This window comes from Gallinula chloropus (assembly GCF_964237585.1).
Source record: "Gallinula chloropus genome assembly, chromosome: 2".
In the NCBI taxonomy this organism is placed as follows: Eukaryota; Metazoa; Chordata; class Aves; order Gruiformes; family Rallidae; genus Gallinula; species Gallinula chloropus.
In genome coordinates, this window is record NC_140086.1 from 113344463 (window position 1) to 113488299 (window position 143837).

The 143837-nt window shown below is 43.6% G+C and overlaps 3 protein-coding genes across 3 annotated transcripts; 2 read left to right on the forward strand and 1 right to left on the reverse strand.

The window, feature by feature from the left end:
* Positions 1–12151: 12151 nt before the first annotated feature.
* STARD3NL (STARD3 N-terminal like) lies at positions 12152–39621 on the forward strand. Its single transcript, XM_084280414.1, has 9 exons — positions 12152–12219; positions 26552–26848; positions 29573–29650; positions 31399–31476; positions 33166–33219; positions 33326–33443; positions 36193–36291; positions 38209–38278; positions 39034–39621. Exons 2-8 carry the CDS (start codon positions 26624–26626, stop codon positions 38259–38261), a joined length of 705 nt encoding a protein of 234 aa, XP_084136540.1. The 5' UTR covers positions 12152–12219; positions 26552–26623; the 3' UTR covers positions 38262–38278; positions 39034–39621.
* Positions 39622–41441: 1820 nt separating this feature from the next.
* On the reverse strand, positions 41442–60447 carry MLH1 (mutL homolog 1). The gene is made up of 20 exons (XM_084260533.1): positions 60165–60447; positions 58778–58868; positions 58565–58663; positions 57373–57446; positions 56171–56243; positions 54994–55085; positions 53634–53676; positions 52916–53004; positions 51253–51365; positions 50551–50644; positions 49458–49611; positions 48371–48732; positions 46796–46944; positions 45993–46101; positions 45162–45225; positions 44496–44660; positions 43718–43810; positions 42630–42743; positions 41963–42138; positions 41442–41780 (listed from the first exon to the last, which is right to left on the reverse strand). Exons 1-19 carry the CDS (start codon positions 60269–60271, stop codon positions 41971–41973), a joined length of 2253 nt encoding a protein of 750 aa, XP_084116659.1. The 5' UTR covers positions 60272–60447; the 3' UTR covers positions 41442–41780; positions 41963–41970.
* A 30746-nt stretch (positions 60448–91193) lies between these two features.
* Positions 91194–137309, forward strand: TRANK1 (tetratricopeptide repeat and ankyrin repeat containing 1; the record flags this gene model as incomplete). Its single annotated transcript, XM_084280582.1, has 23 exons — positions 91194–91327; positions 92902–93025; positions 94342–94492; positions 95434–95552; positions 98050–98133; positions 101794–101932; positions 102468–102599; positions 105158–105325; positions 108293–108451; positions 108806–109057; positions 109910–110086; positions 111659–114541; positions 114854–115053; positions 115522–115659; positions 119594–119734; positions 120405–120561; positions 121792–121880; positions 125861–125964; positions 127738–127870; positions 128746–128891; positions 130381–133451; positions 135149–135250; positions 136453–137309. The coding sequence occupies 23 exons, from the start codon at positions 91194–91196 to the stop codon at positions 136560–136562; spliced, it is 8913 nt and encodes a 2970-aa protein (XP_084136708.1). The 3' UTR covers positions 136563–137309.
* Positions 137310–143837: the final 6528 nt, after the last annotated feature.

Here is a 143837-nt window from a genome sequence, read left to right on the forward strand (position 1 = left end):
TGTAATGCTTTCATTTTTATCATCAGAGTGACCCCGGCAAAATCCCCTGGGAGATCTGCATACAGGTCAAAAGTTTGTAAGTCAGTTGCAAACTGATTTTGTGGTGCTGGTTTAGTATCTTGCTCTTGCAGTAGCAGCAGTCCTTGAAGACTCATCCTGTTTCCTGCACATTGTACCTCACCCACACTTTTGCAGAAACCATTCTCCTCTTCCAAATGTGTTGCCACAGACTTGATGCAGTCTGATCCCCTTTCAAAAAGCAACAGCATTACTGTGTTCATGCCATGAGTTATTCTTAGTGACTTTCAGAATTAACTAGCGTAATTCATAATGCAAGGGAGCTAGTTCACACTTCACCATTGTTTCAAGATACAAAAATGCTTGATCTAATTAGCCCTAAATGTATCATAAGTTGTGTCTTCAAAAATTAGGAAGGGGAAAGGTGCTGTTTATATTTATGGCTTGGGTCTCAGGAACACTAAGCAAGCTTACTTTGGCCCTTATACATCCCATCCCACCCACCCCACACACACACCTTTTAGTTTTTATTACTGCTTCCTTCATTTGAAATCTCTTTCTAAATGCAAACAGAAGCTTTCACCAGAGCAGAACTGCTCCCGTTCCCTGTACCAGGCTAAAAAAAGGCTGGGAGGAAAACAAACCAACCCCAGTTCTTCTTCATAGAGGCTCGGGCAGATAATACTTTTAAAATAAACATTTGTCTGAGAAAGACTTTCTCCTTCAGAAGTCAAAATCTTCCCTTTGAAGGCTGTAACCTGGTACTCAGGACACGGATCGTGGGTTTGGCTGCAGCCTGAGTTCTTTGCCACCTTCTGAATGGGAGCAAGTCTACAGGTAATTTAGGAACGCCTTTACTGGTAGAGGAGCGTGTACATCTCTGCATCTCTCCACTAGCAGAACCTTCTGTACCCTCACTATAAAAATCTATAAGATATTTAAAGTTCCATCTCCATTTATTGCAAATAGATTGCAACTGAATGCAACTTCATCATAAAAGGGAATAAAATTTTGTCACTATTACATACTTACTATTTCTATATGGACCTGTTGCCTACTAATTTGCCTGACCTCCTTTTTGCATTTAGCCTCCTTGACCTGCCCTTCTGCCACTGTCTGTCAGTCTCTGCCCCAGAACTGCACAAAGCATGGCCCGTTAACAATGCAGCCTTCATATATAGCCTTCAAAATTAATATTTTATTTGGTAGCAGAGTAAGTTAAATATTCTGCTCTTCATCCAACACCTCACTTGCTAAATCACCCTTCCAGGAAAAATCCACCTTTGGGAATTCTTATTCCAGCCCCCCTGGAATCCAGCTACCATCCCCAAACCCAGTAACTTTGTCTGCGCTTTTTATAGCCGAACAGAGTGGCTTTTAAACCCTGTATCCCTGAAGAAGGCCCTAGGAGTGCTCCTTGCCAACGCAGTGATTAACAAAACAGATGGTTTCCAAAGATTCCCAAGGTCTGAACTGAGCCTGGGATGAATGACCCTTCGCATCCTTTCCCTGGGCAATGCATCCATAGAGGGCTTGGGGGTAACGCACATGGGTGCCCACAAAGCTTACAGACAGCACCTGCTGCCACGTGTAGTCAGGCACCAGCTTTTGGCAGAGCTGCTGCCCAGTGTGGGAAAGGCTTAAGCTGTCAGCGCTGTTGTGAAGCAACAGGTACCAGCTTGGAGCTGAATAACCAGCCATTAATTGCGTGCATGTTTCTCTCCCTCAAGGGCAATCACAGAAGGAGAACAAGACAGTATTTCCCAGCAACAAATCAACAGCGTGTAACTGTGAACGCACTTGGGAAATGTGTGATGATTGCAGCATGGTCCTACCATAAACAAGAGGAATGAAGTTGGCAGCGCCAGGAGGAAGGGATCTTTTCCATCAGCCCTCCACCTGCGAGTGATGTACCCACCACATCTCCCCTGGCTACCTGGCGTGCAGTAAGACGTAACACTGCCCGGGGTAGGAGGGTTTGAAGAGAAATTTGATGAGGTATTCCTGAGCAAACCCGGCTTGTGTGAATGAAGTCACAAGCCTGGCAACAACGCCAATTGTTAACAAGGTGCAAGTTCAAAATCAAAGCCTGTCCCCACAGGGAACAGAGTTTTGTGGGCTCAGTGCCACACGATGACGATTCAAGAGTTTCTCCTGTGAGCTGGGAAGGGAATTGGCTGTGTTACCTAAAAGAGCTAGTGGTCAGAACTTACCTCAGAAAATCAAACTCGGCTCCCGCAGAGTCAGTGACAGAGGTTGCAGCCCACAGCTGCTTGCAGTGCTCTGCGGTCTCCACCTAACAGATGGGATTTCCCACCGTAATGAGGGAGATTTTAGGCTCCAGTACTGCATCACAGGCTGAAAGACACACGCATTTCCTTCTCCGTTCCTGTAGTGCAAGGCAGAGTGCGATGCAGTGTCAGAATAGCAGCAGCCTCTCTCCTTTTAAGCAGCTCTACTGAGGACAACATTTTGCAACTGAAATAATCAGCTCTAACATAAAGTTTCTCAGACTATCTATGCTTTATGTTTACAGTCTCTTTGAATTCAAAGTAGTCTCTTCTAGGAAGTTTATTGGCCTGTTTTAAGAATTCATAGTTAAAATACAAATTATTATCAACATTACATATAAATAATCGCTATATAAGTGATGTTCTCTCACACTGCTATTAGTATGTACCAGTATAAAATTATACCAAATACATCTCCATAGAAATCTATACGGTTTTAAAGTTGCAGAACCATTTATTGCAAATAAATTAGACAGATGCATAGAGGGAATAAAATGTGGTCTCTACCCTTACATACTAAGTATCTTTCTCTAATAAACACGTGGAGAAAGATAATGCTCTTGATGCCTGCTGAATTAATTTCTTTACCCAAATCTATCTAAGGAGTACAAACTATTGTGAACTGCAATGTGTTTCATATCTACACTTCACTAACAAACAAAAAAAACCCAAATAAAAAATCCCCTTAATGCCTGTAAAGCAAGCGAACTCGATCTGTGTTCAGAAAGTTGCAGTCTGCTACCACACAGATAGTGAAACCGCCTTCTCTGACAAAAAGATGACTGCATAAAGCAAGGATTTTCCCCTGCAGCGTGTCATTTCCTGGAAAGAAGGAAATATTCCTGGATGCACAAAAAAAAAACCAAACCCTGGAAATAATGTTATATTTTCTTTTGTAAATTTTCTATGAGGGGTAGCTCAGGTGTACCTGTTGGATGATATTTTGAAGCTCTTGTAGACATCTTTTTTTTATTTTCCCCTTCTTTCTACAGTGCAATGTTTCGGGATTGCTAGACTGAACTCTTAAGAACAGAAACAAAAAGCTCAGTGTTTTAGCTTGGCTGCCAACCAAATTAACACTGACAAGATATCTCACGCATCTGAAGGCCTTTTGTCAGCGTGTGCTGACGTTCTTATGCCTCTTCACCTCATCTCCAGCACCCAGCACCTACATTTTCATGGCCAAGTCAACCTCTGACTTTCATCCTTCCCAGGATATCTTTCGCTTGATGAGAGAGGCGGGTGTTTCCTTTCACGTCCGCGTCCATCGCCCTGCTGAGCCACAGGTGGCTTTTATGTTCCCCTTCCGACCACGGGCTAAAGAGACGCCCCCGCGCCCGCCCGGCTGAGCCCGGCTTTTCGGAGGAAGCTCGGGCTGCCCTAACACCAAGGCGCAGCTCAAACGGGTCGAGACGTTTCCTCGGCTTCGCTTGCGAGCTCAGGGAGTGCAGCATGCCGGTTGCCCAGAAGAGGGGGCTGGCTCCCCGCCCCCAAAAAGCGCTTCGGGCGCCTTTCTCCGCTCCCTCCCTCCCCACCCCCGGGAGATGCTGAGCTCCGGCTCACGGACTCCCGGCGCCCCGTCAGTCACCCAGCACTCGCCAGAAAGCAACCGATGGCAAAATAAACAGAAGACACCGTCCCCTACCCCCCAAACAAAAGAAAGCATCCGGAGGAGTGTAGCCAGCAGGTCAAAGGAGGTGATCCTCCCCCTCTACTCTGCCCTGGTCAGGCCCTACCTGGAGTATTGTGTCCAGTTCTGGGCTCCTTGGTATAAAAAGGACAGGGATGTCCTGGAGGGAGTCCAGAGAAGGGGTACGAACATGCTTAAGGGCCTGGAGCATCTCCCCTGTGAGGAAAGGCTAAGTTGGGACTGTTCAGCCTTGAGAAGAGAAGACTAAGGGAGGGCCTAATTAAAGTCTGTAATTATCTTAAGCAGGGGATGCAGGGGGAATCAGCAAGCCCCTTTTCAGTGGTCTGTGGAGATAGGACAAGGGGCAATGGCTGCAAGTTGGAGCACAGGAAGTTCCGCACCAACATGCGGAAGAACTTTTTCACAGTGAGGGTGATAGAGCCCTGGGACAGGCTGCCCAGGGAGGTGGTGGAGTCGTCTCCCCTGGAGATATTCAAGACCCGTCTGGACGCCTGCCTGAGTGATATGAGCTAGGGAGCTGCTTTGTCAGGGGGCTTGGTCCTGATGATTTATTGAGGTCCCTTCCAACCCCTACAATTCTATGATTCTATGATTCTATGATCTTTCCCCGAGTTGGTCGGTAGGACTTTGCACCCCTGTGCAAAGGCCCGGGGTCCTGGTTTGTACCCATCCAGGGACAGAGCCCATTGCATTTCTGAGCAGCTTGCCAGATCCTTACTGTGCGCCTTGGAGGTGGCTCTGATTTGCTTTATGTTCCCTCCCCCACACCAAAGGGGCTTTGCAAGGGACTGATCTGAAGAAGCAGGTTGCATGCCGTGCCATGCCAGCACAGGTCTTGGACAGTAGCATCCAAAAGAGTATCTCAGGTTAGAGTGGTTCACCTAACTAGATTCAGTCGAAAATGCATCCAAGATGTGAAGTCCGTGGGTATTATTTTTGTAAAAGATGCCAAAAATATGTGGGAATTTCACAAGAAACTGCAGCTGTGGGAGCAGTAAAAAGATACGGAAAGTGGTACATGACATCTTGCAGGTAGGAGTGAGTTAAAAGAACAGAACACACAAGCTTCATTAAATGTCATTAGAGAAAAATGGAGAGGTGGATTCTGCAGTTTATTCTGCTGTTTCCATCTATATTGTTATGGGAGGAAGGACTTCATGTATTTTAAAATACTACGTCAACTTGTATGGTGGTCATGTGCTTGGAGGGGAAAAAATAAAGCACAGGGTTTAGTCACTTGAGTTTTTCAGTTTTCCTTGCCACCTGCTTAATTCTGTTTGCCTTATTTCTTATTTGCATGATTCAGTGCTTTCTTTTCCACTTACTCAGAATCCTCCACAAATGTTTTGTTTCAGAAGTACATTTGTCATTCAGAGAGGAATAACACATTTGACGTTAGCGGTGTTCCTGTCAGAGCACCCTTAAAGCAAAACAGAGAGGAGGAAGAGGAGGGAGGAAGCAAGCACTAGAGGCCTCATTCTAGGGCAACTTAAGATGAAAAACCTGGACAGCAGCTGCACTAGCAGCCCTTTCAAATGCTTTGAACCTCTCTTGTCAAAACACCCTTAAAAGCGGGGGTGGGGGTGCTACCCATTTGCTGAAGCAACATATCAGCATTTTCACCCTTTCTACAACTAAGAGTGCTTTAGATACACGTTATTTCCTTAGCAGCGTTAGGTATGTGTCTGTTCAGAAAATCTTAGGGAATATAAGAGGGGGGGAGGGGAGGGGGGAGGAATTACCCAGGAAACCATTACTATCTCATTAACATTACATTGTTAACCACCTAAATCCAAAATCTGAGAGGAATTGAATGTCTAGGGAGATAATGACAGACAGACTGATAATACCGTAGCTGTAAATTTGTTTATTCAAGACTACAATGGTACTTAACTCTGTAGTTCTGCTGTCTCAGGCTTTGCAGAATTAGCATTATAAATACATCTTGGGTAAAGTCCAGTTTCGTGAAAGAAAACCTGTCCTGCTTACAGGGCAGTTTCTGTACAGTAATTTGGGCATATTTCCTCTTTTAGTAGCATAAAATATATTAAAGGGTCACACTTGAAACTTCTGGCCTGCAGTGTTGTTTGGTTGGGTTTATTTCTAAATTTTGCTTCTCGTTTTTCACTCAAGCCTTTTAGTTTCAATGAGCCTGGTCACAAGAAGGGCAAAAATAATGCCTTCCTTTTTGAGCTTCACAAAAATACCAGACATTTGTTTGGTCCTACAAGCATGTACACATATTCCTAAGGTTAACACTAGTAGGTGTATTTCTATGCATAAAGGAGCTCGTTGAGGTTAAATCCATGGACAGGTAAACCCAGAAACACATAAAAACAGATAAAAAAGAATAAAGGAGATCGAGAGTAGACTGTAAGTATAGTAGTTTATGCAGAAAAACATAGCTGAAAATGGACTAATTATTGGTATACAGAAGTATTGCCTAAAGAAAGCTTTTAGTATAGGTAGTAAAGTACTTTTGGGTAAAGGTAGAGGGTTAATAATCTGTTTCCAGGGAAAGGAAAATGTAAAAATGCATTAAATATTTGAAACTGCTCATATTTGCTCTCATTAAACTCCTAAAGCCCAGCTGTGGGTGACAGCACTTTTCCTGGGGCAGATGAACTCAATATGAAAGAAAAAGGAAGTACAATCTGAAAAGGTCATGTATAGGAACAGGACCCATGTAGATGGAACAGGGAGGAACCGATGAGGGAAAGTTAATAGAGAACAACAATATGCATTAGAAAGTTAAGGCAGCAGAAGTGGAAAAGACAAAGAGTCTGGGGAGAGAGAGAACATGAGTGTGCAGGGACCAAAAAAACCTGAGAAATCGGGTGTGAAATGGCCCAGCAGCGTTATGCATGCTCAAAGCACTTTCCAGAAGCCACCAGACAAAGCGGTCTTTTGTTTAAAAATAAAATGCAAGCGTTTCCTTCTTCCTCCCAAGTGAATAAGCTCTTATCTTTAAGATGAGATTTGTCTTGCTTTGATGACAGGCAAGAGCTCAGAGAGAGAAACATTTCTGTTACCCAGCTGACTAGCTAGACGCTGTGGGTTTCAATCAAGCAAAGCTCTCATTAACATCAAAGAGAGTGGGATTTTGGGGTTCTTGCTTTTCCCAAGAAGGAGAGGTTCTCTTTGGAGCACGGAGTTATAAAGTTTGATTCGTGCACGCGTTAGAAATTTGGGGGGGGGGGGGGGGGCTTTCAGTGTTTGAGGTATGCAGGAGGTACTTCATTTCACGTTATGCAAGAGGTGCCTGCAGAAGTGGTACGTCAGCCTTTTAATACAGCGCTGTGAAGTACGCTGAACAGCCCTGCGTGGTTACTGAGCTGAGCATTAAGCAGCAATTACTGTTTGCACTAATTCCATCACGTCATCCTAACAAAACAACAAAAGTTCTAAAAAAGAAGGTATTTTATTTCAGCGCCTGACAAATGCTTGGAGTTTGGTCCTTGGTTTCGTTAGTTGTTTTCGTGCCACAGGGTGAGCTCACAGTTCCTGCACTGGGTGGTTTCGCTCACTTAAACTGAACCACATCATGGAAGAAAGCATTAGCAGCAGCTGTAAGACTGAAACGCAACAGGTAAGTTAGGTGTGAATCCTAACTCCATGCTTACTTTGTAACTTCTTAGTTACAAGACCCTTTTTCTTCCTGCTCTTTTGTCGAGAAACACTTGATTGCCTCCCAAAGAGATAACACAGTTGGGGTATTAGCCAATCACTCCCAGTCCAACCCTTTTCACTTTTCTTGAAGTAGAAATGGATATTAAGATCTTGCCAGCTAGAGAAGCAGAGGTGTTAAGTCAGCTAGCCAGGGATGACTTGGATCACACATTGGGGTTGGAGAACCAGTCACGAACAGGAATATGAACTTCCCACCAGATGCTTAAATGTATCAAAGCAGATCAGTGCCTTTTATTTCAGAGGGGATTTGGGGGTATATGCTATATTTTATTACAAGATTATTTGTATACCTTCTGTTGCAGGAACCAACGGATTCATTTTGGCTATTTACCACAGCATGAAAGAGCAGAAGGAAATACATTTACATCAGAAGGTGGCTCACTGTACATTCATCTATTTGAAGCAACAAGATATTATTAGAGATAACTGTTGCAGTGCACAGGCTTCACCTTAGAGCTGCTGTGAGAACAATCAACTGATGTCCCAAAGCCAGCGCGGACAACAAAGAGCAGTATCCTGACTTAACTGAGACACTCCCCTTGCCCTGGGCGAAGGATCATGTGGAGAAGATCACCCATATTCCAGTTCCAGCACAGGCTAGGAAGCTCTGTACCACAATCCTTACCCTGTTAAAAACAAGTGACAAGAAGGCTGCCTTGCTCCTTCCCAAACTCCCCTCCACCACTGCTGCAGACTGACAGATCGTCTACCTAAGGAGCAGCGTAAGGAAGAATTCAGGTATATTGGCATCCCTCTTGTCTTACTTCTGCCACAGCTTAAAGCTGAGGAATCATTTTTAGAAAGCAATTTACCTCCAATGGCTTTACTTAGATTTTACCTATTATCTGTCATGTAGTGAAAGCTGTTTTGAATGCAGAATTAGGATTCCTTCAGCTTTCAAAGTGTGGAACCCTACTGGTCTTTCCCCAGAGAGAAAGAAAGAATATGAAGCTGAGAATATCCATGTTAAGAACAATTCCCAAATATTAACTGTCCTGATTGTTGGCTACTTGTTCTGCTAAGGAATCTGTTATTGATACATATTTTTTACAGTGGGAGCAGACCTAAACACTTGAAAAAAGGAACATAAACAGAGGAAAACTAAATGAAGAAGGCTTTAGTATGTCCTGACCCTGTGCTTCTCTTTCCATTACTCTTGTTACAGAAGATTACAGGCACTCTTTCCTTAATGCCTTATAATAGGCACAAGTCAACAGAGACCAAGGTAACAATTTAAGTGGAATGTTGTCCCAAGCAACCTGCCCCACTCCTTTGGAAGGTGGAGCAGTCACTCCATTACCTGCACACAAAACTCAGTTGCTCACGTTAAAACTTTGGCATCAAGACAGGGAGGGAGACATGCCTATGCTTGTAAAGCACCACTGAAGGTACTGCAGAGTCCTTCCTCACAAGGTCTAACATTGTCCATCCTTATCTATGTTCAGATCCACTGAGGGTTAGGAAAAGATCTCTGCAGTGCCTGGAAAAACTAACCCGAGCTCAGCTCATTTTTTCCAAGTCTGCACTACTAAATATCCTCTCTTTGTACAGCGTTGCAATCACAAGGTTGCTTGGTTAAATTTGTTTATAAATAAGGACATTCAAAGCCAATTTCTATATTACTTAATCTGCTTAAAGTTACCTGAGTGGTTACTGAATGTAAATCCATAAATCTCCTAATTTCTTGTCCAAAACCAGAAGTTGATTATCAGCTTCCAAAATTAAGGTGTCATTCATTTACCTCAGTAAGATGATCTGAAATGGAGGCACCCAGTAATAATACTGTGTGCGATATGCAAGAAGATGTTTTGGTTCTCAGAATTTCAGTAGATTTGAAAACAGCCTTAGCATATCTTCCTAAGCACTTTAACCACTTACTATTTTTAGAAAAGCTTAGTATGCTCTTCTCAGCAAACCTTACTTGAATTTCCTTGAATATTGAAAGATGTGATATCTTTGGCTCCTTCTACTAGGAACTTTAACAGTTCTTTACCCATCAGGATCTCCATCTCCTTCCTGAGCCTGAAGAATGGGAAAAGCAGAACAAAGTGTTTTCTCCCCAGTGAGATTCTGCAAGGTAGTATTTTGACAAAGCTAGCAGAAAAAGAGGAGACAGACCACCTAGAAGGAGGAAGAGACTCAAATGTTAATCCGACAGGTGTTCAGACATCAATTTTTTATCGTAAGACAGAGGTTTCTCCTCTCTCCTAGATCTGATCCATGATGCTTTTCCCTCTCCCTTCCATAGTTGTCTGATGCATTTCTCTTAAAGCCAAGCACCCCTTTCCCTAGCTCCTCACCTCTCTATAGCTTAACCTCTCCCAGTTCTCACCAGCACTCTAGAATAGCTGTCCACAGGACAAGAAGCTTCAGGAGAGAGACAGCTTGCAGTAGCTGAAATGAGTAGTTTGATGATTTCTCTATTAATCTCAGTGCTACTTTCCATTGCTTATACATTTCCAGGAATTAATGTTTGGCGGGGGGGGGGGGGGGGAGGGGGTGGGGGGTGGGTTTGGGGTTTTTTTTGCTATTCTTCTAATACTCTATCTTCTAATACTCTATTCTTCTAATACTCTATCAGAATAGCCATTCTGAAGCTACAAACTAATCACCTTCTACTCAGCCCTATCTTTGCAGCCGTATCTCCTTTTTATGATTAACCAGCCAGCTGCCTGGTTCTGTGAATATCTACGGCTATCAGGCCTGAGTCTTAGCTGGTTATAACTATCATATTTCTTTTTTGGGTTACACCAGTTTCTTCCATTAGGAGTGTGCATGAATATTGAGAGTTCTGCTTTATTTGTGATGTCCGTGGTTACACACAGCCTGCACAGGTTTTAACTAACTGAGATTCAAAAGTCATTTGCATGGAAAGAAACAATAATTCATAAATTATTTCACCTGCCTGAAAGCCTGAGGTGATCTTTAGTACAATTCTGGGGAGAAAAAAAAAGCTAATCAAAGTGAACTAACAGCATGTCCAAAGAAGAGCAACGAAGCTGGTAAAGGGTCTAGAACACAAGTCTTGTGAGGAGCCACTGGGATTGTTTAGCCTGGAGAAAAGGAGACTGAGGGGTAATAATGCTCTCTACAACTCCCTTAAAGGAGGGTGTAGCCAGCTGGGTGTCTGTTTCTTCTCACAAGTAACAAGGGATACGGTAAGAGGAAATGGCCTCAAGTTGCACCAGGGGAGGTTTAAATTGAGTATCAGGAACAACTTCTTCACGGAAAAGGTTGTCAAGCATTGGAACAGAGTGCCCAGGGGAATGGTTGAGTCACTGTCCCTGGAGGCATTTGTGTAGATGTGTTGCTTAGGGACATGGCTTAGTGGTGGACTTGGCAGTGCTGGGTTAACAGTTGGACTTAATCATCTTAAATGTCTTTTCCAACCTGAACAATTCTATGATTCTATGGGTAAAAAGCATAAAAGTGCATAAAGTGATTGTTGACCTAGTTCACCTAAGAAAAAAAAAATTCTAGCAAAAAAAAAGAAATCTTGCCAGGTTTTCCTCACAGCTAAAGGAAATTCTCTCCCTTCCCATTGATGAGTGGCAGCCATGGACAGGGTGTTTTGAAGCAAGTTCTGGGTCCGTGGCACAAGGGAGAAAGGACTCACCTTTGCTGTCATTAATCATCATGTCTTTTATAATATTAAATGCTTAGGGCACTTGTTCACAGCTGTGTTCTAACTCCAGGCTGAACGCCCCAGCCGTCACATCACCTTGTTGCAGCACACTGATCTCCCTGAAGACGTGTTGGGGCTTTGAGGAGCCATGCAGGGCAGGGTGGGCAATAGTTGAATGCTTTTCTCCTAGATCCCTCCTTCAATCCTCCTTCCTGGGTCCCCTGCTCTAGCGCTGTAGCTGTGACACATTGTTTTGCTCCCCTTTTCACCGTGTGGCGCGATCCGCACAGCACGGCAGATACCCGCTCAACCCTTACTGCCGTGGAGCTATCCTGCAACCACAGGCAAACCTTGCCACACATTTATTCGGCGAGCTTTGGGCCTCACCAAGGACCGACGCCCGGGCTCCCCAAGGGAAGGCTTGCATTAAGCGGCACGCCCGGGCTGAGCTTCCACCGCATTTCCACAACACTGGTCACCCCTGGACATCCCACTGCTCACCTCTGCAATCACCAGGCCACTGCTATAACAAGGCAGTGTTATGCCTTGTTATGGCAGTGTCTACATTATCTCTGTGTCTATGCCAGAGACCTGGCTCCGCTGCTCCCCTCGTAAGGGAGAGTCCCCGCCTGACCTCAGCCCCCAGCGTCACTTCTCCCCTGAGCCCTCGCACCACGGCCAGGCAGCGAGAGCGGCCAGGGCGATACCAGTACCAGAAGCACCGCGGACTGCCCCTCGCCTTTAATTAAGGCCAAAGCCCGCTGCCGCCCCGCTACCGGAGTGCTGGTGGGCTGAGCCCCGCCCCCGGGACAGGCCCCCGCCCCCTCCGGTGCGCGGCCCTGCCCCCTCCGGTGTTGAGCCCCGCCCCGGCAGTCCCCGGGGCCTGCGGCAGTGGTAGCCCGCGGTGCGGGCCCTCTCCCTCGGGCCGGAGCAGAGCGTTCGGGGTAAGTGTTGCCGTCGCTGCTGCCAGGCGACGGGAAGGAAGATGCCGAGGGGACTGCGGGGCGCGTTGCAGGCGGAGGTGCGGCCCGGCCGTGCCTGTGGCGAGACCCTCCCGCCCCGGCGAGGATGCCGCGGCTGAGAGGAGCGGCTCGAGGGCGGCCCGGGTGGGGGGGCAGCTCGCTGCGGCGCCGTGATTGTGGCCTTGCCCTCTCTTCCCCGCTTCCCGCGCCGCAGCCGCCGCTCTCCCCGGAGAGGGGACGGGACGGGAGGGGCAGCGGCGGGCCGCCCGCTCCGTCAGGGTGGCTTTGTCGCCGCGCTACGGCGCCGGCTGCCCTGCTTGGGCGGGGATGGGAGGCAGAAGCAGCTCTTGGCGGGAAGAGGAGGAGGAGGAGGGCAAGCGGCCGGGCGACCCCTCTCCGCGAAGAGGTTGTGCCTGCCCGGGGCTCGGAGGCGCTCAGCGGCGGCGCTGCGTGTGCTGCCTCTCCTGTCGCCTGGCCTCCGCATGCCCGGCGCTGCTCCTTCTGCTGGCGCAGCTGGAGGAGGGGGAGGAGGAGGGTTGGCTTTCCCCCTCTTTTTCTGAGGTTTTGGGTCAGTGAATCCACCTTCGGGGGGAGAGCAGCGACCCGTCTGCACCGCTGGTAACGGCGCGAACAGCCCGGAGCGCGCAGACCTCAGGTTTCCGTCACGGGGAAGGGGTGTGTTGAGGTTTAGTTCTAGCGTCGGGCTGAATTTGGGCAACAGCGGGGACACTTCCTGACTTGAGTGTCTGCGTTGAAAGTGGGTCATTCATTTCTTGTGATGCGGCGTGTAGCGTATGTCTTGGGTGTCGCGCTGATGGGTCTGGTGGGTGAACTGGTTAAGCTCACAGCTGATTTATCTAACCCTGTGTACCAGGATAAGTTGGGGACAGACCTGTTGGAGAGCGGTGCGAGAGGGACCTGTCCTGGTGGACAGCAGCATGGCCATGAGCTAACAACGTGCCCTCATGGCTGAGGCCAGTGGCATCCTGGGGTGTATTAGGAGGGGTGTGGTTAGCGGGTTGAGAGAGGTCCTTCTCCCCCTCTACTCTGCCCTGGTGAGACCACAGTTGGAATATTGTGTTCAGTTCTGGGCCCCTCAGTTCAAGAAGGACACAGAACTCCTTGAAAGAGTCCAGCACAGGGCCACCAAGACAATTGAGGGAGTGGAACATCTTCCTTACGAGGAAGGGCTGAGGGAGCCGGGCCTCTTTAGCTTGGAGAGAGGAGACTGAGGGGTGACCTGATTAATGTTTATAAATATGTAAAAGGCAAGAGTCAGGAGGATGGAGCCAGGCTCTTCTCAGTGATGGCCAGTGGTAGGACAAGGGGCAACGGGTGCAAGCTGGAGTATAGGAAATTCCATGTGAGTATAAGGAGAAACTTTTTCATTGTGGGGGTGGCGGAACACTGGAACACGCTGCCCGGAGAGGCTGTGGAGTCTCCTTCTGTGGAGACATTCAAACCCCTCATGGATGTGTTCCTGTGAGATTTAGTCTAGGTGACCCTGCTCTGGCAAGGGGGTTGGATTGGATGATCTTTCGAGGTCCCTTCCAGCTCCTAAGGTTCTGTGATTCTGTGATCTGCACTAGCAGTTTAAAGTTACTCGATGATGAAGTGCTAACCAAATACGCTGAGGTGTAGGTGCATTCAGTGATTAACTTTAGCATGGAAAACATTCACCGCAAATACTAAACTTGAAGGGGTTTTTTTTTCCTTTAAAATCATGTTGGAGTGCTTAGAGGTTTAAGACCATCACGGTATTCCTCTGCAGCATTGCTGGTACATTTTATTATGTGCACTTGTCGCCTTGGCTTTTATAGTGTGATGTAGGATTGTGCTGAGCATTAATTACTAATAGGAGCTGTCATTTTGTTCTGGAAATCCTAGCATTTTGGGGGATTGTTAGTCAGCCCAGCATTGCAAGCAGGGTCATTTCTATTTATAAGCCAAAAGGGTGGTGATTATTATTTTTAGTAGATGTTTTTCATCTGCTTACACAATATTAAGTATGCCAGATGCAGAGTGATTTGGTTTTTTGCTTGTTGATAATGTTCAGAGACAGATGCTATGGATGAAATGCACCAGTGGTCCTCCTGTGATAGATGCTTAATTTTTTACACTTTTTTTTTTCCTGTTACTTGTGTGTTAGACGTTTTCAGGGTGAATGTTGTTCTTTATAGACTTGGTATATTTGACCTTTTTAATGATAACTGAAATTTGTGAGTTGCAAAACTCTAGTTCAGATGGATTTGGCGTTCTTTTTGGTTCATTTGGGCTAGAATGTGCTTTTCTTTGATGCCATACATTCTAATTCCCATAAATTCTCAAGTGTTTAGCCGTGAGTTTTTCAAAACGGGTGTAGCACAATCGTTCTAGGCCTTCACTCATGTGAAAGAAGGTATTTAGGCTTTTTAAAGCTTCTTTTCCTGCTTTTAAACTAGATATATTAAACTTTTCCAGAATATCCTAGTTAAGTGTATGTTTTAAGAACTGTATTTGTTGAAAAGTTTTACAGGGCTGAATCCAGTATCTAGTAAGCAGGATTTCATTCAGTGAGCTCAGTCAACAGGCACAATATATATTATCAGTGGTTTTGCAGAAGAGATTTGTGATGTGGTAATGGTAAATCACACTTCTGACAGCAGGAACTGTGACCTTGCATGGTTACGCCAGCAGCATCCAGTATCTCAGCTGAGTCACTTTGAAGGATCACAGATGTGTTGTTTGTTAAATGTTCTCTAATTTAACTCTATCTGCTGAAAATATGTTCTTAATTTGGAATCCTTAGTGATTGTGTTAGAAGGCAGCTTGTATATTACCTTTCTGCCTCTCAGCGTTCAAGTCAACTAGAACGGAGATTGCAAATGAAAGGTTGGAAAAAAATGATCTTAGTGAAAAGAGCCAAACTAATACCTTGTAATGACATCATGCTTTCCATGCTGAGATCAGCTACTCAGTCATCAGCTGAAACGCTGGAACGCTTACTGCTTCAGACATCAGGAGTTAATTTCTATCTAGCACTAACAGGAAAAACTAGATGAATTATGTGGATGTGTGCTAGAAGGAGTATTTTCTGCTGAACGTTCAGATTTGCTGCTATTTGGATTGGGTGATTATTTCTTTACAATGGACTCTTAAGAGTTGTAAGGAGAAAATATGTCAAACCCCACGCTTCCTTTTGTTTCAGAGTATCTTCAAGAGCTCTAAAATAGGAGTTAAGTGTGAGAAATTGTAGAAAAGTTCATGTTGTGTTCCGAAGTGGACATTAGTTTCTTAAAATACTGTATTTCTCAAGAGCTTTAAAGAGCTTCCAGGACTTGAGTTTGCCTAGAGAAAACTTTCACACTGTTTTGTTGAATAGTTTATGGGGGGTGATGGAATCTAGAGTGTTTCCCACTAGGACCTAAAATGACTGACATATCTTAGGAAGAGTCCTGCATTTCTGTGCTAGAATAGGAGAGCTTTTCTTGTCCAGGTAGCATCTGGGTGACAGCCCTGGGGCATATGTTGATGAGGTGGAGGAAACAAGAAAACAAACAAAAGAATGTGTATGGGTAATATGTGTATGGTTAATACCTGTATGTAATAGACCAGTTATCACACTTGCTGCTTGAGATGGTCAGTTCCATCCTTGGTCTCCTTAAAGAATTGTATTTTCTGTGTAGAGAAGTGCTGACATGATAAAATAGATAAGGTTTTGATACCTGAAATGTTTATTTGGCCTAAGGTTGTTTTAACTCTGGGAAACTTGAAAGGATTGTAAACCTTTGTTGCTTAGTATTTAACACCTGGTGGAGTAAAACCTGAGGTGAAATCGTCATCTCTGTGAGCTGCTGTTGGGTGGACTACAATGTCAGCATCAGAGGGTGGGAAATAGGTGAGAAGAGTTAAAATCAGGTTTGGCAGAGTTGGTTTTTTTTTGTTTTATCTTTGTACCACTTCACCTTTATGCTTGATTTTCCCTTTCTGGGTTTGTAAAAAATCGGTGGCTTTTTTTTTTGTTTGTTTGTTTTTGTTGCATGGAGCTATACAAAAGTCCTGTGTGTATATGTTAATATAACTACAGGGAACTGGTTGTGTTGAACCTTAAATTCCTGACCTAGTTTCAGGTCTTTGGCAAGGCTAGTCTAGAACATCTAAACCAAAAAAAGAGGTAAGTTTTTCTTTTAAGGAAAAAATACCTTAGTTTTGGTAATGATGGACATTCTGTCAATTGTAATATATTGGTCTCAGGGTGATGTGGCATCAATTTTGTAGCAGGTACTTGTCCTTTGTATGTTCTAAGGACATAACGGTGACAAAATTAGCAGACTTCGGTTTTTTTAGTTTGCAGTGGTTAAGTATCTTGTGCACAGGTGATGCCTGAGGCACATCTTTGGGGTGAGTCGCAGCACATCCTTTTTTTATGTCAGTTTGTCGTGTTCTTCTTAAAATATAGTTGAGTATTTAAGATCACAGTCTTGAATAAACAAAGTTGAACTCCACAATTTTGCATTTTGGCAAGTGTGTTGTCATGGAGTGGAGTATCTTTCCCGAATTGCTTTGGTTTAACTCTGAAGAACTGTTCTTTAACATGCTGTTTCCCCTCTCTGCTTTGACTTTGTGCCAGATTATAAGTATGCTCATACTCGCTTATTTTAGAAGTAGAAAGTTTGGGGTGTGCTGTTAAGAGGGAACCCAAACTAGAGAATGGCAGTAGAGATAAAACCAAGGCAATGCCAATACCAAATTTACAAGCTGTTGATGTGTTTACTCTGCCACTTTCTCCGCTCCGAAGTGAAGTTACGGGGAAGGACAGCAGCGTTCTGCGGGACACTGCTCAGTAGCAGGACTTCATCAGCTGCAAGGAAAAATTAGTCCAAGGTTGGAGCACTTTGATTTGACTTTCTGAGTCTGCGATCTCACTCTTGAGATGGGGGATGACGATGTTACTGTTCCCTCCAATGTCCTGCTGACCCAAAAGACTGACTTACTTTTTTCTTTCTCCTTTTAGCTTGCAAACTGTGCCCTGCACCTTCCTCTTATCTTCTGAGAAAAATGTTGTTCAGTATGAACAATGTGTGGGATGCTTGCAAGTGCCTCGTTTTGTTAGGTCACAATTAGAGCATAGAAAATTGAAGAAACATCTTTCTCAAGGGAACTTGAAAAGAAAACCTGGTCGGTTGTTTTTTCTGACACTGTGACGTTATCTAAATATTTTTCAAATACGGTTGTTACTCAAGTAAACAATGTGACTTTAGATTTAAGTTGTGTAATCAGTTTATAGAAAATAAAACTTAAACCTTGTGTGAAAAAAATAATAGGAAGTAGACAAATTAGCATTATTTTGCTAGCAGAAGCACAAATACTTGGGCTTCTATTTACTTTCCAAACAAAGGAAGTTTAAATGCTCTTCTTCCTCTGATTTATTCTAGCCATCTGCCTGGTGGCATATCTTTCAAAAATCTCGATGATCAGTTGTTTCAGAGCTCATCAATATGAAGCCAGGTGTGCATTCTATGAGTAATTTGTATACCACAGACAAAATAAACTTGAGTACAGCTTGTATTCCCCTTGCATGTTGGATGAGAAATATTTTTTCCCCCTGAGGGATGGGTAAGAACTGCTACTTCAGGGTCCAGAGTTCTGAATGCTCAAGTGAAGCCAAACTCAGTAAGCAGTTCTCTCTTGTAGGCTGCTAAGTTTTGCCCTGCCCCTCTGATGGGAAGTCTTCCCAGTCTTTAAATGCGTTGCATATTTGTAACTTGTCATTCCTGCTCTGTTGCTTAATTGAAATCTATAGAGTATTGCCAAAAAGTTCCACACATTTTCTTGAGCTTGTGTTCAGGGAATTTTGTGGCTGTGCATCAGTTTGTGTTTTTCAGTCTTACTTTGATTAAAGTCAAGTTTCTAGTGCCTGTCAAACACAACTCTGTCTAAATGCCTCCCTCCTTCCCCCCTCCTAGTAAATAACTAGCTAGGAATTCTGTCAAGAGGACAGACTCTGAGATAAGGTATGTCTTCAACTGTGTAACTAGATGAAATCTCTGTTGGGAGTGAACGTTGGAGTAGGCATAGTGCAGCTGATTTACCATATCATAGACATAGAGTAGGAAGGTGTGCCTTACTAGTTCACAGGAGTTTCACAAGAATAAAGCTGAAGGGGAGAGGAAGGGAGACACAGAAGACACATGAAATGTAGAAGAAATACAAACCTCTGTACGTCAGGAACAGCAAAGGACAGACCTCTTGGTTGAGGGAAGGCTTTTCTTGGACTTAGTTGTTTGAATTGGTATCTGTGGTACCATTTTTTAAGCACGAGGCTTCCTTGTGTGGTCTTTGGTACTTTCATGTTGGTTCATACTAATTAGCCTGACTTTTCCAGACAGAGCCTGTGCCTCTTGGCACAGTGTACAACATGAGTTTTAAGTTGTGCCTGCTCCTCAGACGCAACCCACTTAAATCAATTGCTTTGAATCAATATTAATTCTGTAAATGGTGGTTCTGTGATTGGGCCTTTTGATGATATAATGTGACTTGAATGTTAACTAGAATGTCACATGTCTATGAAAATGACATATCTTTCTTATTTTAGTTTCTTTTCCAAATGTCAGCTGCCATTCCTCTGTCTTGTATTTGGTTATTGTGTAGTCCTCTGTTATTTAGTAGATTTTAGTTTTAAATAGGCGTGTCCAGTACTATGGTACACCTATTTATATAGTTTAAAATTTTCTGCTTCCTTATTTTAAAACTAGATATTATAAAACCAGACTATTTTTGTGGACTGGAATAAGATCATCTATAGAGAAAGGATGCTGGGTAGTCTTTAAGTTCCCAAACGTTCTGTCAAGTAACGAACGGAAAAACAGGTAATTTTGAGCCACTTTGAATAAGTGCATCAAAGATTTTTGTTTTATCTGATGAAAGATTCAGATGCTGTATCTCTGATCTAATGTGTCAAGGAGTAAGCAGGGTTATAAACTGTTACTTAGCTTATTACTTACACTTACCACTCATTTGGCAGTTTCTCATGACTATAAAAGCTACTGGTGTGTGCAGGGCAGGTTTATTCGGATGGTCCTATAAACCTCTGAGTATTGTTGGTATTGGTGTTATGCTGGTAACTCCCATACCCCATACTCTCATCCCAATGAGTCTTAACTTGTTTTCTGAAACTGAAAGCTCAGGAAAGGCTGGAATGGCTTCTCTGTAGCAGGATGTAACATAACAAGGGGCAGCTTGGGTGGAGACATAGGAAAACTCTCTGTGGGAGTTAGTACAGTGCCAGCACATTACCCAGAGAAACTGTTAAGAGGTTATCAAGACTCAGCCTCAACTGAAGTGTTAGCACTAGTCAAGTCCAGCGCTGGTCCTGCTTTTGGGAGGAACTTGAGCAAGGTGACCTCCAAAAGTCTCTTCCAACCAACATTTCTGTGATTCTGTGGCTACAGAAATTACTGAGTTTCCATTTTCTGTTTCCTCTAGCTGTGTGCATGCTTCATGTTGGCCAGGTTTCATATGAGCTTGTCTTTTTATTCTGCTCATTCTATTCATGTCAATGTGCAGGAGGTAGTAGCCTCTTGTTGACTGTTCTCCAGACCAGCGTTTTGTGGTAGCAAAATTCAAGGGGTTTATAATATTGATTCTTTTTTAGCTAAAACCCAAGTTTGCAAGATGGAAGTACAATCTGAAGATACTTCCATTTTCCAAATTCTGTCCTTTCAAGATCAGGCTCTAAGAGTAAGAAACTGAATCAGCTTTGAAATTAAGATGGTGTATTCCCCAAATATATGCTCTGCTTTGTTTTTTCCTTTTAAATATTCCTTCATGTTTCCTAAGGAACATTTGTTTTGAACAGAACGTCACTTCAGACTAACTGAGAAGTGCTTTTAAAGGCACTGAAACCTTAAAATGCTGCTGAGGCGAAGAAGTATTTACAGCTAGAGACAGAATGAGAGCAGCATGGAAAGGATTTAGGTGCCCTTCAGGAAAGGGAGCAATGACTAGCAGGAGGTCACTAGCAATGTGTTCACTACACGCCGGTTTTGTGAAAATTAGTTCTTTCAGTTACGTAAACAGAAGACGGGAGAGGGTGTGTCAGCAGAATGGTTTGGGGTCATTTATAATAGAGAATGATATAAAAAAATTTGGAGGTGGTCTCCAGCTATGGGATTTTATTTCCACACCCATCCCTCACCCCCCCCCCCGATTTACTGTCATCGTTACTTCATCAGAGAAGTTTGGTTTATCTGTGTTGGCTCTTAGTCTGGGTTTATGCTGGGACTGTCAGAAAACACGTTGAGAGAATTCCGCTGATGCTCTTGCAGGCTAACACAGGTTTATTCCAATTGTTCTCAGTTTATTGGAAGCAGTGTAGATGTGGTGGACAAAAGCAGTCCTTACGGTTAATTGGATGTTCTGTTGAAGAAGTTGACATGTTTTATTTACCTCTATATGAGGAAGCTTCTTGTTGAGGAAATGCTTTATTTTTTGATGATCTGTGAGGTCACAGAACATTAGGGGTTGGAAGGGACCTCAAAAGATCATCTGGTTATCAACCCTCCTGTCAGAGCAGGACCACCTAGCGCAGGTCACACAGGCACACGTCCAGGTGGGTTTTGAATGTCCCTAGAGGAGACTCCACAACCTCTCTGGGCAGCCTGTTCCAGTGCTCTGCCACTCTCACAGTGAAAAGCTTTTTTCCTATGTTCACGTGGAACCTCTCACGCTCCAGCTTGCACCCATTGCCCCTTGTCCTCTGTTCCCACCAAGAGAATTAAATGATTCTGTGAATATTACTGCTTTTTCAGTGTCAGCTTTCTTATCAAGAAAGATTTTAATTTAGTAGTTGGAGTTCTCACAGAGCTTTAGCATCCTGGCTGTTGCATTGGCTGTGTCATCCTAGTTAACTCATTGAAAAGAAAAAAATATTTTCAGGTTTTCTTGGTTTAGGTTTGGTTTTTTTAACCTTCACAGAAAAACTGTTTATGGTGGGAATTCTTGGGCAGCATTTAGTGTCATCAGATGTATACATTAAAAATATTCTAGACTTTCAGTAAGCTTCAACAGCAATCATGCAGCAGTATTACTGTGTGCATAGTTGCTTTATGCAAATATGTGTTTTCTGGTATTTGAAACTAAGAGTGTTGTCTTTCCTTTAAATCACTGGCCCCTGATGCTTTCACTTTTGATTTTGCTGAGCTGTTTACAGCCCTATAAGAGCCTTTTTTTTTTCTTTTTTTTTTTTAATCACCTGTGTTCTCTTCTCAAATAAACTGTGCTCTGTGGGTTTTTTTCCTTGGAAAGAAAAAACAGTAATATGTGCTGGTGTTTGTAATACATTAATGTAGTAACCAAAAATAATTGAAAACAGGGAGAGTTGAATGGAAGAATAGGGGTAGTACAATGATAGGAAACAGAAGTACCTCTGTCTCTAGATATAGAGATCTCTATAAATATATGTAAATATATTTATCTCTGGAGATCTCTAAAATATATGTAAAACTGACATGTGCAGTGTGCGTGCCATCTGCTTCTGTCAGTATGAGTGAAAGTAATGGTGTTAATTGTAAATGTAATGTGAAAATCTTGGGCTACCTCTCATCATGTATCACTGAAGTCTTCATTAGACTTTGAGGGCAGGGAAGGAGTGCAATACTAACTTTGCTAGTTGTATCTCATCGCTTTACTTTTCACATACTGTGCTAGTTAATACTATCAATAAAAGTAAATTCTGTGATTCTCTAGGATAAAGTTTGAACTATTTTTGGAAGCCTGAGTTATGGCTATAATAATTTAGTGTTTAAAAAAAAAAAGGTAAAACACACAGGAGGGGTGAGGAGAAGGTGTATCACAAACACACTAATGTGCATTCTTACTGCAGAATTTAGTTATTTCCCTCTTAAGTAGTTTGACATTTCAGCGTGCTTATAAATTCTTGTTTTCCACCTGCCTAGCAAATGAAGGGAAAGATGGTGGATGTAGTTTTTCTGGACTTATACAAAGGCTTTTGATACTGTCTCTCACAGCATCCTTCTGGACCAGGTGTCCATCTGCAACTTCTGAGACACCCGCACTGCTCCGCAGCACAGCTGGGGAAGTCAGTGCAAACTTACTGCTCCACAGTAGGTCTCCCTCCAACCCCGATGGAGTAGGGGTTAAACACAGCTCAGCAAGCTGGCAGCAAAGTCTTGTGGCTTCTGTTTTGGTTTTTACATCAGTTGGATGCAGGCTGACTCGTGATCTTACCTCAGCTGTCAGAGATATATACCTATGTATATATAGGGTGTACTGCGTGGAGTAGTGGCTGGACGGCAGGGCTCAAAGAGTTGTAGTGAACCGGGGCTGCATCTGGCTGGCAACTGGTGACCAGTGCTGTTCCCTGGGGCTCAATGCTAGGGCCAGTTCTGCTCAGGATATTAGTGACCTGAATGCACCGTTAGCAAGTTTGCTGACGATACTAAACTGGGAGGTGCCATCTCTGGAGGGACAAGAGGCCTTGCAGAGAGATCTGAATAGATGGAAGCGCTGGGCAGTCATCAGCGGTGGGACATTTCACAAGAACAAAAGCCGGATTCTGCACCTGGGACAGAGTAACACTGGACAGAAGCATAAATTGGGAGAGGCATAGCTAGAGAGAAGCCCTGCAGAAATCAGTCTGGGGGTGCTGGGCAGCAGCAGCTCAGTGTTAGTCAGCAGTGTGCTCTGGCAGCCACGAGAGCAAACCGCATCCTGGTCCTGGGGCGCATCAGACCCAGCATGACCCGCTGCTCAGAAGAGGTGATTATCCTGCTGCATTCAGCATGGGTGCGGCCTCACACAGCTGCACTCTCTAACTGCGGGGAGAACCCCAAACCTCACAGGTTGGGATAGTTTACTGTGACAGCAGAGAAAAAGAGATATAATGATGGTAAGAGTTTATAGCAAAAATGTACAAAACTGGTGACATACACCGTGGTTTCTCACCGAACCGCACAACTCAGGCTGTACAGCTTAGAGCTGTGCCCAAACCACACCATCCCCAAAAGTGGACATCTGGGATTTGAGTGCTCCTCCCCCTCACCAGCCCCCTTTTGATGCTGAGCATGACATAATTGGCATGGAATACCTTCTGGCCAGTTTGGGTCACCTGTCCTGGCTGTGTCCCCTCCCAGCTTCCTGGGTGCTCCCCACCTTAGCAGGGCAACATGAACACCTGAAAAGTCCCTGACTGCTTGGTGGCAGCTGAAAACATCCTTGTGTTATCAGCACTGCTCCCATCCTAACTCCCAAACACAGCATTAAACCAGCTGCTAGGAGGAAAATTAACTCTATCCATGCCAAAAACAAGACGGATTGTTACTTGCCTGAAATGCCAGGGGTTTTTCAGCTCCAAAACCACTTTCAAGGACATGTATCACAAAGGTTTCAGGTGGTAACAGTATTTTATTTCATTTTTCTAACTCTTTCAGGGCAGATATTCTCAGGCTTAGCACAGTGCCTGGGCATAGCCAGGAGCAGGCTGATGCAATCCTCCCTTTAGCTTGACAAAACATCGCTCCAAGTCTGGCGAAGCCAAGTCAGAGACCTACAGAAAGTCACAGCAGATCCCTGCATCTTGTGGAGAGCCATGTGCTGTTGGGACTGCACAGGGAATACTGACTTCTGGCTCACTCACTGTCTCTTGTGACAAGCAGTTAAGGGCTCACTTATCATCCAGCATGCTTTCTATGAATCCTACCTCTCCAGGCAAGTTTGTTCATAGAGTTCCTTGCAAAGTCACGAATCAGGAGTTGTTTATCTTCTTGGTGAATGTCCTTCACCCAGGCGCTGCAGGGAATGATCATGCTGGTCTGTAATTTACTGATTGTACGTCATTGCTTTATTGGGCAGATTTCATTTTGACCACACATCCTTCCTGGAGCCTGCCATATAGAATAACCCAAAGAATGGGACTGCCTGGAGCCAAAAGAAGAAGTGCCAACTGAACCCAGCCTCCTTCAGATCTGAGGCAGGCACTGGGTCAACCCTCAAAGGATTCAAAATCATGAAAATATGTACCATAGAAATAAAGCCAAGGGGAGAGCAGAGCGTGCTCCTGCTACGAGTCTGCCATGGGCAAGAGAGCCCAAGAGAGCCAAAGCCTGTGTGGCACCTTGAAGGTGCCAGAGCAGCAGTCAAGAACTGATCTAACTAACTATCTAACTAGTTATCTAACTAACAGGTAAATGTGATTTGTAGAATAAGGTATAGTGGCTTGTATTTGAGAGAGAGAGAGAGAGAGAAGTAAATGCAAAACAGTTTCAGACTGAAAATGTCTCATATGGGGAAGCCTGAGAAGCAATTTCACTGGAATTCTTAATGTGGAGCAAGTCTGTGTTTATGTTCCTAAGGTAAAGCTGCTTAGTCCTTTTGCTACTCCAACCATGTAACTGTGGGTTTTGTGGTTAGGGTTTGGGGGGGTTTTTTTAAAGGTAGAATCCTGACGCAAGTTCTGTTTAACTTTGAAGTTTGTCCACTTCCCTAACGGTGTTTGCAAATGCTAACTTGTCCCTGACTCAGCGGAAGGGGGGAGCACGTGTCTGAGTTGAGACTGGTGGGGAAAAGTCACTGCGCAAATCCTGATGTCTCGCACCCGAAGCTGGGCAAACAGGAGGGTGAGAAGGAAAAGCAGTGAAAATGCTGGGCTGTGTAAATCTGCTTGAAAAGATCTTGAAAAAGGAGTTAAGTGCAGTACAACAATTTCTGTCTTTGTTTTTTATTCTGGTTAATGATGAAATTGATGGTCTCACTCTCACAGACCCAGTACTTCGCCGGTCTGACCGTGTGTTCTCTGCTAATGCCTCTTTAAAGGAGGTAAAGCTGAGCAAAAGGTCTGGCAGCTTTCTGGTCCCATGGTTTATGACTGAGAGCCAGAAGATGCATACGTTGGGTTGGCTTTGGAAAGCCACAGGCAGGCACATCCTTGGATTGACTGCCAGGCGGGAGCAGGATGGTAGTGGCCTGCCTGTGTTTGCGCTTGGCCTTGTGCTGGGTTCGGCCCACAGCCGCATCCCAGAGCGAGATGATGAGCGATACTGGCTTGGTTTGCCTCTGCCTGTTCCCAGCTGGCAAGCTCCTGCCTGTCTCGGTGTGAGTCTGTTACCGTTTTCACGATGTACCCTGAGAAGAGCAGACTTGTAACGACCTGAAGGCTGTACACATGACTGGACCTATAGACACCGGCCACATGTGGCTGGCCTGGCTCTTCCTTGGCTGTGACATCTGCACTGTTTGCCGTGGGTCCTTGTATCCTTGCGTGTGCCTGGCGTTGTGTTACACATCCCCATCTGCTTTCCTCGTGTGCTTTGATTGTGCTCTTGGAGTTGCAGTACTGTTGGGATAGGAGAGTGGGAAAGGTTTGTCTTTCTGTTTTGCAGTTTATTGAAAGACAGCTCACCCAGGAAGAGACAAAGTTTTGGTCTTCAAACTTCAAAAAGCTCTTCCCCTGGCATTACAGAAGCTTGTCTGATGTGATTTGTATTGCAGGATGTATGACTTAATCTTCTGAGTATTTGGCATAAAATTAAATTTTCTGTGTGTTTCTTTGATGCTGTTGTGACCTTCTTAGTCACCTCTTTCTAGAAGCTTTGATTGGAATTAAAAGTTCTCATGGAGTAACATAGAGAGTCGTAATCAAACTGCTCCAGTTTTCTAAGAAATTTGACCTGATTATTTTTTTATTTAAAAGCCTTCTAGTAAGAAGAGACTTAAGGTAAACACATTACCTTTAACCACCAGGTTTGGGTTTTTTTTTCAGAGAGACTCTGGCAAAGTAAGTCCTCGTGGCAGCTGAATGTATCTGTAGAGCAAAGGGCAGATTTGTTTTAAAGAATGATCACTCCAGTATTCAGGGGTTTTAATGGACTTGTAATTTTTGGCTTGTGCCAGCTCAGGATGTGCTTGCTAATGGCTAACCACTGCTTTTCAGGAACTGTATGTGGTACTTTCTTTAAGGTGGCCTCCTACTGACAATGTTTAAATCAGAATTTGAAACCTTAAAGATATACAGCATCATGCTTTTTATTCCTTCCCATTTAATGATCTCACTCTAAGAGTGTAGAGAATGGAGCTTTCTAAATTTAGACAGCGCTCCCTTACTCCTACCAGCCTAATTGAACATTCATTCTCCTGTTTCCCCAGTCCTCTGAGAGATGAAGAGTACCTAGAGATGTCTTATTTTAGAGTGTTTAGAGCCTGCTTGCCAAATTCTCTTAGTCATCAGTTCAGCATAAAGGAGGGCTGACGTGGTAAGATAAAGTACCTGCTGGCATTTGGGGGGGTTGGTGACTAACTAGCTTTGGTTTTGTTTGTTTAGAAATTCTTCCTATATGGATCAGCCTTCTAGTGATGGTGGAACTGGAGGAAGACCACTCTAAACATATGCAGGATGAATCGGGCACCAGCTGATGCAGAAAATGGACACAGTAGCAGTGTGGAATCCTGTCCTCCCTTGCGGGATGTCCACTCCATCAACCCCGCACAACTGATGGCAAGGATCGAGTCCTACGAAGGCAGAGAGAAGAAAGGCATATCAGATGTCAGAAGGACTTTCTGTCTGTTCGTTACATTTGATCTCTTATTCATAACCTTGCTGTGGATAATAGAATTAAATGTGAGTAGTCTTTTTGATACCTTTAGATTTTACTACTTCATCTACTCACTTGAGGAATGGTTTTCCTTTTCTGTCCCAAATTCAGAGCCGTTTGTGTCTGCTTCACTTAAAGCAGCTTCTTACTTTTAAGCTTTCATGAATGTAGTATCTATTAAATTGCATCTACTTTTATTCGTAGGATACATGGTTTATTATCATCTTATTTAACATTTTTGGTGTTCCTGTAGCTTGTGAAAAACCTTTGTTTTGCTGTGACATGTTTCCTTTGAGACAAACTTGGTGTGCTCTATGTTGTGCATGTCAGGGTGCATTTAAACAACACAAATTCCTGTCATCGCCACCTTTTGAACACCAGTGTTTGTGATTTGGAAAACAAGGAAGTTCTGAAATTTCCAGAAGGCTGAGTGGTCGCTATAAGTAGCATCCTAGTTTTTGAACTGGGTTTTAAGATATAATCTTAAGGTGTGCTATTAAGAAAGGGCACACGAGGAAAAATTGGAGTAATCCCTTTTCTAGACAAGATCTTGAGTAAACTTTTTGTCAGCACTCCTTTACAAGATAAATAACCTTGGTTATTGATCTGACAACATGAAGCTTCAGGACCTGACTGATCAAGGAGCTCATTGATATATCTTCCCATTTAATTTGAGAAAGCAGACTTTGCTTGCCTGAATGCTGTAATTGTGGACCTTGACTATTGTCATCTCTCTAGTTGGAAAGACTGTTGGATCCAGCGCGTAGAGTTAGCTTGTCTCAGAAAAGCAGCATAATGTTGCCATGCATTTCTTTCTTCAGGCCAGTCCCTCAACCACTTGTTCAACTAGGAGGAGCAGAATCTGGTTTGTATCTCTTGTCAAAGATTGAGAGTACAGACTTTTATTCATATAAGTGCTCTCAGAATATTTAAGACTCTACAGAAAATGCTACCAACTCATGATGGTTAGTTTTTGAATGCTGCAGCATTAAGGGACCCTGAGATCCTAGCAGTTTTCTTTGTGAAAAGCTTTGGGTTTATGAGAATGTATAATGAACCTGAGTCCTGTACTGCCAAATGTCAGTAAGAATGAAAACCAGGACAGGGGGGACGAGGTGGTGCAGGGGTGTGTTGTCTTCATAATATTAGAATCCATCATTTGATGTCTGAGATCTGACACAGGTTCATAGAATGGTAAGGGGTTGGAAGGGACCTCCTGAGAGCATCAAGTCCAACCTCTTGCCAAAACAGGTGCCCTAGGACGGGTCACACAGGTAAGCACACACTGAGGTATTTTGTTCTGGTTTTTAAATGGTTTTGTGCACTGGGAAGTCAAATTGTGCTCCGTTGGGACTATCGGTCGCTGGTAGGTAAGTAATGGCACTTCAGAATTGCAGCCAGAGCCCCTGTAAGTATGGCATTTCCTTTGCTGTTATCCAGGGTGCTTAGGCGTCGTTTGTTTTCAAACGCTTCAGGGAGTAGCTCCGTGGCAGCTTGCGCAAACCCGAGGTGAAGCCTGTCACGGCTCTCTGCTCACCCTTGTGTTGATGCCGTGCTGGTGCAGCCATGCCATGAACAGCTTGGGGCGGGGGGGCAGGCGGGCATTGATCTTAGTTAGGCGGGAAACAGATGATCGCATCTCATGCAGGAGAGTAACTGAGGGGAAGCTGTATTTAGCGAGTTATTTGTCAGGTGGCCGTAGAGGGGAGGGAGAAGAGAAGCAATACAAGAAATTTGGGGTTGGAGTGAATATTCTCAGGAAAGCACAGTCCAGCAGTGTTGTTGGGAAGCGTTTGGAAGTGTCTAGGCTGCATTGCTTTGAGAAGGTGAGCAGATCATGTTGGCGGCCGTCAGTACCTCCTTTCTGTAAAAGGGTGACAGCAGTCAACTTCTGTTAGTGTTGTTTCCCAGTGCTTTACATAACTCTTTCATGCACTGCTTAATTACTGAATTTAACACTACAAGCAATAGGATATGGACACCAAGGTGGTTCACTCCCAGCTAAGTTACACGCTCCTCTCCCTGGCCTAATACATCTGAAATTATTTTCTTACTGACCCAGTTTGAACAGCAAAGCTCCAAGTTCTTTCACTGGAAAGACAGACAGTGGTGAAGGAAGGTGTAATTTTGAATCCCCTCAAGGAAATGAAAGACTTAAACTTGGGCGTCAGGTATTTGTGAGAGAGTGATCAAATTTACAGTGGGTTTTTTTTTTTTTTCTCAGCGCTCTCAAAACAACTGGTATGTATCCAGATAAGGGGAAGACCTGGTGTCTGAACTCAGTTACTGGCTTGTTTCCTACTTGCTAAGATGTGACTGACTAGAACTAGTTTTTTGGTGGCTTTTTGATTAACTGTTTTGATCAATGAGGGGCAAAATGCTCTGTGAGTTTGTGTAAGAGACCTGACACTTAATAATAATTATTATTATTTAATAACAATAATAATAATTCTTCCCTTGACAGCTTGTTCACTTTTACTTTGTGGCACTTTTTACTTTGTGTTCACTTTTACTTTTACTGTCTGAAATGCAGTTTGCCTAGGCCAGGTGATAATCCCAGAGGTTTTCACTTTAAAAATTGTATATAATCATGAAAGTTAAGGACACTGATCTTGAAATAAACGTTCTTCCCATATATGCCCATTGTATATTAGTGAGGGGGAACTATGAATTTCACCCTCCAGGTCTGTGTGTATTTTGGTGTCGGTAACTTCTGCTCTAAAGCTCTGTGTGTTGTGGTTTCTTTGTAGGTAAAAGGAGGCATTGAGACTACCTTAGAGAAAGAAGTCCTACAATATGACTACTCTTCTTCATATTTTGATATATTTGTAAGTGTTCTTTAAGAAAAATAATGAAAGTGGCGAAAGTATAGTTTTTCCATCTTCCTCCTTCCACAGATGTTCCCTAGTTTTAGTCCTGTGAAAGGGTTGATCTTTTCCAGGTAATTTAAGCTGGAAGGACTCATGCCAAATTCCACCCATCTCAGGGTTCCTGCGAATAGAGATGCTTAGGCATGCTTCAGTTGCATCTTCTGCTTGGGGGGTGGGTGGAAAAGCAGGTGAAAAATTCATTCAGGAATGTAAGACTGATGTTTCATGAAGTAATTCATAAGGATGATAAGACCAGTAGTCTTCCAGCTGTAAAATCATTTTGCTTCAACTGACTTTTTTGTGTTTTCCCCACCCCGAAATAAGTCAGTTGCAGCAAGGAAAGACTTGTTCCCAGGTTGACCTGTTACTATTTTTCAGTTTTTAACTGCAAGGGTGGCTTGGTTTTGCTAATGCAGCGTTAAAACACAGGTGACGTGAAGTGCGATTCTCCCTCACCCCGTGTAGAAGCACCTTGGGCACGTGGCAGGATCTCTGCTGTGTTGGGGAATGTGTCTTTGGGCAAAGCTGTAGCTCTGCAGTTGCAGCGCGTTTTGCGCTGCCTGGACCAAGATAATGATGTCTAAAAAGCTGTTTCTTTACAGTTCTCCTCAAGGGCACCATGTTTTTGTGAGATCAGTTAATCCTACCAGACCTGGCTTGCCTGGCAGAGGTGAATCGGTTTGGTACACGTCATTTGGTCTTGACAACAATGTCTAGAATCTCTTTGAAATGGGTGTAAAAATCCCACCCTTGAACCGAGGGTTAAAAACATGTAGTGCAAAACAATAGACTTATTCTCTGGGAAGGGACTATGTCATGGAATTCTGCAAGATGATTTGTGGGCTTACACAGGATTTCTTCTGTTTCTGCCGCACGTCACTGGAACGTATGTATTTGCATAAGATTAAATGGGTTCATTGTACCCCTGGCCATGCCCATGCTTGATCGCTCTTCATTTCCAAGTGTTTGTTTTACTTTTTTTTTTTTTTAGATTCTGAACACATCCTTTAAAACAAGTTGGAGGCAATCTAGTATCAAATAATAAACGGAGAAATCAAGGGTTAGCATCCCTGATGAGAAGCCTCCTCTTGCCTGCTGTCGATTTCATTTTCTGCCCTAGAAATAGCATGACTTATTTTTCTTTACTGCAAAATACTTGGAAGGGTTTGCTTCTCCAGGCATCTCTGTAAAGAATAGATCACTGCAACACTGATATTTCAATAAATTACTAAAAATTTAGTAAGTAGAAACTTGCTTTTTAAAAATTCTTCCCATTTCCCAGTTGCATTTCTGAAGTCTTCACGGTTTTAATTATATTCCTGCGCAAGCAGTTCTAATGGTATTCAAGAGTGCTGGGACATGGAGTGATGCTCAAGGTATTTGCTGGATTAACTACACCTAGATGTAACTGCTTAGATTCCAGCCAGGTAAAATGATTGTGAATGTATTTTGTGTAGCTGCCTTATGTCTCTAACTCTGTCTGTGGAGTCGCACATGCTTGCACATTTGAGCCGACGTAGGCACGCTTGCTTTACAAATGGGGAATTGTGCTCAGGGTCAAGTTTGTTTCCTGGTAACAAGAACGTAGATTGTGCCATTTTAAAGTGTTCTGTAAGCAGTTAGTATTTTTGGTGAGCTGAGAATCGTGTGGTGTCTTCTTCTGTGTTCTGAATTAACCAACCAATATTTTTTTCCTTTCTCTGTAGCTACTGGCAGTGTTTCGGTTTAAGGTGTTAATACTTGCATATGCCATGTGCAGACTACGCCATTGGTGGGCGATAGCTGTGAGTAGTAGCCAAGCGTAATGGAGTTGTATCTAGAGCGGGTCAAACGCACCAAGATTTTTCCGATGCCTCTTAACCCTTGTCTGTTAAGAATCATCTTGATGCCCTATGCAAAAATTCACTGTACAGTAACAGATTAAAAACTCCCAGAATGTTTTCACTTGTAAGACAAGCATTTCCTAGCACAGGGGGGTGTGGCCCTTATTAGGGATCATGTAATAAACACTGAAGGCTTGCTCTGAACCCAGTAGGGATGGCTAGTCATTACTTGTTACATCTGACTTGTTAATTAATGTTTGAAATATGTTTACATGTGAAATAGCCAACTGTGGTTCAGAAGGAATTGGTGTTACTGTACCAGGGGTCCGTCTGCCTGTTAACTCCCATGTTCTGAGATTTTTAGAGATTGAGGCTGTGGCCATCGACCCCTAACACCTGACCATGCACCCCTCCTGAGAAAGGAAATGCTTGGGAACCTCTGTGCAACGATGATTGCTCTTTTTTCAGTGGATTGGAGCAAAGATCTTTAACGCAGCTCTACTCTGTGGATGAGAGAGATTGCAAAACTTGATGACAAATCCATACTTCTGCCAGTTAATACTATAGATTGTAATGCAATAGGCACATTGCTGGCTTAGTATGTTGCAAACCTGAGACTTTTTTCCCCTTGCACCGTGGTAGGTGCACGTAGAACATGTTCATTAGTATCTTCCAAGTGAGTAGCCTGCCATTTGTTTAGCATCCTTAGATTAGACATCAGGTTTTTATTGAAATCGGGCTACTGGCTTGACACAGGCACATAGAGATACGGCTGCTGCTCTGGCTGTGTTTACTGTTAAGTGCTCACCCCTCACAATCCCCTACTCTTAGTTGTGTAGCTTTGGAGTATTTCTTTCAATGACATCCTCTGGCTTGATGCAGTTGGCTGTGAGGTGGTGAGAGCAAACTCATCGTGGTGGTAAGCAGCAGATACATCAAACTTCACCCAAGGTTTTGCAGAAGCCATTAATCTTAAAATCCTGCCTGTGCTCACCACAAGCTAGTTAGGTTCCACTGTTATTTAAAGAGCTGCTGGACCCAAGAGCACTAGTAGGCAGAGGTAGAACCCCTGCTGATGTGCACAGTGCTTGCCCACTGCTTTTTGGGGGCCTCTTTTTCAGATACTGTATGCAACCTGCCATTTTTTTAAATGTCAGGGAATATCAGGTCTTCAAAATGATTGATTTTTTCACAGTATCATGAGGCAAATCAAAATACTAATTAAAATCCTGCCTAGATGATTGGTAATTTGAAATAGATCTTTTGATTTGGTTGGTAGCAAAAAGCGTTTTCTGTTTGATTTTTTTTCCCAAGCATGTAGATAGATTTTTATTTTTTGAGGGGACTTGGTGAATAAAATACTGCATTGTACAGTAAGATCACCACTTCTATAACTTAGTATCTGAGTAGCATCTAAATTGCCTGTCTGTTAACATGGAAGTCAGCATTTGAAGATGTCCCTATTAAGTTACCTGTATTTAGAAGGTTATTTGAATAGCCCTTTTAAGTTAATTGTGTCATACTTGGTATGATCATCTGTGATCTTGCTGTTCTTGGTAAATACTTAAAGTTGCAACTGACAGATAATGGCAGAAATGAGAAAGTAAAGCCAGTTACTAGTCTTAACTGTTTTTACCCTGTCTCTTTCAGTTTACAACAGCAGTGACCAGTGCCTTTTTATTAGCAAAAGTAATTATTTCACAGGTATATATTCTATTCCAATGTTTGCTTTACTTTGTTGTTTTCTTGAAAGCGAGACTCTTCAGGGTAACTAACTTCAGTAACATTGTGTGGGTTTGTTTCCTCCAAGCTGTTCTCACAGGGTGCTTTTGGCTACGTGCTGCCCATCATTTCCTTCATACTGGCCTGGATTGAAACTTGGTTCTTGGACTTCAAAGTGTTACCGCAGGAAGCTGAAGAAGAGAACAGTAAGCTTTCCCTGGCTGCCTTCAGTCGCTGCGGTCGGCAGCGTTTGATCCCCAGCTTCTGTCTGGCAGGAGAAACGCTTCTTTCACCTTCCAGAATTGAAAGAGCTGTGGGGAAAAATTAAATCCTATGGCATAATTGTTCCTTTCTCTGGAAAGAAACAAGGACATGCTCTGGAAAGGAGCGTTGCGCCTTCAACTGGGCGGGCTTTGGGTTAATTTAGGGAGGCAGAGTTAAAAGCCACGGGGGCCAGATCACTAACTTGTGAAGGGCTTAGGAACTGATAAAAGTTTTTTAGGCTTAAGACGTGAAGATTTAAATGACTTGGGCTTCTGAAATTTAGGGGGGTTGAGTAACGCCTAGAATAAACTGCTGGTTCCTCTTCTAGGAAGAGGAGGCACAAAAAGGAACTCAGTGTCACAAACGTTTGAGGAGGGAAAAGGAAAGCAAGAGAGCGTTGCGGAGGGACCGCTTCGTGCACAGACAGGAGGAGACTAAGCGAAAGTACAGATTTCAGCCCCTTCCAGATGAGGCAGCAGGTCACCCGATGCTCGGTGCATCCCACTAAATAGAGGAGACCCACCGGTTTAGTGGCAAGAGTGTTGCTTGGGTGGTGAGGAAAAGAAAGCGTGGATTTCTGCTACAGGTGTTGTGTTAGCTGCTACAGCAGGAGAGCAGGCGGTGGTGCGTTGGTTATGTATTGCTGTCTGAAATACAGCCTGATACTCTACTGGGAGCACATGCCTGAGGGTCACATTAAACATAATGGAAACTTCCCATGGGAACGGGTGTCCCTTTGTTGTGCTCTGAAACGCAGCCTTTCTGCATTGATCCCTTCTCTTTTCCACCACTCCGAGACATGGGTCGATTAAATGAGCACCCAGGTTTTGCCTAGACAAAGGGACACTTAGGATAACTTCTTTTCTTTTGAGGGGGAGGGTGAGGAAGTAACAGCTGCATCAAGCTTTTTATCTTGGAAGATAAGAAATCTGACCGGTTCAGAGCCTTTTGCATGTTTTATACTGAATATTCATGGAGTGTTTGATACACAGGCATGTGAATACTTGATGATCCTATTCATAGAACTGAGATATTCTTGGTAAACCCCCTTGGGATTCAATGGTACTTTATTTCAAGGAATGAAGACAAATAGATGGTAGTAAATAAATACTTTTAAATGAAAAATACACACTTTTTATCTGAACTTCCCAAAAAGGCAGGAAAACCCTGCTTTTAACCAATGAAGCCAGACAAAGGGTAGGCATGTTTGGATTCCGTTGTGTGGTGGCACTTACGGAGCCGCCTTATTTCCTCTTAAATCTAGGCAGATACCAAAGGCAGATTTTGGTAGTTCTTGCTTTTTCAGCAGGTCGTTTTATCCCCCGTCTTTATTGGGAGTGGAAACTGACTTGTTTCCACATTATTGTTTTGCATTAAAAACAAACTAACAAGACCCCCTTCTCACACCAGCTTTCTGTCTAATGCCGCAGTGCTCATCGCCTGGATGTTTTGTCTGTAACTTGGAAATAAAACAAAACAAAGGGCAAAACTGTCTCTCTACTGAGGAAATATTCCAGCTCTAAAAGTTTACTTCTGTAAACAGAACTGAAAACTAAAATCCACCCAGTTTATGTCTTGTAGTATCTTGTGACTCCTTAGTAAGCATGGAGTTTGACCTTCCTCTTTTGGACAGAGTGGAAGTGTAAAGTAGTCACCTCCTTCAGAGACTTCATAGAATAAGAGGCTAATTTAAGTTGGGAAAAGCCCTTAAGATCATCAGGTCAAACTGTAAGCCAGTTAATAAGATACATTAATCCATAAAACCAGAAGTTTGGGTTGGAAAGAGATTTATTTTATTAATAACTGCAGGCTGCCTCAGCTCTCCTCATTCAGTGAAGCATCGAGGGTGGGTTTCTTCCCCCATCAGCCCTCACGTGAATGTAGAAGGGGGAAGTTCAGTAGCCATATGCTGACCTAAAGTGCCATCCCTGAGCACCTCATCTGTCCATCTTCGGAATACAACTGACCCTGGATGGATTTAAAAGATGAGTAGATGAGGTGTTCAGGGATATAGTTTAGTAGGGGATGGATATGGTTGGACTTGATCTCAAAGGTCTTTTCCAACCTAGTGATTCTGGGATCTTTGATCTGTTATTACCAGAAGACCCGTTGATGGCAGCAAGCACGAGATGAAGTAACTTGTCTCTATCCCCTTTTGGTTTTTGTCCTGTATTAAACACACTGGAATAGCCCCATGTAATTTCTAAGCCAGTTGCCTGATTTTAGATGAAAGGGAGCCAAAAGGAGCTGAAGTTTGGAGTCACTGGGAGTGTCAAGACAGACAAGTGAAAGCATGCCGTTAATGAGGAGTTCTACAGTGGCAAAGTGAGGAAATAATTAATTTGGTTATGTGTAGCAACTCACCACTCATCAAAAAATATGTTTCAGAGTTTTTAATTAGTCAGTGGATATCTATGAATTTCCATATGGCTTCCCAGTCATGCAGTAGGAAGGATCCCCTAATTTGTGTGCATGGTACCTCTGTGTTTCTCCTTAGCTGCCTGAAGTTACATATAGGACATAAAGAAAGCTTGCTTATAGAAGTAACTTGTTAGGAATGCTGATACAATGCAGCAATCTTTAAGATTCTTCATCAGTACCTGATCTTTAAGATGCTGTGTGACAGCATGAAGGATTTAGGGGTTTGCTGTGTTTTGTATTTAGTTTGGTTTGTGTCTGTCTTCCCTTTAGGATTTTTGATAGCACAGGATGCTTCTGAACGAGCAGCTTTTCTTCACCCTGGAGTCCTCTCTGATGGACAGTTCTATTCTCCTCCTGAATCTGTGGCAGGTACTTACCTTTGCATTAAATGACATTAAACTCTTGTGGATTTTCCCTCCTTCAGAGGGTAGGGAAGGAGCAAAGGGAAAAAAAAACCAAACCCTTTTTAAAGGGAAAGTGTAATTCACAGTCGAAAAATGCCAGTTTCTTCTTTTATCCAGTAACTCAGTTTAGCTACCACCTGTCAGATGAACTGTAATACACATAGTGGGGCTTCTAGCATGCCCTGGAGGTGTTAAAGCCAAGGTAAGTCTGACAGAAAATGGTACTGCAACTGGAAGGGGGTGGTTATTGTTTGTTTCTGCCCTCAGTGGTCCTTATGGGGGTCCCTTCCTGCTTGAGATGCTCTCTGATCCCCTGATCTCTTCACTGCTAGCAGTAGCGTTCATGCAGCAGTGCACTAGGTAACCCAGTCTCAACTTGGAGCATTACAGTTTCTTAGGACAGACAGCAAACCTCAAACTGCTTAAGGCAAACTGAGAAGAGAAAGCTCTGAGGAGACCTTCCAGTACCTGAAGGGGGCCTGCAAGAAAGCTGGAGAGGGACGTGTCCACAAGGGCAGGTAGTGATAGGACTAGGGGGAATGGGTTTAAACAGAAAGGCCAGATCTAGATTAGGTGCAAGGAAGAAATTCCTTTCTGTGAGGGTGGTGAGGCCCTGGCACAGGCTGCCCAGAGAAGTTGTGGCTGCCCCCGCCCTGGCAGTGTCAAAGGCCAGGCTACATGGGGCTTTGAGCAGCCTGGTGCAATGGAGGGTGTTCCTGCCCATGGCAGAGGGGTGGGACTAGATGGTGTTTAAGGTCCCTTCCAACCCAAAACGTTCTGTGATTCTATGAAACTTCAATCAGAGGCTCTTTCCTGTAATGAAAAGCCCCCCTCTGTATACAAAAGCTGTGGGTATATTAAACTGAGGGCAAGTATTAATTACATCTTAACTGCATATCATGGCTTTGCTCTAGATGAGGTATGAGCTGAGAAAGCCAAAAAATAAATGTAAATACTGCAAGATTTAAGAACGGGTTTGCTGGCATTTCAAGGAAATAAGCCATTTCTTTATGGGTTGAGGATTTCAACTATTTGAGTGTAAACCCCCCAAACCCTGTGTCAAGTCTTTCTACCCTGAAGTGTAAATCTCTTCTGTAAATCTATGCGGTATTATCTGTATTCTGTAAATGTGTGCCTGTCCAGCACTCTGAGTTAGACTGGTTTCAGTGTAGCAGCTGTCTCCATGGTTGCTGCTGCGCATCTTGGCGTGATGAGTGAGTTAGTGCTCCGCCTAGGGGTGAGGAAGCGTTAAGACAACGTTGAGTATAACCCATGAGTCAAAGTGAAAATGTATTGCAGTTAAAAGTCTGTCCTGAGGACACGTTATGCTGGGTTCAGCCTGGGATTGTTTGGGCAATGTATACACTCGTGTGAATGTAAGGGAGCGACTGTGTTTGCCTCGGTGGCTGGGCTGGGTGGGAGTTGTACGTGCAGTGAGCTGCTGTGCCTCAGCACGCGTGGGGTGACCACAGGTACGTGGCTATGCCGTTGCGTTCAGCTTATGGAACGGCTTTGTCACCTGGGCTTCACTGGCAACTCGCTGAACCTTCTCCTGGTCTGTCCTAACTCTGGTCTGTCCTAACTGCCAAGTACACATGTGGAAGCACCCATTCTGGGTATCAGGAGCAAACGAAACGGTGAAGGGAATAGGTTGGAATGAAACCCTTCAATGTGTAACATCCAAAAAGAGAGAAGAAATCTAAAGTAAAATGAAAACACTTTGGGAAAGAGTTGCTTTGATTCACGTTTTGATAAGCCATTACTAGTGGAGGTCTGCTGCTGCTTCTTTTCTCTCTATCTCTTCTTTCCCTCTGGCTCTTCTTGCTCACTCTCTTTTCCTTCTCTCAACTGATCTAACAGCATTCCTGTCCATCTCTTTCAGGATCTGATGAAGACTCTGAAGAAAAACAAGACAGTGAAAAACCAGTTGTATAGCAAATACAAAAAAGCAGGTAAATTCCTTCGCACAGAACCTCAACATTCCTAAAAATTTTTTTGTTCTTCATAGTTCCTTCCCAAACAATTTGAACAGTGGGTAACTCTTAGGAGTTCTTCATCTTCAAACCAAGTCTGTCTGTCTGTCTTGGGATGTCCTGCTGGAAGGTTGCTGCAAGGCTCTCTAGAGCCTGTGGTTGGGCTTCTCTGCTGCTGAATTTTGGGTAACCCGGGTCCAGGGCCCTGAGTGTGGTGCTTTGGTGTAAAATGCCGCAGGCTCGTGATGGAGCATGTCCAGCACTTGTTTATTGGCTGTCCTGGAGAGGTCAGTGGTGGGCCAGATGTGTAAAAGCTCCCTCTTTTTGGAAGCGGGGAGATATGTTCCTTTGGAGATAGCAGTGCAAGAGTGCTAGGAAGAGAGAGTTCCTTCTTGTTGAGGTCTGGGACAAATACACTCACCTCGAAGGTTGCACAGGCAAAGCTACCTCGATGTTTCCCCTCCTTAGTCTGGTTAATACTACAAATCAACTAATACTACAAATCTGGTTAATACAACAAATCTACAGTGTAGAAGGGAGCAGCTGTATCCTGAGGTTTTTGCAGGTACTTTGGTTAGGTATGAGGGACAATTTCCTTTTGGAATTTACTCCCATTTACTCTGGAATTACTTTGCCCCCATTCTGCTTCAATCCACTGCACGTGGCAAAGCTCAAGCTCGGGGCGGTATTAAACGTTCTGGAGAAACAGAAGCTTCTGCTTTGAAATCTTGTAGTGCTGGTCTGGAAGAGAGGATGACCTGCTCTTGTCAGCCCTCCCCATCTGCAGTATCTGCTGCCCTGACTTGCATCACCCTTCATCCCGACTTGCGTGACCTGTTACAGAGGGGCAGGCGGTGGGGTTTGGAAACTGGCAACAGAGCCTGTGGCTGACCTGCTGGCGGAGCTGCCAACGGGAGAGTTGTTTTCGTTGGAGAGCAAAGGGAACGAATCCCGTGTACTGTAATTAATACCTCACAAAGATGTACCTTGTTGGCATATGTATATTAGGTTGCCTCCCAGGTGGTGTGAAAATATTTGTCCATGATGTATTATTATTCAGTGATTCCTGAAGTTGATCTTCTAATGACTAGGTAATTACTGGAAAGTGTTGTCTTGTGTACCTAATCAAGAGACTGGTAATATAATGAAGTAAAACTTCTCTGTGGCAGAAGTATATTTAATGATTGTTGGGACTCACTATGTAAAATTATTTTATGTTATTGCAGATTTGTCATTAGTTTTATGTTGACTTTTTTTTAACTCCGTGCATTTTCTTTTTTAATGGATATGTTCACTTTCTAAAATAAACCTGTTAAAATGTGGGTAATGGTCTGGAGCTCTGTTGCAGTGTCAGCTGAACACACACACATGGCCCCCTGCAGTTACCAAGCTATTACTGTGCAGTTACCATGGGGCAGCAAGGACTCCACTTTGCATTGAACCCGATAGGGTGCTGTCTGCTGCCTGGAGGGACATGGGGGGAGGGGGGGGTGTGCAGGGGGAGCCAAACATCTCCTCTTTGTTGTACATGTGATACTAAAAGGATGCAAGGAGCTTTCTGAACTCCTGTACCGGCAGTTGCTTGGTTTGGGTGTGTAAGTATAAGACCTAAACTGAGCAACACCCTGCCTTTTACTACTAGTGTTACATTCATGTCTGCAAAGGCTCACTTACTCCCATTTCCTCCTTGAACCTGAAGAACATCTACCACCACTACCAGTTTTTCAGTGTTCACTGATGCTGGATCAAAAATGCTGTAGGTAATGCTAATTCCTACCTGAAGGGGAAGGGCAATGTTGTCACTCCCCTTAAAACCTAATGGCCCTACAGGAGTGGTGGTTCAGCCCTAAGCACCACCACATGCTGCTATTCACCCCTCAGAGATGGAACAGAGAGAGCCTGCTGGGGGATTGGTGACAGCACCCCGAAGGGGAACAACAACTGAGCCCCATGGCAGAGGCAGAATTCACAGAAAGGCCCAGTGATAACACAGAGCACTTCACTGACCCAGAGAGAACAGCACTGGGCACTGCACCACCATGAGGATTATGCCTGGCTGCACCCCAGCTGCCCCAGAGCAGCACAGCAGGGCCCCTCCATGGCCGGCCCCTTATGGGGGTGATGTCAGGTGCTGTGGAAAACAGCCCAGGCTGACTCAGCTCACCTGTGCTGGCTGCTGGGGAGGTTGACTCTGGCCTGGCCAGAACCAGGACAGTGAGCAACCAGCATAGCAAGTATCAGGTGAAAAAGACCTTGGTACTTTAATACCTCCTGCATGTGGAGGGTATTGCTTGGAGGTATTTCCATTGCTGTGGGAGAGAAGCATAGCAGGTAGAAGAGGGGTTGCTGTAGTCTAATTCTTCCCCTCACAGCTGCTTCTTGAGCCAGTATTGACTGGTTCAGGTGGTGTGATTTCCCTGTGAAAGAGACAGTCCTCAAAGCTTTAAAAGATCAAGAGCTTTCCCCTTAGCAATGGTTTGTGGAGCCTGGCTAACAGCAGGGACTCATATGTCACCGTTGCTGCCACCAGACTTGCAGCCAGGAGCTTGACGAGCCCTGGGCAGCGCAGCAGATGGGTGCTGATGTTCAACACTGCTTAGGGCTGTGCAGATGCTGCAGTTCTCAGCCAAGTGGGCTCAAGTCATTAATGTGATGATGGGCTCAGCTGTCCTGGGGAAGCTGAGCATACAGCACCAACTACACAGATGGAGTTGAAGGTGATGTTATTCACACCTCAGCTGTTTTGAGAATACCTTCACAGCCAAATCAGGACCTGCCTTTTTACTCCAAGTAACAGTTCAGTAAAAAAGTGTGTGACCAACAGATGAGTGAGGTAGTCTATCTCCCTTTGCTCTGAAGTTCAACATACATCAATGGTTACCTTGGCTTCAGGGTGCTGCTAGTTCTGAATTTGTCCTCTGTGACTGCTGGGTGGCAAGAATAAGCCAGGATTACAGCCACTGACTATTCACAATCTACTTCAGCAGATGCAGGTAAAAATAAATTAGACAAAGAAATATATCAAAGTCGACTTCTTAATCGTGACATGTTCCTAAGCAAATATGAAACAGAGGGAAAAAGTGCATCAGGGACAGCTATACAGGTTCTTTTAGATATTCCGTAGAGGGAGGCTGTGCATGTTTAGTATCAAATTTATTTTATAGATTTGACATCCCCTGTGAAATCACAAGACAAGCACGCTATAGCAAGGGCAGCATACAGCAGTCATAACACAGATGTGATCCCCAGTACCAGTCCCAGTATGTTCCACTGTCAGGCTCCCCCTTGGCACCAGAAGGGATACGTAGGGCAAATCCAGCTCCAGCCAGTTGCTCACTCCAAGCACAGGAAGGTGGTAGGTTTTGTCCACAGCCTGCTCTCTGCAGGCAGTCAATGCTTCCATCCTTTATAAGCTGGCACACATGGGGATTGTCTCCCTCCTTTCTTCAGTTCTTCAGGAGTTACAGTCTCTCAGCAGTTTCTGTAGTGAGATTTTTACTTTAGGAGACTTGGCTAAAATGATTCCTTTTATTTTTGGTCAGCAGAAGAAAAATAAACTATGCTTTCAGCTTAGCACAGTGTTAAATCCCCTTTTTTCTTTCCTCCATCAGTCATCTAGGCCGTAACCCCACATTTTTCAGACGAGTGCCCCAGTCTACTTACCTATTCACTCAACATCTCTCAAAAACCTTGTACAGGTCAGGCAGGTTAGCAAGCTGCAGAATGTTGCCATCTTCAGTGAAGTGCTTAGGAGGTAAGAGATAAGTCCTGAAAGCTTTGTAAAGTACATGTTCTACTGTCCACTTCCACGTTGTTGAACCAGAGTCAGACTCCTCGTTCTGAAACAGGGGGAAAAGGACAATTAAAACAAAATCCTCATTTACTCAGAGGGCACTCCATGAGAAACTAGTATGTAAGATTACAGCATCCTGATAGTATCAGAGTTCATTCTATACAGTCAATTTTAAGCTCCAGCGAGTCACTCACAGAATGATTAAGCAGACAGAATAAGCCTGTATACAAACTAAAACTTCCACAGAAACTTACAACAGCTCAGTACATCCCAAACTCAGAGGCCAAAGACTGCTGTAGTATTAAATACACTGTGATACCCAGAGCTAAAAGGTTTTTCTTAATACATTTAATACCTCAGAAAAATATAGACATATAACAATATATATGAATCTATAAGATACACAGTCTGTCAGAATCTTGTCATACTGCTACTTGATTGGCTTCACTGGAAGTAGGGGGGAGGGGGGGCAGAAGTCTGTAGTTTTCTGGGTGGAGCAAGCTGTTTGTTCATATGCACAGTTACATATTCTTGTACCTGTGAGCTGGTCAGGTTGGATTCATCTATTAGGTACTGCTTTCTAATGGAGTAGAACATGGCCAGTTCTTTGCTTAGGCTTTCAAAACATTCCTTTTCTTCATCCCAGTTTACCTGTTACAAGAAAGAGTTGTCAGTTACTAGTCTCTGGATAGCAGTCAGAGGCTTGATAGAAATTCTTAATCTGGACAAGCTGCAGCAATGCCCTGGCCAGTGCTATGCTGGTTAGGTGAGGCACGGAACACACACAGATGTGCAGGCCTTCAGATCAAACTACATCCTCAGTCAGGCAGTAGTTGAGGCCAGAGGCAAAGCACAACCTATCAGTGACCACAGCAAAAGCACCAGGAGCATGTAACAGTACATTTAGCCAGCCCCAGAATCATAGAATGGCATGGGTTGGAAGGGACCCCAAAGATCATACAGCTCCAACCCCCCTGCCACAGGCAGGGACACCAAACTCAGGCCTGGATCTACACAAGGTTGCCCAGGGCCCCATCCAACATGGCCCTGAACACTTGCAGGGACAGGGCATCCACCACCTCTCTGGGCAGCCTATTCCAGCACCTCACCACTCTCTCTGTAAAAAACTTCCCCCTAATATCTAATCAAAACCTTCCCTCCTTTAGCTTTTAATCCATTCACCCTTCTCCTGCCATTGTCCACCCTGTTTGTATGTTCCCTTCAGGTACTGGGAGGCTGCAATGAGGTCCCCCCACAGCCTTCTCTTCTCCAGGCTGAGCAAGCCCAGCTGCCTCAGCCTCTCTTTGTAGGGCAGGTGCTCCAGCCCTCTAATCATCTTTGCGGCCTCCTCTGAACCCTCTCCAACAGTTCCACATCTTTCTTGTACTGCGGGCCCCAGATCTGGACACAGTACTCCAGATGGGGCCTCACGAGGGCAGCGTAGAGAGGGACAATCACCTCCCTGTCCCTGCTGGCCACCCCTCTTCTGATGGAACCCAGGATACCATTGGCCTTCCGAGCTGCTGGCTTTGCAGCTTTGCCTTTGCAGCCTTAGTTTGATTCACTCTGTTCTTTCCCAAACAGAAAAAGCCATTTGTGGCAATACAGCCATTAGGAGAAGGTACCTCTGTGGCCAAGCGCAGGATGAACATCGGCAGTCCTTCCAGCGGCGGGACGTAGTTGTCTATCAGAAGAGGTAACCCAGTAAGGTTTCCTTCCTGCAAGGCAATGCTGCTGCTTCAGTGACAATGCACACACAGAGAGTTTTCTTGCAGGAAATGCACCAAAACTGTTCCCTGGTGTAAGACTGACTCTTCCCAAGCTTAGTGAGCCTCCGGGGGTGTCTGAAGTGAAAGGGTTTTAAAGCCTGGTGCCGGGCAGACAGTGCAGGGAGAGGGTCAGTGATGGTGGTGAGCTTCAGGAGGCCTGGATTTAAACCCCTCAGCTCAGAGAAACCCACATTCAGCTGCCTCCTCGACTTCCAGCCACTGGCTACCCTGGTCTCACTTCCTAGGAGGCTATCCATGGGGAGTGTCTGGGTTCTAAGCCCCTTGATGAAGCTGATTTCCTATAGAGTAAAGGTGCATCAGCCCACCCACATCGAAAAACTCCCTGACACAAAGGTTATGCTGTAAGCCCTGCTGGGTAAGCTGCACACCAAGGCCTGCATTCTAGCTACAGAACACAGTGACTAAATTACTTGGTAACTAATTAAATACAAACTTCTTTGCGTAGACCCTTCTAAAAGCAGCAGGAGTCCTGAGCATTTTTAATGCAAGGTTTAAGTCACCTAAACCTTAGCTAAGCCCAAGCTCCAACAAGCAGCCAAGGTAACTGCTGTAGTTATCCATTACCAACACCTAACACTACTCTTTCCCTGTCAGAGGAGATAGCTGCAGTCACCTCATCAATTTCCAGAGAAAAGTAGTCTTTCAACATTTCAGTCTTCTTTTTCAGAAACTCCACAATGTACTCAGCAAGACCCTCTTTGGGGCCATCTTCTTCTGTCCAGCCACTTTCAGGATCCTCTAAAGCAAGCATTGAAAGCTCATATAAGGGAGCTGGCTCCTAAAAATCAAGAGGGAAAAAATCTTTGTTAATGGCAACGCACTACTGAAAATCCACAGCTTCTTTCTTTACAAACTGATTCTAATATACTGTTCCTGGCCTACAGAACAAACAGTTCTGCTTATCATAACCAGTCTAAAGCATGAGTCAGCCTGGTGCAATTCTCTGCCACCCACAACCCTGCAAAGCAGTGTGATGTTTTCAGCCAGCGGTGTGGTCCTGACACACTGTCTATTAATTACTTGGCCCAATGTAACGAGCAACAGCAAAACCTGGTGACTATCTAGAAGTGACACTAACAACACACAGCCAGGATGACACCTTATAGTAGTAGCTACAAAATTCCTGAGAGTTTTCTATTACTGTAAAAGAAACACAATACTGCACTGGTAGTAGGCAAGGACCAACCTGTATAGCTATACATTTGTCTGAAAGGACAGGCCCACTGTAAAGAAGTCTTTAAAAACATTATCTAGAACATAATGTAAAAATCGTACTTACAGACAACCTTAAGACTCCAAAGTTTGCGAAGTCATAAATAAGTATCTGGTAGAAGAGTTCTTGGCTAAAGTGAAATACAAAAATGAGTTACACTGACAAGGCCACGTATCTCCAAATTACTGGATGAAGAGGGGAAAGTTAAGGGTCATCTTGGAAATATCTGGTGTGCACCTTCACATTAACAAAAACCTTACTGTAACTGAACAGCTGTAAGATTCACACTATCTGGATGTTCACAATTAAGTCTGTTTCTTGGCTTCAGACATCACCCACATCATTTGAGAACATGACATTTCTGCACTGTGCGGCCACTACCAATTTATTCCCAGACACCTTGTATCTCAACCCCTTTATTCCCTTCCTGCCCTGCAAGAAACACACAGTATCTTGGGAACTGGCAGATGGGTCTAATCTTAAGTATATTCTCTTGTTTGTGACTAAATTTGTGTCACCAGCCCAGTACAAGCACATGTGCAAAAACAGAAGCTTCCTGTTACAAACATGCCCTGCAGCTTCTCTTAGCAGAGCTGGACACATCCAAAGCCTCTGCTCGCTCATCGCTACGCAGCGCGCTGCAGACACGCTGCTGCAGCAGAAATTCATGAAGCAAGTAAAATGTGTATCTCTCACCCCCCAGTCTGCAAGCCAACGGTACAGTAAGACAGCATTTTATTTACACTGATTCCCCAAAACCTTCCCCAAGCACCCCAGGCTCGTTTCCACTGTTATGAGCAGGCAACAATAAAAGTCATGTTGTGTTTCCTGTCATTTCCCTCCTCCTTCTAATTAGTGCTTTATTTTGACTGCCCACACGTCTAACGGCTTCTTTACCTGAGCTTTGTTGTATTGAGAAGATACAGTTTTGTCTGATACTGCACCAGAGCCCACTGAGGACTGACACAGCCAACAAAGGAGTGATCGTGTAGCATCTCCTGGAGATCTGAAACAAGTTCAGAGGGTGGGGAAGAACCCAAAAAGGACATCATTTCATCAAAAAACCCAGAACATGAGATTCCCAACATTCAGACTGTTATATGACTGACTCCAATGGGAACTGAAGAGTTAAGAGGGGAACAACCCTCGGAAGAATTGAGCCTGTTCCCTTCCTCTAGAACAACTCTTACCAGAGATACAACATTTCACCAGACTTGCCACTTCATGCAAGTGGGACAGATGCAAATGAAAAGCCAAAGCAGCCAATAAAAGCTCTGACCCTCATGCCTGCCCCAGTGTACTTCACAAGCACCCAACTACACAAAGGTTTTCTAGCGATTACATTGCAGCTGCCATTTTTGTTGGGACACCACAGCACTCAGCTTTCCAAGATGTGACTTTATAGTGTCATTAGTTATGATGCAAGGTAAGGTGTGAAAGCTATTTAGAATGCATAAAACCTTTATCAACACCCAAGGCAGACTAAGTTTTAAAACACTCCTCTGTGAGCGCAGCTCACCGCAGCAGCTGTCTGTTCCAAGACTGGCCCTTGGCATTTAAGGAACATTTTTGTTCAAAGCTCACTTAGCACAGTGGATTGGCAGAGCCACCTTGTCAGTATCCTCTCCCTCAGCAATTCAAACCAGCAGTATTTAGCTGGTGGAATCACAGTGACCTTGAGAAGCAGAAGGCTTGCATACTTGCATGCGCCTGGTTACTGATTTCTTCCTGGAGAGTCAATACACTGGTCAAGTTGATAATTCTCCTTCTGGGGGTGCAGGCAGCAGTCACATCCTTTCTCCTCTCACCTTTCTCTGCTTGTACATCCACATCTTCTCGTGGCTTCTTGCTGCAATGCCGAAACAAAAGGGATTCTGGTCAACTCTCCTGTCCCCTAGGCAACACATACACACGACAGATGGAACACTCAATTCACACGCTATGCATTAATGTAGGAAAGGTGGAACACTTCCTAAAGCTTCCCAGAAAGAAAGAAAGAATTTATTTCACTTCCAAGGCAAAGTTTGTTAGGAAAAGATAGTTCATAAGAGAATCTATGAGAGACCCAAACACCAATCACATCAGATGTGTGTTCTTTAAGCACCAAGACAATCGGGCTCTGAAGGACACACCAAAAAATACTGGTATTTCTAGTAATTCTGCTCATGACCATTCTTCTGTAATCCCAAGGGCTGGCAAGGAATCAGATTCCCTCAGGAGACTTTGGCCTCTCATGACAGCTCCTGGAGGACTGTTGTGGTTTTGTCTCAGCTGAGAGCTGAGCACCATGCAGTTGCTTGTTCTTGAAAAGGGAGTGTGTGTGTGTGGGGTGGGGAGGAAGGTGATGAAGGAGGAAGAGGGCAGGGAAGAGAAAAAAAAAACAACCCCAGAACAACAAATCAAAACCTCACAGGTTAGGATAAGGACAGTTTACTGGGATAGCAGAAAGATAGATATAACAACAACAACAGGACTTCATAGCAAAACATATGAAACTGGTGATACACAATGCAGTTTCTCACCAAAGTGCACAGCTCAGGCCGTACAACTCAGAGCTGTCCTGAAAAACTGGACTGTCCCCAAAACCGCACGTCCTGGAGCTGCCTACTCCTCCCCCCACCAGCCCCCCTTTATACTGAGCATGATGTAATTAGCATGGAATACCCCCTTTGGTCAGTTTGGGTCACCTGTCCTCACTATGTTACCTCCCTTCTCATTAGCGGGAAAATATGAACAACTGAGAAGTCCTTGATTGCTCGGCAACAACTAGAAACATCAGGGTGTTATCAGCACTGCTCTCATCCTAACTCCCAGACACTATTAGAAAAGAAATTAACTCTATCCTAGCTGAAACCAGGACAAAGACCTACCAAGGGATTATAGTGCCTTTATCTTTACTGGGGTAATGTTTGCAAAATTGAGCGCTATAGTTTCTAACGTGGTTTCTAACTTTCTTTCCCCCCCTCATAAAGGGGCAGACACAGACCAGCACAACTCCCCTAAACTAATGCCATTATTTATACTGTTTCCTGCTCTTCAGTATGTATCGAAGTCCCGTTCCAGTTACAAATCTTACCACGAGTTACATAATTAAGAGCTCACAGATGAAGTTTAAGCTCTCAAAATATTACGGAAAGTTATTCCAGCAAAGTTTTTCCCTTATGAAAAAGCAGAAGTACAGAGAGATGGGGGGAAAAAAAAAAATCTTCGGTTTTGGGGCCATGCCACATAACAAATACATAGGCTTGCATGCCCTCAGGCAAGACGCGACGTACCGAGGAGGAGGCACTGTCTCAGGAGATAAGTGTCCGCTCTCACGCGGCTCCTCGGGCATCGCTGTGTCCTCCTGGACATGGGTGATTTCAACTAGATCGCTGACATCTTCCATTTCGGCATCCTGTGGCCTGACCTCGTCCTCCGGAGGTCCTGCGCTGCCTTCTGTCGTCACCTCAGCGGGGCCTGTACTCCGGGGGTTGTTTGCTGGCTGAAGGAAAGCATCCAGCTTCTGCTCCCGGGAGTCGGTGCGGACCATCTGATGCGCGTAAACTTTATCACCGCTTCCTTTGGCAACCCCAGAAGGGTTGGCTGCTGGTTTTACCACCTCACTGGAAGCACAGTCATTCCCTGGAAGCAATGTCTTTGTTCAGATACGGGGAAGTAAAGAGGAGAAAAAAAAAAACACCCAGAGAGATCAGCCACGTTTCTCACAGCATCTTCCTGCTTTGAAGCAATGAACTTTCAAGCCCCACAAACACAGTGTCAACTGCCTGAAGAGACTGCCAGCTCCGCACTCTCTATATGCACAGCATGCATGTCATCACCTTGGCAGTTAGTGAAATCATTATTAACCTTCTCTTGTCTCAGTGAGAATATTTGATGTAAAAAAGCTCAAGGATTTTTTTTTAAAAGATTATAATTCTTCTACTCTGCTATCTATAAACAGGTATTAGGAAATCCTTTTCCTAATTTTTTTTCTTTCGTTTAGATTAAATCCAAAGTCAAACACCAGGAACAACCAACTTCCTCAGTCACACACATTTCACATATACCAAGGCAGAATAAAAACAATTTACCAGATGTAAATGATAATATATTTGTAAAAGAAAAGAGACTGAACAGCTACTCAACTGAAAGATATGTTCTGTGCACTGTTCCTCCAGTACACTCACTGCTGCACTGTTAGCATCAGTATATTAAGGCAGCTTTATCCCTGAAATGGAGCAAAGATCTCAAGCAACCGGTGTAACATTATTGACTGTCAATCGCTGCATAAACTGTACTCCTGAAGAGACTACATGTATCCACAACAGCTAACATAGCTTAGAGCTATGGTCAAGCTTCACTTGAAATGCATGTTCTCACCTGAGTGAAGTACATCCTTGAAGAATTGGAGCCCAATAACTTGCTCTCTACGTGTTGTTGCACATGCTCCAGAATACTGTCTTCGTGAAGGAAATGGACCTCGTGTTTTGTAGGGTGCACGTTCACATCGACATTCTGGGGGGCTATTTCTAGGCTGGAAGACATTTTAAAAGGAGTTAGCCTAGTATTTTCCATGGGTGGCAGAGAGGGCACAAATTAGTTCGGTACAAAGTTTGTCAGACTTTAGGCCCGTTACTCCTTTGTAGAGAAGCCAAAGCAGCCCTGAAACCTCCCAGCATTATACCTAACAAATGTGACTGTAATGCCAGAAGAAACAATTAACTCTGAACAACTGTTCCAAACTCATCAAAATCAGCTTACAAGGGCAAACTTAAGCCAAACTCTCCACCAAGTTACTACAAAACAGCTGTCAGAATCCTTTACTCAAGGTGTCTCAGAGTTAGTGACTACTGATGCCCTGTCATTTAACAATAATCCCAAGCAGGAATTCAGTTAAATGCTGCGAAGTGAGAACTCTAGGTAAGAAAGCACTGGACATCAAGAAGTTTTACTGGTGAATGCCAAAGTTCAATTGCTCAGCAATTACAAAGCCAGGCTTTCCATTCTATGTCACATGCTCCAAGTTTTAAAGGACAGATTCTATTAAATTTTAGCTATTACTTGGTTTTTAAAAAAGCAGTATGCAGTTCACTTCTTTACTGTTCTTGGAATGCTGATGCAGTAACTGTTAAAAACACACATACAAATGTAAAGCCCAACAAGGTAAAAACGCTCATGAGTTTGCAATAAGTGACCTCACTGGCCCTAAACGCTCTCCAGTGTCCCTGGCATCTTATTTTCCCCAAGTGAAAAGCATCCATAACCTGAAAGGATTGGAAATGCAGTTACAGACACTACTTCTGCAAATAAGGCCCAAGCTCCTAAAATTTCTTTAACATGATTTAGTTAGCCCTTGCCTGGCAATTAAGTACCTCAGTGCAATGCTTGACACTATCAGGATCTTCTAAACCTCTTCACTCTAGCTGTATCCTACACAGCAGTATTAAAAGGCTACTTCTTCCTAGTACTTTACCTTAAGTATAGGAAAGGATGTGTACTTTTTGGCAAGTAAGCAGCATAGACAGTTTCTATGGCTTTCCGCAAAGCGGCTGACTCTACCAACCGATCTGAAACACAGAACAAAACGCTGTTTGCAAAGAGCCCCCCTGCAATGCACTGCACAGCCTCCAACTGCTCCTTCAGACCACCACCTCCACACTTCGTACGTTCCAAGGGCATCTGTTATACCCATTTTTCCCCCCCAAGACCTATTCTACATTTTATCTTTGTATAAAACCAGGAACAGGCAGTATCTTCCCAGTATGTTTTAAATTTAGAAGTATTTTTTCCCCAGAAATATGGAAATAACCAGACTACTCTTTCTACTCTTTCATGTCTTCTTACAGTTGAGGTTTGCCAGTGTTGCTACAGAATGGAGGGACCACTCTGTGTAAGCTGGCAGGACACAGTTAGAACCTTGATACTCCACAAGCTTAAGTTTCTTTAGGCCCACTCATAGCTGCTTTCTGCTGTTTACAGTGCAGAGCACGAGGCACATAATGAACAGAAAAACACTCTAAGCTCTACAATGAGCTGCAAGGCTTATTCTTCAGAGTTTTTAAGAATATTCATACATTTTTTAAGTTCTTCAGAAAGTTTCCTTCTTCTGATTATTACATAAGCAACATAGGACTGTACAACATGCTGCTTTTTTTAAAAAACAAACAAAACTTACGGTTTATGAACAGCAAAAATACACATTTCTTCACAGAGTAGTTTGCATTGGTGATGTAGCCTTTCATCTTAAAGGCCAGATTTGCATCTTCACACCCCACTTCTATCAGTTCCCTATTGACAGTTTGACAGAAACACACACAAGATTTATTTTTCTGTTGTTGCAAGTTTCAAACAGTACTCACATATGTTGTTCTGTGTTCTATTTATATCACAGTGAATGACATTTGAATTACCTGGGAGTTCAAACATTCATTGCCGAGTCACAGAAGAGTATTTAACCTGAACTGCATTGTTTCTTCTTAAGTAAATGCAGAAGAGTAATACAGTATGACAGGTGTCTGTAAAACTATCCCCAGTATCTTTTTAATACCTCAGCATATCACAGCAGTGACAGTATTGTCACTTTCTACTGATAACTGTAATCTGCATTTCACTGTTTAAGTCACTGACAGCAACAGACACCTCAAAGTGGTCAGCAGCCAGGGAAGAACATTGCTTTTCTTGAACCACTCCTTCCACTTTTAGCTACTCTAATATTTATGACTTCTTAAGAGCCCACCGAAAAAACATGAACTTTTTTCTTGCTCATGCATACAGCTCCTAACAGTAACAACTTTAATAGCAGCTTTTACTGATTTTCATGATTCATTAGTCAAGCAAATCCATTTGACAGCTGGGGAGCACTGCTCTATCAAGGCATTATGCCAACTTCTAAAGGGCTTATGGACTGCTTACATCCGACTCAACCTCAACACATACTGAGCGTTGGGTTTATTTGTGTTCATTTTTAAAGCTGAAATAACAAGCTTGACTAAACACCATCTTAAATTGGGTAAAAAAAGTTTTGAAGTGAAACACCTGATCAAGCCACTGAAGTTGAAATGGAAAATTTAGTCAGAACTCTACAAAGGAAAAACTGTACCAATCAAGCATTAGTAGTAGACACACAAAAGCCACATAACAAATGAGCCACACTGCAAGCTGTACCACCAAGCAGCCTCTCTAGCCTGCTGCCATGTATTAAAGTTTCATTCCTTCCACTTGAAGCATGACTTTGGTAAAAAATCAAACTGACACCCAAGTGTATGCAGGGCAAACCCAACCTGCAAGTCTATTCAATGAATTCCTCACAGCTGAAGGCCTTGAAGGGAGAGGCTTTTCCCTAAAGCAGCAGATACATTTTCAAATGATGATGGTCTGTCTTGTTTTCAAATTCTCTGCCTGGTTTTCCCAGCCTCAGCTAGCGTAGCTTTTGTCAAAACAGTAAACCAGAAGATTTCAGAAAAAACAACTTGAGGAGACTTCAGAAATTATCAGGCAGCAGCAGACTGTGGGCAAGATTCTCATGGCATGGGAAGAGGCTAGGAACTTGCAAGGAACACAGGTGCCACTTGCTCTTTTAAAATGAGCACACAGAGGGTTACAAGCAGATGGTTCCCTTTACAGGCATTAGAGGAACAGTTTTGCCACTTCCCTCTGTCCTTTGATATAGTAAATCCAAATTGTCACACATTCTGCCAAGCCAAGGCAACAATCCCTCTTCTCTCTAGTTCACCTTGATGGAACTGGGAAAAAAGTTGAAGGCAGCCCATGTTCTTTAGCAGAAAAAGGGGAAGGCGCTTTGCTAGAAAACTTTGTCAAGCGGAAATACATCAACGTACCTGCTGACAGCATTTCCAAAGATGGACCTAATATTGTCCACTGTTGAGGCGTTTGATAAGGTTCTGACATCCGACACAGTATCACCTTGCTAAACAGACCAGAGAAGCTGTCAATCAATTCACAGTTCTGGCTGAACTCTTAGAAATTTGTTAAACTGAACAGTAACCTTTCTAACGCAAAGGCAGGGGGCATAACGTTGTTTGTAGTATTATTTACTTACTTGTGTTCAGAAGAACAACAGATGGTAAATGGTGCAAGGATTACAAGATTTGCTAGATCATATCTGCTCCATTCAGGCAGTCACTTCGTTTTTGAACATGAGCAATTCAGTAAATAATTTTCAAGCAAGCCACAGAACGAAGGTTCTCTACCCCATACTCTTCCATTTAGCCACTAGCAACCAGACTCTCAAAAGAAGCTGAATCAGCTGATAAGCTAAAACAAGACAGAACTCTGACCACATAGAAAACTCCAAACTCCTCACAAATGTATTTTCATCTTGTTTACTTCTAGCTAATGTGTTTTCTATCTAAACTGCATCAATATACACATGAACATCTTGGTACAAGGGAAGGCTCTGTACAATATTCTGGTTGCAAAAGATGCAGTACAAGTTTTCTGATATTTTCAGATACACACATTACAGCGCGCGCGCACACACACACACACACACACACACACACACACAAAGTAAGGTTAGAGACTTTATTTACATACCTTTTTAACTGAAAAGCTTATGCCTGAGTTATGGATGGCATACCTGAAAAACAGGTAAACCCAAGACTGACATATGTGAAAGAAAAGGTTCATTTCCCTGACTCCTGAAGAGTTGCTAGTAACAGAGACCAACTTCTTCCTGTCACACAGTAACACTATTTGAGCTGAACTGAGCTGCTGTGGGCTAAACAGCTATAAGAATCATTACTTTCTGTTTATAATTCATCTGTAGCCACATGAAACTCAAGGATCATCTTAGCTTATGTCTCTCAAAAAAAAGGGAAGAACTTCTATAGACCTGGTTAGGTCAGTTTCATTGCACAGGTTTAACAAGAACAGCAGCAAAACCTCCTCAGTACAACAGGATCAACTCCCAACTACTATGGAGGAGGATCTGAAAACACAGCTGGCTCGCCCTTTCAACTTCCCCTACCCAGCTGGTTCAGCTGCCTGTGATCCCAGGGCCACATTCAGACACACTACAGCTGCATAACCTTGGCTCCAGCTCCTAGGGAAGTCGCTACGCTGTGAGAAGCTGAACCTTGCAAGAGGAGGAACACAGGCAGAGGTTAGACTGTTGTGCCCAGAGTTAGCAACTCAAAAAGTTAAGGGGAAAGGTGGGAAACAACCGAATAGCAAAAAGAAAAGGTGTAAAATCCTAACAGAAAAACACCCCAGTGAGTTGGATGCCCATAACTCAGCAAGACTTCAGATCAGTCTGTTCCGCAGAGCAGCAGGACCTGACCCTGCTTGGCCAGGAAAGACTCTTGAAGTTGCTCATCGGGGAGCAGGACGACACTTAGCATACAGCCCTGCCACTCTTTGCTAACTGCTGTATCCACTGAAATCGTAACACAGTTATTTTGGGTAAATTGCATGGAACCTGCTTGCAAAGTCTCTGCATGTGGCAAAAGATGCAACAAAAACGGACCCAGGAAGGGAACAGCTGGTAGCTAAAACGCTTGTGGTTTCTTTAAGGAGGTGATATTCCCATTCAGCTTTTCCATATTTACCCAAATCTCGGTGCTCCTACAGTTTTTACTTGGATTCTATTCAGCTCAAGTTCACTGAGATTCCTCTCATTCGAGCCTATCAACATTTTTCTGTTGGAATTCTTAGGAAGTAACGGTCAGACACTGAATACTGTTTCTCCTCCGCATTTTCCATATCAAGTTGGACTGTTATCAGACACAGTACACTAACAAATAGTTAACACACCCACCCCCACCCCCCTAAAACCACCAACAAAAAGCTACCAACAAAACAGTGACACCAAACCCACACATGCCAGTGCCTCTGAATAAAATCCAGTACTCCCCATAGCAGCATAAAACCCTTGGACCCTCCTACTTCAGTTTACCTGCTAACAACTTCCAGGATTTTTGCATATTCTTCATTTGGATTCTTTAAAGCTTTCCTCCTCGCATTTACATTGTAAAAGAGATCTTCAACCTACAGAGAAAAAACCCTCACCATTACATACAATTTTAAAAATATGTTACTATATAAATCAATCTAAATCCATCCTCTTAATAGGTACTACAAAACTTTCTGAGAATAGTTCAGTTTAGGAATGATCAACATTTTATTTATTCTTTACCTGCTTAGATTCACCTAACAAAACGCAACCCCAGAGAAATGTATGTTCTCAGGTATTTTAGTACAGTAGTTTTACCACCAACAACAGTTCTACAGCTCAGTTTTCACTGCAGATGACAACAGATTCCCCAATTACAATATGTTTTAATGAAATGCAGATAAACATTAGAACAGTTGCTGCAATCAAGGCTATTAATGTCTTCACAGAAACAGACTGAGCTGCTCATTTTCACTATTTATTTAAACAACAGGCAAATTATATTTCTGTTGCACTGAGAAAGGCAGGAATTTAAAGTTCAACTGCTTTTTTAAGACACATTATCCTAAGCATCAACCTGTGAAGCTTGCTGGGTTTATGCTCCCACACAAGAAAAAGACATACCCGTGGACTCCTAGGCCACGCTTCCACTATCCACCACACACTGTGCGCCACACACACCCCCCTTCCCATGCTGAGCTCCTTCCTCTTCACATTCCTGATGCCAGCCTTAATCCTGACTCACACCTGAAGCTTGGTGGGACACACCAAAGACACGGCTGGAAAACTAACAGCATCCTGTGCCAGCCTTCATCTTCCCACTCTGCCCATATGATGTGGACTGCTCCTCCATACTTTGAGCTTCTTGTAGCCTTAACCGTCCTTTGAGGCTTTCAGCAGACCAGAACCATTATGGAATGTTTCTGGTAGTAAATGACTGTACTATCCTCACAAGAAAGACTGAAAAAAACCCCAAAACCCAAGACCACCTTCTGAAATTTACGTTGCTATCTTCAGTGAAGGAAACAAAACCCCACAGCCACACAACATCATCATTTGGGAAATACTCTACATGGTGATACAGTTGCATACCTTACAATGTAACACATACCCCAAGCGATGCAGGCACAACAACCGGGGAACAGGAAAGGCACAAGAGAGAACAGGCACAAGTACCTACCGTGATCTGAGTTCCTTGGTTTCCGGCACAGGGTTTTGGAGGGGCTTTAATTTTTCCATCACTGTAAGTAGCTCTAGGCAGAAAATGAGTTAAAAACTGTCAGAAATTCAGACTTACAGGGGGGCAGACAAGTATAGATGATGACATAAGGGAAGACAACAAAGAAATCCTCTCATCACACTCTTCCCAGCTAAGAGCTTGGGACATGGACAACTGGCTGCAAGACCCCTCTCCTCCCTTGCTCCCAGAGGAACATTTTCTTTGACTTTAGGACACAGTGGGGCAGGGGGAAAGTGGGAATAACAGCACAGAAAAGGGGTAGATATCTAGATAGGTATTTTGAAATTCTGTTGAGACTTTGCCTGTCAAGGCAGGATTATTGTATTTTATTTTTCTTTAATAGATAGATAACTGGACTAATAATAATTCTTCCACGAGACTCCACACTTCATTTATATGAAAGGTCAGTGTAAGATCTATTTCTTTTTTTGCTGTAACAGGAGTTTGAGCATAAGAGATTTCTGACCCATGTAGGACTTTCAGCAAGTTTCACAGATTTCAAAGGGCATATTTTTTTTGCCATCTCACATACCCTAAATATTTACTGCAAGAAGGACCATAAGACACACCGTCTGCTGAAAAAAAATACCCAAACCCAAAACCAACCACCAAACCAAAATGCAAAGCTTCTCTTCTCCCCACCCTTTTTCTCAAGGGTGGTTGAGAAATTAATGGATAGGCTTGCTTATATTTAGAGTCAGTTTTCAGAAGAACATTCAAAAACTCTTCTGGATAAGATTAAGCACCAGAAAAAAAGCAAACTAAACTGCAAGTTCCTGTGCTCAGAGACTTAGGAACTTTGCAAGGTAGGCTGACTATGCATATAGATCATTTTACCCTGAAATGAAGACGACGACTTTTGCTGCTTAAGCATAATTCCCATCAGAAATTCACACAACTTAAATACATCATTTAGCTTAATTTTACCTTTACAATCAGGAATTTTAAAAAAAAACTAAAATCACCATGTTAAAAACAAAACCAACTGTTTTCTCACATTTTGTGTCTTTTTTTGAAACTACCCTAGAAACATTTAATTCCTTACTCCACCCTCCTCCTTTGTAAGAGCACTGAAGAGAGGATTAAGTACATCTGCTCGTCATTACATGCAGCACAGGTCAGTTGGATAACAGGCAGCATACCTGTATGCACACTTGGCATCAGCTGTTTTAGTTGTGACTGTAACGTGGGCAACATGACTGATGCTAGCCAACGCCTGGAGAGAGAGAAAGAGAGCATCTTTGTAAACCTTGCTCTGGGGACCCCTGAGGACAGTCCACACTTTAAACAGCATCCCTACCTTTTGCTACAGCACTTGCAAGTAACGAGTAAAAGCCCTTACAAGAGAACTGCAGGTCAGTAAAGCTTGAACAAGTTTTAGTGCCTATAAAACCAACTTATATCCAGGATCTTCTTTTGGCATTCCATTATTTCTGACAATGTAAGCAGCTGACCATGTAACATAACTAAAAAAAAAATAATCCACAAAGCTCTGCATTTGCACCCTTTTCTTTCATGCTAACAAAGAACAGTTGGAAGGTTTAAGCTGTTACTTTGTGGAAGGTTTAAGCTGTTACTTCCTCACGCCTTCCAAGTTCTTCTGACTGTAGGCAGCGCTACAAATTTAGGTTACAATAGTTTTCTTGAAAAACTCAGTGGACATGACTGCACTGCTGACTGAAACCAGCCTCAGGACGAGACTCCACTGCCTGTGGAGTTCACATTGTTAAAAGCATGTAAGGAGGGGACTTGAGCAGTCAGTTTCTGGATCACACAAGGATCTATGTATCTGAGCACAGGCAACATAATTATCTACCTTCTTGTCCATCTGGAGGGGAAAGCAAAACTCATCCTGGGCTGTTCTTTCAGACAAGCTTAGATACAGCCTGTGAGAATATGGAGAACTAATAACTCTGAGTGGTCAGAGATAATGAATGTGACAAACAGCAAGAGCAAAGGAAAACAGACCACATTCCAAACCCCTTAAGTACTGTATTCAGACAAATGCCTGATGCAAGAGAGTCACTTTCCACTCAAGTCTTTCATCATCTTTTACCTGTAGGTTGCTGAAGCAGCATTTGAGAAGACTGGCCTTGTTTCACTTGGGTTTTTTTAAAGTATCAACTCCAGAAAGCAAAAAAAATAGATAACTCTCTCCTTAGGCATCCACCTAATCTTGAAATACATACAAATGTATTTTGAACTATATTCACACAGCAGACTCTCTCAGAAAACAAATACTTCTTATAAAGAACGTTGGGAACAAGATTGCACATAAACCCCACTACAACAGGGAAACAACAAAGAATAGCTTCAAAGCCTTGAAGAACTTACCTCACCCCGAAAACCATATGTAGAAATACTAGCCAAGTCTTCAAATTTCTGCAGTTTACTCGTAGTAAATCTCTCACATACAATGTCCAGATCTTCTTTCTGTGTGAAAGGGACAATAGTCACTCTCTGTTTCCAAGTTCAAGGTCAGAAACATTTCTAAGTTGAAATAAGTTTTAAAAGGTAGCATTAAACATGCAAACTTTTCTTACTCACTCTGATACCACAGCCGTTATCTTGGACCTGGATGAGCTTCAGACCACCTTCCTTAACTACTACCTGGATACTTGTAGATTTAGCATCCAAACTGCAGAAAACAAGAAAGCTTTTGAGAGAACAGCAACTCAGGAGTAGAGAACTGTATGACTTAAATGGAATTTTAAACCACTCTCAGACAAGTGATGGCTTGTTTCTACTCTAGCTGCCATTCACATTGCCAGTGCCCTCTGGAAGCTCTTTACTTCCAGTACCTCTCTGGGCGGCTGCTGCCCCAGCACAGAGTCTCCTTCCCCATCACGGAATGAGTGACACAAATAGCCAATACAAATAGCAAAAAGGAACTGAAGTGTTACCAGAGACTCATTTTGGATTCAGGACAAAGGCTAAGCCTAAAGGCTATGAAGGCTATGTAAATCGATACAGTGTTTAAGCAATCAGAACTGCATTTGCAGAGATTTAACTCTGTGCATTTGCATTTTGATTGCATCCATGATCACTTATTCTTGACTGTGAAAAGAAACTTACTCTGTTTAAAGCAAATCTTTACTGTCTTTTCAATGATGGTGATCTATTTCTCTAAATCACTACCCATTATGACAAGCTTTACAAGTTTTCATAAACTAAGGAAGAAATTGCCTCGTCCAAGAGCCAGACCTGCTCTCCCCACTATCAAAACCTACTGCACTCAGCATCTTGCTTTCACACGACAGGACAAGGGGCAGTGGCTGCAAGTTGGAGCACAGGAAGTTCTGCACCAACATGTGGAAGAACTTTTTCACAGTGAGGGTGACAGAGCCCTGGGACAGGCTGCCCAGGGAGGTGGTGGAGTCTCCATCTCCGGAGATACTCAAGACCCGTCTGGACACCTGCCTGTGCAACATGAGCTAGGGAGTTGCTCTGGCAGGGGGGTTGGACCCGATGATCTCTCGAGGTCCCTTCCAACCCCCACGATTCGGTGCCTGGCAGAGCTCACGGCGCTTCCCAGCGGAAAGGCGGCGATTTTAACCCCAGGATGAATTTACCTTCCTAACAAATAACCGAATCGCTGACACCGAACGCAAACGCCTCGCCAGCTTCTCAAACAACCCAAAGACAGATCCAGACAGCCGTTCTGAAGGGAGCTGCCCCCCCGCTCACGCAATACGGGCACACACGTTACACTGCCCTCAAACCGCCTCGCTACACGCCGCTTGCCAGGCCGCGGCGACCGCAGCCGCAGGGGCCCAACGTCCCCAGCCCCCCTCCCGCCGCCCGGGCTGCCCCGGAGCAGCCTCCCTCCCTTCCCCCCGCCCCGAGCAAGGCTGGGCTGGGCTGCGCGCCCCAGCGCCTGCCGCAGCCCCCTGGCTCCCCGTCCAGCCGGCGGAAGGGGCAGACCCCGCGTTACCAGTTCTCTATCATCTCCTTGATGGCGTTCGCCGGCCTCTGGATGACCTCGCCAGCTGCGATGCGGTTCACCACGGTTTCATCCAGCCGCCGGATCACGCCGGCCATTAGCTCCTCGGAGCCCGGCCCGGCCAGCCGCCGGGCGGGAAAAGACGCCTGAGGAGGGGAAGCCGGCTGCTCGGGCAGCCCCGGCTAACGAGGGGAGAGGAGGCGACCGAGCTATGGCTGCTGCAGAAGCGGGGGAACCCAGAGGTCCCCGCGAACCAGCAAGACCGAAGGGAGACCGGCAGAAGGACCCCGCGACGTCGATAACGGATCGCGGGGAGCCACGAAAAACACCCCGCTCCCTGAGGCACACGGAGGAGGCGGAGGAAAAGGCCGCGTGGTGCCGCTCCCGCCAAAGCGCCGCCTTGACAGGCGGCTCCCCGATTGGGCCGCGCAAGTGCCCATCACGCGGCCTCTTCACTTCCCGCGGCAAAAAAAACAAACACGCGAGGCGACCGGAAGGCAGCGCGACCACGGTGCCCCGCTCCGATTGGCTGAGCGGCGCGGGGGGCGCGGGGCTGGGCCGGGCTGCTGCGAGGGGTGCGTGCGCCCGGCGCCGGGGATCAGCGCGCCGCCTGGCAGCAGGAGGTTGCGCTGCGCGGGGGTTTACCGCACGCGTGACGCCAGGGAGCTGCGGCGTAGGCATTGCCCTGCGGCGTGACTCGTGAGCGTGGCTGTGACCTCAGCGTGCGCTGCCTGGCTGCAGCACGGGGTTACGCGGGAAGCCTGTGCGCAAAGCGCGCGTTTTTCCTCCTGTCTGTGGCCTCAGGCGGCCCTGTGCGGTATGTCCCTAACGGCAGCGAGCACTGCAGGGCAGGTCAGAACCACAGAATCACAGGGGTTGGAAGGGACCTCCAGAGGTCATCAGGTCCAACCCCCCTGCCAAAGCAGCTCCCTAGTACAGGTCACACAGGCAGGCGTCCAGACAGGTCTTGAATATCTCCAGAGGAGACTCCACACCCCCCTGGGCAGCCTGTCCCAGGGCTCTGTCACCCTCACTGTGAAAAAGTTCTTCTGCGTGTTGGTACAGAAGTTAATGTGCTCCAACTTGCAGCCATTGCCCCTTGTCCTGTCCCCACAGACCACTGAAAAGAGACTGGCCACTCCCCCTGTCTCCCATCCTTCAGATATCTACAAATATTAATCAGATCCCCTCTCAGTCTTCCTTTCTCAAGGCTGAACAGCCCGAGCTCACTCAGTCTTTCCTCATCGGGGAGATGCTCCAGGCACTCAATCATCTTTGTGGCCCTCTGCTTGACTCCTTCCAGGAGATCCCTGTCTTTTCTGTACTGGGGAGATGAGTGACCGCAGTCACCACTTCCAGCTGTGCTGTGTGCCTGCAATACACACTGGACTATGTGGCTGACCACAGCACACATTCTGCTGCATGTCTCGGATCACAATATGCTTTCCAGAACATGTCGGATCACTGTTACGTGTTGTGAGGTATGCCTGTGCAATCTCAGAACGTTGTTATGCTATAAGCTCAGGAACCACTCAGAAATATAAAGCAGGTAATGGTTTGTGGCATGGCTAAAACCTGGCAGCAGGCCCCAAGCTTCGGGGTCTCCTGGGCTTCGGAGTCACTTGTCCTGCAGAGCTCTGGATTGCTTCTTCACTGCTGGGACTTGGGACTGGATTGTGGCCAGTGAGACAAGGGGTGGGAGGCCTCTTCCCTTACCTGCAGCTGCGGAAGGGACCACAGCCGTGATGCAATGAAACCCATTGGGCTCTTGCAGGGATCCTGACCCCGGAGGTCACTGCACAAGGAATTAGCAGACCATGTAAGAGCTAAATGGCTGCACACCCAGCCTGGCCTTTGGGCCTGTGTTGTGCCACACAAATCCCTTGTTGGCTGGACAGCCTCTGCTGAGTGTGAGGGAGGAGCCTGCAGGCAGCACAGTACCAGCAATTACATCACTTGCATGGCCTTGCCCTTATCTAGGAATGCAGCAAGAAGTTCTCATGCGAATATCCCTTTTAGAAACGATGAAATGGAGTTGTTTTCATGCAAGAAAATCCCACAACAGCTTGAATTGTGGGACCAAGATGACGTAACCCTTTGTAGGAACAAGTTCAGCATGGCATGCTGGAGGCAATTCAAAGCTGCAGGACTCAAGGTTCCCAGCATCAAAAGGCACGTAAGATTATCTGTACTATTCTCTTTATTTGCAGTGCCATCGCCTCTTGGAAACGGTAAACAACCAGCACCTCCTGGTGCAAAATGGCTCCTCGTGGCATTTCTCAAAGCACAGAAGGCACGGCTTCTCTCAGGCAAGCTGCAAATGGAGCTTCAGAGAAGGAAAAGCTTCTCTGGGAGGGCAGTGGCACTGCCGTGCCTTGTCAGAGTGTTGTAGTGGGTGCTTCACTCTGTAAAACACCACAGTATATTCATGCTGTTTCCAAGTTGCTTGTAGCTGCAATGCCAATAAATCATTCCCGTTGAAGATACTCTACCTAGCATCTACCAAGCACCCACCTAGCACCTCTTCATTTACTATAACTTAAGCCACTTCTCATCCTCTCCATTATATATTAATTGCAAAATGCTGACAGCAACCAGTAGCGCAGTTTTAATTTTGTGTCAGGAAAGAGAAAAAGAACAAACATACTAAGTTTATCTTCATGGGTGTCACTTTAAACAAGAGGTTCATTGCCATGCCCATGGCCATGCTCTGGACAAGGGCATGAAGAAGATACAGGCCCTGCAAGGAATCTATGAAGGATGAAGCAAAAGCATTTTTTGGTGAGTGTGAAGGGTTGTGTGAAATGTTGATTGACGGTACATCGCTATAAGGCGCTTTGCCTTGCAAGGGCATTTTTGTCCTCCACACTGTCCAGGATGTTTGCTATGAAGCATCAGTAATTCCTGTTCTTATGCAAGAGTGCCTGCAGTGCCCTGAGGCATGAAAGATCTCCACAGAAGCTACTTTCAGGGCTGACTTCAGGTTCCCTATTTGTTGTCCTTGGCAAAACTATCTGGGTGGAGGCCAGCAGTCCTGCCCTGCCACTTGCATAGCCGTGACTTCCTGAGCCTTCTGCTTCTGCAGTGACAACTACCATGGTGCCTTTTTGCTAGAGAGGTTCGGGAGCTTGGTACAAGCCTGGGGAACATCTGGAGCGTGGTTAGCACTAGACTTCAGAGTAGACGACTCTGGCTCTGCTACAGGATCTGAACCAATGGGAGGAATCTGGTTTAGGTGGCCTTGGGTAGCCTGCCACAAGGCTTAACCAGAGCAGCTGGTAACGGGAGTGGGAAAGCACAAGGCATGTGCTGGATCTCAGCACAAAACCTGGGACAGAACAAATTACCCAAACTCGTCAGTGTCCGTGTTGTTGCTGACAGCTGTTTGCACAGTCAGTATCTGCCCCGGACCAGCCAGGAGGAAAATTTCCACCTTTTATCATATAGACACGTGTTATAGTTTTTATCATACAGATGCAGTTCATTTTACTGGATGTGACTGGCATGAAGCCTTAAATACCTCGCACGGCCTGTGCCTGACTCCCCAGTTCCCTGTTGAGGCTGATGTGATTAAGTCTGTTTCTCTGTTCGGCTGCAAGTAGCCATCAAATTACTTTTTCATATCTGCATCTCAACTGCTCCGACTAGAGGTCAGCCCGACCCTGCGAGCTTTGCTCTGACACATTCAAGTTCAAACTCTTGTTTTGTGTGACAATCCGTTAAAGAAGGAAAACATCTGTCACAACTTAATCCCTAAAGGTATTTCACCAGAGAAGCGTGCTCATGACCTACATATCACAGTAAAATACTTCTTTGATTTTCCTCAAAGAACTTATGAATTTGTTTATGTTAAATGAAATCAAACCCAAAACTATCTAGATTTCATTGTGAATAATTTAGGAAGATATAACCAGTGTATTTCAATGTCAGAGCTCAGAGGTGGTGTCAAGGCAACAGAAGTGGTGAAGAATGAATAGAAAAAGCCTCTGGGACTCTTAATGCTTTTTAAGATCCCAAAGAGGAAAGCTGGTATATTTAGCAATCAGTGCTAAGAAATGTCAGAAAGCAAGTTTCTCAGAAACACACAAAGCTCAAACAGCCCCATAGTCACTAGAGAAATGTGGTGAATTTTTTTCCTTGGAAACATAAGGGACCATTGAATAAATTAAAAAAAAATTTAAAAATAATGCAGTAGAACTAGAATCTTATTGAATCTTTCTCACTGCTGAGAAAGTGCCCAAGTGCCAGAAAACAATATGGATTTTGAATTCTTTGATTTTTATTATAAAATGCACTTTGTTTTTTTTTTAAATGCAGAGTTGTCTCTAGTGCTGGATTTGATAGTCTACTACATACCATAACATTTCCCAGTCTTACCCATTTCTTACCTGCAGCATCTATTTCTGGTGATTATGCCAACTCAAATGTATTAAGAATCCCAGAAAACAGTTTTCAGACGTATTTTTAGTGACCCTTTCAAAGTCACCGATGTTTTATTTGGCTTAAGCAATTAAAAGAGAGCATTAAGAAACAGTAGATAAGGTTTAAGAAAGAAATAGAGCGTGGCATTGTAAGGGAAACAATCAAATCTTGGTTGGCACAACAGGATCTTCCCCTTTACAAAACAAGAGCCCAAGACTACAGCCTGTAACATGAAGCAAGGCTACAAAAACAACCAGAGACCAGAGAAAGGAGGGAAAAGCTTTGAAATCAATTTGAGAGATTAAAACTATTAGACCTTCAGACTGCAGATCAAGCAGAATTGGAGGTTAAAAAATGAGGATTGCTTGAACAAAAAAAGGCTGAGTTGTTGTTGTTTTTAAAGAGAAGCAAGTTGAGCAGCATTCCAGTAATTAGCAGGGATTTTTTTCTACCCTAGTGCTTCTGTAGAATTTCTTACAATAAACAGCTTTTATTTTTTTTCATAGGTGATATTCCAGTCTCTGGAAACATCTTCTCATTTGCCCTTAAATAATTTGCCCTGATGTGCAAGTTAAGATGAAATTGTATCTTTCACCCTTCTTATAGTTTTCTGCGGCCAAACAGCAGCAAAGTTTATGACAGTTTCTTAAAACTGAGTCCAGCTGGCTAGAAAGAGGTCACTGAAAGGAACCAAATTTATGATCCCAAATTTATGCCAGCTTGTTTTATTTTTTCCTTCATTAACTGCATCATTCCATGGTGTTTAGAATTTTCCAAGCTGTTCTTCAGCACGATGCTAGCTTTTTCTGATACTCTACTTATCTTTTCCTTTGAAACAAACAATTTTCTGGGCCAGTGGGGAACTACGAGACAAAAGCCCTATTTTTTCCCTTCATTCTTTTAACTTATTTTCTGTGTGACTGTGTATTCCACAGAATACAAGACTTATCTTTGTAAAACATTTTGTGACCTCTGAGTTGTAACTTCTGTATGGTGGTGTAATACTACTGCCCAACTTTGTATGCATTCTGTCACTGTTTTGTATGATCAGTTCTTTTGTCATAGTCTCAGGGGAAGCTTAAGACGAACTTAAAAGTACTATATATTAACTGTAAAGAATTATTATATATTCTTGGAAATATATTGAAGAATAAAAATATTTAAAATTATCTACAGGTGTCCTTGTTATCTGTCATCAAATTTAAAGTTAACTGTGGCTCTGTAGTTGGGCAAGTTTTATATACTGTGACTCCATAATTAAGACTTTTGGAGATAGTTGCTAAGTGGTTGCTAAGGAAAGGATCAAAGGGAATTGTTTGAAAGAACATCTGCAAACTGATTATCCTGGAACACTAAGACCTTAAATGGACATCTAATCAAGATGTCTCCATACATAAAACCAATTTGGCAGAGAAAACTGAAGTCTAGGCATCCTTAACTGAAGTGTGTTGGTTATTGTGGTGTTTTGACCCTGGCTGGAGGCCAGATACTCATCAAAGTTGCTCATTCACTCCCCTTTTCAGCTGGACAGGGAGAAAATATATATTGAGAGGCTTAGGAGTTGAGAGAAGGAAAGGGAGAGATCATTCTGCAGATAGTGTCATGGGCAAAACAGACTCAACACAGAATAAAGAAAACTCTCTAATTTATGACACTGCACTGCACATCCAGTGACACCAGAGTCGGGTAATGAGAAGTGTGGCCAGATCTTAAAGCACCTCCTCCCACCCCTTCCTTCTTAGCAGACTTCACTTTAGTCATGATTTCTCTCCCTTCTTCCTCCCCATTGTGGCATGGGGAGGGGCAGGGAATGGGGGAATGGGGATTTCAGTCAGTTCCTGAAACCAGTTGTTTTACTTTTTGGGTACAGTTGGCTTATTGCATGGATCTGTTTTTCAGCCAACATCCTCATCTTAAGATATAAGAAATGTTTTACAGTGAGAATGTTTTACAGTGAGAACTGGAAAAAGCTCCCAGGGGTGTGGTAGAGTGCCAACTGCTGGAGATTTTCATGATGCAAGTGGACATGGTGCTAAATAATCTCACGTAGGCTCCAGATGATCTTCAGAAGCTTCTTCCAACCTGGGCCCTTCTGTGGTTTTGTGATTATTGCATGATTGGACTGCAGGGAAAAATAATCATTTTCTAGTCTTTTCTTTGGTAGCAAATACTGGGAGTGGTTTATCCTAATTTTTTGGGTGATTACTAAAGAATTAAAAAGTCCCATTTTGATTTTGCTCTTTAACTTAAATACCTTAAAAGAATGGACAAGAGACATATTCTGAAGTTTCAATGCCTTAGCCTTTCATTTAGCTTTTGCAAGACATCTGAGACTTGGGGCAAGAACTCTCTAATGACCTTTACATTCCTGAACTTGCTAAGATAAAATAATTTAAAAAAGAAAATAAAGAAATGCTTACTTTCCAGAAAGAAATGCAACAGGGAATAAACCATCCTCTCTCACCTCCAGTCAGTGACCTGTCTGCTCTAAAATTTGTAAGTCATGTTTTGCTAACTACATAACTGCAGTTACTAGGCAGGGTCCAGGGAACACTTACTACTGTTCTCAGGGTATTTCATTACTCTTCAGTGGATATGAAGAGCAGCAAAAGCACCGTGGACTTCAGTCAGCTGAGAATGCATGTGGAGCTTTGGATGCTCTGAGGTTTGCACCACTGCAGCAACTCCAATGACACCACTAATTGAATAAAAACTACCTGGGGTTTGTGTATGGTTTACTCTCCTGCTGTGCTGTAATTGGAAGGGGGGAAGAGAGAGGAAGGAGGGGGAAATCATAGGAGGTAAAAGGAAGCTTTTGTGTTAGTGGAAGGGGAAAGGGCTGCTGAAACTCTGCCAAGTTTCACTTTTGAGTTTCACTTCCACAGAGAGACCTTGCTCCCAGTGATCAAAAATGTCTAGAGCAAATAGCTGCTTGCCCAATCGGGGGAGACCCCATGCTGCAATACGTGGCCGCTGTTCAGAGAAGCCACGTAACCAGAAGAGCACAGCGACCCACAGAATTGTGTAAAATTTGCATCAGCTTCTGTGGAGATTTCTGAGGCTTTTAGATAATAGCACCTGTGGTATGTAACTTTGTTGCCTGCTCATGCTGTGGTTAGGTAGGTTTTTAAGCCTGTCAGAGTTGAAAGTGCCGTGGGAAACTTGGTGAGGCATTTGGGGGTTGGACACGATGATCTCTTAAGATCCTTTCCAACCCCTATGATTCTGTGATTCTGTGATTCTGAAGTAGTATTCAGACACTAATGTAAAAGATCCCCACTACTTTTGAAGGTAACCAGAATATATCACAGCTATATTGTCTTCCCCTAATAGTGTGACAGTAGATGTGTGAACAAGATGTGCCTTTTTTTTTTTTTTTTTGGTAGGATAAGTCTCTTTAGTTGCCAAACTGAAACAAAAGCAATCTGTTTATCACTGATTCCTTTTTTAACTTGATATAGAAGCCATTTAGTGGAGGGGATGCATGTGAGTAAGAAGGTATACTGCTTGGTAAGAAGTGATTCAGGAAAACAAATCCTGCCAGGAACTCTAGAACCCAGCAAAGTTCTAGGTACCGACTGAAGAGGAGCAGTCCTGCTGCTGGAGGAAACGTCCTGCATGGATGGAATAGACACAGGGGTGTGGTGGACGACTGCTCAATTTTGTACAGGAGTAGCCATGCTGTACCCCTGGGATGGAGGGGGATCGCCCTGGCTCAGCTGGGGCGATGTCCTTTTTACCAGTCACTATCATGAGCCAGTTTTGGGAGACTGAATTGCATAAGGGGAGGAGAGGAATTTGGAGAAGCTGTTTACTCCTCTGCATATGCATGATAGCATGCCTACTATTGGCAGTAAAAACAAATACCTCCTGCTTAAAACTTGGCATGTAGTCATTACAAAAACAAACACAGAAATTCCTGACAATCTCCTCTGGTGTGCAGCTAGGACTGCGCTGGTGCTGAGACCTGGGTGGGAGCATATTTCATCTAGGTGTCCTGTTTAGCCAGTGCAGATTCTTGACTAGTCTCCTGGTGCACAGACATCTCCTGGCCTTTGAGCATCTCTTCCTAGGAGCACTCCTCTTCCTCTCTGTCATTGAGGCTGTCACCTCACTTTATCATTGTCATGGTTTTACCCCGGCTGAGAGCTGAGATCCCTGCAGCTGCCTGCTCTTTAAAGGAAAAGAGGAGGGGGAGAAGTGGGGGCGGGGGGGGAGGCAAGGGAAGGGAAAAGGAAGGGGCAAATAACAACCCCAAAACCAAGAAACCAAAAGCCTGTGGGTTGGGATAAGGATAGTTTACTAAAATAGCAGAAAGATAAAATATAACAATGCTAACAGGACTTTAGAGCAAAAAATATATGGAACTGTTGATACACAATGCAGTTTCTCACCAAACCACACAGCTCAGGCCGTGCCACCCAGAGCCGTCCCAGAACCCAACCGTCCCCCAAAAACTACAAGTCCTGGAGCCACCCTGCTCCTCCTCCCATCAGCCCCCCTTTATACTGAGCAGGACGTAATTGGCGTGGAATACTCTCTTTGGCCAGTTTGGGTCACCTGTCCTGGTTTTGTCCCCTCCTTTCTCATTAATAGAGAAATATGAAGAGCTGAGAATTTCCGTGACTGTCTGACAGCAACTAAAAACATCAGGGTGTTATCAGCACTGCTTCCATTTTAACTCTCAAACACAGCATTCCAACCACTGCTACAAAAGAAGTTAACTCCATCCTGACCGAAACCAGGACAATCATGAAGTCAGGCTCAATGCCACTCTCTCACTAAAATCCCATCCGATCCTTGGTGTCATAGGTGGACATGTTCTTTGTTGGTTCAGGCTTTGCCTCCAGACAGTGCCCCTTTGCTACTGTTGGTTTTTGTGATTGGCTTCATGCAGTCTTAGCTATCCTGGGGGTTTTGTCATTTCCATATTACACCGTCCATAGGTGGCTGCACCCTATTAGATGGTATGGAAGCCCAGAGATGTGGATCTCAAGTTACTGGCTTGACATTACCTGAAGTAGAAGTGGGGAAAATTTATGGATTTGCTTCAAAACAAAAGAGTCCATAAGTATGTGTATTTGGTTTATTATAATTGTGGGTTTCTACCGGGATGACTCAATGCTGATGATAAGCTCCACGTTTCTGTTTGTTCTGTTGCCGCTGGCTGTTGGTTGCCCTTTCTCTGGATTCCTTCAGGCACTGCTTCTGGTGAGACTCACCAGTCTCAGCCTTGTACCAGTGACCCCAGGAAGTGCCTTTCCCCTGACCTTCATCTGCTCCACCTTTCTCCCTTCCTTTTCTCCCACTCCCCCTCGCTCAGTTATTTTGCCTTCAAAACAAATATACTGATGACAGGTGCAGAAGGAGAGCATTTTTTTTACCCTGCTCACACCTATCGCTCTTCCTACCTGTTCTTCATCACTCACTCGGCTCCGTTTCTGCCTCTCCTAAGACTATTTGAACTGCTCTTGCAGGAGTGACTATCTGTTCATGTGAACAAGTCTGGAACTGGATGGGCTGTTCCAAATTGTTTGGTAGCCATGAAAGGCAATAGTAAAGGAAAATAACTATTTGTACTAAATGAGCTTTATGCTACCACAACTTTAATGCTGCCATCGGTAGCCAGGTTAAAGTCTAGCTGAGATACAACCCTAGAGCAGGCTTTCCATGTGCAGCAGGCCTCGTGGTGTAACAGATCACACTGCTTTCCTAACACATTACGCAGTGCTTCCTGTCACAGGGCACACTGTCCCACCTCAGGACACAACTTGTTTAAGGATATAAAGAATAACATCAGAAAATGGCTGTGGACTATGAGGGTGGCAGGCACAGAAGGAACAAACCCCCCCTGTTTTGCAAAGAGCACTGATGATTGTGTGTGGATCACTGATGACCGCTTGTACAATGACACAGACCTTTTCTTGGAGGGATATAAAACGCCTTAACAGACATTCAGGTGGTTTACAAGTATACAGGCAGGGTTAACAGGAGGAGAATCAACTTTTTAAAAGGATAGACAATGGCAGGACAAGGGTGAATGAATTAAAGCTAAAGGAGGGAAGGTTTAGATTAGATATTAGGGTGAAGTTCTTTACAGAGAGAGTGGTGAGGTGCTGGAACAGGCTGCCCAGAGAAGTGATGGATGCCCCATCCCTGGAGACGTTCAAGGCCAGGCTGCATGGGGCCCTGGGCAACCTTGTCTAGCTTGTGCCTAGAGGCTGGTGGCCCTGCCTGTGGCAAGGGGGTTGGAATTCTATGATCCTTGGGGTCCCTTCCAACCCAGACTATTCTATGATTCTATGATTAAGTAGTCAGGCTTTAAGGAAAAGGAATAACAGGAAAGGATAAAAGATATATTAGACAGGAGACATGTGAAGGGATTTTTCAGCATTAGGGCTTCTATAAGCAAAATAATAAACTAGGTGTGTATTTGCCATTAGTTGTGTTGTGTTGCTTTAACTTATTTTGTGCTTAATGATTCCATTAAAAGTTCTTTTAAAGCTGTTATTCTGAAGTACCTGATTTCTCTAGGCAGGTTTCTTGACCTCAGAATTAAACTAGAGTAAACATAAATTCATCACGAGTATTACTACGTCACGTTGAAGATATGCTTTTAAAGTCAGGCAAACATCCAGAAATAATCACCCTTATAGAAGCTGCAGTTTGGATACCTCCATGAAACCACACCTTCAACCATAAACTTTTGCCCTCATAGCTGTAATAGCTGGAGATATCATTTATGGCCAGTCAGTTTTTGTTGACTCTCTCTCTCTCTTGTGCAGGGCAGTTATACCAGGAAAAACATGTTTTTCCATGTATGGTGTGTTGTGATTTAACCTGGATGGCAGCTAAAACAATCATGCAGCCCTTCGCTCACTCTCCCCTCCCAGTGGGATGGGGGGAAAGAATTCAAAATGGAAAAGAAAAAAAACCTTGTAGGTTGAGATAAAGACAAGGGGCCGGGGAGGGGGGGGGAAGGGGTGTGGAAGTGGAAGTGGAAGTGATACTACTGTTACTGATATACAAACCAAGAGATGCACAACACAATTTCTCACCACCCAAAGTTGATGTTCTGCCGAGCTGACCCACCTCCCAGCTCATCCCCCAGTTATGTACAGAAGATGACATCATATGGTATAGACATAATTTGGCCAGTTTGGGTCAGCTGTCCTGGCTGTGTCCCTTTCCAGCTTCTTGTGCACTCGCAGCTTTCTGAAAACACCAGTGTGGTGTCAACATTGTTTTCATCCTAAGTCCAAAACGCAGCACTAATCAACTGCTAGGAAGAAAAATAACTCTGAGTGTGACTAAATGTGAAGGACTGTGTCCCTCAACGGATGCCTGTACCAGTGGATGTATGTCTCAACATTGCTGAAGTATTGCACCTCTTGCTATTGCTGCTATTTGTGATAAAGGGGACTTGCTAATAAGATGCTTGTAAAGGGTTAAGGAAGACTTGCTAACAGGATGGTTTGAAGTGCCATAGTGGTTATGTCAGAGGTGACCTGGCATAAACAAAGTCTCACTTGAACAACTCTAGTGTTTCTAGTGTAGTTAGTCTTGAGTGATTAATGTTTTTGGAATAATTTAAAGCAGACCCAGGACTGATAAGAGGGAAGCATCCCAAGGAAGGTGGTGCCAGGGATAGATAAGAAGGAAACATCCCAAGGATAATTGTGCCCATCTGGAACAATCACAACTACGCATGTGCCAGGGGAAGGAGGTGAAAAGTTCAACCTGATGAAGACTTCGAGCCTTCATCGCTGAGACCCCCCCGACGACCACCACCATGAGACAGTGCGCAGACTCAACTGGGAGGAGTTTATCACCTCTTGGAACTCATTTTAATACGAAGCGGGGACAGCTTATGAATATGTATAGGTGTAGGAGGTAGCCTAATGAATAAATATCATTGGACTGTGTATAACCAAGATCTGCCATGTTAGTGTGCACGTCTGCAGTGGAGCAACCCCCCTAGCACCCAGCGCTGAACCATGACAACCAGCAACTAATGGAATTCCCCACCTGACGTGAAGTCAATTCGGACTGATGGGATGCCTCAGCTCCGTGGTGGTAGATACTGCAATCTCTCTCTTTCTCTCTCTTTCACTCCTTTCTCTTTCTTTCCCCCCTTCTCCTGCACGCTTGTTGTAGGCCAAATAAAGTGACTTGAACCTTGACTCCGTTTTGAGTCTTAATTCTGTTCCCGAGAATTGCAAAGACCTGGTCAGGATAAAGCACCTAATTGGACATCCCTGAGGAGTTAAGCCCAGCTGCCCCCAGCCACCCAGAGCAATCTGAGGTCGGTTGGAACGCAAGCGGGTTTAACCTCTGCCAAAGCAGTCTGTCTGGGTGCGGATCGTGACACTAAACCAGGACACAGTGTCAGGGAGCAGCAAGTTACTGCTCTGCAAGGGATGGGGAAATGTGAGTATCCTCTTGGGACCAGCTGGGCAGGGACTTCCCCAGCCAGGGTCTGTCCCACCACCCCCAGTGAGGGAGCTGGGCAGGCAGGAGAGCAGCCAGGCACAGACTCCCATCCCAGAGAATAGGGCAGCTGCATGGGGGTGGGGACAGGCTGAGGCCAGGTTGGGGTGTCAGCCTGTGGGTAGGGGTCAGGATCAGGCCTTGTGAGGGCAACCAGGATCAGACAGAGCACCGTGACCACTGCACCCATGCACAGGACCTGGGGGGTGATCCAGGTGAGGTTTGTCAGGGCTCTTAAGGCTGATTGGTGACCCCAGGGCCCTGACATATGGTATCATTTGCTTGGGTGTCAACCAGTGTCAACCAGTTCAGGTTGTGCCATTGTCGGGTGCATGTTGCCACTACAATAGATGAATCCTCTTCAGTTGGGAGTCAAGTCAGCATCCCACCAGATGGAAGTCTCTGGTAAAATGTAGTAGTATCTGACCTCATCTCACTGCCATGCTCTCAGGAACCAGGAGATGCTGGCTGTTCAGGAAAGAGCGAGCTGTTGGTGGAGTAGCTCCCTCAAGCTCAGCACGACTGAGGGTTTGTGATAAGTACTGCAGCTCTCTTTCCTGGATGTGTTACAAAGAGTGTTCTTCCCCTCAAAGTGAGGTTTTGTCATCATTGAAAAAGGAGTAGAGCTGAAAAGCAGGATTTCTAGCATCAGCCTTGTGCCAAGGCCCATCTCTTCCATGCAATGGATGCACCTCCATCATGAGCTCTGATGGTCAGATTTATGTACAGAGTGACAAGGAACTGAAGGGATCTGTTACTCAGTTTCCTATCCAAAAGAAATGTTTTCCTTTGGAAACATGCACACGCCAACACCTCTATTCCACAGCTGCCACAGAAGGGGTGATGAGCTAGTTAGAAATGTCACCAAAAACTGGGAATAAACCTCGTAACACCAATGTAGTGTTAAAAGGTAGGCATTCTTTATTGCAGCACTGGATGCATGGGGGATAGCTCCACCTAATGTGCGTACCACACAGTCAAAAGCATACAGGTTATATAAAATAAATATTCATCATATTTCTGGGCATAGGCCATCTTATGATGATGGTTTCTTGGAAGTTATCTACATATTCTCCTCCCTGTCACACATGCTCAGTAACTTGAGTCGGTGGTCCTCAAGGGTCTCTGGTGGTTGTTGATGGCTGCCCTACCTGTGTTTGTAGGCATGCACAATATCATCAACCTTATGCAATGTAGTCCACCTATCCAGAATGACCTACTTGGCGATCAACGTTCCTTGACCCATTATCAAGATGGGGTAGGACTGTACAAGAAGTGCAGCAGCACTGTTTGTGGCCATGGTCGGTTAGTTTCACTGCCCATTACCTCATCCACCATCATCTATTACCTTGGTTACAAAACTACACATCAAGCAAGCTAATTTCGATTATGTTGATTACAGAAAGGACTTTACACATCATTTTATGCTTTCTGCCTTCCCAGACTTTATGAGCACCTCCTCTCAGTGCTCCTTCTTCTGCCTCAGAGAACCCTGTATCAGCCTGTTATCTGCTTACCTGCCTGTGTGCCTGTGCACCCCGACATGCAGCACTGCCCACCCAAGGGGCAATGGCTGCAAGTTGGAGCATAGGAAGCTCCACACCAACATGCAGAAGAACTTTTTCACAGTGAGGGTGACAGAGCACTGGGACAGGCTGCCTGAGAGGGTGTGGAGTCTCCATCTCTGGAGATATTCAAGACCCGTCTGGACGCCTATCTGTGCAATATGAGCTGGGGAGCCTTCTCTGGCAGGGGGGTTGGACCCGATGATCTCTCAAGGTCCCTTCCAACCCCTATGACTCTGTGATTCTGTGATTCTGTGAAGTGGCTCCACCCTTTCCACTTTCTGTTCCTTCTCCACTCCTTTAGAACCAGGCTGTGATGCAGTAATGTGATGACTCAGCAGTTTCCTGGCTCTGTGTCTGCGTGGCAGCTTTTGCATGAGTGGGAGACGCCCCAGTGCACGCAGGCGAAAGGTTTAGAGGCTGCCAAGTTTCATTTTTACAGCTGAGTTAATAAAAAGGTTTCGTTTTCTGTCTCCTGACTGGTTTGACAAACATACCCACAGCAGCTTGCAAACAGATGGAGGAAAGGATGTCATGTTGCTGTTGAGGTCAGAGTCCCTTTCAAGCTGAAGAGCAGCATCTTCCACTTTCTGCACTCGGACAGAGGTGGGATGGTCCTTGGTTTCTATGCACTGCAGTGAAACATCCCTAAATAACAATGATAGGGAGTTTGGAGTTTACGTGACATGCCAGGTACATTAGTCCCCACCAGCCATTCGTTCCTCTCACCTCTGTAGACTCACACAAGGACTTTTGCCTAAATAATAACTGCAAAATCCCACCCATGGAATCTGATTTAAGTCACTTAGCAAACAAGATTACACTGGGGACCATGCAGTTTTCCCACCTTGTATTGATGCAGCTCCGAAACAACAACGGTGGCTGTATCTTTGATGGCATTTTTAGGAGTGGCTTTGCCCTGCTATTTTGATGCAAAGTGATAAAAACACCCATGCTAAGATTACCATAGCTTGATTTCTCCAGTCTCTAAATGGGTAGAAGTATAATTTTTGTGAAAGGAGAAAAAAAAAAAGATGGACAATCTGCAGAAATTCATTTTTATGTAAGAAGGGGATGGGTTGACCTTGGCTGGATGCCAGGGGCTACCAAGCTGCTCTATTACTCCCCTTTCCAGCAAGACTGAGGAGGGTGGAGTGGTAGGGGGTGAAAGGATGGGAAAAAAATCATGGATCACTTATTGAGATCATTTTATTAGGCAGTTCAATAAAGCAAAAGCGAAGGTGATTAGGTTGCGTGTGGAAGCAAAAGAAAACCAAAAGTTTTATTCTCTACTTCCCATCAGTAGGCGATGGCTGGTCACTTCCTGGAAAGCGGAGCTTCTGTACATGTAGCAGTTGCTATGGAAGACAAATGTAAATAATGAGTAACACAAACACACCCCCTCCCCCCAGTTCTCCTTTCTCTCAGCTTTTATTGCCAGGCAGATGTCACACAGTACCACATATCCCTTTGGTCAGTTTGGGTCCTCCAAAGATTTCACTTACCCCCAGTCTGCTGGTGAGCGGGGATGTAGGAGAGAGACAGCCTTGGTGCTGTGGCAGCGCTGCTCAGCAGCAGCCAAAAGCCCAGTGTGTGACCAACATCTCCTTCCCTATGCATAAACAACACAGCACAATGGGGGCTACTGGGAGGGGTGGGGAGATGAATTTCACCTCAGCCAGACCAAATATAATCTCCACTCCTTACTCCACACCATATGCATCATGCTCAGTCCCACATAATTTAATATATATATATATGCACACACATATATATTTTCTCTAACCATCCCGTTGTGTTTAATTCTCATTACTGAAATCTGTTCCTACCAACACTTACACCTTACACTACATGGGGAAACCACCTTTATACCAAACATATAGATTTATACATCCTCACGAACTACTAACCCTTGCCCTTTAACAGATAGATGTTACACTCCCATTCCGTGCGCTTCCTCCATTCCTTCAAATGTTCATTAAACCAGGCTATTACTTGGGCCCCATCTGTCAAAACAGGTGCTTAGGACAGGAGAAGCAGTATGTTAGAAGGTTGGGCAGCAACACCGGCTTGGTACAGGTCATTTCTGCAAGGTTAAATCTCCTTGAGTCACACACCTGGTCTTTCCATCCTTCTGCATTAGCCACCAAATACACCCAGGTCCTTGAGCAAAGACAACCTCAGAAATATGTTTGCCTTTTGCCATGGGAGGAGCAATCCACAGCACCTTCCTGAGCCACTTCCCTATGTATACATCAGGGAGTTTTGTTTGGGCAGGACCAGTATAGTTAGCAGATCCTCGGGCATTAACCAGACAGGTGGCTTGTGCTAACTTTATATCCTAGCACTTCCATGCCCCATTGCCCAATGACCTCAACACAGTCTTTAACAGTCCTTATATCTCTCAACCTTTCCAGAGGTTTGCGGGTGATAGGAGATGGGATATACCCACTCAGTGTTGTGTTTCTTTGCCCAGGGGTTAATGAGGTTATTTTGGAAATGAGTCTCAGTGCCTGATTCAATTCTTTCTGAGGTATTATGTTTCCGGGAATTTTGCATTTCAAGGCCTAAGATGGTGTTTCCAGCAGTGGCGTGTTTTACAGGGTGCATTTCTAGCCAACCAGCAGTTGTTTCCACTATTGTGAGTATGTAGCACTTTCACTGGCCTGTTTGTGGCAGTGGTCCAATACAGTCAATTTGCCAGGCCTTGCCATATCAACGAGCCAGCCACCAACCTCTATTCCAGGGAGATTTTACTGAAGTGGCTCACTTGATTGCAGCACACATTTCACATTCATGAGTGACCTATGTGATGGCCCCCATGGTCAGGTCCACTCCTTGATCACAGGCCCATCTGTATGTTGCATTTCTCCCTAGATGTCCCAATGTTTCATCGGACCATTGAGCTACAAATAGCTCACCCTTACACTCCCAGTACAGGTACACTTCAGCTACTTCAATTTTGACAGCCTTGTCTACCTGTTTCTGCAGTGGTGCAGCTTTTGGGCACATGATCATCTACGTGACATAACTTTAGAGCCATGTTTTCTACCCTGGCAGCAATGTCCTGCAACAATGCAGCAGCGCAGATGGGGCTGAGCTGCCAACTGGTCATCTTCCACTGCTGTAGCCACCTCCACAGGGCATTAGCCACCACCCAGGAGTCAGTATAGAGACAGAGTACTGGTCACTTTTCCCATTCAGCAATCTCTAGGACTAGTTAGATGGCTTTCACTTCTGCAGACTGGCTTGATTCACCTTCTCCCTCACTGGCTTCAATGACTTGTCGTCTGGGACTCCACACAGCAGCTTTCCACTTCCAATGGTTTCCTACCACATGACAGAATCTATCAGTAAATAAAGCATTAACTATTTTCATCTTCTGATAACTCTTGGGCATGAGCCATCTCCTCAGTCAATTCTCCAAAATTTCTGCCTTCTAGTCAGTTCATGATCTCTTCTAAGGTTCCCAGAGATATGTGTTTCCCCAGGCAAGCTCACTGCATGATCAATGCTACACACTTACTCCATGTAGTACTGGTTGTGTCATGTGTAGAGGAGATGTTTGCTTTGAACATCCAGTGTAGCATAAGCAATCGTGGTGCCAAGAGGAGAGATGCTTTTGTGCCAACAACTTCTGAAGCGTTTCTAACCCCCACATATACTGCTAGTGTCTCTTTTTCAGTTGGGGTGTAGTGGGCTTCTCATTCTCGACATCCCTGGCTCCAAAACCCTAGTGGTCAAGCTCGGGTTTCTCCAGATGTTTTCTGCCTGGGGCCCCAGGTGATATCATGCTCCCCAGGTGCAGTGTAGAGTCCATTTTGCACAGCTGGTCCTGTTTGGACAGGCCCATGAGATAACACCATGAGCTGTCTCCTCATTAATATGCTCAAAGGCTTGTTGTTGCTGAAGGCCCCACTCAAAATAGTTCTTCTTTTAGGTTACTTGATAGAGTTCACAAGCTGATTGTATCCTGGAATACGCATTCTCCTGAATCCCACAAGTCCTAGGAGAGCTTGTGTTTCCTTCTAGTTAGCCAGTGGAGACATAGTTGCTGTCTTGTTTACTGCATCCATAAGCACATGATGGCATCCATCATGGCATTTTATTCCCAAGAACTGAATATCCCGTGCATGTCCCTTGACCTGTTTTGTTTTGGTTTTGTTTGTAGTTGTTTTTTGGGGGGAGGGGGTTGTGGTTTTTTTAATGGAGAAAACAACTTTTAGAAGAATCTGAATTATTATTCTTCCTTTCTCAAATGCTTCTTCTGCCTTATTGCCCCACACAATGATGTCATCAATGTACCGTAGAAGTTCAGGGGTACCACCATGTTCCAGTGCAGTTTGGATTAGTCCATGACAAATGATAGGGCTGTGATTCTACCCCCAGGGAAATTGATTCCAGGTGTATTGGACACCCCTCCATGTGAAAGTAAACTGTGGCTTGCACTCTGTTGTCAAAGAATTGAGGAAAATGCACTTGGTTTCCACTCCAGTTCACACTGGAGATCTACCATGTCTGGCACAGCAACATTAAGTGGTGGCATCACTTTGTTCAGGCCATGAGATACTACATGAGCTATTTCAGGCCACAATAATCTATTCTTCCACCCTCCATCAGACTTCTGTGATGGCCCTGTGGGACTATTAAAAGGTGAGTGAGTCTTGCTGATCACTTCTTGGCTCTTCAGTTGATGAATCAGCTCATGGACGGGAGCCAGGAAGTCTTGGTTTGTGCAGGGTAGATAGCTGTTTGATTTTCTCTGTGTTCACAGTAGCTACACCAAAAGCCCATTGGTTCCCCTTTGGGTCCTTGAACTACCTTCTCCTGAAGTAGTCTATGTCAAGGATACAAGGGGCCTCTGGGCCAGTCACAGTGGTGTGCTTTTCCCACTTGTCCTCTGTTAAGCTCCAATATACAAAATTCCTGACATTCATATGGGTTCTGTGCTTCTATATCCTGATGGCACGAACTTACACTGTACATCAGTGTCTACCAAAGCCTTGTATTTCCTTGGGCCTGATGTTCCAGGCCATCGAATCCACATGGTCCAGTAAACCTGGTCATCCCTTTCCTCCTGGTCCCACAGAAAGAACTGGAGTCCACCACATGGCATGTGTCTGGGGCTTACTTTCCCTCTGATCAGGGAAGAGATTTCTCGGAGCACCCTTGACAGCCAAGGTGCTGTCCAATGGGAGATGAGCAGGTACGGATACTTTCTTCAAAGTTTTGGAGCAAAGAAGACACTCTCTCCACAGTTGGTATATCCATATCCAGGCAATACATTACTGCCAGGCTGTTACAATATGATTCTGGGGCGCTTTGAGTCACCTTCCTCTACACGTCCTGTGTGTACATGTAGGACCCTCTGGACCTTTGGAGACCTTACTGTTGTCTGGATCACTGTAGATTACTTCTAGCATTGCTAATTCTCTCAGGTACTAGATGCCTTCATCTGCAGTAGTCTGCTTTCCTGGGGAGTTCACAGCATCTTCCTTGAATGTATATCTTGCCCTCATGCTTTGAAAGAAGCCATCTCTAGAGACTGCAAATTGCTGCCTCTTCCAATTCCTCTCTCAATTCCCTGGTCCAGCAAGGGATCCCAGCTATTGGGCTTCCCTACCTTCCAACTGCTGACTGTCAGCCCCGTTATCCCAGCATAAGAACAATGAGGAAGCAATCTGCTCACCTGGGTGGTGGCTGTAATCTTTCTGCATCTCTCGAAGTTTTGATGAGGTCAGGGACCAGGTAGTTTCTGCTTCCTGTCGGAATTCTCATCCAAGGACTGGTTTTCACTGGGGCAGGCCAGGTACCTGTTGCTCAGGCACTCTCACAGCCTGCCATGGTTTCTTGCCTGTTCAGGTGTATAGTCCCAGGTAATGGGAGGTGATAAATGTCCTAGGAACTTGCCCAAATCCTTCCTGCCACCCAGGGACTATCCTTCTTTAGTATTGCCTCATCCAAAAGTTTTCTTCTCTTACATCCCATTCTACAAAACCTGTATTATGCTAACAGTGTTAATTAGTAGTGTTAAACGGCTCACATATGGGTGAACAAGAACCTAGAGAGCCTACATAGTAAGCCCATCCACATCAGTCGTAGGTAGGAAAAGGGACATGTATTCCCTCATCCTCTCCACAAGACAGCCCTGCCAACACAGCAAGGCCACCAATGCCAGGACAAAGCACAGAGACATTATTTACACTCACATGTTCCCAAGCTCAGCAAAATAGAGAGATAAGCAATGCCAACAAACTCTGTGGCCAGCACAGGAGCTCGTCTCTTTAATAACTATGATAGCTGTAGCATGCTTAATACAGATCTGCCATCGTCCCATGACCTACACTGGGTGCCAAAAAAGGACTCTGGTGTACTCTCACCTCCCTCCTCAGCAGGACTTTAGCAGGGGGAGGCAAGGGAGGGGGAGGTGATGAAGAAAATAAGATGGAAAAATCTTTTAAGTCAATATAAAGGCAGTTTAATAAAGTAAAAGCAAAGGTTGCACGTAGAAGCAAAGGAAACCCAAAAGATGTATTCTCCACTTCCCATCGGCAGGCGAAGTCTGGCTGCTTCCTGGGGAGCAGGGCTTCAGTGCAGGTGACAGTTGCTCTGGAAGACAAATGTCATACTAACCAACGCCCCCAACTTCTTCACCCTCTCCTAGTTTTTATTGCTGGGCAGACGTCACGCAGTACGGCACATCCCTTTGGTCAGCTTGGGTCAGCTGTCCTGGCTGTGCCCCCTCCCAAGATCTCTCCCACCCCCAGCCTGCTGGTGAGGGGGGGGGGATATAGGAGAGACAGCCTTGGTGCTGTGCTCAGCAGCAGCCAAAACCCCGGTGCGTTACCAGCATCTCGCTCCCTAAACACACACAGATCACAGCGCAACGGGGGCTGCTGGGGGAACAATTTGCCTCCACCTCAGCCAGACAGACCCAGCGCAGAGCAAGATGCGCAGATGGCAACAGTTGATGACAAACTGCGGTTCACAGAAAAGTGAATTACTCAACGATCTCTAGTAAAGTATTAATCTTTGGGTCATTGATCCCCTTTTCCCAGGGTAAAGAGACAGCGGGAAACGATGCGCCAGCAAACAAGTACCGCAGGAAAAGCCTTTGCTCCCCAGGTTCTCCTTCAACCCGGGAAGAGCAGAGCCGGAGCTGCTTCCTCTGAGCAGCGTCTGTCTCGGGAAACCACCGGGGACAGTCCCGCGCCTCGGGATGAAGGGCTGACCGAGCTGGGACCGGACCCTTATTGTCCGCCTATGCTGGACGCCGCTACGTCATTTTTTTTAGCAAACGGCATTTGCGCTCCAGCCGCGGTGGGTGCAGAACGGGGTCTTGCAGGTCTCGGAGCGCCCTGTTATGGCCTCGGTTCTTTGGGATCAGCCCACCGGGGCGCTGCGGAGAACCCCCTCGCGCCGGGGGCCCCGGCCCGGGGGTAGGGCGGGAGGGGGGGGTGGGAGGAGTGGGGAGCGAACGGCGGGGCGGGGCGGTCTCTGTTTCGATTCCCCGCCCGCGCCCCCCACTCCCGAGGTGACGCGGGTGGTGGCGGGGGCGGAGCGCGGGGCGGAGCGGGGGCGGGGCGCGGGCGGGTGTCCCATGTTTAGGGGCGGCGGCCGGCGCACGCCCCGTGGGCCTCGGCGCGCGGTGGCGGGAGGCAGGCAGGTACGTACGTAGGTGCCCGTACCGGTGCCGTGACCACCCCCCACACCCCCCCACCCCCCCCCAATCGGACCCCAGTCCCCGTGGGATGTGCGTGTGGCAACGAGGGCATCGGCCGCCTTGACCCCCCTACCCACCCCCCGCCCCCCCTTTCCGTGCAGACCTCGGCGTGGCAGAGCCCCCGCGGCCGCTCCGTGCGGGGTTTGGGGATGCCGCCGCCGGGGTGTCTGCCCGCCGGGGCGGGAGCCGATCGCCGGCTCTGCGCGGCTCCGCGCGTATCTGTTGCGCGGTTCTTGGCGCGTTGCACGTCTCTCTTTGCGCCGCTGTAGGAGCCTTGGCCCCTCGCGGGGGGGGGGGGGGGGGGGAGTGCATCCCACCTTGGCGGGGCAGGGGTGAACTTCCCGTGTAGTTAGGCAGGAAGTTCCCTTAGCGGTCCGGGAAGAGGGGTCCCGCTTCCCTGATGAGGAGTGCGGGTGCGGGGTTTGGCGTGCGGCGCGGCCGTGCTGGTTGGGAAGCCCGCCAGGGAATGCACGGGGTGTTTGAAGGAGCGAGAGGGAAGAAGAGGGCATTCCGGCTCCTGCCCCACATCTGGGAGGGTATGCTGGCCGGGTGCAGCTCGCAGGGAAGGGCTGGAGGAGACGCGGTGATGTATCTTATCTGTGCGTGAAAAGAAGAAAGAGAACTCCCCTGGCACGGCCCTGAGCTGGGGGTTGTTCTTCAGGGAGTTGGGATCCTCTTTCCTGAAAAGCAGTGCTCTTGGGCAAGGCTGTGCAGTGGTCTCTTTGCAAAGTGGGCTTTTCCATTTCAAAAGGGCCTTGGGCACAGTGTGTGCTTGAGAAGGGAATAAAAGCCAAAAAAATAAAGCTGTCATGTCAATTTTGGGGTTGTTTTCTTCCCTCCTCTCCAATTCATGGAAAAAGAACTTCAGGGTTGGTAGCGTGGGTTTGTTGTGGATGGGAAGAGGCTTTGCTTTCCTGTGAAAACGTGCAAAAAGGAGTGTGTCCTACCAGCCTGTCCTGGTTTATGTGAGATAGAGTTAATTTTCTCTCTAGTATCCAGTGCAGAGCTGTGGTTTGGATTTAGGGTGAGAATAATGTTGGTAAAGACACTGATGGTTTTAGCAGTTGCCACATGCTGGTAGCATCTGCGCTAAGTCAGGGACTTCCCAGCTTCTCACACCCTGCTGGGTACAGGGGAAGCTGTGAGGGGACACAGCCAGGCTGGTTGACCCAGACTAGCCAAAGGGATATTCCCTACCATATGACATCATGTTCTGTAGATAACTGGGGAAGCTAGCTGGGAAGTGGGAGCACTGCTCAGAGACAAACCGGGAAGCGGGTTGCTTTTGCATGTGGTGAGCAATTGCAAAAGCAATAAAACAATTGCATCACTTGTTTTATTATTGTCGTTGTTGTTGTTAGTATTATTCACTTCGTTATGCTGTAAAAATGAGTGTTTTTTCCTGGTTTTCTTTTTTTTGTTGTTTTTTTTCCCCTTTCCATTCTTCTCCCCATCCCACTGACTAGGGGGGAGTGAGTGAGTGGCTTTGCTGTGCATTGTTACTAGCTCTGGGTTAAACCAGGTGGCCCTTTTTTAACCAACTCTCCTGGTTTTGGCAGGGATGGAGTTAATTTTCTTCCTAGCAGCTGGTGTAATGCCATGTTTGGGAGTTAGGATGGGAGCAGTGCTGATAACACCCTGATGTTTTCAGTTGTTGCCAAGCAGTCAAGGACTTTTCAGCTTTTCATGTTGCCCTGCTAGCTGGAAGGCAGGGGGGCACCCAGGAAGCTGGGAGGGGACTTGGCCAGGGCTGCTGACCCAAACTGTACAGGGATAGTCCATACAATATCACATCATGTTCCATGCATAACTGAGAGGGTGGGCTGGGAGTCCGTTAGCTCAGGAACTAGTTGAATATCAGTTCCAGGTGGTGAGAAATTACCCTGTGCATAACTTGTTTTGTATATTATTATTATTTTAATAATAATTATGATTATTATTTTGACCTATTAAACTGCCTTTCTCTCAATCCATGAGTTTTACCTTTTTTTTTTAATTCTCTTCCCCATCCCACTGTGGTGGTGGGGAGACAGTGGGGAAGAGGCAGTGAGCAAACAGCTGTGGGTTGTTCTAGCTGCCTGCTGGGTTAAGCCATGACACCAACACGCAATTAAACTTGTCAAACGTTGACTGGGAACTGCACTGGCTTGAAAACCAGGCTGTCAGGGGCATCCTCTTGTTTCGTTTTTCTACTTTTCATTCCAGATGCAGTACCGGTTTGAGCTAATCTACGCAAAGGAAATATTGGGGCTGTTTGTGGCTATTGCTTTCTTATCCAGCCAGCTCTGTTTGATGACACGAACACTGCTAGGCAGAGCAAACAACGGCAGCAGTGTAAACACCTCCCTCTTGGACTGAGTTAGGTCTTGTATGGCTGAGCTAGGCTAGGGATTTTAAGATTGTTGTTTCAGAGGAGGAAGCAGGGTTAACTTTTGGGTTTTTTGTCTTGCAAAACAGTGATGACACTGCAGATACAATATCGAGTGTGGTTTTCCATCAGTTTTTCTGTATGCAAAATGGGATACGCAGGTCCCTTCTTAGCTTACTGCAAAACAGAAACACATGTATGCATATATATACACACATACCTGCAGAGTTTCTCTTGAAAATGCAGCTCTGCACTTGCCTTAACCCCATGTTCTCTTAGGTGTAACTTGTTCCTGATAGGTTAGAAAGAGGGGAGAATCTCTTAAAACTGAAAGAAAAAAAGCCTGTTTTGTTTCAGTAAGCAAAACAGGATGTGCAGGGGAACAAGGCCAAACCTGTCACTGGGGCAAGCTGTGAAGTAGTCTTCAGCAAAAACTAGTCCACATGTGCTCATTGTGAGCTCAGCTGATGAAGAACAATGTTCTGAGATGCCACTTTAAAACCAGGATAATGTGTCGTGGCCTTGTGCGAGGACCTTTGTCACCAAATTAATCAGCAACGTGTTGAGATCTTGCCTCTAAACAGAGAGCGCTGTGGTTTCATTGGTTTTTTGTGTGTGTCTTTAAGTATTGTTGTTTTTCCTTGTAATTTTTCTAGGGAGCTTCCCAAAACGGCCTGTAATTTCAATGACATGAAGATACCTTATGGACATGCTCAGAACATCCCAGGTGGTCAGTAGGAGCCGTTCTGTCAGGTTTCCATTGCCCTGTTGGTGGATGTAAAATTCTGGTTTCACAGGCAGCACTCACGATATACTGCAGGTACAGAGCTGGTGTCCTGGAGGGGGAGCACTCATTTTAATGGAAAATGTCCTGTTCTTGATGACATGCTTTTGTTTTCTATTTCCTTGCTGTGTTACTTCCTGGCCTACTACTATTCCTGTGTGCAATTAAACAACAGCAATAACAGATCCCTCCTCTCGAGGACTTACTTGTCATGTTTTATAGCATTCTCATCTTGAGATTTTTGCTTGGAGTACTGTGAGTCAGCGGGGCTGACCCTGTACTTCTGGCTGGGTTTGGCTCCTGTTTCTGTGATGTTTACTGGTCATGCATCTGAAAGGGAACTGAGCTGCTAAGCAGTGTCAGGGCCAGGAGTTTGGTATGTGGCTAACTGGAGATGTCTGGCAGCTGGGCTTAGTTATTAGTAATAATTGCTTTATAACAGTTTCATAAATATAAACCAGTGCACAGTGGTAACCTGGAGAAGGAGGACCCCGAGCAGGGTCCTAAGCCACAGCTTGAGTTTTCTTGTGTTTGTGTTCCACTTGCTCCCCTTGTTTAACCCAGACATTGCACACATCTCTTCCTTATCTGGTTTGAATGTAGCATCTGAGGCATTAACAGGCCATTGCGATGTTTGTACTAATGATATCCTGGAGTGCATCTGCCAAATGTTAATAAGGATGTATGTCTTGTTCCTGACAATATCTGTCCCCTACAGTCATCAGTGTTCTACAGACCACATTTGCAGGGGAAAGCTTGATAGGAAGTTAGGAGCATCCTGGGATGTTCTGTCTTAGTACACCAGCAGCCATGTAACAGCTCTTGAAAGCACAAGAAGTCTCATAGCTGACTTTCAGAATACAGATGTAGCACTTGTGTGCCAGACCCAGTGCAGGTATGAATCCCATCTCGAGAGGGAGCTATGCTTTGTGCTGGCAGGATGCACTGATTTGGTGTGGCACTGCACTGGTGGAGGTACAGAAAGGTAGGCTGAGTTGCCCAAGTACTAGTTCTGGCTGAACTTCCCTCTTTTCTGGAGGGAAAAACAACTTTGCAAGTGGTGTTTAGGGTTGTTTCCAGTTACAAAGATCGTCTTTGCACAGCATTGGGGACTTCTCTGTTTCTCACTCTGCCTCCACAGTGAATAGATTGGGGTACAGAAGAGTTTGGGAGGGGACGCAGCCGGGCAGATGACCCAAACTGGCCGTGCTATGTAACATCATGCTCAGCAATGAAAAGGGAGAGGCAGGGCTTTAGGGAGGTTAGCCATCCTTAGCCTGGGAACTGTCTGGGCATTGGTCTGCATGTGGGAGGTGGTGAATGATTGTCTTTGCATCACTTGTTTTCTGTCTCCTATCTTCCACTTATCATTTGCTTATTTAACAATTTTAATCTCAACCCACAATTTTCTTTTACTCCTGCTTTTCCTCTTCTAAGAGCTCTTGTTTTTCCTCTTCCTGCCTCATTTTCTTCTCCAGAGCACTTAGCTGGCAACAAAAATCTTCCTTGAATTATATTCAGGTGCAGTTGTGACCTTTACCCAAAGTCCAAGCAATAGACAACATTTTTGTTTAATCCTCTCCACGCTCAGTAGACTTTATATAATAGGGCTTTAGTTACTCCGCTGGTTTTGAGTTAAAATTATTTATGCTTCAGGAAGATGTTAGGCAATAGCAAGACATACTGTGCTAGGGTTGTGGTTTAACCTCAGCCAATAACTCAGTGCCATGCAACTGCTCACTCACAACCCCCTCCCCTTCAACTGATAGGATGAGGAGAGAGGAAGAAACCTCATGGGCTGAAATAAAGACAGTTTAGTAGAATAACAAAGCAAGATATCAATAACAATATATATAAAACAAATGCAGTTGCTCACCGCATGCAAAAGCAACCCGCTTCCCGGTTTGTCTCTGAGCAGTGCTCCCACTTCCCAGCTAGCTTCCTCCGTTATCTACAGAACATGATGTCATATGGTAGGGAATATCCCTTTGGCCAGTCTGGGTCAGCCAGACTGGATGTGTCCCCTTGCAACTTCCCCTGTACCCAGCAGGGTGTGAGGAGCTGGAAAGTCCTTGACTTAGCACAGACACTACCATCATGTGGCAACTGCTAAAACCATCAGTGTCTTATTAATATTATTCTTACCCTAAATGCAAACCACGGCTCTGCACTGGATACTAGAGAGAAAATTAACTCTATCTCACATAAACCAGGACAGCTAGTCAGCACAGGAATTCTTTTGGATCATTAATTTAGATGTCAGATCGGTATGCCTGTGTATCTCTTGAGTCTGCTTACTTGGGTGTAGTTGCTAAATCCTGCAGCAGACAACCTAGTTACTTCAGTGACTTACAGTTCTGAGTTTTGGCTGGGAAACTCCAGTGTTGGAATAAGACGGGAGTTTGTGTTCTGCTGGAAATCCTGCTGCTCAGAGCAGGGAGGGGATGTCACCGCTTGAACTAAAACAGGGAGCTCAGATCCAAAGTTTCTCAGCACATAGCGCATTTGAAACTCATTTTAAAATATATGTTGCAGTTGGGGGTCTTTATTTTCTTTTTCTTTTATTTGTAAATTATACTTTAAGTGGACCCCAAGGAAAAGTGAGGTAAATATGTTTCTGGGTAAAAAGTAGAAGCAGCGCCTTCTTAAAGAAGAAAAAAGCTAGAAATTCAACTGTGACGTAGAAAACCACAGGTTCATGTGTCTTCCTACATGAAGAAGCTCCTGTGTAGTTGAACTGTTTTGGTATTACTAATTTTGAAAATCATTTAGCTAGTCTTCTAATGCTAAAAAGTTGAAGGCTAAAAGAATTGCAGAAGTATGAGGTAGAAAACCATCTTTTAACACTTGATTTTTATTATTTGCACTGTTGCTTTTATTTTTTCCCTTTTCTTCACCTCAACAGTGCTTACACAGTGCAGTGTAAAAAAAAAAAAAAGCCCCACTTAGGAGTACACTTAATTTGCTGTCTGGAAAAGTAGTATTTTCAAAATATATACTGTATGCACATTACTCAAGGAAATGTTGATTTGATTTGCCAAGATGTCATAATTAGTCCTTTAATGTGACTGGTCATCGTACCCCCCCCTGTAAATGGGACCTTTTTTTTCTTTGGTTTAGTCTGTAGCCTGGAATTACATGAGTTCTTGTCATCTCCATAATTCCAAGGAAGCACCCTCTCATGCAGACATCATCAGAGAGTGTTTGTTTAATTAAATAACTTCCAGCAGGCCTTTTCCCAGCCATCCAGCCTGAAGCTGTCTGGATCTGAGCTTTGTGGTTGTACCCATTTCTTCTGCTGTTGCCCCTTCAGAGTTGTGGGCTGCTGTTCCCCTGCCTGCTCAGTGCAGATGTCATCCTGCCCAGTGCCCCTCGTGCTCGGATAAATGAGGGAGATGCAGTGCCATCCCTAGCGTGCCTCTTCACACCCCTTGCTTCACAATACAGTACCGACAAACATGTCTGTTGTGTTTCCTGGTCTGTTTGTAGGTTCATGTGCTTAAACATAAGTAGCTTGCTGTGTTGTGAAGAGACCTTGCTGATTATATTAACAGGTTGTGAGGTTGTAGGTTGTTACTGGTTTTGTTCCAGGTCTGCTTAATACCTGGATGTCCTGGTTTCAGCAGGGATGGAGTCAATTTTCTTTCTAGCAGCTGGTTAGTGTTGTGTTTGGGAGTTCGGATGGCAGCAGTGCTGATAACACAAGGATTTTTTTTAATTGTTGCCAAGCATTCGGGGACTTTTCTGCTTCTTGTGCTGCTCTGCTAATGACAAGGTGGGGAGGGCACCCAGGAAACTGGGAGGGGATGCAGCCGTGGCAGGTCACCTAAACTGGCCAAATGGATATTCCGTATCACACGATGTCATGCTGCATTTATAACTGGGGGTGGTCTGAGCGGCAGCTGGGGGCCTGGTGTGGCAGTTGGGAGTCTTACACATCATCAGCTTCAGCATGACGGCTGAATACCTGGCTGCCTCTGGGAAGTGGTGACTGAATTCCTTGGTTTATTTTGCTTGTGCATGTGGGCTGAGAAGCTGGGTGGTTTGGGGGTCATGCACAGTGGCCAGGGACCTCGCACAGCACAGGCTCTGGGGTGCAGAGAAATTGTGCTGTTCATCACTTGTTTTGTCTATATATTACTAATATATATTATTATTATCTTCCTTTTTTCTGTGTCCTATTAAACTGCTTTTATCTTAACCCACGAGTTCTGTCACTTTCACTCTTCTGATTCTGTCCCACATCCCACTGAGGGTGGAGTAAGCAACTACTGCTGGTTAGAGCTAAACCATGACAGTCCTTTTTTGGTACCCAATGTGGGGCTCGAAGGGTTGAGATAACAACAGTTTTGACCAAAGGATGTTAGTTGGGAGCGTACATTATATTAGTTTAATAGTTGTGGGACATCAATGAAAATAAGTGGATCTGTGCATTTCTTTTTGGTGATTTAATCTGATTTAATAGCACTGAGATTTGTGATCTTCATACAGGTTTTTTCAGGTAAATGGAGATGGCTTTTAATCATAAAATCCATCTGTGAAGGATGATTCTATGCAAAGATTTAGTGTTGTTCTTTTTCTCTTGTCTGTGATGTTGATGTGCTGTTTCTCAATGTACATGGTCGCTGTTTTTCCACTTGTGTTTGCTTCCTTTACCTACCTAGCTGTCTGACCAGAACTTAAGTTCCATGCACTGGATCTGATTTTACAATTTTAATGATGAACTTTTTTTCCTTCAATCAGTTGCAGTTGATGCCTGTTATAACCTTTTGTTCTCTTCGGGTGCTTGCTATATTATTTCTATTAACTGCTTTAAAGATGATTCAAGGTCTTAAGGCACTACTAATACACGTAGGTTACAGTATCATCACACACTAATCAGGTTTCAATGCGGTTTTGTACACAGTGGATTACTGAACATCTAGTCAAAGAGGCTGGATAAAATAGTTATAAAAAGTATGGAAATAAGTTTTTGGTTTAATTGTATTCATGTATTTCTTAACTATATGAGCTCTGTTCTCTCAGATTTCCTTTTGCATTTAGTGTGTGTGCACACATGTAAATAATTTGGAATCTTAATATAAAAACTGTGGTTTAAGTCTTGAGAAGAAGCCCTGAAAAAAAAAAAAGCATACTGATGGTAGATCTGGTTATGTGAGGTTGATTAAAAAAATAGATGTGAATTTGAGTCATCAACAGCAAAGATGAGGCTATCATCTGAGTTACATTTCACTATTCCAACTGCAGCAAACAAAAAAAAAGATGAGCTCTTTTGTCTTCTTCCAATATGAAAAAAACTAAGGTGAAAACTTAAGTGGATTTCAGGGAAAGAAGTATCTTGTAAAACAATGCTTTTGTTGTCTTTGCAAAGTCATGTGGAGATACAATGAGGGGCAATGGTTTTAAACCAGAGCAGGGTAGGCTTAGATTAGACATTAGGAAGAAGTTCTTCACTGGCACAGGTTGCCCAGAGAGGTGGTGGAGGCCTCGTCTCTGGAGACATTCATGGTCAGGCTTGATGAAGCTCTGAGCAATCTCATTTAGTTAAAGGTGTCCCTGCTTACTGCAGGGAGGTTGGACTAGATGGCCTTTAAAGGTCCCTTCCAACCTTACGCATTCTGTGATTCATGATTATATGTTTGATTAACTTTTTTTTTTTTTAATTAGCATGGATGCCATGGAATATGCACAATTTATGAGACAAGCTGGGAACCAGGATTTTAAAAATGGAAATTACTCTTTGGCCATCAGAAAGTATGATCAAGCTCTACATACACTCGGTTGTTTAATACAATGGGTCCCGTAAGTATTCTTGAATTACAAGATATAAACCATAAGACAAGTGTGAAGTTTGTACAGTACCACAAGTTAACACAGGGCTGAGACCTGATTTTCTCTTATCTTTTGTCACGCACTTTAGTGCACAGATTTTATAATTAAAGAGGAATTGCTGTTCCTGACATATTTGACATATTAGTTAGTGACTGCAATTCAAATATTTTCATAGAAGCATAAATTATAAATCAGTGTAATTACAGCTGAAATTACTTTCTATAAACCATATTGGTTTCTGTTAGATTACTTCTGTTTCTTAGTTGACATGCTTTGAATTCATCTTGCTGTGATTCTACCACGTACTGGTCATGTCTACGGCCTGTTTTTACATGGGTCATCTGATTATCTATAAAATTATTCATGCAAGTTACTTTGTTCTTGTTATTTGATCTTTCTTAATGTTCTCAGATTTGTTTAAAAATATATTTTCAGCAGAAGCATTGTTTGGATATTTCTTTTGAAATGTTAAGTTCTTGTTTTCATTAATTAATTAACATCAGTTGCAAATGTCAATGATTGAATAAGTAGTATGTTAACTATTAAATATTCAGCACTACCATGTATTAACACTGCTGTTAAAGCTAATTTAATGCCAGCCACTCATTTATTTTGTCTTAGTCATTTAGACTAAGCAGTAAAATGGGCCTGGAGCATATGCAGGTAGCAGGGCTGAGCACAGACTGAGCCAAGCAGGCTACCGGCAGCTCCTGCCCCTTGCAGGCAGTGGGCCTTCGTCATACTGCAGGCATCTGCTCCTGAGCATCTGTCTGCTTTCCCCTTGGCTCGTCAGGATTTGCTTGCATGCCAGAGTGTGCTCTGAACTGACTCAGCATGGTTGAAATGGCTTTCTTCAGTGTAAATTAGTAGATGGGGGTAAGATAAAGGATGCAGCTCTGTAGCACGTGCTGTTTGTTTGAGCCCAGGCAAGACAGGCTCTCCAGGCTCCCCAGTAACCTGTGGGCTGTAGTCCTGTAATTGTGTGTGACTCTTTCCAGAAATTCTCTTGCAGATGCTTTATATACTTTTAATATATCCTTTTCTCTAAAATAAGTTTCTTTATTTCTTAACTGTTGCAAATGTGGACTATTCGGTTGGCTTCATCAACTGGTGATATAGTAAAATGTGTTTGGGTTGTTTTTTTTCGTGACCAAAATGCGTCTAGCATTCTTTCCACCTAGCAGCTTCCATTCGTGTGTCTGTTCTCTCCTGTTCTTGACCTGGCTTTCACTGAGCCGTGTCTAGGTGTGTCGAGGTGATCTAAACTCTTTCTAAATCCTCATACTGCATTACTCCAGTGGGTTGGCTTTCTGCTTCAGAAGAGACCAGGATATCACTAAGGTATCATTTAGAATGTCACTAAGATTTTACAGCTGATGTTCAAATGATCTTTATTTTCTATAGCTCCATTTTTACCTTTAATTTTGGTTGGTGGGTGATATGTAGACTTTATTCTTTTCTTTTTTTTGCCTTGTTGCTAATTATATTGTATGATGTATCATTCTTCAAGCAAATAAACAGTGATGCTAAAACGCTGTTTGTAGGTGTTCCAGGGACATAGCTGTGTTACACTGCAACAAATCAACTGCCTTGTACAATCTTGGTAAATGGTCAGAAGCAGTGATGTCAGCCTACCAGAGCTTGCACTGGGATCCGGAGTATGTTAAGGTATTCAGATGTTTAAACTGGCAGTTTTTGCATGCCTTACTTTTTAAAAACAAATATAAATATGTGGTTCTTATATTGTTATCATTTTGAGGCGTGATAAGCAAATACAACATAAAATTTTACAGTTGGAGGTGTTTGAATCTGTACATGAGCATCAGAATTACTAATAGCACCTTTAACAAAACAAAGCAGCTCTCTTATGCACCAGATGTTGGCTCTTTCTGGGTCCCAACAAGAGAGGCGCCAATACTTTCAAGAAACATAACAATTTTATTAATATCCCAGACCAGGTGACAAAAAGTAATGAAATATCACTTGCCATTGTGATGCTGGAGACCCAGGAATGATGCAGCACTGACCCGCTCTCTCTGATCAGGCTATAGCATTCTGGGCAGATCCTGTCTGTGGTGAGGTTCGCCTGGTCTGTGTTCACTTGAGGTCTTACGTAGGCTCTGATCATGGTACAGATTCATCAGTCACTGAGACAGTCAGGTCTGGCATGGGGACTTGCCTTTGAAGGCTCCCTTTACATATTAATAAGCGTACGGTTCCTGGGAACAGTATGTGGTGATCAAGGTCGTATTGTATTTCCAGTGGACAAAACAATACACATTAAGTGATTAAGTACACGTTAATGAAGCACATGTTGACTCAAATTCTCATCTGTTAAGAATTAGCAATGCTTATACAGTATTTGTGATGTGGAGGGGTACACTTGGATTGCCTGTCATGTACAATAGACAGACTTCTGGACCAACCACTACAGACTCCCAGAGACTTTAACAGAAGTTATTTGATTTAGAAACAGTAAAATTGCATGCAAATGTCAATTTGAATTGCGCTGTATTGCAGCATCCCAGTTGTCTGGTTTGAATAAGCCGAGTCCACTGTGACTCTGAGCCAGTACAGCCTTGTTGAGTGGTGAATATAGATGTGGTCAGGTGCCATTGGCTGATGATTATATGCATTATGAAAAATACTGTAAAAAGCAGTGACATTAATACAAATTCTGGACCTTGTGTCAAAAAAAAGGGGGGGCATTAAAAATCTAGTTGTTTACAGTATGTCTTTCATCCTGTAGTTATCTTCCAAATTTTGTATTCCAGAATTTGTCATTATTTCATAGCATCTGTGATGACATCAGCATGTTTATTGCACTTTTTTTATCTATGTGTAAGGAGCTGTAAAAATAGTGCTACATGCCATTTTTTACAGCATAATTGAATTTAGGAAAAAAAAAAAGGATAATGTTATGTAGTAAATATCTCTGGCTATTTTCACAGCAATGATCTTTTTTGTTCTCTGTTTTCCCTCAGGCTTATTATAGAGCTGGCCACTCATTGATCATGTTACCAAACTCTTATGAGGCGATTTCTATGTTTCATAAAGGTTTGACTCTTCTCAGTGCTTCTGCAGATCAAACTCAAATTGCTGATTTCGTAGCAGGAATCTTCATAAGTGTCAATGGTAAACTCAAATTAATAGTTTAACTTTTCTAAGAGCCTTTCAGTAATGATGGCAACACAAGTCCTTGGTAGGGTGTCCTTGGTGAGATCGTTCATTTGGTCCTTAATACTGCAGGTCTGTTTCAGGATTATGTGTATGTTGAGTGGCCTAGTCAAAAGGATGTTGTGAATGTGGTCCAGTTTGTATAGAGCAGGTGCCAACAATCCCAAAACACTGTGCGGGGGAGTATGTTATATCAAAAGAGCATGTCAGTTATGGAATAGGTTGAAAAGGTTGAAATTCAGAGTTGGGGAAACAAGGTTGGAAATTTGGAACTCCAGACCCCTAAGGCTTTAGAGTTTTATTCCTAAACCACTGTGCTTAGCTGAGTGGATTTAAAAATAATTAGGAGATATTCAGCTTAAGCTAGAGTTTACAGTGCAGTGAATGAATAGGGCGGCAATGAATAGAGGGAATTTGGACTTTGTGTGTTATTGTGTGGCGGCTTTTTGGAGCAGTGTCCACCCTGTGTCTCCCTGCTGTCTCCTCAGTCTCCTGCTTGCTTTTTTGTCCAGTTTTGTCTGATGGGACCTGCAGGAGTTGTGCCCCTGCTGCATTTACTTGACCATGTAGCCCAGCATTAAGGACTTGGACTGACTGTAGCAGCATCCATAGCTGGGCACACTCACAAAGTAGAACAGCGACAAGGTTCATAATGACTTGGGGTTTAGAGATGTTTCTTGAGGATTTGTATTCCCTCCCCAGCAATGTTTAATGAGAACTGTCTGCTGATAAAGAGGTGTGTTTTCAGTTGGGTAGCCAGGGATGTTTGCCCCAATTTGGCATTCTTCTGGGTATTAATCAGTGCTAAAATTGGCACTGTGTAATTAATTTAGTTGGAGACCCGAATTTTAAAAGTGCTGTGTACACTAAAGAGTTTTCTTGATTGCTTATTCCTGCAGATGAACGTGTCTTTCCACCAACTTTTCCTCCTGCATACGATTACATTTTCCGTGCAAGGTTTGGTGCGCTGATTTGGCAAGCGGTGATAGAAAGGTTGGCCCAGAAGGGAAAATGGCGGGTAAGTGTGTCGCTGTACTACTGACTACAGCACAGTGGGCGCTCAGCTCAGGTGTTACTGCTTCAGGATAAGCTCATGCTACCTTTAAGATCTAAAACAATGGGAGTTTATTGTTCCCTGATTCAAATGTCTTGAATTTTAAGACTTGAAAATTACTTTTATGGTGGATAATCTCTGAAATTAACTTCTCGAGAGGGTACAATGAACTCGAAACCCTGTTTGTCTCTTGCTGTTGTCTCAGTTATAATTACAGTGCCATGTAGAGTCATTATTCTTGAAAGAAATCAGGAGTGAAAAAAAAAAAGCGTGTTTGTTTGTGGGCAAGTTGGATTGTTGAATCTTTCTGTGAAAACCTTCAGATAAAGAAATTTCGTAGTGCAAGTACACGGTTGTTAAATAAAACCAGATAATTTGGAAAAATCAGAAGGTGACTCACCTGAAATTGTTTTAATCCTCTGTGCTCTAGTGATTGTGTAGAAAGTGGATCATTGTCAACAATTACACCTGTACTTGAGTGGTGGTGGTGAGGTGCTGGCTGTGGGGGCCGCAGGGGTCTCTGAGGAGAGGACAGTTCCAGCCAGCTCCAAAGACAGGCCCCACCTCATTTCCTGGCCGAGGGCCACTGCCAAGATGGTAGCCCCTTGGGGAAAGCAGCTTTCAGAAACGGCAAAACTTTGCCTGGCAGAGTGGGTGTGGGGAACGAGAAGTAAAACAGCCCTGTGAGCACCAGGGTTGGAAAAGGACAGCAAGGAAGAGCTCCAGTCCTGGAGCAGGGGTTTCCGTGCAGCCTGTGGAGAGACCATGCAGGAGCAAGCTCCTGACAGGCACAGCTGCCCATGGAGGACCTACACTGAAGCCGGAGAGGGAGGAGCAGCAGAAGGACTGCCATGGACTGACTGCAGCCCCACATTCCCCATCCGACCTCCCTGCTGTGGGCAGAAACATCTTTCACTATATCAGGTTGTTTAAAGCCCTGTCGAACCTGTCCTTGAACGCTTCTAATGATGGCATATTTATATCTTCTCTTGGCAACCTGTTCCAGTGTATCACCATCCATGTCATAAAAATTTTTTTCCTTATGTCCAATCTAAAACTACCCTTTTTCAGATTAAACCATTTTCCTTTGTCCTGTCACTACAGATCTTGTTAAAAAGCTTTCTTATAAACCCCCTGTATAAGGCTGCATTAAGGTCTCACTGGAAAGGAGATAACTTTTTCCAGTCTCAACAACTCCAACTCTCTCAGCTCCTGATGGAGCAGGAGAGGTGCTCCATCCCACTGATTTGTAACCCTTCTCTGGATGTGCTTCAGCATGTGTGTGTCTTTCTTGTGCTGAGGATGCAAAGTCCTTTCCAGAGCTGGACGCAATACCCCAGGTGGGAGTCTCACCAGGGTGGAATAGAGGGGCAGAATCACCTCCCTTGACCATACTGGCTACACTTATTTTGATGCAGCCCAGGATACAGTTGGCTTCCTAGGCTGCAAGGATATATATCCATATGATATCCATATGCCAGCTCTCATAAAATTTTTCATCCACCGGAATCCCCAGGTTCTTCTCCCCAGGGCTGCTCTTGATCCATTCATCCCCCAGTCTGTGTTGATACTGGGGTTTGGCCTGACCCATGTACTGAGGCTTGCACTTGGCCTTGTTGAACTTCAGGAGGTTCACATGAGCCTATTTCTCAAGCCTGTCCAGGTCCCTGTGGATGGCATCCCTTCCCTCGAGTGTATTGACTACATCGTGCAGTTGGTGCCATCTGCAGACTGTCTGCATGATTGAGTGCAGCACACAATCCCATTGTCTGTCATTGACTGAAGGTATTAAACAGTACTGGTCCCAGTAAGGACCCCTGAGAGACACCACTTGTTACTAGTTTCCACTTGAACACTGTGCCATTGACTATAATTATTTTGATGCAGCTATCCAGGCAATTCCTTATCCTTCCAACAGGCCATCCATCAGACCATATCTCTCCAATCTAGAGTGTTGTGTGGGATATCAAAGGCCTTACAAGATTCTGGGTAGATGACATCTATAGCTCATCTCTCTTCCTCTATTGAATCTAGATGGGTTTTCAAGGAGGAAGGTAAACTTTTTAGGATAACTGAGAAAATGGAACAGGATATAGTGTGAATTTCTTGCTTTCTGCTTGGGATGTTGATGTAGCTAAGGAGCCTCTTACCTGTGAGGTCCGTTCCTAAGATGTGTTAGAGAAGCTTTTAGGGCCTGACTTTTCTAAGTGGTTGCTGTTTGGGGTTGTTTTTGAGGAAACGTTCGTCAGGTGTAGTTTCCCACAATCTACTGTATATTACAGTATTTCATTTGAAAAATGGAAAGTGAAATTCAGTAATCTGTTAAGATCTTCAAAAAGGAACTGAAATGTTGTTAGCCCTTGTTTATTTTCCTACAAGATCTGATGAGGCAGTGGAAAAAACCCCAACATTCTTGAATGTACTTACAAGATCACTAATGTCTTGGTTTTTTTTTTTCCAGTCTTGTCTGTTGTTGTTGTCTGAGAAGAAAGTGTTGCCAGCCAATCTGAGAGTCAACCAGGTATCACTGAAGAGTCTCTTTGAGGTAAAGGAGCATCCTTTGTTTTTTCCAGTGTCTATTTTAATTCCTGCTCACCTTAGTGAGAGATTTTCCATTGTGTGCAAGGCTAAAGCAGATCAAAGAAAAAGAACATAGAAAATAATATATTGACTTTGTCTGATTATATTAATCTATTTTGTACCTTTTAATTTGAAAATTAAATATCCTTAATTTGCATATTTTCTGTATGTATTTTAATGTTTCCTATAATTTAATCAAAAGAAGATGTCTTCCTCTCAAGTACAGCAAGCTATTCATGTCATGCTTGTAACCCAACAATTTAATGCCAAAAAATGTCGTGACATCTGTCAGTTAAGTTGGATGTGCTTCCCAACCTGGATGACTTATGGCATACATGGGATAGGGTATTTTCATACTTTGCCAGCCTGTCCTGGACTGCTTCATGTTGCTGCGTATGATGACAGGGAATTCAGTTGGGTGCAGTGTTGAAATTTTCCCTTCCCTCAATGCCCCAGCTTTTTGGTAGATTGCTTTATACCTAGGCAGCAACTGATAAAGTTTCTACCTAAAGGCTTTGACACTTTCCCAGTGACTCGGAGGATTTTGGCAAGATGCAAACATGTAGTTGTGGACCAAGTAGCCACAATTCCTAATGCTTTTCACTGGAGAGACAACATCTGCAGACAGCAGAATCTGATCTTTGTGTTTGTGGTGGTTTAGCCCTGGCTGGAAGACGCCAACCAAAACCACTCTGTCACTCCCTTTTCCAGCTGGACAGGGGAGAAAATACATATTGAGAGGCTCAGGAGTAGAGATAAGGACAGGGACAGATCATTCTGCAATCAGTGTCACAGGCAAAACAGACTCAGCACAGAGTAAAGGACAGAAAACTCTGATTTATTACACTGCACTGCACACCCAGTGACACCAGAGCCAGATAATAAGAGAGCTTCTAGCTGCTTCTTGCAGAAACCACATCTGCAGACCCCCACCCCGTCTCCACTAGAACACAGCCACACAAAACCGTGACAATGTTGCTCTTCTGAAAATTGTTCTTCTCTTTATCTTGTGATTCCTCATGTTCTGCAGCATTTGGGAACCTCCAAAACTTTCTGTGCTGGCAGGATGAAATAAAATCTTTCAGCTGTCAGAAACTGCCACGCTCACGCATCATTGACTGCCACTGACTGGCTGTGCCTGCCTGGCCTACGTGCCTGTTGCAAGTACAGTTAAACTAAAGCATCTCTTACGGACCATGAAAAGAATTCTTCTCTGTGCCCTTTTTTTTGTTGTTGTTTTATTCTTTCATATCTTTGTGTGTGTGTATGTTAATTAACTATATTTCTGTGGTACTTTACCTACTTCTAAGTGTTACATGTTCCATGAGAAATTCCATTAGGCTTTCTGCTGAAGTGTACCACATTTCTTACAGTGCTGCAGTGTTAACTGCAGGTTATGCAGCACGTTTGCTTGGCATTCACTGGCTGGCCAAGTTACAGTTTAGGGCATCTTGATTCCATTTGGCTGTTACAATGCTTATGGTACTTTTGTCATCATAATTTCAAGTTGGGGATTTTTCCATAAGTGTATTTCAGTTAGGTGCCTGACAGAGTGAGCAGGAGTAATTCTAAAAAAAAAAAAAAAAAGATGGCAAAGGAAATAAATCAGCATCTATCCCCAGGCTTGTTTATAGTGGTATCAGAAGTATTAGTGTATGAGTACAGAATCACAGAATTGTAGGGGTTGGAAGGTACCTCAGGAGATTGAGTCCAACCCCCTGCCAAAGCAGGTTCCTTAGGACAGGTTGCACAGACAGGCATCCAGACAGGTCTTGAATATCTCCAGAGAAAGAGACTCCACAACCCCCCTGGGCAGCTTGTCCCAGAGCTCTTGTCACCCTCACTGGGGGAAAGTTCTTCCTCGAATTGGTGCAGAACTTCCTATGTTCCAACTTGAAGCCATTAACTTGAAGTATACACAAGCCTGCCTAGGTTATCTGTCATTAGGCAGGTATGCTGCCTCAGTGCCAGTGGAATAGCCCATATGGGACTTCGTGCTACCCTTCATCAGCCCTTGTGCTCAGTTTTGTGCAGGAAGGGAGGTGGGTCAGGGTTCAGTCCTTGATCAGCCAGGCCCATGGTCAGGCAGTGGCATGTCTGTGGTGCTAGAGCAGCGTGGCTGCTGGGGGGACAAGGCATGAGAACCTCACATTAAAGCAGCTCCTGAGTGCTGTTATTGCAGAGTTTGCCATACTTAGCAGCAGTGCAATCCTGCAAGGGATGAACATGCTCCTCATGGCTGCCAATAAAGCATGACAGTGCAGCAGAGGACACACGTAAGTTGTCTAAGCAAAAAATCTTCCTTCTTAGGCAAGAAAAATCACAACACCTCACTGAGAGGGGAGGATAAAAGTGGGTTGCCTTTGTAATATAGAATGTCCTTCACTGTGAAACTAGCCCCACTGGTCTTAGCTAGTCTAGCAGCTTTGTTATACATGTGGAAGACAGAAAGAATCAATATGAAGGTTCCCAAAACTGTTTGTCTTTTGCAAAAATTGGAAAATGTGGCTTTCTGACAACTCAGACTTCCCCTGCTGCCACTACATACTCCCTGTAATTTGTTGTATTTTGATTTTGTAACTGCACAAACAGTAATTCTTGCCAGTCAAAATTTGGCATGAGGTGTTAGAAAGAAAGATTTATTTGTGGATGTTGGAAATGTGTGAAAACTGCTATTTAAAAAGATGACTGGCACAAACGGAGATACAATGTCTGAATGCTGTTTCTGAGCACCCCCTCATGTCCTGATCCTTCTGGCATATTGTCTCAATTTCCATCTGAGCTTCCTCTGCCCACCTTCAGAGTTCCCCATATTGCTGTACCCCTTGTAGACTGTGCTTCGTGCTCATTAAGTCTTTGCTGGAACGTCTCTTTTGGGTTCAGCCGCCTTCTGCTAAGGCTGTGTGCTTTCAAACTTGCTTTGTAAAATTCACTGCAAATTCTGTACTTTTATCAGATCACCTTACAGGAATTTATGTTGCCAAAAATCAGTCTCCTAGGACTTAACATATTTCCTTTGCGTGAGCAGTCATACTATCAGTCATCTTAACACCAGAACCTTCCTCAGCTGGATGGAAGTAGGGCTTTGCTCTGTTCTCCATCCACAGGGTTCCTGAGCTGTGAAAGGACTGGCTAGCTGAGCTCCCTAAACCTCATCCCCCCAGTCTCTAAGTCCCTCTTCTCAATTTAAAGCATTTCTCCAGCTTTTTCCTGCTTTGTGGTAACTGCTTGCATAAGCTGCCTCATCCAAGTTTAAGAGGCACAATATCGGGCTGCAGCAATATTTGCACTGAGACACAGTAACATTTACATAAGGCAAGTGTAAAGCAGAAAGTTGCAGTCTTAATTACAGAGAAGAAATATAGAAATATGTGTTATAAACTAGACGTCAGGTTCAGTGCTTTTCAGAATAGGGCAGGATTCATGAACTTCTTGGAGAAAAGCATTTGGTTTTGAGCTTCTGCTGGAATTGTTGCATATGTAATAAATGTTCCATTTTGGAGTAGATACAGCTTGATTGTTACTGTTCTGCACGTTCTTGTCATATAAACCATGGAAATAGGATTAAAAAAGAAATGCCTCCTGGGTATGTAAAACGTGTTGTGATTGTTCTCTTTGTTGTCAGACTTCTGAGTTGTATGGGCACGGTGAGAAGATGCAAGAAGTAGCAGAGTTAGTCGAGTGGCTGATTTCCATTGGGGCTAAAGTTGAAACGATTGGAGTGTATCTGCTTCATGCTGTTATGAGACTGTGCATCAAAGCAAGTGAGTGGCTAAAATAAAACAAAGGTGGCCTTCGCCAGACAACTGACAGCTAAAGCTTTTTAGATTTTATTTTAAACACTAATGAAACCTGATCATCTGGGTATAACCTTGCGCGTGCCAATAAGGCGATGTTTAAAAATGGTTGTAAACAGGCTCTTGTGTGCCTGATAATGGTAAAAGCCTTGTGTGGTTGTTCTCTTCCATGGCTTGAAGTGACAGTGTGACTGACGTGGGTCTTTCATAGCCTGACTCTATCAGCTTTGATGAAAATACAGTATTTCTTCCTGCGACCTCAGTGCGGAGCAGCAGTTTCTCTAAGTGCTAAAGAGTTGTGAGCCAACGTGATGCTGCCAGTCAGCAAGAACTGACATTGTGTCTCCCACAATGCAGCTGGCTCTTACCATGATTTCATTTATGTATTTCTTCCCTCTCCTACGCCCTGTGTTTGAGCCACTCCACAGGGGAGAAAAACAGGATCTCTTTCTGCTGTAGCTCTGTTTACCACTTATAACAAGTGGTAAACCTTTCCTTTCAGGAAAGAATCATCTCTTCAAGTGGTTACTGACTCAGAAGCCGGACTTGAAGGAGAGGATCAACCAGCAAGACAGAGATGGATGCACCCTCCTGCATATTGTGGCAACTTCCAATGAATATTTCCAGAAACGCAGTAAATACAATTTTTTAAAAATTTTTCTTTTTTTGGGGGGGGAATGGTGTTGGTGTTCTGTTTTCATATGGAAAAATTAATAATGGAAGAGAATTTCATACTTTGGTGTTGACTATTTCACACTATGGAAAATAATTGAGAAAGTCCTGTCATCTCAGTGGAGAAGTTGTAATGGCAACTAATACTTAAGCATTTCAATAATTCCTTTTTAAAATTGTATGTTTGGTTTGTAGCCGCTTTCTTTGCTCTTTGGTTCAGCTGGTTCTGATTTTTCCACAAGTATGCTACAGTTTCTAGAATAATGGAAGTTACCCTTTAAAAGTTTGGTGTGCCCTTAAAATCATATTTGACCACCAGGAAACCTATCCTGTGCTGTTAATTAGGTGAAAACGTAAAACCGAAGCAGCGGCACACCTTGCCAGAGGAGGAAAATGAAACACTTTCCTTTACGTTTTCTGTGGGGATTTCTTTTATGTTAATTTAGCTTGGCTTTTTGTCCTTGTACTTCTTACTCTGCCCACTAGGTGGCAACACGAAATAAGCATCGATGCCGAGATAACGCCAGGCGTTGAGGTCATCAAATGCCATGACGTTAAAGCGGTTCTTGTTTATAGCACTAATGAAATGTGCGCAACCTAAGCCTAAATAATTTAATTTTCTGGAAGGGTGTAAGCAGTTCTGCCTGTTGCTAAATGACTCCTGCCTTTCCAGAAGAGAAAGAAATTATTGATTTATGTGGAGTATCTATATTACATAAAGTATATAATCTTATATGTATTAACTTTTATTTATATTTGTATAGCCTATATGTATTTACTGAAGTTTATTTCATAGAATCATAGAATTTCTTTACACAGTATACATATTATAGGGAGTATATTTATAAGTACATAAAATTTATATATATATGAAAATGAACCCTTGCACCCATCTGTTAGGAAAAAAAATTCCCCAAAATGGCATGGATCATAAGGCTTAGACAAACAAAGCAAGACATTTACAGTTAGATGGAATCATTTTCTCCTCACCTGGGTTTAGCTTCTGGCACGTGCAGTTGCAGAGGCTCTGTGCTGTGATGATGTGCCTGGAGGACATGTGGTGCTCCAACACTTACTTGCTCACCATTGCTCAGTCTTCTGTGTGACAAAGGGTGGTTTGGTGCCCCTGCGTTCTCCTGGCTGTTCTGAGGGCATGGCTTAGGGCAAATGGGCCTCTCTGAGGAACACAGGCAGCCGCTTGCAGGGCTGTAAATTTTCCCCCAGCAGTGCAGTGTGATGTACTAAGAAGCAAGCATGCCACCCTTCAGAATATTGGCTACTGTGTCAAGGCTTTAAATCACCATTGTATTTATTGTGTCTATGTGTGACCTGTAATACATGCTGTGAAATGCTGTAGAGGATAGTAGTTTCTGTTGGACCATTAGTCAAAGAGACATCCTTGTTGTAAAGTGTATTACCAAGAAAATCATGTGGTTTGTGTTGCACAGGAAAGAAACTCAATGCCTGGCTGTGTATGTTCGTGCCTGAATACGTGAAATATTCTGGTTTGAGTCAGCTTCAAAACAGTGGCAAAATCCCTTGTTATGTGTCCTGGTTTTGGCAGGGATAGAGTTAATTTTCTTCCTAGCAGCCGGTCTAATGCCATTTTGGAGTTAGGATGGGAGCAGTGCTGATAACACAGGGATGTTTTCAGCTGCTGCCAAGCAGTCAGGGACTTTTCAGGTGTTCATGTTGCCCTGTTAAGAAGGTGGGGAGCACCCAGGAAGCTGAGAGGGGACACAGTCAGGACTGGTGACCCAAACTGGCCAGAGGGTATTCCATGCCAATTATGTCATGCTCAGTGTAAAAAGGGGGCTGGTGGGGGGGAGGAGCACTCAGCTCCTGGATGTGCTCTTTTGGGGATGGTCTGGTTTGGGGATGGCTCTGAGCTGTACAGCCTGAGTTGTGTGGCTCAGTGTGAAATCACGGTGTATGTCACCAGTTTTGTACATTTTTGCTGTAAACTCTTATTATCATTATATCTCTTTCTCTGCTGTCACAGTAAACTGTAATCTGTAAGGTTTAGGGTTTTTTTTGTTTCTTCCCTCCCCACCCAATTTCCCACACATACCCTCTTAGAGAGCGAGTGGTTGCGTGGTGCTCAGTTCTCAGCTGGGGCAAAACCATGACATTTTGTGTTTTCCTGTATGTAGCAAGCAGCTCTTCTAGAGCCTGGAGAGTAGGGTTGGGGCATAAGGGAGGAGGTGAATTCCACATACTGCCTCTGGCTGGTGCGCTGCTCATGGGGCACCCAGTCTTTGTGTTTCCACACTCACATTTCCCAATTAACAATAATGAAGATTGGTTTTAGTTTTTTTGAAGGAGGTTCTTTTGGGAAAAGATACTTAACAATACCTCATTCTTATGACACTGGAAAAATATTTTTGTTTCTTTTATTATTAAAGTTATATGTGAAGTTGTGGCAGGAAATTAAAAATACAAAGGAGAACAGAACAAAAAAAACCCTCTGAGCAATGAAAATTGTTCTTCCCCTAACGTTTATTCATTGTAATGTTTTAGACCAAACAGAAGATGTGATCATGCTCCTGAATTTTGGGGCTGACCCCACTGTTCCAGATGCACGGTCAAGATACGTCATAGATATCTTCAAAAAGAACAAAAACTTTGATGCCGTAAGAGCGGTTAGCAGTCACATTGAGAAATGTGCTTCCTCTGAGAAACGGACAGGTACTGCACGACCTCGGTGCTTTTCCTGTTTTAAAAGTATATCCTTTAGATACAAAAAATGTTTTCTTTCTAAATGGTAATAGTAGGTGGATTTTATGCAGCTTTCCCCTTGAGTTGTCAGCCTGATCTCCGATTAGTCCGCGATGAACCTTTTCTCTTTGCTTGAAGGCGAATGCTGTCCAATTGGTGTTCTCAGTATATAAAGCAATAAGTAACTACAAGTTGCTCTAAGTTACTATACACCACTGGGGTTTTATTCTTACCCTTAACTTGAGGAGCCCCTTGTCGCAGAAACTGCTTCTTTTTGATGCTTTTCCAGTTTTAACCTTTTACCTTCACTTTAGGTTTTGGAAAAGGAAACATTTTGTTGAAGTATTAGTGGCATGTTTAAAATGCTTTTAATAAAGACACAATATTGACAGAAGAGAGAAGCCGTCTGAGTGAAAAGTTGCTGATCTTTCTAAAAATCAAAATAACACTTTAGTAGGAGCTCTTTGTTTACAATGTTTTAGCTGTCTTTGATCTATGTTGGTGATAGTCAGCTAAAACTCCCATAGTACTTGGGAAATTTTGGCCTCTTTACAGGTTAAAGGAAGAGAATAAAAGAGCAGAATATTAGATCAAAACTAGATAGCCTTTCATAACCAAAACAAGGGAGCTAATATTTAGTTAACACTCTTGAAGTATGGGGAAACTTCAAAGTGCATTTTAAAAGTTATCAATTATGTTTCTAGACAGTTTGCAAGGTACCTGTTGTCATACAGAAAGCCAAAAATTTTATTTGTCCCAGCGCTAATAAGAAACTTCATGAGCTGGGGTGTTAAACTGGTTTCCAGTCTGCTTTTTTATAATCATAGCATCACAGAATATCCTGGGCTGGAAGGGACCCATACGGATCATCGAGTCCAACTCCTGGCTCCACACAGGACCAGCCAAGTCAGAGCATGTGACTGAGCACATCGTCCAGATGCTTCTTGGAACTCAGTCAAGCTCAGTGCTGTGACCCTTCTCTGGGGAACCTATTCCAGTGCCCCACCACCCTCTCAGTAAAGAACCTCTTCCTAATATCCAGCCTAAAGCTCCCGTCACAGCTTGTAATAGTTTTCCTGTTCTCAAAACAATTCTGACTTGTCTGTTTTTTTTATAATTTTCCATTCTGGATTGCCCAAGTAATGAGGCATTCGTCTTCCACACCAATAAATGAGAATGAGAAAGCATAGAAATTGCACAATACCACCCCAGTGTGACAGTATTGAGACTGGCTAACCCTTGCCTACCCTAAGAGCAGGAGCAAACCTGAGCTGCCTGTACTGCAGTACGGCTGGAGAGATGCTAGTTGGAGCAGGAGATGGGGATCTGTCTACCCTCAGGGCTGGAGGGTCTCTGCAAGATGCATAATCTTGGCACTACAGCTTGCTTGCTCCTTACATCCCATCACTGTAGTGGGCTGTAGTGGGCTGTAGTGAGACACAGACGTTCCCAGCAGAGGGTCCAGTTGTAGGAGGCCATTTAGAGAAGCTTTTTTGACTATCCATATGAGAACTGACAGGTTGGCTGGTTAGGCAGGATGTTCCTGGAGGATGTTGAGGTTCAGAAACTGAGTGAAGCCATGGTTTAGACTGCTGTTTAAAAATAAGTCCCAGGTGTGGACATTGTTCATCTTGAAAGCATTTCTTCAGTAGTCTTTCTGAGATGGCTTCATGCCTGAGCTGCTTGTTTGCCTTGACACTAACTAACCAGAATTTTAAGGTAACACCTGCATTATTACTGCATTAACCCAAAGTATGGCCTTTTCAAACCAGAACTTGGTGATGTCATGCAGATCTCAAAGCACAGAAGAAAGAAGACTGAACATGCAATTACGACTTGACAAAAAGCAAAGGTTTTAGGCTGCATCCCTGGTTTCATGTGTGTATTGTATTGCATATGAATTTGCTGGAAGGCACCAGGTTTCATTGTACTTCCATCTTCGGGCTCCTGGCAAGAAGATTCCTTCACTTCCTTTTTCTTTACTGTAGAGATCTCCAGCCCTGCTCTGGAGAAGGTATTACCCCAGTGGTTCCCAGTTAGGTTAGGAGGTTAACAACAATCCTGTTGTGGTGGTAACTGCTTTGGCTGGTGTTCCAGGTTGCTCAGTCTGTCATTTGTGGTCATTTTTTTCTTCCTTTTCCCCAGTGCACAGCCCCCAGGAGGTTTCTGGGCTTAGTGCAAAATGAGAGGCTGGAGAATAAGCCACAGCTGTACAGATACTAGTCTGAAGTTAATCCTGGTTGCTAAAAGATGACTGACCTTGTCTGTCTCTTTGCCCTAAGGGACAAAGCTGCTGTTCTGTTTGTCTTTGATGTGCTTGAACTCCTAAAAGCATTTAGGTCAGGTGTTTGTTTAAGGGCATTTATTAGGATATAATTTAAAATCTGCCATTGCCCATTACTATCTCTTTTAACTTAGAAGTATTGTTTTGGTGTGATGGTTTGTTTCTCTTCTCCTCCTCCACCCACCTCCCCCACCCCTCCCTGGCTTCTTCCCCCTTTCCCCTCCTCCTTTCCCACCTTCTTTCTTTTTTTCTTTTCAGAGGAGAAATTATTTTATGATGGTATTTCTTAACTGCTGAGGAATCAGACAGGCTCAGGAAACCTGATTAGAACTGTAATGAAAACATAACTGGTTTTACTTTAAAAATTCTAAACAAAGATATCACCACAATGCAGCAATGTACTGCCTGCATGCAGATCAAACAGTTAATCATTAAAATTTTCAGGTTAGTTTGTTACAGTAAAGAATGTATCAAATATCTTTTGGATGTGAAATCCATCACAGGACTGGCTTTAGCAAGAAGAGTTTTAGCCATCTGATTTTAACCTGCCACTACACGTTTTTTAGAGTCCAGAGATGTAACATATTACAGTCCTGCCTTAAAAAACATGCTGGCAAGGAACTGATTTTTCAATTTCTGTTAATGTTTTTCAGGGGAGACTGAAAGCAAAGCCGTAGCTGATAGAGAATCTCTCCTGGATGTTCTTGAACAGTTTGTCCAGTTCTACAAGCTTGAAAATGGAGCACATCATAAAAACGTGTTGAAGGAAGATGCAGTTAAACGATTTCTGAAACTGCTGTCTTCTGTGAAAGGTACAGCAAGTTCCCATTTCTTCCCTTCACAAAACTAATTGCTGTGAAAAAATGTATTTGGTGCTAATATGCAGCTTTTGCTTTCTTACCCCTCCTTCTCTTCCCTGTTTCAGCAACTGTTATCACTGGAGCAATGTGCTTTTGCTTATTTTTACTGCTGTGTTTCACGCGTAGAGCCACCGGAATGGTCAGAAAATATCAGTATAATGAATCAAAATGTTCAAACTTTTTTATGCTTGGGATGAAAAGATGCAAGTGTACTTTCAGTTTAAGGAGTTCATTATTCTGAAGTTAGTTTACAATGAGATTAATTATGTGGTTTGAGTGAGTTATGTTGCCTTGACTGTCTTGCAGAAATCCCTGAAGGGGTGGTTTGCGACATCTCCCAAGCCTGCGCTAACAGCTTCATAAAACAGCTGCTGGAGAAACAAATGTGGCATAAGGTTTTGCTGCTGCTAACAGGGAGAGCCAGTGGGGAAGAGCCATCAGATGGAGGACTCTTAAAGAACTGCAGTCTTTCAGATGTTGACATTGGCAATGTTATCCAACAGTGTGACAGATTGGATAAGCAAGTGCACCTCATAAGATGCTTGATTGAACGAGGAGGTGAAAACCTGCAATACTAATATGTTATAATAAATCTTGTATTTTATTTGGCATGTCTGGAGCAACATAGTTTTCAGAAATACCGGTGCATGTTTTTTGTGGATCTGTGTAAGTGCATCAGCTTGTGGGAGTGCAGTGCATTGGTTGCACCTGTGACATGGGGAGGCTAGCAAGGCTACATGGAATAGCAAAATTTCATTTGAAAAACATCTCCTGTCAGGGTTGGTAAAAGGCCAAAGATTATTGTTGCTCCTTTCCTTGTAGTTTCTTTGGTTTTAATTTCTCTGTCTTCAGCCCCAATATTATCCTCATTGTTAGAGGCTGTAAGCCACATTCCTTGGGTTCAGTCTGTTATGTTACAGGTAGTCAACCTCTTCACTGACTTCAAAGGGATGACCAGATGCCTTTCTCTTTTTATCTAGTGTGGACATCGTAATTTTTGATGTTTTGCATGAGGTTTCTTCCTAGGATTACTTTGGCAATTTTAATGTCATCTTGTGACTCGGTGCTAGCTGTAAATGATGGAGTCACGGTCCTGCTGTAGCCAGAGGTGCAAAGTGGCTTCTTGCTTTGGTCAGTGACTGACTAACTTCAAGAAGATAGGTTCTGGCCTTTCTGTGTTCCTCTCACAACAAGAGGACTGGTTGCTCAGTGTAATGGGAGATCAGGAGGAGATTCTGAAAGTTTTCTTAGTCAATTCTCTTTAATAGATACATATAAAAAGCTGACAAAAACCCCCATACAAAACAACTCAGCTACTCTGTAGTCAGCATGTATCTTCATCTGTTTAGAACTTTCTGTAAGTCTGCAAATCAGATTTAACCCCTGATATTTTCATGTCCTTCACACCAGCTCTGCCAGACGGGATTGGAGCCAACTCTGAAATACCATTGCAAATATGCCTCAGAAAGAAATACTTTGAGCTGGTATATTTGCTGCTGACCAAAGGTGCAGATCCTCAGAACGTCTCCATTGCACCAGGAGATACTCCTTTGCATGCTGCAGTTTCCATCTGTTTAAGTAATAAAGGTAAGGCTTTTATGTGCCTGGGCTGGGGGTGGGAGGACACACACATGCAAAGGGCTCTAGCAATTGTGCACTGTTTGTTTTCACAGCATCTGTTGAAAACATCCCAATTTCTTACCCTTGTCAGATTGCTGCCCCTTCTGCTGCTGTTCACTGATGCGATAGCAGCAGATCAGGATGTTCAACTGTGTCTCATCCCCCAAAGTTTGCAGGCTGGAGGATAAACTTTGTTAAACTGATGTGTTCTGTTTGCAGTGACTGGGACTGTGAGGAGAGTTAAATGCAGCTCAGGTGACCAGGGGGAATCAAGCAGCTGTAGTGTCTCCATTGGTTACTTTTTCTGTAAATACATTCTTGTTTAATCAAGCTGATTTAGAGAGGAAGGCTCCTCTTTAAAACCCTCTTAAATGTATACTGTGCAGGAATGAAGTAAATGGGAAGGATCTAGGATGAAGCAAAGGTAAAGGCAGAGCAATGACAGCAGACTTTGAAGGAAATCCTATGGTGACATCTGAAATGTTTCCCTTTTTTTTTTTTTGTTTGGCCATAAATCAAGTTGTTTGTTCAGAGGAGGTGGGACTGAGAAGACTTGTAGGGCCTACATAAAAATAAAAGAAAATAAGATAAGCTATCAAATTATGCCCCTAAGTTGGGTTTTATTTTTAAAAATTAAGAAAAAATGCATTTTTGAATTCAATTATTAAAACAATAAATATAGCAAATGTATTCACATTTAAAGTACAAATATTTCATTTAATAGCTGTAGAGACATTGAAAGCATGAAACTGCCAGTTGTAAATGTGAAATCAAAAGGTTTGGACATCCAGTGATAATATCTTTTCTTAAGTATTTTTCACTGTGTAAAGTTTTTGAGTTGGAATTTCTTTACAATGATTTTAGTGTGCCACCATTTTTACAGTTAGGAAAGATAATATATGTGAAACATTTCTTGATTAAATCGAGAAAGCTGTAGAATGTCTCTCTTCTTCCCCTCTCCACGCACCCCCCCCATCCCCAGGAGGTATTGGACTAAGGTTATATTATAGGAAATTGCTCTAGGGACATCAGATATCAGGAAATAATTGGAATTTGCCACAGGTTATTTTAGTACACTGAAGTGATCTGTACCACATTACTTCTGGGTGACACATGAAGGTGAACCAAATGACCCCAGAGCACTAGCCAGAGCTGCTGCTTGTCCAGATGATCGGTCAACAGCCTGTCTTGGGTAGCAGTCAGGGCTGATGTTGGAAGATGAATGAATCTGTCTGCACTTGGAGGCAAAAAAAAAGAAATTAAATCGACTGATGCTATAGGAACAGTTGCAGCAATAGGGATTTCTAAAGCTTTGCTGCTATTGTACTGTTTTCCCTGAACATTAGAAAAGCTCAGTTTTGAGCCCTTTCAATTCAGCATGTTTTAAAAACATAAAACGTAGATATTTTTGCTTTCTGAAAGCAAATTGAGTTTCATTTAATAGATGCAGAACAAACATATTAAAAATTGTTGGCCTATAAAACAGGCTTGTAAAGCAAGTGTGGGTTTTTCTTATTTTATTTGTTCTCTTGCTTTCAGATGGCACTGGTTTAAACATCCTGAACTGTCTACTTGATCTCTTTGCTTCAAGACCTTCTGACTTTCCCTATCTTAACCCGAACGTACAAGACGAGAATGGAAACACAGTGATGCATCTCGTTTTTCAGAAAGGATTTTCAAAACAGGCTAAGAGAATCATAGAGTCATTGGCAAAATTTGATGTTAACTTTAACATAAGAAACAAATCAGGAAGAGATGTGAGGCATAAAATTAAGAAAACTGACCCACTGCTACTCGCCTGGCATAATGCTGCACTGGAGAAAAAGAAGTACCGGCAGGATATAGCAGGGCAGTCGGTTAAGCCATCCAAGCCTGTTCCAGCCTCTGAGGTTTCGCAGCCAAAGAGCACAGGGCATTCCTCTTCATCTGGGTCCTCATTAAAGGCACCATCTGGCAATGCAGCGCATAATGATTTAAAAACACCGTGTCCTGTAAAGACAAAGAAAGATCAGTTGGCAAAGCAGGAAACAGAAAGAATAAATAGCCCCTTAACGCTGCGGGACAGCCTAGGGCAGGCCATCACAGCTTTAATTCAGCAGTTGACCTTGGGCGACAGCCTGAGGAAGGATCATCCTCCCATACAAAAGCCGTCTTCAGTCCAGACTAACCTGGAAGAGGGAAGAAGTGAGTCTTTGCAACCTCGTGTAAATGTACTTTATCCTGAAGGAAAAGGAGATGATTGGGAGAAAAGGAAGGGAGCAGGGGAAAGAAATGTGGCCCTGTCTGCTGGAGAGAAGGAAGAACCAGAAGAAGAGAAGGGAAAGATTCTGGATATTGAGGCATATGTGCAGGAATTTGATAACATGACCTGGGAAATAGAGTGCACTCCTGAAACGCTGAAGACGTTGGCCAGCAAAGCTGTGCCTCACTATCTGAAAACTAAAACTATAATGACAATTAAGCAGCTTGGCAATGGAGAATGGACTAAGGGACTTAAGAAGCCACTGAAACACTTGAAAGCTGATATCCAACTGTATGAAGCTAAGTTGGGCAAAGGTGCAAGAATGCTTTGGGAAATAGCGATTGACTTTTCTCCTCGTTGCAGCGAGAGTGCAGAAAAGATTATGGAGACAGAACAGACAAAATGCCTTCCAGAAAAATCAGGTAGAGTTTACACAGAAATAATCAGAATTTGGGCCATTGTTCTCGACCACTGCAAGCTGAACCGTGTGTTAGATAATATATGTATTTCCTACAATCGTGGCTTATCCTGCATCTTGAGGAAAAAGCTCAAGGGCATAAATGAAGGGCATCAGAACCACAATGAGACAACAAAGAAGCGCGTTCCACGTTGCTATGTTGAAGACTCAGAGGCAGAAAAGTCAAAAGAACGTACCATGCCTGAATATTTCCCTCCAGCCAGTGCAGCAGACTTGGAATACAATATCATGAAATTCCACAGCTTCAGTACTAACATGGCCCTCAACATTATAAATGATGTCCATTCTTCTGTTGAATACCCTTTCCGAGTTGGGGAGTTGGAGTACGCGGTAATTGATCTCAATCCAAAGCCCATGGAACCAATCATTTTAATTGGACGAAGTGGGACAGGGAAGACAACTTGCTGCTTGTACAGGCTTTGGAAGAAATTCTATTCATACTGGGAAAAGTCCACCTTGGCAAATAGTCCTCTACTGGAAAGGCAAACATGGCAGCAAAGACAGTGTAGTGAGGTTGAAAAAGTTAGATTAGAGAAGGAGGAGGATGAACTGAAAGAGGACAGTGATGATTTGAGTGATGAACTAGTGAGTGACGAGCAAGACCAGGACAGTGAGGTTGAAAAGGTTCCTGTGGGCACAGCTAGCGTGGAAATGAATTCATGTGATGACCATGAAGATGGCCAAATTCATAGTGCAGAAGCATCAAACAGGCTGGAGCACCTGCACCAGATCTTCGTGACAAAAAATCCTGTCTTGTGCCAAGAAGTTCAGAAGAATTTCATTGAACTGAGCAAGTCTTCCAAGGTAACCAGTCACTTCAAGCCTCTGGAACCACATGTTCACAAGCTACAAGACATTAAAGATGAAAATTTTCCACTGTTTGTCACGTCCAAGCAGTTGTTGCTGCTACTGGATGCATCTATGCCTGACCCATTTTTTCCAAGAAACGAAGATGGAAGCCTTAAAAGAAGCATTGTTGGTTGGAGTCCTCAGGAAGACTTTGTTGTACAAAATTGGCAAGATGAGGATGAAGAAGGTAATGTTGAAGCAGAACATAGTGATGATGAAGGACCTGAAGATGCATACTCTAGGGAAAGCGATCCTCGGACTTTTGTGACATATGATGTATTTGCAAATGAAATATGGCCAAAAATGATAAAAGGTAAAAGCTTGTACAATCCAGCACTGGTTTGGAAAGAAATAAAATCATTTCTGAAAGGCTCTTTCGAGGCACTGAGTTGCTTTGGGGGTAAGCTTACTGAAGAGCAGTACAAAAAGCTAGGCCGGAAGAGATCACCGAACTTCACAGAAGACAGGAGTGAAATCTATCAACTCTTCTGTCTGTATCAGCAGATACGGTCGCAGAGAGGTTACTTTGATGAAGAAGATTTGCTGTACAATTTGTCTCAAAGGCTCTCAAAGCTCAGGGAGCTGCCATGGTCCATCCACGAGTTTTATGGTGATGAGATACAGGATTTCACCCAAGCTGAGCTAGCACTGTTAATGAGGTGCATCAATGACCCTAATACCATGTTTCTGACTGGAGACACTGCCCAGAGCATAATGAAAGGAGTTGCTTTTCGGTTTAGTGATCTGAGGTCGCTGTTCCATTACGCAAGCAAGAACTCCTTGAACAAGAAGCAACGTATTAGAAAACCAAAACGGATATATCAGTTGTACCAGAACTACAGGTCCCACTCAGGTAAAGTCACAAATTTATTTACATTCTAAACCTCTGCTCTTCAGGTGTCCTTAATGATTCAAGGTTTCTACTGGCCAATTCAAAGCAGCCTGCCTTTTTGAAAGCTAGATGGTCAGCTTTTTCTGACATGCAAATTCTGTGTTTTGCTGTCTCAGCTGTAAAACACTTTTTTAGAACACTCGTGCTTATTGCATGTTTGGACTGCATCTGTTTTGAAGGAAAACTTAACAAATAATCATACCCATTGAAGATGTTTTTACGAGAGAGTGAGAGTCAGAGTGAAGTTTGAAATCTGTGTTCTGCTTATTGCAGGTATTCTCCGTTTAGCAGCTGGAGTGGTTGATTTGCTTCAGCATTATTTCCCAGAATCTTTTGATCGACTTCCTAAGGACTGTGGCCTCTTTGATGGACCAAAACCTACAGTCTTGGAGTCCTGCAGCGTCAGTGACCTAGCAATTCTGCTGAGGGGCAACAAAAGGAAAACACAGCCCATTGAATTTGGAGCACATCAGGTTTGCTTTTCTTAGGTATCTGGGTTTTTGCAGATTCTCCCAGCTTGACTGCTAAATCATCACTTTATATGGACTGCCCACAACTTTCTTTTTTAAGCCCTTGTATCTCACTGATGAATTAGGCTTTTTAAACTTAGAAACTTTTACTGTGTTGGTTTCTATTTCTTCTAAATACACATCTAGCTCTTTCTGTTCTTTTTGCATTGTGTTGCCTGTCCCTTTCCTTTCCAGCTCCAGATTTTCTTGCAGCTGACTTACAACTGCACATATCATGCGTTTGTCAGTCTTCTATAGCAGCTTTGTGACCTTCTTTTGTGGAGTGTGCTGGAATATCTCTCTAAAATGCCTGGTTTTGAGAAGGCACTTGCATTATCTTGACATGCTTGTCTGCTTTAGCTGTGCAGCTGTTACCTTTTCTTTCTCTTTTTCTTCCTAATATGTTGCTTTTATGAATGTATTTTACAACAGGTGGTGTTAGTGGCAAATGAAACTGCAAAGGAGAAGATACCCGAGGAACTTAGTTTAGCACTTGTACTGACAGTTTATGAAGCAAAAGGCTTGGAATTTGATGATGTACTCCTTTACAACTTTTTCACAGACTCAGAGGTATTTAATTCTTACACATTTTCTGCATTATTTCTTCTTTTTCTTTGATTTTACATGTGGTCTAATTGGCTTTCCAGCTGGAGGAGGATTCTATGTTTCCTCTGAAGATGGGAGGTTTCATCACAGTAGAAAACAGGGCTCATTGGTTTATGAATTGAGATGGTCTTCCCTTAGCACTGCATTTTCCTTCAGGTTGGCTTTTGCAGTTTGAGGGAGAACCATGGTGTTCACACAGCAGTGCATGCAGGTGCACACACTCTGCTGCTGCATACTGGGACTATTCTGCTAGCATACAGCATGCCACTCCTGGCTGTTCCCTGTTCAGGTCAGAGCAGCTGGTGCAGGAAAATTCCATCACCCTCTCATATTCTTTACCTTATTCTGGAGTGCCAGATCCCAAAAATCCACCTAAGACCCTCTGCTTTGCATCACCACAAAATTGTAAGCCAGTTATGTTTAGAATCAAATAGTGTGTGTATGTGTTTGGTGTGTTTGGGGAGGAGCAAGCTTTACAGCCATCCACAGCTTAGCCTCAGAAACCTCATTCTTACTTAGCTTAGCAGATGTCAGGAAACTTGGGAAAGTCTGTAGTGGGGACTAACACCCGTAGAATGACCTCAGATATAGAAGACCTTCTCTCCTGGAGGTGTTGTGGTTTATCTTTCTTATGTACACCTTTTTTCCCCCTTTGTGGCTCTCTGAGGAGCTCAGACCCTGTCTCTCCAAGGTTTCCTGTAATACCTGACTTGGCAGGGGTGCAGTCCTTGAGGCTCTTTGCAAAGGGCTATCAACCACACAGCAGCCTTGCTGGGCTGGAGCATCACCAAACCCATCCCTGCCTGCCTCAGCCAGGCACTGGGCAGTGTCCTTACTCAGCGTTCCTGCAGAGACTCAAGAATGCCCAGTGAGTTGCTCTACAGTTAACATTCAGTATGAATGTCTGTGTTGCAGATACTCTCTGCTTCTAGCCTTCAAAACAGTGTTTCCAGATCTGGTTTTCAGCAGATGAAAGCCACAGGAAAACTGAGGGCAGTTTACCAGAGGCTCTTCATTAGAGGTCAGTAGACATTACATGGTCAGGGCAGAAGAAGGGAGCTCGAGGTAAATGACCTTGTATCTAGCTTACTGAGATTTAGGGACAGTACAGCATTAGCTGTCATGGTAGATTTCTCACTGTTGATTTGGTTTTGGTGGTGCAAGTTGTACTCAGGAAAAACAACAAACTGTTTATCAGAATTTAGCAGCGTCAGTTTAACAGAGTGGAGTGGTGTAGAGCATTTTAACTTGGACTAACGTGGAGCAGGTTGTGGTGGTTCGGCCCCAACCAGTGGCTGAGCACCACACCCCACTCACTCCCACAGGAGAAAGAGGGAGAGCCTCTACCATAAGCATAGAACAACAATAGCCAATTAGACTCACACCCAGTGATAACACTGAGTAACTTACCAACCCCACGATTAGAGTGCTGCCCAACAGCAAGTTCTGACCAACTGACCAAACACCCCAGCCACCCTCAGACTGTCCTGGAGGCACCAAGCTCCGGCCCCTCCCCAGCCAGCTGCTTTTATGGGGACGTGCTGTCAAGTGGTGTGGAAAACAGCAAGGGCTAATTCAGCTCAACTGTGCTGGCTGCTTGGGGAGTTTGACTCCAGCCTGGCCAGAACCAGGACACAGTCCTGGAGAACTGTTTTCATGCAATGCCTCTGTTTTCCTTCAAGTCATGAGTAATCGAGGTGATTTGAGCAGTTAAACAAGGAAGTCAGAAAGCAGCTCACCCTGGGGTTTTCTAGCTTTGAAAAGCTGTGTATGTGAACTGTTGTAAACACAGCTAATGTGGATGTGTGCTGTTTGTACTGTGTTGGGTTTTCTTTTTATTGGCTTTGAAAATGAGATCTGAAATTAGCCTTATTTTAAGAAGCAGTTTTGAATGAGGAATATGGAAAAAACCTCTAAATCCTCAAAACCCATCAAACTGTTGCCCAAAATGATACCATTAGCTGGTTGTTATGTTGTAACCTATGACAGGCTTAGGAACGTTTGGATCAATGATTCATTACAATCTTAACTCAAAATACATTTTGCAAGGAAAATTTCCTGCATTTTTTGCCATAGGAAGACAGTTGACCTGTATCAGGTTGCTTAAAGTTCTGAAGTATATATATTATATATATATATAAAAAAATGTATATAAAAGCTGTATCAGCCTTATGAGTATTTTTCATTTTGTGCCAGAATGTGGTCCTGTGTAAACAGGCTTCCATTAAATACTAAAAAGGGGGGGGGGGTGGAAACTTGAACATAAAATACATGTATGATTTTCTGGGTTGTTGGTTTTGTGGGGGTTCAGGAACCTGAAGAAGTTGTGATCAGGACCTGGTACTTGTTACATGGTGTGAGAGTGCACACTGATCTGCTGCCACACTTAGCACAGATTATAAGGACATCTCTGCACATTTGTAGACATTTCTCACGTGTCCCTCTGTCAGAGTCCCATATCTCTGACGAGACTTTTTTAGATATTCCCCATGAATATTTTTTCCTTTTTCCAAGGGGGTGTGTTGGCAGGTGCCGTTCTGCTCCCGGGCTTGGACCAGCATTAGCAATTGCTGGTGTTTCACAGTGAGCTTAATACATGATATACATGTATACATTCATCACATGTATACTAGTGGGTCCACCTTCATCTCCTTTGTTTTGACATCATGCACTGGTGATGACTCACGTGCCAAAGATGTTGTCCCAAATTGCCCTCTTGTTAACCCGCTGCCTTTTCCTGCCAACGTGAATGATACGGTCCCTGTTCAGAGAAGTGACTTCTTGGTGCATCAGTCAAAGGACAGCAACCACTTGCCTCTATTTGTCTGGTTCCTCTTTGCTCCAAGTCTCCTTGCTGCTACAGTGATGAGGAGGTTGGTGAGTTGTGGGCCAGCTGGTCTGCAACTCACTGAGCTTGTCAATCTTGTAGCATCAAGGATACTTGGCAGCTCCCCATCCTTACTTACAGGCTAAGATCCGTCCAGCATGTCTTAGGTAGCAGATTTTTAGCATGACAGATTGCAACTTGTAGGCTTTATCTCACCACCATTTACCTTTCACCCTGCCCCAAGCTGGCAGGAGACCATCTGGCCCAGCAGCCAGCACACCCCCATAGCAAGTCTGCCTGTTGTGGTATTGGGGTTTGTAGGAGAATCCCCAGTTCATGGTGAGGGTAATCTAATTTCCCTCTATTAGATGGGCCATCCTGTGTAGGGATTTCAGTTTAGCTGGTATTTTATAGTCCACCCAGGGAGGTTTTCAGGTTTAATGTCCCATTTAATGTCCCATTTAATTATTTGATATATTGGGTGTCACATAAGATGTGGTTGTGTAGAAGTGTTGTGAGTATCCTGAAATCACAAGACAAGTGTAATAAATCAATGGCAATATACAGCAGAATCACACTACAAATGTGATTCTCCTTAGGGGTTCCTATATGCTCCACCATAATGATGCTGGGCATCCCCTGTCCCTGGAAAATGATACCTAGCTTCAAGCCAGTTGTACTGTTCCAGGGTTTTTTGTTGCTCAGTTGGGCTGAACCATGTATGCGTTTTCCCCCATGTTGGTCTGGGCAGCTCTACCACCCATTTTAGGGAAAGTTACTTATTTGGCTTGACGATTGCCTGGTACAGGCATGTGTCTCAAAACAAAGGTTACCTTCCAGTCCTGCTTGCATTGAGATGAATTCAGCTTTCTTGATGTAAATTAGTGGTTATTATTTTTGGTGGGTATTATTTACATTCTTCCTGAGATGTTTTTTCCCCACTTATGTCCTGTGAGCTTTCTGTGGTTGTAGGGGTGCAGTGGTCTACCACAATGCACGACCTTCTCTTTTGCATATGTGGGCTGTGGTGGTTGCTGCATACTAGTAAACCTCATTCTCTTGATGTTTTAGGCTAGCAAAGAATGGAAGATAATTTCTTCTTATACTCCCGATTCACATGTGGAAGTAGGAAACAAATTGCTGATCGAAGTGCCTTTAGACGATGCTGCTGGCACGCAGAAAAGAACTCCTTTTAATGTAGAAATGTACAAGGTGAGTTTTCCATCATGTTTGGAATAGGAAAGATAAATTAAATTCTTAAATCTTAGAAAAAGAGACATTTCTTAAAGAAATCCTTTCATCCTGTGGTTCCATCAAGGTTGCTTTACCTTTTTTGTAGTTGTTCACACTTGCATAATGTGATCTTGATTTTGAAAGATAAGAGGTTTTTTGTAAGTGTGATTTGGTAAGAAAACAAAGACTACATGTAATAGACTTTCAGGTATACTTGAAGAACAGCTGTGGTTAAAGCAAACAGCAAATTAACTTTTCTGTAAGTATTATTACTTTAATCTAGTTTCATATAAGGCCACTACCTTAAGTTTAAGGAAACTTCATAGAATCTAGTCAGTCAGGTATTTTCAGGATTATGTGGTAAAAAAAGAATAATTTTATGAACAAGTGATGGGAAGGAAAATGACCTGTCCCACCTACTGGAATTGCTGTAGTAGTAGTTGCGTTCAGATCAGCTGGACAATAGCTTATGTAATTGAAAAATCACGTATTTAATATTTAGACTTGCTTATTTAAAGAGACTTTGTTATTTGCTATTCATTCTGTAAATATCTGCTGTTTCCTTGTAACTGCAAGTATGTTTCATTCTAACAATTTAGCTCTTCTGGCATTTATTTTACGTTGGTGTGTTGCCTTTTTTTTGCTTCAGTTACTGAATGGAGAACTAAAGCAATTGTACACTGCCATTACAAGAGCCAGAGTCAATCTTTGGATCTTTGATGAAGACAGTGATAAACGGGCTCCAGCTTTTAAGTATTTCATCAAAAGAGGATTTGTTGAAGTTGTCAAAGCAGATGAAAAGAAAGGTAGTAATCCTGAAACTTTCTTAGAAGATTATCAAACAGGGCGACCTACTTATGCTTTCTCGCTTTTAAGCTGTGTAATGAAGACGGTTAAATTCCTTGTTCCCTCTTAACAGTACACATTGATAACTGCCCATGCAAATTTCCAATGATTTCACTGGGCTTTATTTCTTTTGGCTCTGAAGACCAGTTGCATATGTTAATGCATAGCTTCATTGCTCATTCATTAGTTTAAGTCTTCCTGCTGTTGCAGGGAAGAGTCAGATGTCACTTAGATCTCATCCAGTAGTTAGTTTATTGAATTCTAACCAGTAAATTTAGGTATGTGAAATATTTCATAAGGAAGGTGGATTGGAAGTCAATGCTATTTACTACACTACAAGTTAGTATATATATTAGAACATTAGTATATTATATTCTATATTAGAATATAGAATTAGAATATTAGTATATATATATATTAGAATATTATTGTGCAAGCTTACTGTGCGTATCTTAAATATTACACGCGTGCAACGGTGTCACTTAGCAACCTATCAGATGTCTGGAGTCAGGTAAGGGATCTGTCAGCTTCAAGAGGTAACCTTGAGAGGTGTCCCTACCCAAGGGGAGATCAGTGCAGCTCAGCCAGCTGCAACAGAGGGAGAGTTCAATGGATCCTGATGGCTGCAGTCATTTATGGTGTAAAGTGGTTGATTTGTAGTCAGATTTTCTGCTGTGTTTATACAGTTTCAGCTGCTTGTCAGCCCAGTCTCCAGCCAAACCATTTTCTTTTTTGTTCTGGTGCTGTATTCTCACAGACAGCCTTGCACAGTAGGATTAACTTTGGGTAGGCCAGTTTGCTGAGCACCTGCCTGGACCAAAGTTTAGTTAGTTCAAACAGGAGGAGTACATCTGTCACAGTAATGCAGGCTGTTCGTGGAAAAACATCCCAGCTAAGAGATTTATCAAATTAAGGAACTTGGTTTGTATAAAGGCAGTGGATTTACTCAAAAGTTTTGTCAGAAAAACCAAGCATGAGGGTTTTAAGGTCTTTCAAATCCAAACCCCAGCTGTTGATTTTCAGTGCTGATTGAGAGGGATAAAATGTGTTTAAGTCATAGCTACTATTACTGATGTGAGCAGAAATCATGGAATTTGGAACATTATGAATGTTAATGCTTTATTTTGATACATGGTAAGTGGTTTCTGTGGTTTATCCATTCTAACATAAAATAATTGTCCCTGACCTAGACTTGGATGACAGCATGTTTGCTAAAACCTCGACTCCAGAAGAATGGATTGCACAGGGAGACTACTATGCTAAACATCAGTTCTGGGAGGTAGGAGCATATGTTTGTCTGAAATAAGGTTTCTTGTCTATTCTGAAACATACTTATTTTTCCTTTTTCCGTTCTATAAAATTATCTGTAAACCATCAGTTGCTCTGTAGCAGTCTATCTTTGTGGTTTGTAGTTGTGTAGGTGTCTACAGATTGGTTGTAAAAGACTTGCAGAAAGTAAGCAGGGAGAGCAAGCCTTATTGTCTGCAGTTTTAAATTCACTTCTCAGAAATTTTCAGATCAGTGAGAGAAAAACATTGTATTATATCCAAATGAAAAACAATTGGAAAAAACAATTATTTGTGACAACTGGAATTGACTGGAATTTGTGAAGCTAAACCACGTGTTTGACAATATCATTACAGGCTGCTGTAGAAAAACGAAAACATTTCTTGGAAGTATTTTGATTTGCATCATGATCTCAGAGTCCTCTTATGGGTTTTTGTGGACAGTAATTAGCGATGGATACAAAACACACATTAAGGAACAGCATGTAAGAACCAAGGGAGCACTAAGAAAACCACAGAAAGAGTAGCAAAATTGTTTTCATTCCCTTACTATTTAAAGAATTTGGAGATTTTACATTCTTTTATTTTCTACATTAGTAGTAGATCCAGATATGGGATGACAGTTAATGGAAGTAAAACCTAGCCAGGACAACACCACCAAAGAATTATTCTACAAGGAATTAAGGGATATCTCTATATCAACTACCCTTATCCTTAGGGGTGATTTTAACTTCCCAGGCATAAACTGGGAATATCATACAGTGGACACGAACAGGTCCAGGAAATTTCTGGAGCATGTTGAAAATAACTTCTTGCTGCAGTTACTAAGACAGCTGGCTAGGAAGGGTGCTTCTCTAGATTTGTTGTTTGTTAACAGAGAAGGACTGGTGGGCAAAGGTGCGATTGGTGACTGTCTTGCTCATAGTGAACATGAAGTAGTTAAGTTTCAAATCATTGGTGATGGAAGGAAAACAGCCAGCAAAACTTCATCCCTGGATATGGGAAGAGCAGACTTCAGGTGGCTGAGGATCTAGTTAGTAAGGTCTCCTGGGAATCTGGTTTTGAAGATCTTGGGGTCCATGAATACTGGTCATTTTTTAAGAGCCTTCTCTTAAGAGCACAGGAGAGGTGGTTCCGAAGTGTCAGAAGTCTAGAATGTGGGGCTTAACTGTTCAGGAATCTTCTAGAATTTAAGCAGAAAAGGAAGGTGTATAAATGTTGGAGGGAAGGACCTGTGACACAGCAGGACTACAGAGAGACATTGTTCATCACTGTAGGGAGAAAAATTGTGAAGCCAAAGCTTGATTACAGTTCAAGCTGGCCAGCACCGTGAAGAACAACAAAAAGGGCTTTTCTTAAATATGTTAACAGCAAAAGGAGGATCAGAGATAACATTGGTCCATTACTTGATGTGGTCAGTTACCTCACAGGATGTAGACAATGCAAAGACATGTAATGTCTTCTTCACATCTGTCTTTAACACTGATGTTGGGCCCTGGAACCCTGTGTTGGAAGATGATGTCTAAGGGAATGATAAACTCCCAGCTGACTCTGAACTTGTTTGAGACTTGCTGTTCCAGCTGGATGTGCCCCGTGCCATCCATGTGCCATGGATGGAACATCTATGGGGCTTGATGGGATTCATTCTAGGGTACTGAAAGAGCTGGGTGATGTTATTGTGGGACCTCTGTCCATTATTTTTCAGTAGTCTTGGGGCTCTGGAGAGGTCCCAGTTGACTGGAAGCTGGCAAAGGTCCCAGTTTTCAAAAAGGATAAGAAGGAAGACCCTGGTAATTACAGGCCTATCAATCTCATTTGAGTGCCTGGTAAAATTACGGAGAAGGTTGTTCTGAGTGTTAATTAAAAAACACTTGAGAAAGACAGCAGTCATTAGTCATAGCCAGCATGGTTCACAAAAGGAAAGTCCTGCTTTACCAGCTTAGTTTCCTTTTATGACAAGGTCGTGCATCTAGTTGACCAAGGGAAGCCAGTAGGTGTGGTGGGTTTGAATTTGAGCAAAGCATTTGATACAGTCTCTCACGGTATCCTTCTGGGGAAAAATGCAGCATGCTGCTGGAGAAGTGCAGAATACATTTGGTGAGCAATTGGCTGATGGGTGAGGCTCAAAGAATTTTAGTAAATGAGGGGTTATGTCAGGCTGGTGGCCAGTTACCAGTGGGGTTCACCAGAGCTCAGTTTTAGGGAAGGTGCTCTTTAATGTTTTTATAAATTATCTGGATGCAGAAAATTGAATGTACACTAAGTAAATTTCCTACTAAACTAGGAGGAGGAATCCCTCAAGAGTAGAGAGGCCTTACAGAAGGATCTCAATAGACGAGAGAGCTGGACTTTCACAAACCCTATGAAATTTAACAATACTCAGTGCCACATTCTCCATCTGGGAAGGGATAATCATGGTTTTATATGCATGATAATCATGTTTTTGTATTGAGGGATGAGAGGCTGGAGAACAGCTCTGCAGGAAGAGATCTAGGGGTTTTGGGTTGATGAGGAGAAAAACGTGAGTCAACAGAGTGCACTAGCAGCCAAAAGGGTCAACTGTGTTCTGGGGTGCAGAGCATAGCTGGCCAGTTGAGGGAGGTGGTAGTTCCACTCTGCACTGCACAGGTGTGCCCCCACCTCAAGTACCATGTACAGTTTTGGGTGCCTCAGTACAAGGAGGACATTACACTGTTAGCATGTGTCCAGAGGAGGGTGACCAAGCTGATGACAGGTCTCGAAGGCAAGACTCAGGAGGAGTCATTGAGGTCATTTGGCTTGTTCATCTTGGAGAAGAGAAAGTGGAGGGGTGACCTCATTGCAGTATACAGTTCTTCAAGGTGAGCAGTGAAATGAGAGGTGCTGATCTCTGGGGACCAGTGATGGGCCATGAGGAAAGAAGTTGCATCAGGGGAAGTTCAGATTGGACATTAAGAAAAGGTTCTTCACTAAGAAGGTAGTTCTAGTTTAGTTTTAAGTAGTTCTGCAAGAAGCAGGGAGTTGGTCTCCATGATCCTTATGAGTCCCTTCCAGCTTGAAGTAGTCTATAAAATAAAATTTTCAGTACTCTTTTTGAATATGGCAGAAGGAAAGCCTCCATTTTTTGCAGACAACACATTTTTTGGCATGAAAGATATTTACAAGGCAAAAAGCAAAACACTCAGTTGCCACTCTACAGTCTCTATCTCCCCTTAAAAAAAAAAAGGCAATTTCTTAAATGGACAGAAAAGTTTTTAGATAAAAACCACACAGCTGAAAAAAATTCATCTTAAAATCTGTAATGTATTAGCTATATTATCTGCTGTTTTGTTGTCTTTATGACTCTATTCTTTGCTTATCATTGCTGCATTAAAAAGAAATGATCCAGTGAATTTGGCAGTTCTAACACTGGCTTGCAGTGTGCACTGTCCAATCAGAAGCAAATTGTAAACTAATGGATAGAATAGAGAAGTAATGGTGTTGCAGAATGAGCAGGGTGGTATTGAAGCAAACCTTGCTAGGAGCATGCAAGTCCCTCTGTTTCTCTCTAGCTTATCAGGAAAGGCCCTGTTACAGTGAAAGCATGAATAAATGCACCGTGCTTTTAGATTTAACTTGGCACACGTTGGTTTTCCTAACTCTTATTAATAAAACTTAAGTGGAAGATGCCTGGTGACTGAAAAATTAATTGTTTAGGCTACTATGCAAATTGCACTTGCTACTTGTTCTGTCAGCCTACCAAGAATTTTCCTTTTGCTACTTCCCTGTAAAACCTTGTAGTTAGGATTCTCACTGTGATAGGTGTGTGTGACCTGACTTCAAAGCTTTTCTTTTGGTCCTAGAAACATACTGTGATGTTTTACCTTCTTCTTCCAGGCACTCTGCCAGCCTCTCTGTTTTCCAAGGCAGTGACTGTAAAATTAAGTGTTGCTTTTCTGGGATAAGCCATGGGCCAGGTGCAGGTGTGTGAATGCTGTGTATGGTTTCACCCCAGGTGGCAGCCAAATGTTACCAAAAGGGAGGAGCGGCTGAGAAGTCAAAACTGGCCCTGGCACACGACGCTGTTCTCAAAGTGCGCTCAAAGAAAAGCAGCCCCAGGTAGGTGTAAAGGGGGGGGTGAGGGAGTGTCATTCTGTGCTGCCAGATCTTGTGGGTGTGTGCAGGGTGGAGATTCCCACCACAGCTGTGGGACCGGACTGGAGACATCAGAGAATCACACAGTGAAGGTGTCTTCACATCTTCATGGGTGGCAAAAAGAGATATAAGAAATTGGGAAGCCTAGCACAGCTCCAGCAGGATCTGGTGGGACCAGACTGGAGACATCAGAGAATCACACAGTGAAGGTGTCTTCACATCTTCATGGGTGGCAAAAAGAGATATAAGAAATTGGGAAGCCTAGCACAGCTCCAGCAGGATCTGAGGCACTCTTTTTCCTTTGTGGGGTAGAGAAAGCAGTTGCATGTCATAGGCTGTCCAGAACAAATGTGGTTCTTGAAAGGGCTTACTGGTTATGTGAGAGAGAAGCACCAGGATATGCGTTACCTCAAGAGGCCATATATTCTTACATATAGACAGAAGAGCATATGCCATCAGCAGCACTCAACTCCAGTTAAGCCCACTGCATATTCATTTTACAAAGAAGGAGGAATGGTGGTGTACGTTGGGGAAGAAAGCTGCTGACTTAAAGTGAGCTTTGAGGTTAAATTAATGTTGGAGTCAGTCTACACTAAACTAGATCTGAACCAAAGGGCAGTTTTAGAAGGACAGATTTTGAGATCAATTATTTAGTTCATGCTGTCAGCTGGGCAAGGGTTTGACCAAAGTTTTGACAGGGGAGAAAGTCTGCCGTTTCCTGAAGAGGCTGAAAAACTGGGACTTGTCATCAAATAAGACAGGAGAAAACTTGAACAGAGAGAGCTCTAGACCTAAGTGAATTTATTTCTGTTCACAATGGGAGTGCTCAAAACTAGCACTGGTAGCAGAATGGGTAACAAGTGACTAGAGCAGAGGAAGCTAGCACAGAATGGAGAAGGGGGAAGTTCTTGAGAAATGTAATTACTGGAGTTAATCAAGGTTTTACCTTTTTTTATTGTTTCTTATTACTGGCCCTGGCTAGAAGCATAAGAATACTCATAAAATTTCATTATCATAGAGAATTCGTTAATGGGACTGGGAAAACCTTTTTTCAGTTGGCTGTAAGCTGGGGTGCTTGTCAACTGGGTAAGATTTGAAGAGAAGAAAAACCTGCATATGTTAGGATGACAGAAGATATATAATCACGAAGCTGTGAAAGTGGCTTTTTTATTTAGTAGAAGTATACAAAAGCAAACAAAGCATAAGTAAGATTCCTGTGTGCTCTGTAATATGAAATGCTCTGTACAGTTCTGATACTCCAGAATGATGAATTCAGACTAGGTCTGGGAAGAAAATTGACATGCTGTGATGATACCAGGAAGGTGTCATATTTGTTTAGTTATACAGAATACATACACAAGCTTCTTTACTTACACAAAACAAAGGCTGAAAACAAACTTGATTGTTGTCTTTAATGGCATTGGGACAAAATAGCAGAAGGAAGAAGCAGCAAGTTAAGCAAGAAGCAGCACAAAGCCACACATTGTAGTTAGTTTGAGAATTCGAAAAAAGCAAAAAAGAAAATGAAATAAGCTTTTTTTCTCAGAGCAGTGAGATTCTGGAACAGACTTCTGGTCTGAACAGCATCAGCCCAAAATATAGCTAATTGCAATATAATACTTCATCAGGTTATGTATACAAAGAAGAACGCATGATGTCTGTATTGGTTGGAGTCAGTCACAGATTACATGATCCTAAACTTGGATGTAAGCAGTAATTTTCTCTTACTTTCTACAGGGAAAAGCAGATGGAGTATATGACATTGGCTAAAACTTACTTGGAATGTGGAGAACCAAAACTATCTCTAAAATGTCTGTTTCAGTCAAAGGAGTTCCAGCTTTGTGCAGAACTGTGTAAAAAGTTAGGAAAGGTATTAAATCCTCTAAACTATCCTCTCCTTATCACTTTCCTTTTCCTACAGTTTTTTCCTCCCTCATATTACTCATAGTATTTTTCTGTGACGTGGTGGTGGCTGAACTGAAAGGGCTCTTTAAGCCAGACCATTCAAGAGGAAGAATTTGTCCCAGAATAGCCAGAAGGCGAATGAAGAGGACAGTGATGCAATTATGCAGTCTAGGTTTATTTCTTTAACTTTCTTCAAATGTCACCATCAGTCATTTCTGCTTTGGAGCCAAAGGTCAGTTACTGACTGATTCGTGAAACTTAAGCTGTTACTTCGGTGCTCTGATGATACTGAAGCTTCACTGATTACAGTCATCTAAATAGAGCCTTGAACCTTGCAAGGGTGAAGTAATGCACTAACACTAATTTTCTAACTGTGTGAGGATACTTACATTTTTATTTGCAGTGCATTTCCACAAAAATAAGATAGTTGTTCCAAATATTTAGTTTGACACAAGGTTGGGCTTCTCACTCTATGTCTATTAGCTGTTTTAATTTAATCCTGTTGATTGTGAGAAATTTTCAAGTCAACAGAAGCGTGTGTGGTGTTTTTTAACAAGGGAGAGAGCTGTGTGAATAAGAAGTAATTTGGAAATCCTGTGTAATACCTTCAATTTTACATTCTAGCCTGGACACAAATATTTTGAAGGGTTTTAAAAATCTGTTGAGTTTTAATGATAGTTACTTTAGTATGTATTTGATTACATTCAGATACTTTAATTACATTTTATTGAAGTGTGCTTTTCTGAGACACCTACATGATGGAATTACTATATTTATTCTATTCATGTGGTTTTGACTGTTTAGAGCACTTCAGTTTCATTATTGACTTCTGCGTTGCAGATAAAAGATGCTGCAGTCTACTATCAGAAAAGCCAGTGCTACAAAGAAGCATCTGAATGTTATGAAGAAATTGAGGAGTTTGATCTGGCAATCAAAATGTATTGTCAGGAAGAACTCTATGAAGAAGCAGCGAAGGCAGTTGAAAGGTAAGTCTTCCAGGGTGGTGCTGGAATATAATTCTCTTCGCCATTTCCAAGTTCAGCATGATACAGCTGGCTCACTATAAAATTTTCACAAGAGTTTTGACCGGTGACTTCATTTTATATAAAATTAAATTAACTTTGTCAGAATTCTCACTTGGGTAACAACATGGTGAGAGCTTTCTCCTGCCCTCGCAGCTGGAGCAGTGATAAGCATCATTTTCCTGGGAATCTTTTTCTGGTCTGAATTACTAATCGTGCAAGTTCTCCTTCAGCCAACTTCTGAACTAGGTTCTGATGCTAAAGATGACAAAAACCATTCAATGGAAATATTAAATACTTTTAGGAGTGAAATAGTAATGGATTAGCCACTTAGTCACCAACCTCTGTAGGAGCATAACCGTTAGATGTGAGGTATATAATACAGCAGTCTTCGTGGAAAATGAACTATAATTTCAATGGCCACACCTTTCATTACACCTAAATCGATCCATGACTTTTAGAGAATAAATAACACCAATTAGAATTCTAGTGAGGCCTGCAGTTCCACAGCTTCACTAAAATCCTTTGTGGTGTACCTTTAATAACCTTTTTGAAGGACTGAAGGGTGTTTAATATGTAGAGGTAGTTAGATTAAGAAGTCTAAGCATTAAAATCACCTTACCAACTCACGATTTTTTTAAATCAGCCTCCCAAAATCATTCATGCAAATTCATCAGCATAGGTACAAAAATCTGCACTCCCACGTTTATCATGAAAAAGATGATAATGAAAGGCTAATGGTAATTTACTCACCTATCAGGAAAACATTACTCATTCTCAGCATGCAGGAGAGAGTATTTTTGCAAGACTGGCTTAGGGCATATCTTAATAATTTCACATCAGCCAATAGTACTTAATAACTGAGTCTTTTAAAGTGCATGATTGGAAAGATACAGCCGGGTATCTTACACAGGCACTCAGTAAGCAGCAAAGTATATGCAGATAGATACCACAGAATGGAGAGCATTATCTAAACTGATGCATTTATGTAAGTTTTACAGAATATTATCTGTATTGGCCTGTGGAGATTTCATTGAAGTTCTGATTTATTTCGTTCTGGTCTGTTCATGTAAACAATCATCTATATTGAGGCTTACTTTAATAAACAGAAGATTAACACCAGCAAAATGTGATTAAAACAATTTGTACAGTGATTTGACAGCATGGAGAAAGATTCACTAGTACTGTAAGCCTTGTGGTCTTGTTGTACCAGAAGTTTTAATGATCTTACTTCATACAGCCTTGTCTTAACGGAGTTCTTTCTGTAGATCTCTTAAGATGATGGGTTTTTTTTTTTTGCACAGCAGACACATCTCTTGGAATAGTTGGCCTTTTTGAAGGGCTGTTGGGTGCAGTTACTTACTTAATGTTAAATGGGGCTTTTTAAAAATGTGGTAGTTTTTTGTCTAGGTTAATCGTCTATGTCAGTAAATTGATGTATCTGTTATTTCAGATACGAAGAGATGTTAAATACGAAAGGACAAATGGTTTCCAAGCTGTCATGTACAGCAAATCAGTTGTATTTGGAAGCAGCCGCCAAGTATCTGAGTCTGAATAGAACCGAGGAGATGATGGATGTCCTCTCAAAAGTTGATATAGAGGATCAGCTCGAGTTCCTGAAGTCTCGTGGATGCTTGCACCAAACAGCAGACTTGCTGAAACAGGAAGGTCGAGAGGAAGAAGCTGCAAAGCTAATGAAACAACATGGGTTTCCTCTGGAAGCAGCCAAGCTCACAACTGTAAAAGAGTTTCGCGCATCATGTCTGCTTGCTGCAGTGCGTGCCAGTGTGACTCGCTGTTCAGAATCAGACCTGGCAGATGTGGAGGTCATCCTAAGAGAAGCCCTTGAACTTTATGAACAAACAAAGCACAGGTCTGGCATTGCTGAGGCTGTGTTTTTTCAGGGAGCTCTGAAGGGAGACTTCAAAAAGCTGAGCAGCGCGTACACTCAGTTCCTATCTCTGAATCATTCTGCTGGTGCAGTGGAAGCTCTCTTTGCATTACTGCGCTGCAGTGCTCCTAGCCAGAAAATCCTCTTCATGGCAACACACGGCTTAATGGCTCTTCTGAGTCTGGTTAGGGGGTTGAAGAAAGCAGCCACCAATGCAGAGAAAGATATGGTGAAGTCGTGCTTTGCCTATTTTGGGATTGTCCCAACAGGTGACACTTGCCAGGTGTCTCAAAATGAAGCTGGACCCATCCTGAAGTTTTTGTCAGACAAGCCAAGTCTAAAAGAGAGGAAGACAAAAGGTGATATCTCAGTAAGCACAGAAGAGGTAAAATCAGCTTTGAGGCAACACTTGTTAAGCAGGTTGTGCTCCATTGCCCATGAATTGCTGAACAAGCATTACCCTGGTATTTGTATGAGGTTCATTGTTGGCTTGAAGTGTGAAGATAAAACCTGTAAGAATTACCATAATCCCTTGTCGCGCCGCGAAGCAAAGACAGTATTTCAGTGTAAAATGGATCTGGTGGCAATAAACGGACTGCTGTTGGAAGCCGCGCACACGTTCCCTAAAGAGCTACTGAACCAGTGCAAAAGCTTTGATGACATTTTGAATGCAGACAACTACTCATCCTGTAAAGCCCTCCTAGAAATGTTTTTCCCTAGTCATTTCCATTTGAGAATACTGTCTGAGAACCCAAGGGCATGCAAAGAAATACTGGAATTCAGTAACATTATTTCCAAACCCTGCAGAGCTGTGTTGAAGGACTACATCAGATTTAAGTTTAAAAATGAAGACACTGCAGCCAGAAGAGAATCAACTGACTTGTGGCTAAGTGCCATGCAAGCTTTCCTCTTGTCTTCGGGATATCCTGAAGAATTTGAGAAGCTTCTTTTTAAGGAAGAGGATGATTATAACAAAGAGCTAAACTTTGTTTTGTTAAAGGCAAAAAACTCCCCAAAGAGTAAGGGCCAGGGAGGGAAGTGCAAAGGGATAGAGGGCAGGCATGGTATGTTGCTGCCTGACAAATACGCTGAAAACGCAGGAAGAACGCACTTGTGCTTCATTCGACTGCTTGAAAATTCACTTGAGCAGTTCTATGTTCATAAGAACCCAGAAAACTGTAAAAGGTTTTTTTTCCGTTTTATGAATGTCCTGGTGAAGAAATGTACGAGGTACCTGATTCCAAGCATAGGAAATACGGTGATGTTGTTGGAATTCCAGTATATTCTCTGTTGCGCTGTCCTGATGCGTCTCTCCAAGAACATCACTCTCTGCTTTCCAAAGAGTTACATTGCTCTCATTCATTACTGGGAGTTTCTGTTCAGAAGCAAGGACCATAACAAAGAACTTAGAGACACGTTTTCTATTATACAAGAGTACAGACCAAAGGATGCGTATGTGGCTGTACAGAATTTCAGGTTTCATCTCTGTTACCTAGCAGAGGTTTTGTGTGGAGTTCACGGGAAGTTCAATGTCCTCCTGGATGCTTTCGAAGATCCTGATCTAATAACTTCAGGGGAGGCTGAGCGGACTGTAGTGCTCTGCTTAGTGATGTTACTGAATGCTGACCAGGTGCAGAACTCTAGATATAGATCCCTCCTATGCCACCACTTCCCCCAAATCAAGATGATGCTGAAATCAATGAGAAAAGATTCTCCCTCTAAAGTGCCTGAAAGATTGCTAAGGGTTGTGGAAAAAGTGTGTGATGCTACACACCTAAGAGAAATTGCAGCAGGCCTGCAAGACCTGCTGACAGAGCGAGATGCAGAGTACCTGGTTGACTGCCGATGGAAGTGGGACTCTGCCTACACTCTGGGGCATCCACCTATACGGGGCATCCTGTATGAAACCATAAACCTCGACAGGTTTATGACCTCTTTGGATAATACAGAATACGCTGATGAGCTAGAAGAGGAACTCGAAAGGGTTCATTGCTTAGAGGACCAAAAGGATCCCCTGGAAGTCATTGCACTCAGCAAGCAACAGAAGCAAGAGCAGAAAGCGTCTGCTCAACGCCACCTGCGTCGTGTCTTCTATTTTGTTTCCCTGTGCATGAGGTGGAAAAGGAAGGCCTGCTCCAAAGCTGAACCTGTTGGAATGGAAGGAGAAGAGTCAGTGATCTTCAAAAAAGCAGATATTGACCAAACCCAGTGTGACCTCTGCGGTGTCAGGTTTATCCAGAGCTCTGAGAACTATCTCAGCCGGTCAGAAAGCATGGAGGGAGACACTTCAGATCCTGTGACACCAACAGAGATCAGCGGGGAAAAAAGGTTGAATGTGGAGGAAAATGCAACTTCAGTGGCCAGTGAGGCTTACATAGAGCACAGAAACACAAGTGAACACAGAAACAATAGTTCTGCCTACAAATACTACGCCGACTTTTTCAGAAGAAGGGTAGACCCAGTAATATATGATGGACTGGAGGTAGTGGAGGCCATTAGAGAGCAGACTTACACCCAAGACCATTTAGTGTATAAAGAAGGTTCCAACTTGCGCCAGAGAAAAATCAAGGAGAATATTAAGAAGATTTCAGATGCAGTGGAGGAAATCTATGAGAGAAAAGCCTGGGCTAAAGGTAGGACCTTCCCAGTTTTCTTTTAAGCACTTTAATGTCATTTGTGGCCATACTTCTAGACTTGACTAAGCTCCATTTGAAAATGTTAATGGGATCAAGAGAGGTATTTCAGGGAGCTGAGGAAAAGAGGAACTGAGAGAGTTGAAAACACTAAAAAATGTGTAATTACCTCTTCCAAACACAAAGGAATCAATCATATAGCACAGCTAAAGTGAATAGTGGTGGATTTTAGTAAACAGTGAAATGAACTTTAACTGTGTGATCAGATGTGCTGTGTTCTCTGAATTTGTACAGTCCTACAGCCGACTATTACATTAAACCATGTAATCTTTACTAATTTTTCTACTGTTTCCTATTTAGTTCTGCCAGCCATAGCAATTTGGATATGCAGGCATAGAGTGTTGGAGTGTTTGGTTAAGGATATCTCTGAGTAGTCTGCCCTTGAACTTGTAATTTTGCTAGGGCTGAACGTAAGTGGATACTTAACTACAAATCTGTGGGGTGTCAGACACTCGAGGGAAACCCTGGTATTATAAAGTCCAGTAAATTACAGTACTTAAACATACTTTGATTCTTTTTGCCCCTCATGTGCTTAAAGCATTATTCTGCGCTGATTTTTGCAAAGTTGAATCACGGGATGAGTGGCCTAGGAGCAAAAGTCTGTTTGGTGTACTTGCTCTGGGAAATAGACATCTTAAATCAAAACATTGTTACTGGCTTTAGCTGTAGAAATCCGCTAACCCTGTCAACTTGTCACTTTGGCTGTGATGGCTGACAGTAATGAACAACGGTAATATTTGATATGTTCTTCAGCTCTGATCAGTGAGATATGTTCAGTTTGTAACTAAATGTTAGCTTGTGGTCTTCACGGGTAAGTTTTATCTCTTAGTCGAAAGCTTTTACACGTGGATGAAGCCCATAAAGTTTTGCTTATTATTTAGTTGCCTTTCTGCTCAATGAGCCATGATAGTGATAAATATGATAGATGTAGTAGGCTTAAGTAGATAATAGTTGATTTTGTTGTGACAATTACTAGATTAAAGTTACTTTGTTCATTCACTCAGTGAAAATATATTTACAGAAATTATTTGCCTTTGAGATTACTTTTCCCTCGCTTTATAGCAAGCATTTTCCATGTCCTGTGAGGAACAGTGGAGGGAGCTGGGGCTTTTTAGCCTTGAGAAAAGGAGGCTGAGGGGAGACCTTATCGGTCTCTACAACTACCTGCAAGGCGGTTGCAGAGGTGACAGGGTTGGTCTCACCTCTTGGGTGACAAGCGATAGGACGATAGGAAATGGCTCGAAACTGCACCAGGGAAGATTTAGGTTAGATATGAGGAAGAATTGCTTTACTGAAAGGGTTGTCAGGCATTGGAATAGGCTGCCCAGGGCAGTCAGTGGTGGAGTCACCATCCCTGGAGGTATTTAAAAGGTATATAGAGGAAGTCCTTAAGAATGTGATCTAGAGGTGGGCTAGGCAGGGTTAGGCTGTGGTTGGACTCTATCTTCTTCCAACCCAGGTGATTCTGTGATTCTTAATGGTAGTGGATTTGCCTGCACATGAGATCACTGGTGACTGGGACTTCTTGCTTTGCAGCCTCATCGTGTGACACAGCTCTGTGTAACTTCATTTTGTGCTTGGCGGCTTTTAGCTCTCAGCTGTTGTTCCTACAGAATGTTAATTGTGCTCCATTTCAGGTGAAGAAATAATAACTAAACATACCAACAAATTAATCGACACCATTGAGGAGGCTCGCAAGTGGCTGAAGAAGATGGACTCTGATAGGATAAAAGAAGAAGGTATGTTTTCAAATTATATGGGTTTCTGTGACCCCAGGGAACTCTGTTCACTAATGGACTCTTGGCATCACTTTCGTCTCCCAAGTCGGAGGTGTTGTGGATATCCACTTACCCTCGAGACCACAAGAAGCGGCCCCCTCCATAGAGGCACTCTGCAAAACATGAGTTAACCTTTTTCCTTCTAAAGCAGAGCCTGAGCTAGTTACAGGGTGGCCAGAGTGGAGCAAACCTTCCCCTGGCCCTCAGTGGATCCCAGCCTGTGTAAAGTGTGCACCCCCAGATGCACTGTGGTTCAAGTTCAGGCTTCAGGATAGAAACTAAGGTCAAGTGGGGCGGGGGGAGGGCAGAAGAGAAGTTATTTTTGTCTTCTCCAACAAGACAGCGCTGTTCATTAGCTGCTGCAGCAGCAGTGTGGTCCCAAGTTCTTGGGAGCCACCTTCCTAACAAAACTAACCCTTGGCTTGCCTTTAAGAGTTCTGTGGAAAAACATGATATGCAGTTGATTTTCTTTTGTTCTCACTTCCATTTCACTTTGTTTCACACCAAAAGTGACACATATTGATGCAGACTATTGCATCACAGACCTCTGAGGACACATTGAGGACTCAGTGTGCCTACCGGTATGTTTAGGAATAAACACACAGTCAGGTGGTGGGATTGTAACTGTGGCATCAAAAGGCAGCAAGGAAGTGATTGGGCTTACAGCTGGCAGTATGTGTAAAGCATTAAAGTAACTCTGTTTTAGAAGATTTGACTGTGATAAAGCCTCCTGTTACTCCGTCCTATTCCAAGAAAGATAGTAAGTCTACACAGAAAGGTTCTCATAGTCTCACAAGAAATGTTACAGTCTATCTGATGTGTACTTTGAAGTCAATAAGCAAATACATTGTCTGGTGAATCTGAACTGAGAGAGAGGAGAAACATCTTAAAGTCAGAGCCAGTAAGAATAGAAACAGATTTTTAGTGTAAAAATTACGTACTAGTGCAATTTCTGCTTCCTAGCTGAGCTTTTAAGAACGTTGTCATATTAAGCCCAGTTTATACACATGAAGGTATAGCTCTGATATCTAAAATAGAGATGATATAGCTTGCCATAGTATGAAGACAAAAAGGTGTTGGGATTTTTCCATTTTGCATTAATATCTTGTTTTTAATAGGGTGTTTCCATTCTTCATTCATTTCTTCTTTTTTTTTTAATATAGGCTTTGTGCATGATAGAGACTGGGAAGATGAAGTGGAGGATGAAAGTATGGCTTTTGAAGAACTTGTCTACAAAAAACCCTCAAGAAAAAGAGGAAGATGTGGGAAATAGTTGCCTCCGTGTTTTTATAATTACTGTTCTATCCTCTTTAAATATTGAATTTTAAAATTTTAAAAAAATTATTTTAAAAGACAAATAGAGATGGGGTCAGAAATGGGAAGAGTCTGAAGAAAAGAAGCTATTGATTATTTTTTTTATTATTACTTGTATTGTCTCAGAATAAATACCTGTGTGGTGACGATGTAATTGTTAAAACCTGTGACAAGACAAATCTCCTTTCAAACCTTTGTGGTAGCTTAAAAGCTGAACAGAAAGCCAAAGAAACAAACAAGCAGGATAAGATAATAATGTTTCTACCTTATCTCAGGGGTACTTTTCTACTCGGCCTTCTTTTTCTTCTTCCCTGTTAATTTACATCATCATTCTTCTGATCTGGAGTATTCTCTGATTTTACGAGGTTTTAATTGGTGGTTTTAGGTTACCATTGTAAACCTTGCTGTGTTCCAAGTCTTGTTATGTTTGCAAATTTCTGTGTCTTTGGGCGAGGTACTTTCAATACCTCTTTCTAGTTTTGTAGAGAACAGCAGCAGTTTCTGAACACATTGATATTTCTGACAATGTACATCTAATTAGATAGGTATGAAAGTTCTGGGTTGTCTTCTGTCTGATCAAGTTTTGTACATAGTGAAATATAGATAATATCTCTTTAAAAGAGTATTACACAGTTTAAGTGTTCTCTAAATTTTAATTGAGAAAAAGTTTTTTGTAATGTACAACGTTTTTATAAAACCTGTAAGATTTTTAAAATCACTTGACCTTGTCTTCCTTTTTTGATTGAAAGCTGTGTGTGAGTGGGGGCATGAATGAGACTTACAGCTTGAGTCCAGAGTATCTGTTAATGCTGACACTGTTTCACTTCTGGGACTTCAATGTCTCCAATGTACTGTGGTCTCCTGTAGCACCACTTTAAATCCATGCATTTGCATCTTAAGCATAATTAGTTAGAGTGTTATTTAGCTGTTGAAGTATTTTCTCTTAAAAAGGGAGCCACTTTGTATACATAACAAATTGTTTCAGTAATTACCTTTTGCAGAAAACTTAACAGCTTGTTATTGTGCTGAATGTCGTGGAAGTGGGACACTTCCCCTGGATGAAAATGAAACAACAGTAGAAGGGAGCACGTGGGCAGCAGTAATAGTTATCTATTGCACTGTAATTGCTGTTGTCTGCCAGGAGACTCTTTACTAAGTGCTGCTTCTTAAAGAGCCCTGTTGCATAAGGAAGCTTCTAGGAGATAATTTAAAAACATAACACTGATGAAGTGTAGTGGTAAGTCACCTACACCGTGTAGAAATCAAGACAGTTAAATCATTAAGGTAATTTCTTTGGCTTTGTTTGCTATAGTGATGCATGGTTTGCATTTGAGATTATTCTAAGAAGCATTCCTGATTAGTTTCTCAATCTGAGTATTTACATTTGTAGCAGTAAACACTTCCTTAACTCTTTAAGGACAACTGCATTTAAAAATCCTTGCTGGCCACAGATTAAAGATCTAGTAATTACACTTTTTCTTTCTCTTCATGGGAAAAATGAGTCTTTAGAAACATTATTGTGAAGGACCAAGGAAGGAGAAAACAAAGGAGGAGAAGTAAGGACATTAGTTACCCTGCACCAAGAGCTTCATCTTGGGTGCATTTCCTTGGCACGGGGACCTGTGATCCTTCATGTGGTTCAGTACAGACTGGCCGTTCTCTGAATCAGCATTCCCAGGTGGAACTTCCTTCAAGAGCACCTGAGATACTGACTGCTAGCCAAAAGCAGTGGCAATTCAGATCTCAGGGCTTGTGGTTTCAGGTCTGTATTAGACTGAGATTTCAGTAATGTTCAAGTGGAGATAGGAAATCTGGTGGGATCTCCAGTCTGATACAAGGGCTTAAAGAGTTTTTTCCCCCCTTATGCTGGTATGCATAAACAAGCATAAACCTTTCCTTTCCATGGCAGTCCTTTCAGATAATAGCTATCTGTGTGCATTAATCCTGTTTGAATGCTTAATTAGAAAAAAGGGATTATCCACCTATGCTCTTGTGAGGGTTTATTTTGTTTATTTAAAAATCTTTCTCGCTCTTGGTGGGAGCTCCAGTGTTCTGGCACCAGGTAATGCCTTTAACTCGAAGGGCTTAAGAGCCATGACAGGTGCCGTGGTATGTGCGAGGTGCATGTTGCACTGAAACCTTTGGAACGGAGCGATGGATGCAGGCTGTCAAGCTAATCCACCCACTTCTGCCTGTCTAAGCCATGTTGAGTTGAAAAGAATTCTGAAAAGGTTTCAGAAGCACAGAAACCGGTGACTTAAAATCTCTCTCCCCGGCAATACAGAAATGACATCTACGTGAAAAAGGAGGAGGAACTATTTGCTGTAGCTGGAGGTCTAAAAGAGGACAAATTCTTCAAATTCCAAACTCTTCAGGAAAAAAAGCCTCTTGCTTGATTGAACCTCATATTAATGCAGAGGCCTGCATGGAAAGTGATGGGTGCTTTCCACCTTTTCCCTTTAAAAGCATTGTTTCATAACATTGCCCACAGTTTTATTCCAAAACAATTAGCTTTTATAAACTCTGACTCAGCAAAACATTGAGTCTCCATCTCTGGAGATACTCAAGACCTGTCTGGACGCCTGTCTATGCGATATGAGCTGGGAGCCGCTTTGGCAGGGGGCTTGGACCTGCTGATTTCTCAAGGTCCCTTCCAACCCCTATGATTCTATGATTTAAACACTTGCTGGGTTTTATTTTTAAGTGTTTGCTTTCATTCCTAAAGGGAAGTGAGCCTTTTTTGCCTTTATGCTCATTGAAAACATAGGATGGAAGAAATTGTCTTATCTCAGTGTAAATAAAATAAAAGGTTTCCCTGCCAGCACTCCCCATGACTTCATTTGCTGGAAGTCAGTTATGAAAGGAGACACCAGCCATTGCTGCTGAGCTTCTGCCTTTGTTGTTGGAGCATTCGGTTTCCATGAAAACCTTCACACCTTCGCTAAGAGAACTTCCTCCAGGTCTTGCTGTGTGTTAGATTTATGGCACCTCTGTCATTCAGGTTTTCATGTACCATCTAACTCAGAAATGTGTCAGCAAAGTATGAAACAGCCATACTCTTTACTTGCTTATCACAAGTACAGAACGTTAGGGGTTGGAAGGGATCTTGAAAGATCATCTAGTCCAACTGCCCTGCCCAGAGCAGGATCACCTAGAGCAGGTCACACAGGAACACGTTCAGATGGGGTTTGAATGTCTCCAGAGGAGACTCCACAACCTCTCTGGGCAGCCTGTTGCAGTGCTCTGTCACCCTCACAGTGAAAAAGTTTCTCCTTACACTCCCATATAACTTCCTATGCTCCAGCTTGCACCTGCTGCCCCTTGGCCTGTCGCTGGCCATTGCTGAGAAGATCCTGGCTCTGACCTAACTCTCGCCCTTTACATATTTATAAACATTAATAAGGTCACCCCTCAGTCTCCTCTCTCCAGGCTAAAGAGGCCCAGCTCCCTTGGCCTGTCCTCATAAGGAAGATGTTCCACTCCACCATATTTGCGGCCCTTAACTTGGTGTAGCAGATGAAACTTTGAGTCTCTTCTCTAATGCCCATTTATAAGACCTGGAGTTGGGGGGAGTAGGAGAGCTTCCATATTTTATTTTGTAGCTTTCATGGCTGCAAACAGCAAGATTTCTGACTCTGCACACGCTCCAAGTCAGTGTGAAACACCGCGACACTTAAACACCAAGTTGAGTTTTCAAATTAACAGCAGTTACGGACAAATACTCTGTGAGAAGGAAAGCATTTCTTTCTGGTTTCTGACTGAGGGGCTTCTGATACCCCTTTCAGCTTGTGATCTGAGCACTGTGTGTGCAGTGCGTGTGCACAGGTGGTGTGTATTCACGTTGCCATCGTGGCTGTGTTGGTCCTGCGTTGTTGCAGTGGCGCTGAAGTTTTGCCGTGATTGTTCTGTGCTGCTTGGTCGGTGGAAACAGCGTTTGGAAAGAAATGAGTAGAAGACTCTTACCTGCACACAGCCCATCTCCCATGTAGTCTGCACGCGAAATTTCATGGAGTAAAGATGCAACTGCTAGTGATTTACATAATATCAGTGCTCCCAATGCTACTCAGTTACTTTTATTTGACTTCTGATGAACCAGTGTCTTAATTAGCCAGTGTAAGCCAGTGCTGGACTTTTAGCAAACAGCTGACAGGATTAGGTTTATCTCTAAAACATTCTGCAAGAAAATAAATAACAATAGTGATGCCAGAAAGTAATTTTCTTTAAATCTTGTATAAGTGAAGCTTCTCATGAAGGGCTGTGTACGTCTTTACTGAAGCTACATCACATCAGTTCGGCACCACATGCCTCTATGAGAACTATTCATGTAACATTTGCTTGTCTTTGTGCTGGATGTGCTTTATGAAATCGTGGGGTGAAGCTTTTACCTTTGAACAATCAGAGATAGAACATCTGAGCTGTTTAAAAGCTGGCTGCTGCCCTAGAAGGGAAACATTTTAAGAAGATTTGCTGCTGATTTGCCTTGTCAGCTGTGATAATGCTGAGCTTTCCAGTGTCTGTGATGTCACAGAATTAGAAGGGACCTTTTAAAGGTCATCTAGTCCAACCCCCCTGCAGTAAGCAGGGACATCTTCACTAGATCCAGTCACTCAGAGCCCCATATCAAACCTGACCTTGAATATCTTCAGGGATGGGGCTTCCACCTATTCCAGTGATCAATATGAGAGTGGTTTTCCTAATATCCAACATAAATCTCTTTTTTCTAGTTTAAAACCATTACTCTTTGTCCTAGAGCTACATGCCCTTGGAGAATTGAGCTGTCCGACGAGGATGGGATTCGAACCCACGCGTGCAGAGCACAATGGATTAGCAGTCCATCGCCTTAACCACTCGGCCACCTCGTCCCAGTCACAGGCAGTATGTGTGTAGTTTGGGGCACTGTACACACACTACACAGCCCTTCTCTCGGGAAGTTTACATTTCTAGTGGTCTTGGTGGGCTTCCCAAAAAGAGAATAGCCCTTGGATATGGAGCTGCCTGAAAGGACTTTGAAGCAGATAAGGATGGGGTGCCTGTTTTCAGTGAAGAAAAGCAGGTACCTCAGTGGGGTATATGGAGCACAAGTGCACTGAGCTGAGAAGAGGTGCTGGCGAGCTGCAGTGGTGTTTGTCTGCAAGACACAGAAAAATGAGTTTCGGAGCCTCTGTATCACTGGGGCTTAGACTGGGAGAGTCCTTGAGTAGGAGGTGTTAAGTGTGCAGCCTGGAAACCGTCAGCAGCCTCTCTCTCTGTCAAAAAGACAGATCAGAGTTTTTTATTTTCACCAGGAGACCACTAGAAAAAATGTTTACTTGGAGGAGGATGTGATGATGAGTACCTGGGTAACAGCCAGGTGGCTGTACTTCTCCAGGCTCCTGAGGATGCCAGGTTTCAAACTTGCCCCTCCCAGGAGGATGCTCTGAGCCATGTGCTGATTTGCCTGGAGCAGCATTCACTGCAGCTGTTGCTGCAGATGAGTTAATTCAGCATCTTTTTTGGCCAGAGAGAAGGTGGAAGAGAGATGCATTTGGGAAGGGAAGAAGTGCATGGGCGTCAACAGTAATAGCCCTACATTTAAAAATACAACCAGCCCTCAGAGTGTGGACCTGTAGCTCCAGTGTTAGTGGTGCTGGTTTGCTGGGCAGGGTTGAGACCCCTTTCTCTGTTAAGTTGAGTTTATTGCACAGCACAACAGCTTTGGCAGGAGAGGTGGAAATGCCAGCAGCTCGTCTTCTGCAAAATTGTAGATGTGGAGTTAAACCCAAATATCTGATTCAGAGGTGAGTCAATGGTGACCATCCTGTGGTCTCTGGGGAAGTCAGTGGTGTACAAGAACCTTAGGGAATACTTTACAAGGCAAAGGTAGAAGATGAAAGGGATGCATTTCCTGGATCCGTGTTGGATCTGCAGACAGGTAACATGCTGAGTTGCTCAACCTTGCCTCAATGTGCCAGTTCTGGGCACATGATGGAGATACTGGGTCAGACCGAGGGTGGAGCAGCCGGTGCCCTGGGTTTGGTACCGACCAGTTTCTGATCCCACACATTTTCTCCTGAAGCCCTTTCCCTTCCCTCAGCCTGTCTGCTCCTTTACTAGGTCAAGTTTGAAGTGACATTACCTTCAAGATGAGGAATGCTGTTTCACAGCTCATCCCCACAGGAATGAAGTTGCTCTTGCCCTTGTATTCATTAAATGCAGATATTAAAATTGTTGCCTACATAGCTCCATCAATTTTTAGGGTAGGGAGATTTTGGAGCAACTGGTGCTTTGCAATTTTTATGATAATTTTTTCACTCAAAAGCACTGGAATAAGTTAACAGTGCTTTGTATTTATTTGAACCACAATTATTCAGCTGATATAAAACATTGAAATACTTTGGTTTCACAAATCATTCAGAACCACATTTTCCCCACTTCCTAGAAAAAAATGATCACGTTTTCCTTAACAAAGACCTCTTGGCTGGAGAGCTGCATGAAGAGCAGAGAGATCAAGCTGAAGGGAGTAAGTAAGCAAGGAGAAAAAACCCCAACCAACCTGTCAACTTCCAAGTTACTCTGCTTGTCTCCGTGAGTAATGTGCTTGGGCAGCTCTCCCTTTTCCTTGACCCTGTCACTTTGTGTCTGTTGCTGGATCTGATGCTGTTCAGACAAGGTTAAACACCAGCTAATGGGGAGGAATTTCCTAGTGTTACATTCATAGTTTCTCTTTGCTTTGGCTGGAGGAGTTGCTGATGTTTACAAAAGGTATAAGCTCGTGGTACAATGAGCTGCACCTGTGAGCTGGGGTATTTATAGCTCTGTGCTCTGCAGCAGTCTTGTAGGGGTGAAGAAAAGGTTTTGGTTGTTGTGTGGAGTATATTTTTCTTGGGAATTAAAACTCGATTGATGTTTGTTACTGAACTGCAAATATGGGTGTGGAGAGAGGAGAATTCTGCCTATTTCCTATGCCTTAAGGACATAAGTTCTTCTTCATCTTCTTCATCCTCTCACCTTGCCCATTTTGTTTTGGCTAGTCTGGAAAGAGCTATCTCTGCCCATTTTTGCTGGAGGATTTTTTGAACCTCTTGTGGCTTGTGAGTCATTAAGATAAAGAAGCTGAATCTTCATGAAGTAGTGTTTTGGGAATTTAGGTTAGACGACTCCCTTTGGTCGGAAGGACCTATAACTCTCTTGAGTAGCTGTCATGACTGACTCAAGCTTGTCCAAGACTGGAGCCAGCACTTGAGACTGGCCACCA

Coding starts and splice junctions, on each gene's coding strand:
- STARD3NL (XM_084280414.1), top strand. CDS start 26,624: ATGAATCGGGCACCAGCTGATGCAGAAAATGGACACAGTAGCAGTGTG. Junction 29,651..31,398: donor CTTCATATTTTGATATATTT/GTAAGTGTTCTT, acceptor CTTTCTCTGTAG/CTACTGGCAGTGTTTCGGTT. Junction 31,477..33,165: donor GCCATTGGTGGGCGATAGCT/GTGAGTAGTAGC, acceptor TGTCTCTTTCAG/TTTACAACAGCAGTGACCAG.
- MLH1 (XM_084260533.1), bottom strand. CDS start 60,271: ATGGCCGGCGTGATCCGGCGGCTGGATGAAACCGTGGTGAACCGCATC. Junction 49,612..50,550: donor CATCCTTTCCTATACTTAAG/GTAAAGTACTAG, acceptor AATGTCTTCCAG/CCTAGAAATAGCCCCCCAGA. Junction 42,139..42,629: donor CCAACCTGACCAGCTCACAG/GTACAAGAATAT, acceptor CCCCTGTTTCAG/AACGAGGAGTCTGACTCTGG.